At 46.7% G+C, this 144,179-nt stretch overlaps 3 protein-coding genes across 4 annotated transcripts; 1 reads left to right on the plus strand and 2 right to left on the minus strand.

The window, feature by feature from the left end:
• Positions 1 to 53,347: 53,347 nt before the first annotated feature.
• LOC125946508 (uncharacterized) lies at positions 53,348 to 56,163 on the minus strand. Its single transcript, XM_049670015.1, has 2 exons — positions 56,035 to 56,163; positions 53,348 to 54,549 (listed from the first exon to the last, which is right to left on the minus strand). Exons 1-2 carry the CDS (start codon positions 56,149 to 56,151, stop codon positions 53,863 to 53,865), a joined length of 804 nt encoding a protein of 267 aa, XP_049525972.1. The 5' UTR covers positions 56,152 to 56,163; the 3' UTR covers positions 53,348 to 53,862.
• A 3,734-nt stretch (positions 56,164 to 59,897) lies between these two features.
• Positions 59,898 to 61,447, plus strand: LOC125946509 (uncharacterized). Of its 2 annotated transcripts, XM_049670016.1 has the most exons (3): positions 59,898 to 60,470; positions 60,946 to 60,978; positions 61,104 to 61,447. In XM_049670016.1, the coding sequence occupies exons 1-3, from the start codon at positions 60,104 to 60,106 to the stop codon at positions 61,421 to 61,423; spliced, it is 720 nt and encodes a 239-aa protein (XP_049525973.1). In that variant the 5' UTR covers positions 59,898 to 60,103; the 3' UTR covers positions 61,424 to 61,447. The 2 variants fall into 2 exon arrangements, with proteins under 2 accessions (XP_049525973.1, XP_049525974.1); XM_049670017.1 differs by having other exon boundaries at positions 60,946 to 61,447.
• A 17,299-nt stretch (positions 61,448 to 78,746) lies between these two features.
• Positions 78,747 to 103,599, minus strand: LOC119458914 (galectin-9-like). Its single transcript, XM_037720772.2, has 7 exons — positions 103,462 to 103,599; positions 99,244 to 99,332; positions 96,399 to 96,723; positions 90,379 to 90,444; positions 88,113 to 88,195; positions 81,977 to 82,169; positions 78,747 to 79,288 (listed from the first exon to the last, which is right to left on the minus strand). Exons 1-7 carry the CDS (start codon positions 103,597 to 103,599, stop codon positions 79,139 to 79,141), a joined length of 1,044 nt encoding a protein of 347 aa, XP_037576700.1. The 3' UTR covers positions 78,747 to 79,138.
• Between the last annotated feature and the right edge of the window lie 40,580 nt (positions 103,600 to 144,179).

Consider the following 144,179-nt stretch of genomic DNA (forward strand, 5'->3'; position numbering starts at 1 on the left):
ATAAAGCGGAAAAAGAAGAAGACAAGGAAAGAGTGTTCTTAATTAACCGTACCGACGTCGTGGTGGACGTTGAGACTGCCTGCTGCATATTATACGCAGTTTTAGTTCTTGCAATCTTCTGAGGTGCATTTTTTGAATTTCTTTTGTTCTCTTGTTCTTTTTTTTGTAACCTGGCCACCTGCGTAAAAAGTCCAACTTGCTACAATATTGTACCTATCGTACATGAATGCAAAGAGAATGACGAAGATAATGCACTGCTGCAGTTGACTGCGAGTGAATACGCCTATAAGCTGAATCCATTGGCCTGCAAAATAAAACAAATAAAGAAAAGGGGGTCCGCAGTATTACTAGTACTTGAGGAGAGAGAGAGAGAGCAAGGAGAGGAAAGGCAGGGAGATCAACCATAAGAGCGTCCGGTTTGCTACCCTGCACTAGGGGTGAGGGAAAGGGGGAATAGAAAGAATAAAATAGGGAGAGAATGAGTACTGAGTACACGTGGGACGATGTACAGGGACACTATAGGCGGTCTCTTAAACCGGTGCGCTTCAAATACTGCACTAATGCATGCATCGCTTTTTGTGCCAGTGACGGGTGTAGCCGTAGTCCGAGTATCTTTGACTCACAGAAGGGTCTCGAGTTCAGTCGGTTTAAAGTGGTCCTGAGAGAGAGGCGTTGCACGTCGTAGCGAGGACAGGTACACAATAGGTGCTCGATGGTTTCCTCGCACATACAGGAGTCGCACATCGGGCTCTCGGCCATTCCCATACGGAAGGAGTAAGCGTTCGTGAACGCCACTCCCAGCCACAAGCGGCACAGCAAGGTTGTTTCGCCGCGGGAAAGGCTAGATGGCAATTGTAGACGCAGCAAGGGGTCCAACTTCTACAATCGGCAATTGAAGGCACTTGAACTCCATAAAGCTTGTGACTTTTTGTACTTGAGGACTTGTTCATTAATGGTAGCGTGTTCACCTGCTTCTTTTTCACGGGTTTCATAGCACCTACAGGAATGTTCTAGCTGTTCTTCTTAGCTGTGTGCCTAGCGCGTGGCTGCTTACACATGTCATGTGGTCACAGAGACGCGCTCGTGCCACTGCTCGCGCGTTCGTCGTCGTCTTCTTGCACAGCTTGCGAAAACATAGCTGCTGGCTCTATCTTGAAAGCGGTCGTCTTACGCGAACGACGGACGAACGGACGTAAACTCGGACAGTTTTCTCGTTGGGTAACCATATAAATGCTTACGCTTTTAAAATTAACGATGAGAGTGCTCACAACAACTGCTACTCTAACTTAAATTGCTATTTCAGATAAAACAACTTCATTTGTCGCATACTTCATAGCTTGACATGTATTTTAATACAGAGGGTAAATTTCCAGCTACTGGCCACTTAAAAGCGAGCCTGTAATGGGTTGCAAGTTGTGCTCCAGAAAACGCGATCGCCAGGAAAAAGTCACCGTATACGTTGGCCTGTCTAGGGCTCGCTTAAATTGGATCGCTCCTTGAGGCAACTTTGTTTAAAATGCATTCACTTTTGATTATATCGACAACCATCCCTGGTTCAAGCTATAGTTTTTTTTTTTCTCCATCATTCCACTCTGGCCGAGATATGCTTTCAGCGAGGTGCCGAAGCGATAAAAGCCCGAACACTATTCTTAATCATTTCACGCCGGCATAAGCCCTTCATTGCAAGGAGGATAGTCTGAAAAGATTGGCTTACGCATTTTACGTGACTTTTAAAGGAACTTGATTTACCTCTCCATCTCATCTTATTTTTAATTTATGTGAGTTTCATGTTTTCGTTGTTACACTTTTGTTCCAGCGGCCTTCCGTGTGCCACGGTACATGGCGTATCCATTTTGTCGGTTTTCAAACGTTCTTCGTCGCCAGTTTTAGAATCTTTTTTTACTGAAGCACTTAAAAGAAAAAAAAACGTGTTTGTTCGATGCAAATTGGATGCTAAAAGGATTTCGCGCCACTTTCACCGTCGAAAAGATTTTCGCCACGCTTGAAAAGGTTTCGCGAACCTCGTCACATCAAAAGGGGATCGCAGTAGCAGCAGCACTGCGATCCGGGATGCCCGGCGGCTTCGCGTATTTGTTGAACATATTGAATGAGAAATACAAACAGCCTACGGGTGCTCATTGATATCAAGTTCAACAAGCGCAAAAGAGGTTCCAGCGCCTCGAATGGCCGTCTCCTGTAGTCAGGATCTCTCCTATTCAAGGGAAGGTTGACAGAAAAAGTTTATTGAAAAGATATAGCCCGACGAAATAAAGGTAGCGTCACAAAATTCGTTTTGCCTGCAGTATAGTTCACAATTGAGCTAGTTGTCCCGTAGTCTACTATAGTTTAGTAAACAAATTCGACAACACGTGGTTTCTTCAGAGTATTGCTAGCGATCTTAAGTTCCTTGTCGCGTGCGACGAACGACGGAATGGTCTATGATAGGCATTAGGTTAAGAGATAAGCTAAGAGTCGGGCCAGCTGCGTATGACGAGTAAAAATGGTAATGGTATGTCACCTGATACCTAGAATGGATATCGGCTGTCCTACTAGAGCAAACGAGGTCATAGTTCAGCTCATCTCATGGCCCACAGAGAAGGATAGACTACAGCGCTGACTTGACTGGTGAGATGGTTTAAGTAATGTCCTGCCGATTCTTTAAATTTGTGTCGCAGTACAAAGAGGGCATTGAAATTTAACGCTCGCTACAGGGAGAGAAAGAGAAACATGCTTTAATGTGATGCTGGAAATGTTATACTGGCTATTCGCCTGACATGCTACTACAGGTGATGATTATGATATATACAGTGATAAAAATTCAACAGTACATACAGTCACACGCACACACGTATTACACTATTTACCAAGGTTTCGTTAAGGTTAGTGGCCCGCAAGATCGTTTAGAAGCGCTTTCGTTGCGCGTAACGCGCAGGTGGTGCTTTGCCATGGGCCGAGAATGTGCCGCATTTCCAAGCTCGACTTCTGTTTAAGGTGTAATGCCACCTTTAAAGACTGTACGTCTGACGCGTAGCGGCAGCAGTCACACAGAACATGTTGCAGGTCTTCAGGGGCGTCACATTGAAAGCACATTGGCGAGTCAGTAAGTTTAATCTTGCTTTTGAAGTAGTTGTTGTAGGTGACGTTTAGTCTGATGTGGTGTAGGCATGTTTGGTCTTGTCTATTGAGGCCTCGCGGCATGCAGAAGTCACACGATGGATCAATTTCGTATAGGGGTCCGTACTGGTGACTTGCATCTGTCCAGAGGGATCGCTGGAAACGCCAAGCATGTGCAGATACCAGTGTCGCCGGGTCTTTTCTCGAGAAAGGTATCTGGGCCATTTTTCTCGAATAGTCTTGTCCAGCTTTGGCAGCGTGGTCAGCCTGGACGTTGCCTTGTATTCTGCAGTGGGCTGGTAACCACTGCAGCACAACGCTGTGATGCAGTTTGCCGGCTTTGTGTAGCAACAGCTACAGCCTGAGATAATTTCTTCCAGGTAATCCTTGGTGTTGGTTCAAGGCTCTGATTTCGGGAAGAATGAAGAAAACTGTTCAAACATCTCCTTCTCCCATCTCCTTGTTTGACTGACCGGACCACTCGGGATTGATCGGTTCACTCGTGTTACGTCACGGCTCAATGAGGGTAGGTGTAGCGTACCTATTCTGTCTTGGCTAATCAGATGCCAGTCTGTTAGTTACTTAATGTAAGGTCTTTGCCGCATCTGTGCCTGCACGATGCAGCTAGTCAGTTGGATGTGTAAGGCGCCCCTGAGTGAGCCACTGGAGGAACTACCACGCGTTGCGCGCGATGCATGTTCCGAACTTTGCTGGGGTCCCAGAGCGCCGGGCTGGCTAGAGTTGGATTACGGACTCACCGGATTAAATACAACACTTTGACAGTTTTATGTTGCCTCGATGTGATTATTTTGGGCGATGGCTCAGCCTCCAATGTTACGTCTTCACAAAGAGTAAAGGATGTCTAGAGCGTTGCAATGTTGCAGCTTCCACCGCTGAAATCGCGCACAAAAGAAGCTTCTGCGCTTCCTAAACTCTACTGAAATATGCAACCCGCCCTTAACTGTGCCGTCAAAGTGAAAACGCGACCTGAACGAAGGATATACTCGGTGAACTTGTCTTAGCGCTGACAGACGCGGACACAAAAATAATGCAGAAACTCCACTGGAGCTGCCTAAGTATGCGTAAGTATACCCATAAATTTAGGTTGGCCCACTCCCAAATTTCAAGTTGGCTTATTCCCCACCCCAAAATTTTTGGTTGGGCCACCCCCTATTTTAGATGGCCCACCTCAAACTTAATTTGGCCCACGCCTAAATTTAAGTTCGCCCAACCCCAAATGTAGGTTCGCCCAACCCCCACCCCCAAATTTCAAGTTGGCCACCTCCAAATTTCAAGTTGGGCTACCCTTAAACTTAAATTAGCCCACCCCCTAATTTTGGTTAACCCACTCCCAAACTTAGGCTGACCCAACACCAAATTTCAACTTGGCCCTCCCCTACTATACGCTTCCCTATGCATTTTCTATGTAGCCCTGTGTATCCCCATGGGTATATTCTCTCATATTTTTTGTTTTAATTGTTCCATATTGTTTTTGAAGCTCCCAACAATCTACATTTACACTATTATAACAATTAGATGTCTTCAGTTCGATAATTGCGTATTTTTGTGCAGGTACAACGCATTTCACTTCTCGCGTGCATTTTCGCATGACGGAGCTGGGGTACTTGTCAAAGAATGTTTACGCTATAATAAGGGTCAAAGAACACGTGACAGCCTTTGTATATCTTGTGCCAATTTTTGTGTACGTGTCTACTAGTGCGAAAACAAGTTCACTGTAATTAAACTAATCGCCCGATTCACCACCCTGAATAGACTCAGACAACATGGTCTCTAGTTGACAACAAAATATCCTGGCGAGGTATATACGCACATAGAAATGCGCGGGGTGCATGCAAGTTATTCAAAGAGCATCAGAGCATCATGCCACTCATTAACAATTTCTATATTTTGTAAAGTAATAGGTGCTTGGCTTATACACGGGGCAAAATCTTTGCGCATATGGTATGCCTCGATTCGTTCGCTTATTATTTGTTTGGTTCATGTTTTGAAACAGAACATTTGTTTTCCGAATACGAGAACCTACTGTGTTGTGAATGCTCATATATGCGTGTGGTGCATGTACTTATGGTACTTTCCAACTTGTGCTTTCCTATCTGTTTCTTTTCGCTACCCCCAGCGTTAGTGTCAGTTTGCCGTACGAACCTGGGGCCGAATTCACAACGCTTTTAGTTCGTAAGTGCTTATTTTGCCATTGGTCGGCCGCCGTTGCTAATAATATGTCCAGAATCAGGATTGGCTGAAATTGGCTCTTACGAACAATTTTATCGTAAAAGGTTTATGTTAATCCGTAGAACGCGCGTCGACTGGAATCACTCTCTCACATTTATCTTTGTAATTCCGGATTCCAATAACCTCAACTGGGTTTACATCACGTTTTCGTTATTATTTACTGCAGATACATTGAAGCGAATCTTTCTGGTTTCTTTTTTTTATTCGAAAAATTGACCTGTGGCATACTACATGTGAGGCATGCAAGTTATATGTACAGGGTCGACCACATCTAAGATGAATACCTCATTAGTATTTAAGCAGGTAAAACTACAGCGTTTATTCTACTTCACGAGTGAAATGTTCGTTATACGATGTGTAATCATGGTGTCGATAAACACAGTAAGGATTTTTCGAATTATGTACTGAACATCAGCTTCTATGATGTCTTGAATACTAATGAGGTGTTCACCTTATGTGTGGTCGACCCTGTACATGTATAGTTTGTTCCTTGGCTCTTCCCCCCACATAGCACGTGTCAGGCAAAGCGAGGCGATGCCTGATGGCATACGCGGATGTAGCAGAACAGACGTCCATGTTGGGTGGCTTCCACAAACAAATAATTAAGGCGAAAGCCTTAGATGGCTCATGGGTCGAAAACTCCGATGTTCGGTGTTATGACACCAAAATTCATGGTGCCACCATACCAGATTGTGCCACCATTTGTTGGTGCCACCATGCGAGTTAATGAAGTCACTCGAACCCACGACCTTTGGTGGTAGTCGAACCCTCGACCATTGGTAGGAGGCGAACCCACGAGCTTTGGTGTTAATTAAGGCAAAGTTAATTAAGGCACATATGATTAAGATAGAGTTAATGAAGGCAGTAAAGCTCTTGTTTGGCCTAGTTGGTGCGTTCTAGAACACGTAATGGGGCAGCATGAAAAAAACACGTACGAAAGAAATGTATGTACACAAGACGCACACAAACTTCCAACTATATTTTTCAGAACAGGAAAGCTTGCGCCCGTCTTGTGTAAATACCTTTCTCGGCCGTGTTCTTTCGCGCTGCGCCATTATGTGTTCTTAATTAAGGCACTCGAACCCACAACCTATGGTGGGAGAAAACAAGTAATAGTAAGTAACAACACATTCGAATGAAAATATCAATTTGATGAATGTCTCGTGAGCGCGCAGGGTTTCGCCTTCATCCACTTTAGCGTATGCTAAAGTGACTGTCAGCTTTTTTGTTGTCTGTTGTTTCAAACGATTCTAACCTTAATTGTAAACGTTATTTCTTATTATGCACTTTCAGTTTTACTTTGTTTTCGGGCTGTACACGTTTCCAGAATTTAGCTTTTTCAATTCTGTTGTTTCTTATTCCAAACTTTTGTACCTCGTTGTACGTATGAACTCATTTGTATTGTGTATCTCGCCCAGTCCCCGTAAGGCTTTGAGGGTATAATAAATGAAATGAAAACTGAGTTGCAGGCGGAACGCTGTAGTCGACATCAGTCGCCGCTTGCTTCAGCGAAGGTCCCGGGAAGGTCTCGTGGGTGTTCCCGTGGGAGTACGCCTTCGGAGCTTGCAATGACAATGCTGGCCGGAATGTCTCCGTCAATGCTTCGTACATCCGGGTGGCAGGCGCCTGCCACTGCAGGAGACGCGGGCCGCGGTTGTTTACGCAATGAATGGCGGGGCCCCCATTTACGAGTTGAAGTGCACACCACGGGCTACGACTCGATCTACCGATCGCCATGACCCGACGACTGCAGTGGTGTTACGTCACGACGGGCGCAGGCGTTCATGTGCCGTACCTTTACCGTGGGACTGTGACCTTTGTTTGGGAGAGTTGTAGACTAACTAGAGAAGACCTCGCACAGGAGGGTTTTAATGCGCAATCATTCGTTGGCGAGTACCCCGGAGAAGCCGTGTCTATCCCGCAACGCCTTGTAACTGGCAAATGCGTGAGTAATTGTTCAAGTTAAGACATTTAACCGTTATAATAGGGTAACTGTAGATGATTGGTCGCTTTAGAATCGATTTTAAAAAACTGGTCACGTCACCGTCGTCTCGACATACTCTTTAGATGCAATAAAAAAGTATAAAATGATACAAAAATAATATAAAATGAAGCATGTTCTCAGCTTCTTGAGAAGAAATGCAGGTTGTCTGGTTCAGATTATTACATTGTACAGAACGCAGCAAAATAAGATTATAATCCCCGTGATTGTATGGAATGTAATTGTGCATGGAACGTTATGATATGGTTTAAGCAGGATATACATGATAAGTAACAAAAAATGCTACATAAGTTCTGAAAATTATCTACCAATGTATAAGCATTTAGTGGCTGCGGAAAAAGATATGGGTAGACATGCATAAGCTAGCAACATAATCAAGCAAACGCGAACTAAGAGCCGGGCCAAAGAATGCGCATTAGTTGACAATTCTCAGAATTTCTGTAACATTTTTAAGCGAACCTTAGGGGTGGGTCGGGGGAAACTCATTTCGGAATGCGCCGAGTGTGCATTGTGCAATAAACAAACTCCATTTATCCCAGTTTAGACCCTGTATTCTCAAACAATCGTGGACTCGAAGCTCTTCCTCCACTCCACAGAGTTAAACACTGTGTGAAACTCTGTGTTCGGAAGCCCGCATATTTGTCATCCAAAATGAGGTGCCTAGGACACTGAACCTTCCATTTGAGATCACCGCTGTGGCAGGGATCTTTGAAGAGGGCATGAACGCAGACGCAGACGTCAAAGGTGAAGGACTGTAGTAAAGACGTTCCTTGGTGCACGCAATACTTTACTAGGGGCCACCAAGTTACGGATAAAAGGCTCAGGCAGTGCTTTGTCCGTAAATCCATTAAGCATATTGCACGAGGCTACCCAACGGCGCTGGCAGGTAGAGTGAATCTGGTGCTAACAGACAACCTAGACAGTGACAGCGGTTTAAGTGTGGAGATGGTGACTCAGAAACTCGCGATGAGAGCCCTCTGACTAAATGCTTTCAAGAGAATAAACATGGAGTGCGGTAAGTTAGAATTTGAAGGAAGCCCCAAAATTGGAGCAGAGATCAGTGTTATCAGAAAGTCTGTATTGCGGTTATGTGAACCGAGATGAACAAGCATAAAACTGACGGGGACATTTGGCGAAAAGACATTGGGTGAATTAACGCGTGTTCTACTCACGCTACTAGGCAAATCGCGAATCGTTGGCCGTAAAGCGAGTGGTGCGGGGATATTGTGCGCAGTCACTGATAAGCTTGCAGACGGGCTAAACGCGCTCGTTAGCCCAGTCGCCTACAGTTAGTAGAGGAGATCGTCGCTGTTCATGAACCCCCCGTCACGGAGAAGGTACTTGTCGGAGAAGGTTAGAGAGAAGCACGAAATTAACGTGCAACTTGAGGCAGTACGCATTGGTGATGAGGTGGATCAAACAACTGAGCTGGAGAGAGACGAAGACGTCGGTGAAGGCGCGCGGTTCAGCTTAAGTGATGTGGATGAACCCACCTTGAAAGAAGCGCGGGAGAAAACACAAACACATAGCCACGGCATGAATGTTATGGATTATCCACTAAATCTCAAAGACTACATGAAATGTGGTTCATGTAATCAACACGTGCCACCAGAATCAAAACGTGCAGGTGCACTGTGTTTCGTTCGCGGTTCTAGTATGGCGGTTCGTCTAGGTGAAAATGAGACATTACAGTGGGTTTAGTCTGCTAAATTGGCAAGTGATGTTAAACGGAACAGGCGGAGCTGCAACCCATGAGGACACAGGACACGGAGAGGATGATACCTATCGGCTCCGTTGACCAACCTTTTGCTAGCAGGAACAAGCACGCCTTGCGTGCTATTGACCTCTGTAGTAGTTGCGTCGAGGTAATGTGCGTCCACTCATTGGACTGCAGCTAACACCAGCCCCAAAACCACTGGACAACAATTCAACGTGAAAACTGTGCGGTTAAATGGACGCAGTGCCTAGAAGTGTGGCCTTATGGCGCATGTTTCACTGTGGTAAGGACCATATTCCTTTTAAGTTCATTACTCTGAAGTCACTTCGGAATCATGGATTGATGTGTTGGACACTGTTACTACAGAAGTTTAATTTTACGATCGTACTCAAAAGGGGGCAAACTTGATGCTAATGCAGGCGTGTTGTCGCGGTAGGAGAACCCACATACATTAACGTAATGGTGATGATACAGTTTATCAAGGGTGAAATAATGCATGTATGTGTGGTACTGATCGTAACACTGTGGGCTTTTGGCGGAAAGGGACATCATATACTTTGCACTCCTTACGCAATCGATGGGTATCATCCAGCCCTCCCGCGCAGCAACCGACACTGCTTTCGGACATCGATGTGTTGCATCACGAGGCGTTTATGCAACACAGGCAAAGCGACGCGACGCCTGATACAATACACGAACGCAGCAGTACATACATCGACGTTGGGTGGCTTCCATAAACAGAACCGAATTGCACGCGGAACGCCGCCGTCGACGCGAGTCACCGCTTGCTACAGCGTGGCGTTCCAGTGCGAGTGTCTTCGTCGACGCGTCGTACACATCCGCAAGACAGGCGCGACCCACTGCAGGAGACAAGGGCAGCGGCGGTAATAATTGTTTACACAACCCCCCGTTTACGACTTCGTGTGCAAGCCATGGACTATCATTCCACCGAGCAACATGGCCAGACGACTGCGGTGCTGTTACGTCACGACGAGCGGAGGCGTTCTTGTGCCGCGCCTTGGGCGTAGGACCGGGACCTTCGCTTGGGACAGTCATAGACAAGCTAGAGAAGACCCCGTGCAGGATTTTTTCGAGACCTTAGGGCAGGGTCGGCAGAAACGAATTTCAGAGCGCGCCGAGCGCGCATCGTGCAATCAATAAGCTCAATTTATCCCAGTCTAACGCCCGTATTCAGAAATGCGTCTTAAATTGAAGCCCATGCTTGAATCGGTCTAAATGATGCCTGGCGCAAACGTGTCGAAGGAAACTTCGGCGTGTCTCAGCTGCATCGCATCGTGCGTTTAGCCTCGTTCTTTGGACATTTTCATTTGCGAACGCCCTAGTCACAGCGTGCGACGTCGGGAAGCTGCCGCTGCATTTCTCTGTGCGCACTGTAACGCGTTCGCGGGCTGCGTTAAGATGGCCGGAATGAAAAAAAAAGAAAAAGAAAGAAAACACTTTGAGCTTTTCAACCCTCTTTTGCAGCGACGGGAATGTAAAAGGTGCAGGCACGAATGGATAGACCACTGATTCAGCTATGCGCATATAAAATAAGCAAACATTCGAGCCACGCAACACTGAAATTTATTCCACCACCAGGAACCAAGAGTGTTATATATAGGAAGGCAGCAGACGACTGTATAGCCAGTTCGTTTGCTTTTCTTTCTTTCTTTCTTTCTTTCTTTCTTTCTTTCTTTCTTTCTTTCTTTCTTTCTTTCTTTCTTTCTTTCTTTCTTCTTCTATTCTTCCCCGCACCGTGTGCAGCCACCCGAGGGAAATGCCAGACTGCGAAACTGTCCCGGCGTGCTTACTTATTCAAGATTCGCGCACCTTGCCCTGCTTCCAAGACGCGCCGTGCTTTCAATTCCACTGTTCCCGATCGAGAGAGATAGAGCTACTCATGCATGTGTGCCTTCAGGGCGATGCATCAATAATGCGCACCGCGTATTCATACTTCTTAGCTCGTTCCGTTCTATATCTCAGCTGAACTCGTCTTATTGCCTCCTATAATCCAATAAAAGTGTCTCGCGTGCATTTACGTTATCGTGCATAATAGCGAGTGAGCTAAGAGGCTACGCAAGAGGGTGCCACACGTTTTCCCGCATATCTGTGCACGGGCTCTATCTTAAGCCTATTTTCGGCTTCTACAATGACTTCTTTTTTTTTTCCTAATGTTCGCGCAACTTTTTCCTAAGCTCTTCGACTGCTGACTTTTTTTGTGTCGTAGTTTTGACCCTATTACGCCACAGGTTACACGTAAAAATAGCATCAAAGTACTCCTCTTTCTCTTTATGTTTATTTATTTACTTTCGCATTCTCAATCGCCCGAAGGCTTTACAGAGAGAAGGGGCAATAGCACATATTTTAATTTTCCTTTATTATCATTTTCCGTTGCAGACAAGGTTCGAGTACAGACCTCGTCCCTGGCCTTGTCCTTGTCCTTCTATATGAAGCTTAGCGGCTGTCTTGAAGCCCATGACGTTAGAGATGGGAGTGAGGTAGGCAGCGAGGTCATTCCAGTCTTCTGAGGTTATCGGCACAAATGGTTCTGAATGAATAGCGATGCTGCATGAGAGTGCATGCACCAACTTTCATAATACAAAAGGATGCGTGCAACGGCTGAAGGAGCAACTTGTCTTCGAGAGAGAGAGAGCGAGAAAGAATAAACTTTATTCCAAAGAGCACGCGAGCGTAGGTAGCTCCTCCGCTCTGCAGTGGGTGGTCCCCTCAGTCCAGGAGTCCAGCGGCCTTAGCTGCCCTTCTCGCTCGATTGACCAGGTTGAGCTGGTCCGTCGAGTCGGAGCTGGACAGCGCTGCCTCCCATTGCCGTGTGGTGGGGTGTGTTATGGGTGTGAGCTGTGGTGTGTTTGCGGAAGCCCATGCCATGTGGTAAAGCGTTGTACATTGATCACAGCGAGGACATGTATAGGAATACAGCGCAGGGTGTATGGCGTGGTAAAGACTCAAATGTGGATATGTGTTTGTTTGGAGTTTTCGCCATATTACGGCTTCCTCTCGCGTCAGAGCATTATGCGGTGCGGGTAGTGCTCTTCGTGAAAGGCGATTGTGTTGTAGGATGTGAGTGTAGGTTAATGGTATGAGCTCTGGTTGGAACTGCTCGGCGCGGTCATCTCGCGGCTCCCGGTGTGCATGCGCTCGGTCGTAGGCGTGTGCCTGCTGATTGCCGCGTAAGGACTCATGCCCCGGAGTCCACACGATTTGTATGTATGGTGGCAGCTGGTGCGCTCCATTCAGAATGTCATGCATCCCTGGAAATTTTGGCCCTGGAATAATTTCTGCATGCCATCTGAGTGTCCGTCAGAACTATGACGCAATCCCAGTGCGGTCTCGTCGTGATGGCTAACGCTATCGCTAGTTCCTCTGCCTCCGCAGCGCTTACTCTGGAAACCGACGACGCATTTATTTCTGTCCCGTGATTGTCTACTACGCTGGTGACGAATGCGGTGCTTCTTGCGGTGCTGGCCGCGTCTACGTACAAGACAATGGGGTGGTTGCCATACTTTCTCGCGAATGCCTGCGCTCGGGCAGGCATTCGCGAGAAAGTATGGCCGATGTGGAAGTTTGGGTGCATGTTCCTGGGAATCGGTGAGACGTGCATAGTTTCTTGTATTCGTGTTGGGATTTTGGTCAGTGCGCTGGTCTTCTGTATGGAATATCCAAGACGTTCCAAGACGCAGTGTCCCGCTATGTTGCGTAGTAGTCTTTCCTTCTGGCTTACCAGGTGGGCCTCTATGACTTCCCGTGCGTTGTTGTACACCTCTGTCTCCTCGAGGCGAAAAGTAGCCGTTCTGGGTGGGAGTCCGAGCGCTTGCTTATATACACCTTGCGTATCAGTCGGTCGAGTACCTCCACTTCCGCGTTACTGAAATTTAAATATGGTGCCGAGTACGCAATGCGGCTCACAACCAGAGCCTGCACTAATCGGATAAGCCCCTGTTCGTTGAGTCCCCTCTTCCTGCTGGTAATTCGTTAAACCATGCGCAAGATCTGCGTGGTCGTGTGTTGTAGCTTCTGTATGGCGTACCCTCCGCCCCCGTCCTTCTGTAAGTGTAAGCCGAGGATCCGAAGTCTGTCTACCTTGGTAATTTCTCTAGGACCGATTCGCAGGTGGATGGTTGGTGCCGGGGCTGTTGATCATCCTCGTGAGCGCTTCTCGATTATGAGGAGCTCCGACTTCTCCGGCGCGCATTGCAGTCTGCATGTCTCCGCATAGCTTGCTACGACGTCTACTGCTTCCTGTAATGCCTCTTGTTGTTCTCCTATGGAACCTCCGACCGTCCATATCGTGATGTCGTCTGCATACAAGGCATATCTGATCCCCGGTATTTTCTCGAGTTGGGCTGGGAGTTTCATCATGGCCACATTGAAAAGTGTCGGCGACAGCACTGCTCCTTGTGGCGTTCCTCTGTAAGGTGTGTCTATTCGCTGTGACCTCACATTTCCCAGCCCTATTGTGGCTGTGCGATCACTGAGAAAAGCCCTCACGTAGCTGTACGTTCGTCGGCCGCAATTCGTGTCACTGAGATTGGCTAGTATGGCTTCGTGCCCCACGTTGTCAAAGGCTCCCTTTAGGTCTAGTGCGATAATTGCTTTTGGGCAGCACGGCGTTGCTGCAGTCAGTACTTCCTCTTTGAGGATCTGGTCGAAATGAAATGTCCCGTTGAAGAAGGAAGTTCTGCCGCAACGCGAGGCCCTCTAAACAAACTGTTTCTTTTATTGCGGAGACCGGAATAATGACTATTAGGTAGAAAGAATAAACCGGGTGCTGTGATTAGGGACAGATTCCAAAAGGCTTGCTTGTGTTACCTGGCCAGGGCCCGAAATAGGTGGTGTCCAAAAAACATGGCGACATTGACGCTTTTCCGGCTCCCGCAATCGCTTCTGGTGCTTCCAGTGCGTAAAAGAATTGACTTCGGCGTTCACTTCAGTTACTCCGAAGGGAATTGCCACTGGAGTTGCGATTTGGACAACGCCTATTGAGCAGGCATCGGGTCTGACCAAGGCTTTCCAACTTCTAAGCTTGATGGTGTAAGTGGCGTGTGAAAACAATTGTGACGCATGCGATTAACGTTTGTGAAGACATAATCTAGATGCAAAATATATTTCACGATACAGTCTGTGTTGAAAGGGATGGCAGGGTATTTTTAAGACATCAGGGATTTTAACGCGTGTTATTAATCCGCAGATTGGTAGTATTAGTGACGTGAGAGTAAGGTCGGGGAATCGCACATTCTCTTGTACTCGTTAACATCAAGTGTCAGTATCCAGTCATTGTAGCAACGAAAAAGGCGAAGCGACACTATCAACAATTGATAGACGGCCCTCGTGTTGTGAGTGTCTCAGTACTCGATTTTTCGGCTGTTTGCATCACAAGAGGAAAGTGCTGTCAATGTCAGTTTGCCGCGCAGCTGAATCACACGGATTAGAAATTGCTTGGTGTACAGCCCAGATTTCAGCGAACAATTTGATCGAAATAGCTGACTAGGAAGATGGCTGTTATATAATCGACGAGAGCTGCCGACAGCTTCTTGCGGAACATCCGAGGTTACTGAAGTAAGTAAAGATTCATAAGTTAGGAGAATGAAAGATTGAGAGGCTATCATACTTCCATACAAGGGGCCTTGCTGAAGGCCTATCATATTTGCTCCATCATCAGCGCATCTCCCACTATGAGCAACAAATTATAATACGGTAGTCGGCGTGAAAGAGAATTATGTTTATATATGTCACCTCTCGGCGTATGACATATAAGGTCTGGTAGGTTTCTTTCCACAAAGTGACTGCTCGTTATTGGCCGAGTATTATGCGCCGAGAAAACCTAGTTTCCGTTTTTCGATTTGTAATTACTGAACTTCACAATGAAATGTCTACAAGCCCCAGCTGTGTCTAGTTTGGCATCGGTGGATTATTCCGTGAAGTGAGACATCCTGAATATAACCATAGACTGTATTGTTCTTTCGGCAAACGCCTCGTCAACCTGTTTTTTAATCTGCATTGCTTCTGTTCACTTTCTGTGCCTTATACTGAACTCATACTTCGGACTGCGGAAGGTGCTGCTTCTATAACGAAATGACCCGTGTAGCGAAACGTATTTTTAGCCCCATGCATTTTATTTGGTACACGTCCGGCAATATGGATAATGCAAGCTAGCACGCATAGTTTACAACCCAGAGCAGCAAGTGTTTTTTTTTTTTTCATTTTTGTGTAGGTTCAATGAAAAACAGCCAACAAATTTAACGAGTGATGTTGTCCTGATTCTCATCCTTTATAAGCTCTGCCCCCTTGTATTTTTAGCTAAGCAGTTGATCAACTGGTCGCATAAAAAGCTCTTTATGCCGACAGCCATCTTTCGTTTTATGCCACCTATAGGATGAAAACTAAAGAAAATGAGCTTTCTATGTCACCGTTCATAAGCGCGCGTGCGAAAATATAAAAGCTAAATGTAAAGACGCAGTCATAGTATAATGCGAACGAAGTATAACGCCCGACACATGCATATAGATGGTGTATAGGGCAGAAAATCAAATCAAAACGCATGGAACTACTTTCTAAGAAATGTCAAGAGAAAAGAAGCACTATTGCCACTAAGGGCAAAAAAATATTTTCTTTGACGCTGCTTCGCTACCTGGCTTTGTATGCTTAAGCGATGGCCTTTCTGGTTAGCTGAGGTATAATCTAGCGCCAATGAAAAGGGTTACTGTCAGCCTATGCGAAGTTTTTATACGCCAACAACAACGGATAGATAAAGGATTACTTTAATTTGTGTGTACATAAAGAGTGGTCTTATGTTGTCAAAGACCCTCAGAATACATCTGTACCGCGGGTATACTAAAGGCCACTAGACCCCCCACAACCGCTAAGCTTGAAACAAACCAGTGGCAGCCATAAACGTCTTCACTTCACGAAATTTCCTTCTGAACCAGCCAGCGTATTTAACGAGCCAACTTTTTTACGCGTTTCCCTTACCACGGTTGCGCTCGAACGCAGCACCAGGCAGCATATGCTGCGTGCTCCTGCGTTCGAGTGCGGCCGTGCCCTTACTTCCTATATATTCACACGGGGTGTTCAATTGTTCCGTTCTAGTTAATTTTAGAGACCCTGTACAATGTCTTCGCACACATACACGCCCGCCTCTTGCCGACCAACACTTCGACAATAACGTGATGATATAATAATAATAATAATAATAATAATAATAATAATAATAATAATAATAATAATAATAATAATAATAATAATAATAATAATAATAATAATAATAAGAAGAAGAAGAAGAAGAAGAAGAAGAATATGGAAGAAAATGCTACTTGTCCATTTCCATTCCATTTTTAGGGGAAAAAACGCTTAACCTTGCACTCGGCCGCGCAACGCTTGAAACAGCGAAGCCGGGCGATCGTAGCCCAGCATTTTCCGGAAGTGCGCAAACTTTTGATCTTATTACTCATGATGATGATGATTTCTTTTCGCGCGTCTTGGACTTACGGCCTTCACTGCACGTTGCATAGCACATCTTGCAACACCACGTTCCAATGCCGACACCGCGTTCCAGGAGACCCGTTCCGTGAATGCTTCTCTTTCTCTCTCGCTCTCATAGCGTGCAAAACATCTTCACCTCTCAGAGCACGAGCGTACGAACGCGCCAGCTGTGGACGACGACACTCGAACGCAATCATATGGTTCGCACAAATGCATGGTCTGCATGCTTTGCTGTATAACCTATTGGTTACGACGCTTGCTTTCGGACCGGGGGTAAGCGGGTTCGAACCCCACTTCGGCAAGAAAGTTTATATTCTTTTCGTTCTGGGTAGATTCTTGATACGCACGACAAATTACGCCTGGCAAAAACAGCTTACCTCTTAAAATAACACCCTTTTCATCAGGACCTTTGTATCAGCGATAAAGGCGGTGAAAGTGTAATCTCCAGCCACCAACTACTGACCACGAAAACGGGCAAAAAAGCGAAGAAAAAATCCGGCAGATCCCACGCCCTGTGGGAATCGATGTTATGCGAAGCAGTGTGCGGGGGAGCCTACCAAGTTAAAGAAACGACCATGAGAGCACCAAGACCTAGGCGGCTTTTTCATGACCTACATGACACGCATGTCATGACATTCATGTCATGAGTCCTCATGAGTCCCTTTAGCTACACATAAGATACCTTAAGGCGAAAGCCTTAGTCATGCTCATGACTATGACTGCGACCATCATCCTTTAGCCTTTTCTTTCACTTAGTACCACATCCGAACCCATTCCATTGGTTTTTGAGTGTTAATCTTCTTTCGCTGAGTCATTCTCATTCTTCCTGAGTCATGCCCATGATTATGACGTCTACTATCATCTTTTAGTGTTTCCTTCACTTAGTACCCAAGTCCGAAACCATTTCAGTGGCTTTGGAGTGTTAATCGTGGTCTTACACGTGTTTGATTGGAATGGCTGATAGCGCCGAGTGTAATGCCTGCGGTGTCGATGAGACTATAGAACACCTACTATGCTAGTGCCCATCTTTTCAAAACGAAAGACATGGCCTCTGCAACGTTCTCAATAGGCTAGATAGAAGACCGTTCACCTTGAGCAAGATCTTGGGACCATGGCCTCGAATATCACAGCAGCAAAAGGCCACAAAAGCGCTGCTGCCACTTTTGAAGACTACAGGACTGAGTGACCGTCTATGGAACCGGACTGATTGATCATCAGTGATAGAACAGAGGTCTGTTGCAACGTCGGCGATATCAGCAGCGGACTTTCTATTCTTCTCTTAATCTCTCTCTCCCCTTTTCCCTTCCCCCAGTGTGGGGTAGTCAACCGGGCTCAGTCCTGGTTAACTTCCCTGCCTTTCATTAAATCATTTTCTCTCTCTTGGAGTGCTAATCTCTTTTCGCTGAGTCATTGTCAGTTTTGTGCAGTCATGGTCATGACTATGATTTCTACCATCATCGTTTATTGTTTCCTTGACTTAGTAGCTACGTCAGAACCCATTTCAGTAGATTTTCAGTGTTAACCTTTTTTTCGCTCAGTCATTGTCATTTTGCTGCGTCATGCTCATGACTAAGATTTCTACGATCATCTTTTAGTGTTTCCTTCACTTAGTGTCCATGTCCGAAGCCATCCCAGTGGTTTTTTGAGTGTTACTATTCTTCGCTGGGTCACTGTCATGACATTTATGTCATCACTCATGACCTATTGCTTATGTTCGTCATACACTCCTGTCGCACTAGGCCGATTTTGGTACCTACCAAATTAACGAAACAACCATGAGAGCACCAAGACGTAGGCGGCTGTTTCATGACCTACATGACACGCATGTCATGACATGTCATTTATGTTGCTCATATACTCTTGTCACAGTATGCCAATTTTGGTACATACCAAGTTAACGAAACGACCATGATAGGTCAAAGACGTAGGCGGATGGACAGATAGATACTGTCAAAGTAGCAAATGTTCACCTAGAAATGCTTCACATTTAAAAATCGTGAGCCATTCCACTCCGTGAAGGTGGATGACCAGCGAAGAGGTGACACAGAATTTTGACCAACGGTACGAACATAATTATTGTCCTGATCGGTGGTCATCGTGACGATAGGTACGCACACACATTTGCGTATCACCTCTGTTATTAATTCTGTCCGTCACAGAAGAATATGAATGGCTCATATCGCCTTAAGCAATGGCTCATACCCCCGTAAAATAAAAGAACATTTAACGCGGCCTCCCCATTGCGACGGCAGAAAAGAAACGAAATTCTGCGCTGGAATGATGAGCGGCAACGGAGCCGGCTATGGAAGAAGACGACGACGCTCGAGCCATTGCTGATGATGATAGTTTTCGTTGACGGACACGAAAAATGCCCGGAACCCTAGCCATAAACAGCTTCGCTGTATATTTATTTATTAGAATTTGGAACTTTCGTCCGAAGGCCGAAGTCATTGACAGCAAAATCAAGGTGTATAGCTCTGCGCTTGAAATCCATGGACGACGTTTTTAAACTATGCGCGTCTGCGACATGTTGGCGCGACGCGGCACGTAAGGCCACTGCTGCTGGCAAGAAAAACAGCACCAGCCTGGCAGCTGCTCGGGATCTCACAACACTGGCGTGATAAGCACCACCAGTGGTGTTCAGCAGGTGTCCCACCTGGACGGTTCGCGAGATGAGGCCGACGAGACACTGTCGGCCTTCGCTAGCGCCCAGTGAAAAAAAGTTTGCCGTGGTTGAACCCAGTTAAACCAAGTTTGTCGAGCAATAACACGGTTTTGCTTGCTTTGGGAAAGGATACGGAGGCTACTCGGTGCCGTCAACAACTACCGCATCTACAATTGCACCACAAGACAACACACAGACGCTGCTCGGCGCGGCAGCAGCAGTAAACGAATTGACCTTCATGCTTCATCTCGCTTCAAAGTGAACTAAGCGTCGAAAGCACCGCGCATACGAAGCTATCAGCACTCGGCGTACTTTGTACACATCGCAGATCGCTTTGAAGATGAGGCCCGCGCGACCGCGCACTTTGTCCACATCGCAGATCGCTTTCAAGATATGGGCGCCCACGCGGCATACGAAGCATACAAGGCTAAGTCCCAGTTTGACCTTGGCTGAGCTTTAAGGTCAGATTCACGGAACCAGGCGTTTTATGGGTTTGTACCTGCATGGAGTAGCAGAGCTATCGCTCTAATATTAATTACCGTTAGCTTGACGTTTATTTTTTTTTAACCAGCGGCCGTGCCAGTGTGCTTATAGTGTGTAGAGCAGAATGCGCATGTCAGCCGTGGATCGAAGGCAGAACGCTGTCCTTGCTCTGTCAAGGAGGCGATTGAGCGTAGCGTTGAAGGTGCGTCCAGTTTAGCGGTGGACTGCACGCCATTGGCGGCGACCTTATAATTGCAGTCGCAATGATAAAGTAAACAAACGGCAACATCATTAACGATGACGCGACCATAGCGTAAACAGCAACAAGAAACTGCGGTCCCTCGGACAACAAAGAGGGTAAATCTGTCCGCTTGATCAAAGCAAGCAACACGTAAAGGCTCCACAGCATTAACCTCAGCAGGATCTAGTCTTGCATTGCTCGGTTATTCGTTGCCCCTGACCGTCCTGCTAGGTCGACGAGACATTATTGCAGGGTTCCCGTAGCGAATGTTTACTCGGGCAGCAAGAATGGCCGCGGCCGTATTTGTTACCGACGAATGTGGATAATAAGAAAAGAGAGAGTAGTGCACACAGCTTGCCACTGGATTCGGGAAATGCTACGCACCACAAAAAAGAAGAAAAAAATAGCACGTGTACCTTCGAGGCGAACCTACCAATACATGAATGATAGAGTGTAGCTGTCACTATCCATCACCATTCGTAAAGCGAAGTTGAATGAATCGGACAAGTTGTTCAGTGAAGATGGCATTCTCTCGGTAAAAGTAATGGTGCCGGAGAAGTCTCGACGAAGTATTTTCGCGCCACTAAGCTCGTAGTCTCGAAAGACGAATTGCACATGGCCGCCATTTACTCAGGTTAGAGGCGGGCATTGCTTGGATCCCCGTTCTTGCGTCAATAGCGCTCACTATAGCACCGAATACGCACAGAAGCCGATTAAAAGAAAAAAAAAGAAAGAAACATGCAAAAAAGAGAAAGAAAACGAAAACAAGACTATAGAAGAGTAAAAGAAAGATCGCTTTGAGACCAGGCTGGGCACTTTCTTTTTCAGCTGTAATTTTGTTCGCCTTATCTGAGGACCCACGTTGATGAGAAATTGATCCGGTGGAAACGGAACTAGATGGTGCCGTCGGTGTTTTTCCCGCGTCTGTAAATCCTGAGAGCTGAGGACTTGTCGTCGCAGCAATGGGAGCTGTAGTAATGCCGCTGAGATCTCTAACTGGCCCTATACAATGGCAACGCAGCTGCATAGGGGCAGAAACGAGGAGTGTGGGGGGGGGGGGGGGGGGGGGGGGGGAGGGTACGTCGACGACGATAAAGAAGTCCGTGCATTCCACTAACACGTCTAGTGAAAGAACAAGGAATACATACATACATACATACATACATACATACATACATACATACATACATACATACATACATACATACATACATACATACATACATACATACATACATACATACATACATACATACATACATACATACATACATACATGTGTGTGTGTGTGTGTGTGTGTGTGTGTGTGAAGTAGTCCTTCGGATCCGGTGTTGAATAAATTAAAAGAAGTGAAGGCGCACGTAGAAAAGCCAAACATGGAAATTCAATCTTTTTTGCGTTTCTACGTGCGCCTGCACTTCATTTAATATATATATATATATATATATATATATATATATATATATATATATATATATACAGGGTGTTTCAGCGAACACTTTCAAAAATTCTTAAAGCTTGCCTGTGGCAGATAGCCCAATTCTAGTTAATGAGCTGGTCTACTTGAAGAGGCGGACATTACTTGCACAAAAAATTGAAATGCATAAACGACTAATTAGCACAAATGCACTAATTAAGTTTTTAACTAATTACCTGAGGGCCCATGTTGCAATTTACAAATTGTAGCCGCGGAGTTCGCAAGGCGGATACACTTGGAATTATTTCTCAGGATGACACCAGTTTCGAGATGTTAATTCCTGAACTTTGCGGAGAAATGCATTGGCGTTCCAGTTAAATTCTTAACAAAATGTCGCTTTATGCATTGAAGCACACAATTAACTGGAACGCCAATGCATTTCTCCGCAAAGTTCGGGAATTAATATCTCGAAACTGGTGTCATCCTGAGAATTAATTCCGAGGGTATCCGCCTTGCGAACTCCACGGCTACAATTTGTAAATTGCAATATGGGCCATCAGGTAATTAGTTAAAAACTTAATTAGTGATTTCTTGTTAATTAGTCGATTAAGCATTTCAAGTTTTTGTGCAAGTAATGTCCGCCTCTTCGAGTAGACCAGCTCATTAACTAGAATTGGGCTATCTGCCACAGGCAACCTTAAATAAATTCTGAAAGTGTTCGCTGAAACACCCTGTATGTATATAAGGTATAGGCGCTTAAGCTGAACAGGTGGAAATGTCTTCCTGCCCCGACGATAATGGGAAACAATTTCGTGGAAAGTACATAATGGATCTTTGTGGATGTCGACCTCGTTCCGAGCCTGGCTACCCGCGACAGCACGGTACGTGAAATCGCGCGCTAAGGAATGTCGCTAGAGTGAGTGTTTTCATAAAGGGGTCTTGGTCACCAGTAAACACCAACACCCGTCCCTCGTCTTCTTACTGTTCCCTTTCTTTTTAAGCATTTCGACTCTGTTCACTCTACTTGAACCTTTATTTTCACTTAAATAAAGTTGGTTCTCTCTCTCTTTCCACACCCTGCCACAATTATTAAACAGATTTTGCAGCGAGTCGATTAATCCAACGTTGCTTTCGCGACACGGCATGGGGTACGTTTCTTCAACTTTTGGTTTGGTTTCCGGAAAGGAAGGTCTACGGAGTTAGCTTTGTTAAGGCTTAAGGAATTTGTTTTAGAAAACTTCGACAACAAGCTCTATACATTAGGCCTGTTCATGGATTTCACTAAGGCTTTTGATTCCCTTGACCATAATACACTATTGCATAAGCTAGAAATGTATGGTGTTCGGGGCACTCCTCTGGCTTTAGCTAAATCATATTTAACAGATAGATCACAATGCGTATGTCTGGGAAACCATCGCTCATCTTCATTGCCGGTTAGTAGAGGTGTCCCTCAGGGAAGCGTATTAGGTCCCCTTTTTTTCAACGCCTTTATAAATGACATTGTAAACATCGACAAAGCTGTGCAATTTATCATATATGCCGATGACGCCACAGTCTTGCTGTCTGGCGAAAATGCGGATGAGTTGGTAGAAAGATGTAACCGATTATTAAGTAACATTAAAGCATGGTCACTATCAAATAAACTTAAAATTAAGCCCGGGAAAACGAAGGTAATAATTTTCAGATCTAGAAACAAGACATGCAACGTTAACCAAGATATTATGTGTGCAGAACATAAAATCGACATTGTTGATGAACACAAAATCCTTGGTGTAACATTTTCATCTCATCTAAGTTGGGATTCTCACATAAATAATTTATCTAAGCAACTTTCTTTAACTACGGGAGTTTTATCGCGGTGCCGCGAAATTCTCCCAACACAAATAAAAATTAAAATATATCACGCGCTATTTCAATCACACATAAACTACTGCAGTTTGGTTTGGCTTACTACGACTCAGCGTAATATAAATGGAATACTACTTTTACAGAAGAAAGCTGTCCGTCGCATTGCCAACATTGGTTATTTATCTCCGACTTCCACATACTTTTGCACTCACAGGTTAATTAAAATCCAAGATTTGTATGAGTTTCGCATCCTGCGTTCATTTTACATCTGCTCTTCTGCGTTGCAACACTTCATTCAGACTACTGCATTTCTGCAGCGTCAGAGTCATGATATCAATACTCGAAACGTGGGAAAGTGGCTTATACCCCGTTTTCGTACCGACTATAAACACCAGTCTTTGAAACATAACCTTCCATATATTCTAAATAAACATAATGACTTAAAGAAACCCACAGTAAATATATTACGTGAAATATTTCTGAATTACTAATTTATTTATTCATTCAATTATCTATCAAAACACGGTCATTTGTTTCGTTCTTGTTACTTGCTATTGATATATAACTGATGTTATTTTGTCCTATTGCAGTTAGTTCTTGTATTAGTGGTGTTATCATTTCTTTCTCTTAGTAAATTAGTGTTGTATACGTATTACTGTAAAATTGTGCTTTGTTAGTTGCTTGAAATAATGTTTCTTTTGCATTCTAACACAAATGCATTGTTTTTCTTTTTTTGGCTCTACCAGTAAGAGTACAGGTTCTCAATGTGTAATCATGTCTACTATCTGCGTAAATAACTTGTTTATTTTTGTGTATTATGCTTTTAAACATCTGTTATCTGTTTACCTGTCACTTGTTGCCATGTATGTATGGTCTCCTGGGCCCCGTCAAGCTGTACTCTTGCAGCTTTTAGCCCAGGAGTCCAGTCAGAATAATTTCTGGTAAATAAAGAGAATTGAATTTAATTGAATTGAACTTTTAGATAAAAGTGTTCTTTTTTTGTTATTCATTGTTTTTTATACACCATTGCTATTCCAATGACTTTCTGTTTCACCCATTTGTATAATAGATTATATTTTATATATAAAATATATTAGAAAACTGAATATCCTGCTAAATTATTGTTCCTCGAAGGGCAGATCATAGTTCGTAAGGATGTTTCATGCCTTCTACTCGCATATCTATGCTATATTGAACTGATTAGATATGTGGTAGCAGATTCTTGAACAGCGAAAGAGATGAACAGGCGCAGCAATTGCGAGCCTAGACTGCCAGGCTAACAGCATCTGTAATGAACACATTGGCCAACCATCCAACCAAGCTATTATTTTTCTGCGTCACGTTACGATAAGTATTTTCAAGCTAGGAATTTAGGCAAATATGTTTTTTTTTCGTTATTTGTTACCATTTTATCGTTTCTTTAACTTGTGTGGGCTGCTGCCCCTATACATGGTGTCCCAGCTATCATGCACTATGATTTAAAAATATGCAAATGCCACGTAGCTGGACAGAACCAAAGTAATGTCGTCGCTTGCAGATACTAAAATATTATTTGTATTGCGCTTAATTACATAATTAGTCATAGATAATTAATTTAGTTATCAAATATTATAATTAGATGAAAAAGGTCAATGAGAGAATTGTAGAGCAACCTGAAAATCTCCCGATACAGCTTTCTGTTGCTCAATACGTGATACATAAAAGTGTTCTTCCGAGCGTCAAAGAAGCCCGCGTATACAGGGAAAGAGCCTCGAGCGGCCAGTCACGCGGCAATTTTTCGATGTATTCGCGGGGGTTATAATTTTACAGGGGTTGTTCAAATAGTAACATTTTGGAGCAGAATTCACTGCGAATATTTCACAAAGTAGGATGTGAATAATGAATCGAATACTAAACAGTTTACGGCTTGACAATCTAGCAATATAGTGCGCTCGGCTCCCAACTTCGCATTGCCACAGGGACAGAAAATTTGATATACAGTGAAGGGCTGGGTTTTAGAGCGATAGCGCTACTACTCCAGGTACAAACCCAGAACACGCCTGGTTCTGTAAATCTGACCTTCAAGCTTAGCCAAGGTCAAGTGAACAATTAATAAAATAATTGAAAAAAAAAAGGTCCTAGGGCCCTATTATTTTAAATGAAAGCTTATATTGCCCCCTGAAAGAATGTCTTCTCAGCAATGCATTCGTGTTTAAAAGTGTCACGAATTTCAGCGCTCCAGAAACGGACAGAGACAGAAAGCAAATACGTAGAAGAACATTTAATCTCAAACAAAAAAAAATGATATTGAAGAAAAACCAACAGCAAACTACCCTGACACACTATAAACACTATACATACACAAACACTCCAAAAAGTAGCTATACATATAAAAACAAACAAGCCCTCAACTACATATTGTTCCTCCGCTCGACTAACCAACGCAAAGTTACGACCAAACGAACGTTCTGACCGTCGCCAGTCGTGCTGTCGGACTCCGGCCCAGCGTGGCAAAGGACGTTGGCCTGCGTGGTTCCGGCGCAGCGTGGGCGTCGACCTCCGTCGAGAGCGATGAGGTTGTGGTCTTCCACAGAGACCCGCGTGGCACAGGACGCGGTCTGGGCCAGTCGGCCGTTGTGCCGCTGACGTGACGTTGACGATTGCCTTCGTGACAAAGGGCAGCAACTGGTTACGGCAGCGTAGGGCTGGACCGGGGCCGCGGAACACAGCCACGGCGACGCAGTCGGGGCTCACGAGCTGGAGTTGTCGCTGGCCAACTCGCGAACGTCCCCTCTTCGGTCCATGGTCCCTGAAGCTGCTGCCTCCCGTCTCCAGAGCACAGCTGGAGATGCAACTGCTTCTCGACCACGTCAGCAATGCCCGCTCATTATCGCTTGCTTGCTTGCTTGCTTGATCCTCATCCGTGGCGCTTACCCACTACGGGGGATTGGCCAAGAAGCTGGCGGTTAAAGGTTAAACGGAAGGGGGAGATGGAGAAAAAAAAACTAGACGGAAAACTAAATCAGGGTGAAGTACAGTGTTTATGATAATTTGGAAAGAGATTTACAGGGCAGAGACAGAATTAAAATCTTTGTAATTGTATAAAAACAGCACAAAAATTTTGGTGGTATTAGAATAATTTCGAAACACCAATTAGCGATTTAATGAGTTATCCAATGATTTATTTCGAGAATTAACTGGGTAGTCTTTTTGTGTCACAGATATAGTCACAAAGGACCACGCAGATGTTCCTGTGGCTAAAGCCCATTGAAGAAGCCCCGAAAGGGAGGATATTTTCAGTAGTTAGTGAAATACCCAATTTACGGAATGAAAATTCGAATTTCTTCCTCTCATTCCTAAAGCGATGACAAAATAATAGAAAGTGGCAATGTTTTCGGGTTCCTGGCAGGTAGGACACAGAGGGGACGGTGCCAGACCGGACCTGTGTAGGTAAAAATTTAATAGTGGGATTCGGCAGCGTAATTTTGTTATGGAGATCTCTAATTTACGTGTGGGGCACCATTTATTGTCCCACGAAAAAAACAAATGATTAAATTCCGACATTTGGATTTTCAGTTTTGTAGAATCTTGTAATAGGGAAAGTTTTCTAAACCTAGCCGCAGTGACATAAGCCGCACTAGGCATGACAGACATAACTGGTCCATCAAGAGATATCCGCGCAAGTGTGTCAGCCATTTCATTTAAGAATATACCACGATGGCCTGGAACCCATACCAATCGTACCAGACCTAAGTTAGGAGAGGTTACCAATTTAAATGTATTGGTTACAGTAGTGTCTGCAGATGAAGTGAGCGATGTACATACTGACAGTGAATCAGTCACTATAACCACTGTTGAGTAATTTGAAGGAAGTTTCCGCAGAGCTAAGATAATCGCTGCTAGTTCAGCCAAAAATATGTGTGTGAAATCCGGAAGGCGTACTGCATAAGACCAGGATAGTGATTCGGAGAAAATACCCACACCCGCTTTCTCTTCATTCACTGACGCGTCAGTCGCGATCACGTGATCTATTCCTTGGCTGTTTCTTCGGCCAGCGTCTTAGTCTTTTTTTTTTTTTTTTGCATCATTTCATTCGTCTTGCCGGTGACTCATGACAAAAAGTGAAGCCGATTTTAAGGCGATCGGTGTAAACTTGGTCTTTGGAAGCTGGCTTTCCCATATTGTGTGTTGCAGTGAAGCCTACTCATAAAGACAAAAATCACCGCATTTCCACGAAGTGAATGATGATGAGTGGGCGAAGCTCCGGAGGATCATTCGGGTAATCATGAATCCCCCGTACATTGCCTTGTGAGCAGTGCAGCAGCACGGCGACGCCGGCAAGCGGACCCAGAGGCGGCTAGAGCGCGGGAAGCGGCGGCAAAACGCCGGATGCGTTCTCTACCGGAGGTTGGTGGCGCCGATGCTCGGTTCAAGCGCGAGCTTCGCGAGCCCTTAGGTCCGGGTCCGCATGCCGGCGTTGCCATGCTGCTGCAACTTCGCGAGCCTTCAGCTCCAGGTCCGCTTGCCGGCGTTGCCGTTTTGCTGTAGCTTCCCGCGCCCTAGACTCCGGGTCCGCTTGTTGTCTGCGTCGCCGTACTGCAGCAGCTTTGCGAGCCGTCGACTCCGCTTGCAGTTGAGCCGCCACTCTCGCCTTTTCATCTATAGCGGGCGCGCCGTTATCAGAAGCGACCGTTATCATCCATGGCTGAAGTGAGAAAGAGAGCGCGTGTCGGGAACGAACGCCCTTGTGCACCGCAGCGTCCCTCTCCATGCAAACCAGAGCTGCGGACCATGAGGGAGGCAGAAAGCTCGGCCCTAAGGTGCTTCGTCCCTAAAATGAGATGCGAACCGGGCCCGATAACGCCATCGAGTTCTACTGCTAAAGGCGAAGCATAAGCGTCCTCCAGTTTTTCTATTCTTCCTTCGCATAAGCACAAGGTGAAGCTGAGTTCCGAGCTTGCAACTGATGTCGCTTTAATCGAAACTGGGCCCGTGTTCACAAAGAAGTTCGTACAGTAGAAGTGTTCATAAGAGCAGATGCTCGCCAATCATGACATCGGATATATTATTAGTGAAGGCGACCAGCAAAGGGCAAACAGCTCTTACGAGGACGCTAGACGGCCACTTCAGAAAGGTAACTGGAACGCCCATGCATTTCGTCGTACACTTTGAAAATATCTCGAAACTGGTTCAGTGTTTAGAATTCGTTCCAAGTGGATACGCCTTGCGAACTCACCGTCTATAATTTGTAGATTGAAATATGTGCTGTAATGTTATTCATTAAAAGTTAATTAGCAGAATTATGTTAATTATTCAATTAGGTGTCTTGATTTCCCATGCAAGTAATGACCACCTGATCGAGTAGTTTAGATCAAGAATTAGAATTGTGCTATCTGCCACAGGCAATTTTTAGAAATTTGGTGCAGCTAAAATGAAACACCCTGTATATTGCGTAAGTGCTATCTGTGATTACCCATCAACGCGGCGATGGTCATCTTATATGACGCCAATCGTTATCATAATATGGCTGGCCACCACAGGCTTGCCGATGCTGAAACGCTCTTACGCAAGATAAGTTTTGCAAATAGGTCCCAAGTGCATTAAGGTTAACAAAAGGAAAAAAAGGAATTCCATAAAGCAAGAATAAGAGAGTATAATCTCATGCAGCAGCTTCTTCGCCGTCTCGAGATCCTCCATTTCGATGCGATGAAATACGCTGACTGAAGCATCTTGGCCTTATCACTGTTTCGCGCACGAGTCAGCAAAGCTCGACAGGCACTCCTTCTCAGTATATAGTTGAATGCAGCAAAGCGGGACGTTGCACACGCTCACGTGTGACACACTTGCCAGAAACCGAATGTCCGGACGAATTTCAGACCGTCGAGGAGACGCTCGTGAGAGTGGTACATCGCCCTATTCTCAATTCATTATTCATTTGACTAGCGCTATGCCCAGAACATGTTACTAGCAGAATATATTTATTCTGCTTAAGGGTAGGGTATTGTTAACGTCGCCCTCCCCCGACTCTTTCTATTAATGAAGTGTTGTGAGTACAACGATACTGCACGTTTCTGCAGCTGAACGCCTATAGACTTCTTTTATTTTCCATGGGCGTCTCAAAATTGCGCAGGCACTGACGCCATCTATGGGCAGTCGACATGCTGGCTTGGGCAAGCGCTCCATGTTCTATGCCAGGCATATGCTCTGCGGCAGCTTCTGGTGGTTGTCTTGTCGTTCGCGCCGTCTATTTAGTATGACGTGGCGTCTTCTACGTGGAAAACGGTTCTGCGATACGTACTGATGTGATTTAACTCAGCATGGCCGGCTTTTCTGCGGCGTTGAGACGAACGCAGCAGCCAGCGCGATGAGCCTACAGTCAGCCTCGAAGATGAGTTGCCATTTCTGAAAATTTGTTTCGCTGATGTGACACTGCTCCAGCATTCGCACTGTAGTAATGAGCTGTGATTTTGCAGCAATCTGCAGTTACGAAACACATGACGATCACAACAGCGCGGGTACCGTTCTGGTATGGAATAAGTTGTGCTGTTTACATTGACAAGCGTTCAAATTGTTATATGTATATACATTGCCCTGGAATGGGTTCGGACGTGGGCACTAAGCGAAGGAAAAACAAAGGATGATGGTAGAAATCATAATCATGGGCATGACTCAGCAAAAATGACAATGACTCAGCGAAAGAAGATTAATACTCAAAAACCACTGAAATTGGTTCGGACGTGGCCACTAAGTGAATGAAAAGGCTAAATGTTGATGGTCAAAGTCATAGTCATGATCATGACTAAGGCTTTCGCCGTAAGGTCTCTTAGGTGTAGCTAAAGGCACTCCTGAGGACTCATGACATGAATGTCATGACATGTGTGTCATGTAGGTCATGAGAGAGCCGCCTAGGCCTTGTTGCTCTCATGGTCGTTTCGTTAACTTGGTAGGCTCCTCGCACACTGCTTCGCATAACATCGATTCCCACAGAGCGTGGAATATGCCGGCTTTTTCCCCGGTCTTCTCCGTCTCATGCTCTACGATGCACTCACCCGTCTTGCGGAAATTGTGCGCTCACGAAAAGTCTTCGGATTGATTGCTTTTATACAATCCTCTTTAATTTCACAACACCGCTACCAGGCAGTGGGAGACCGCTCATGTTCGGGTCTCTCAGTACCGATCGCAGAAATGGCTCAAGGCAGAACACAAACAGTACTGGGGATTGAGGGCACCCTTGACGAACACCACGAGTAACGGGAAATGCTGCACTTTCACGACCATGAAGAAACAATGTACTTTGGATATTTCAATAGGTGTTCCTAATAAGTTCAACAACATTTTAATTGATTTACAGGGCAAAAAGGCAATGCCGAAGCAAAAAGCTTACATGTATCACGCTGGTTTACCAACCGCAATGATCGCTGTGTTGAGCAACACCAAAGGCCTCATACAGCAGGCTAACGTAGACATTGCATAGTGATGTCAAGTCTTCTAGAATTGCAACGCGTGAGAACAATGCCGGTGGCTGACCGGCATCGGGATGTTTCGGGGTTGCGTTGGGTTGGCCGTACACGAGCCTGCACTGCTACATTTGAGTTCCCACGCCAAGCGATCAGGTAGTGAGAAGGTATTCCAATTCATGCTGGTAATTCACAGACGCCGGTTCTCTTCGCAGAGTGAAAACCGATACATCAAAAATAGTTCACTACACGTACACACACCGATCGAAGCTGATGATGCAGGTCGCATATGCTTGCGCAGCCAAGACAAACTTCCGCATACTGTAGTTACCGCTGCACCGACAGGCTACAAAGTGGCTCTTCAACGACCTTGTATGAGCTGACATCACGTTAATTCCACGGAGAACGAGCTAAAATATGTAAATACGCATTTGGTGCCGCAGCTAAACGTCGCCTCCCCTCCCTCCCTCCCTCGCGTCCCCCCACGGCCTTTCGCGTGACGGAAGAAGTCGCGTTTGCTCTCTATATATATGGTGATTGTAAAGGAGGAAAGAGATGCTTAATTCTGCATCCCTTCAGGGAGCACGGCGCATAACCCGCGTTTGCTCTCCGACGTACGAAAGCGCGCGTCCCTCGCGCCCTTTCGCTCGCACATACAGCGTCCGGAGCGCGGCGACGATTTCATCGCCGTTGACGTCATACGGAACCTCACGGTGACGGCGACGCCGACGGCAGAAATCCGCTTTGGTGGGTCCATATAATTGCTATCGCAATAAAACATTCCGAATCATTGCGCAGCACGCGACGATAACACATTCAAGCAGTGCGGCGCCGCCTCGCACAAGCCAGAAAGGAGGAAAGGCTCGCCGCGCGCCCTATCCTCCTCGCCAGATGGAAAGGTCTATAGGACGGTATTCTAGTACTTCTATACAGGTACATGTACATGCAATTTTTCTGCACAGTGCGTCTTGCAAGCTTAAAGCGGGCTATGGTGAATAAGAAACAGCATCGATTCACTTTCTGTATCCATGCAATAGTGGAAGCTCCATAATATCCAAGAACCATTTAACCCTATTATTTGCGGCGCTATTTACAATCGAAGTGGAAAAAACAAATTGCTACATGTGAATCGTAGTTACCTCCGCAAGTGACGGACTGCTTATACGTTGGGGACACCCTTAAATGTGCACTAAATAGAGGCAGTCGGTAAGCACAGAATGTTAGGGCTTTCTTTGACGATGTCATCTCCGATCCTTTTGCATAAAACGGTTGATTATTTGGGCAAATGTTTTGCTGTCATACTTTCGCTGCCTGATGTTGTACGTTCCGCGCCTAAACCTCGGCACTAAACATTGTTCGCATGGTATATATACCACCAGTGATATCGTATTTTTGTGAGTGTTCTAGCTGGGGGATTTATTTGTACCAAAATGTTGCAGGAAGCCCTGAGGCTGAGTCTGCTCACTTTAAACGCGATATTACTTTGCTTCATCGACAAGCATCGACAAGTGCCAAACGCACGTTACGAGTATCCGTGACTTCGCGAGCACCGAGGGTGCAAACTGAAAACATTAAACGGTCCCTAAACCACTCTGAGCTCTAGGAGGCGAGAGAACGGTTTCTCTCTCGCCTTCGCACTTTCTTCTCCTTGCCGCGTCCTTTTCCAGAAAGACGTGGACACTCCGTTAGTACCGTAACGTCACCCGGACACTCTTTTGTTGTTGTTATGATTGCTGTTGTTGTTGTTGCCTCAACGTTCTTACTTGTTAGATAACACCTTGCACCAACTTCCGCTTATCTGGACTCCGCACTTTTTCTGCTAGACGCTGTTACCACCACTCGTGCTGTGAAAAACGCGCTACACGCGAGAAAACGAGAAAGAGCGGGCGTGGTATGCTAGCAGATCGATTGGAATTTATGTCCTTCGTACATGGACCAATCGAAAGATTTTACACTGGTGACGTCACGTCCATGACCCGGTTGGCTTCAGGACGCGCGAAGACCGAAAGCCCGTAAAGGAGCAGGCAATTGTTCTTTGAATTATAAGAGGTGTCTTAAAGGCGCCCTTCAAGGATAGTGCCGACATTTGTGCTTCGCTTCTGTACCCTTTATAACTAATCAATCCTTCGTTCAAGGTCAGACGTCCTTGTATAAGCCCTTCCAGAATGTAACCGCGTGCTAGCAGGTTATATTTCTGCTTACTGTCCCGTCAATATATTATAGCGTGACTGCAGAAAGAGCTTGTATATAACTGCGTTTGCGGTGTACGTCGTTTGTTCTACGTCATCGTCGCCGTCTATAGGCAACCTCCTTCTATAGTCTCAGCTTCACGTTCGCCACATGGGAAGCGAGCACAAAACTTTTACCCAAACCCGCTACGGGGAATTGGTCGTGTGCCCCTGTGGTAATGTGGAGTTTAGAAAGCCGGACGCACTAATCACTCAGCTGTAGCACAACTTTCGCACTTGACAAATTGTGAGGACTTCCGTGCGCCACGCAGCTTCAGAGAATCGGCGCCTGTGCGAAATGAAAGTAAAAATCGCCGATTCTCGCAAGCGACGACGACGAGCCGACCTTCTGCCGGCACCGATTTCTGTCAACACTGCACCGTACTTATGCAACCAGATGCGCATCACGCTGCAAACTGCTGATGTAAGAGTCCGCGCGGCGCGATTTGCCAAGAGAATACCTGTCGACGCAAAAGGCGATTACCTCGGCGGAACGGCGCCGGACTCTCTAGGATTTGGGACAAAGGCCCCTTTCTCTGAGCTGACGACGAGATTGAAAAGACCGTCTGACCCGTCTGTTACGACAGTAATCAAAGTGACCGGACAAACCGAATTTCCCCAAGTCTTCTGACGCCCAAAGTCTGATGAAATTGGTTTGGGACATTGGGTGTAGCGGCGTGTAGCGACACTTGTGTTAGGTTAGCTTTGTTTATTTTTCTTTGCGGCACTTGTGTTGGTGTAACACCAACCGACAACCATATGAGGCTAAGACACAATTGCGGAAAGACAGCTTGTAAGCTCCTACCAGCGACAAGTTGTCGTCTCTTCAAAATTTATTCATACGCGTTCCTTTATAAAAGTAATGTTTATCGCAAATATAACATTATCTCTTAAAAATTAAAGGCTTGCATTAACTGCGACGGAAACTGCATCAACTGCATGTGGTGTTGCTGGCTCAAGTGCTCTTGCTCACTGATCGTCACTTTAGGCGCAAGTTAGATAACTTGTGCTAGCAATGCGTACCTCCTAACATGCGCTCTAATAACGACTGCGTCCTACCAGCTTTCAGTGGACACCTTTGCATCTTTTTCCCGCTTTTCTTTTCTTTTTTTTTTTTTTTGGCGTAGTCAGACATATGACACACAGTAAGCTTCAGACAAGACGACACAAACCAGTGCAAACGCAAATTCTGTGTTACTATCCCGGGTAAAATTGTGCATTATTAGCCATGACTGAAACACCTATGACAGACAAGAGGCTTTGACAGTGAGTGCAAGCACTATCTACAACTTGCTATGCCAAATGAAACCGGTGAAACAGTTCCCTCCAATGCAAGTAAATTAACGGTCGTCCTTTCCAACGACAGCTTCTTGAATGTCGCCATAATTAGCGCATCGCTACTGCGAATGCGAAAGTACCAAGAGAGATGGCAACACGTTTGCCTGTGGTTTCACGTGTACATTTGCCTCCACAAACACTACCCGCAGGCAGGGTGGAGCTGTTCGGGCGGGAACATTACACTTTTGCCATTCAGTGCCACCATAGCTTAGTTGCTCCCAACGTATACGGTCTTCTGATTAGGCTTTCTTTCGCGCGTCGGCAGCTTCTGTGTTGAGAAACAGCAGCGTTACAACCGCAGTTTCATCTCATTAACGCCTGACAGCGCTCGCGGTGTTTGTTTTGCTTGATGGCCGAGGAACCTATTAAAACAACGTTCTCGCGTCCGCGTGGCAAGGCGCGTAGCGAACTCGCGCCCCACGTAGGTGGTGGTGGTGGTCGCTCGCTAACAAATGCTTATTTGTCTTTCTCACCACAGTGACACCGTGTTGCCGCAGCACAGTCGCTACTGTGCTTGTATTTCCTCCGCGTCGTCTGCTAGAAGGTAATCAATGTAAGAGGTCAGTGGCTTTGTGCCTCGAATTTGCCAGTCTGCTTCGCGCCTATTTTTGTTCTTCAACGCTTCGTCGTCTGCAACCTGCGCTTTTTATCGTTTTCAAACGTTCGCCCGGCACTGAGAGCTTGGCTACAGCGAAAACAAGAAAGGCTTTTCTACCGATAACGACGTTCAGGCGTTCCGCAGCTGTCCTAGACAGTAATTACTTTGGAATAATGGCGTATCATCGATCAAGTATGTTGTTAGTTTTTTTTTTTTTATCCCTTCTGTTGCGGCTGGATAGAATTCATTTTCTTTATATAACACTTTCGAGCTGCACTAAAACAACAGGCTATTGTCTTACCAGTATAATGGGACGGTGCTTTGGTTATCTTGTGTAATCTCTTTTTCGAAGCGAAGGTTAGGCAAAACATGTAACGGAGCGTGGTGTAATGCCGATATATAATAAAATATCATCTTAGATAAAACATTCATGGTAACAAAATGATTTTAAGAAATAGCTGACGCTGAGTAAAGACGTCGAAACGACCAACATCAAGGCCATTATTCTATTCCAAGGTAGCTTCTTTTTTTTCCCCCTTCGTAAACTATTTTCAGAAGACCCCACGTCGCGACTGTCGGTGATGTATTGCCTTGACCGAACGTCCTGACGGTCGGTCCTGCAAGCACAAAAACAGAAACGTCTCTGCAGTTATAGATGGAACAAGAAAATAAAACGACCGTCTTCCCGATCTTCAAAGCTCTGCGAACTTTCAAAATCTTTAGCTTGTTTTTAGCCTGTGGCGAAGTTTCAAGGTGTCTTTGGTGTGAAAGCACCCCCGCTTCACGAGTCTTCTACTACAAAAACAGTTCCAAAACGTTTAGCGTCAGACGAGTTACAAAAGGTCTGAAGTTGCTTTTCAACACATTTGCTGCGTTTGCTCTAGTTGTTGGTATTCCTGGCACCTTGGGCTTCCTGCAGGCGAGGGCTACGCTACAGCTAGTGAGGAGTCTCTGCTAAAAGGACAGCATGATACCTTAACTGATGCCCGTGATAATCAAGTGCACGTGCCACTTTTTGCGCTGTTTTCGGTAACGTCCCTATTGTCTCCTGGTCAGGAAAGCTTGATAAGCCACTAAAGGTAGCAGCGACATAATAAAGCGTCGTTAAGAGGGCACTTAGACATCGGCCTGGGGAGGCAAACTGGCCCTCGCATTCAAATGAGCTGTGCAGGTTTTCCTGCTGCAGTTTTGCAGGAAACATCACAAGAAGCGTTGTAGTCGAGTAAGTTCTTTAAATAAGGAATATCTAGAAGGACATGAATGCTTATGTTCTTTTTTTTTTCTATAGGAGAAAACGTTCAGTGTGTTAGATAAATGACTTTTTTTCTTGCACCAAATATTTTCACAACTTTTCTCCATTGGCAAGGCTGCGACGTATTCTGGAAATAACATGAAAAATGTCCTTCAGAAAAGCCGTCCTCAGACCGGGTTTGTTTAAGATAGCATGCACTCAAGACAGTGTGTACGTTTTTTTAATACGATAGCTTAAGGGCCCCGTGCCGCAGAAAATCAGGTTTTGGTGTCGGCGATGGTGTCCGGATTTCCGTATATATTTAAGTATATGTATATTTAAAGCCTTGCGATATGGCATGCGGTATACGCATGTTATAGTGCCATACCAATCTATCAATAAAGTTGCTCATACCTTCTCTTACATTCTTGACAAAATTATTCCTCGGAATTTCGCGAATCACAGCCCACTAACAAATGCCATGAAAGAAAACACCGACAGCGCATGCCTTTTATGTTAAATCTTATCAGAGGTCACAAAGGACAAAACGCAAAAATTAGCCCCAACATGGGTAAATTTTAAAATCCGCATGATATTAGATATCTACATATATAGAAAACGAAATGGACTGCCGTTTGACCTTATTATGCTAATTGGCATTCACTGCCTATGGCGCTCTCGTATGGCGGGATATCATTGCGAGCCGTATGCTGGGCCCGCCCGAATATATTTTCGAGAATGCATGTCCAGATTTGTAGAAATTCAGAAAGCACAAGAATTTGTACCTGCGTGAAGAATTTGAACCCTTGACCGCGCTCAAAGAATTTTAAAATAATCAGCCCAGGAAGGCTGACACTTGGCGTTGAAAATTTACTATATTATATTGCTTTCCCAACTATACTAGTTGTTGTTTGACATGGTATTACACAACACGCCCTAAAAAAAATCGGGGTAGCTTGCACTAGTGGCCCAAGGCTAAATACACAGCGGAGATGATCGGTTCCTATAGATCGTCCTGGCTATACGAAGTGATGCTAAGTTATACGAAGTGTATAAGCATTTCCTCGTGGTCCGAGGCATCGGGGAACGCCTCGCGAAGCACTTGCAGTCCGAGCACACGTAGGGGAAGTGGGGCGAAAGCTATGCACAGTGTACTGGCGGCTCGCAGCAGACGACACTCCGGTATAACGTCACGACGCATGCGCAGTAGCGCGCACTGGTGGGAGCTCGGCTGAGCCGCCGCCAGAGGCGCCTGCTGCAGCCACGGACTAGGGTGCCTCGATGCCCAGCGCCGCCGTCCAGGGTGGAGACAACCCCGCTGGCGCCGCCATATTGAGTCACACGAGCTGAGACTCGGCTACGCTTGCGTTCATAAATAGTGTTACTCGCGGCGCACTTCCAAGTGCTTTGCCTTGATGAGGATTTTTTTTATCGGTATCGCATCTGCACATCTTTATAACCAATAGCCGTTAACTCGTCGAAGGTCCAAGACGTAAATGTATGGCGCCGGGAACATGCCCCAAGTTGCCTAATTCAATTTACATTTAACATGCCGTGTGTATGCTTGAAATACGCACTATTTTTTTTTGTGCTTCGATGCTTGGTATATAAGGTTTGCGATCCCCTGTGTGTGGAAGTTTTTCTTTTTCGCTGTTGTATTTTGGTTTACACGTCACGCCTCCTTTACCGTAGCCAGCCACTAGCGCACGGCGGTTAGTTTCCCTTGCGTTGCGCGTGCTCTTCGCGTTCGTTGCAATTATTTGACGATATCTACGCGAAATTTTGCTTTTTTTGCCCACAAAACTGTGTGCTGACAGTATGAAGCTGGTGTAAAAATAACTGCGATGTGAAAATAAGGTTTAGTTAGTGCTGTAGAGAAACATGTAACGTAACTTGTCTGTGTCAATCTTGCGTAGTACACACAAGAAACCAAACGATGCACAAAATATATTTACTTATAATGTCTAGTACAATCAATCATGAAAGAGATATGTACATGAAAAATTATATGTACTGTGTGGCGCCTGAAGGTTATGTTGAAAGACGATATAAAAAAAAATTCGCAAGGTAGGCTCGACACACAATTCGGGATAGTGAGAGTTTTTTTTATTTATTCATTACATGGGGGGGGGGGGGAGGGGGGGGTTCAAGTGAGTACATCAACCTTATTACACACAATATAAATCGAAAACAAGAATGCAAACAAGAAAATGCAACCGCGGGTAATATTAATCAAGATATCCAGCCAGAATACATCAGCTGCCATCGAATACGTCGCATCAGCGAAACACATCGATGACGAGTACAGAACATTTTATAAATAACCTTTAGAACACTGATAACTACATTGAAAAAATAAACAACACTGCATACATATCGCGTACAAAAACCGTAAATGAAACTAAGACAGACAAATACAGATTAGCAATGTTTTTCACTTCGAAAATATAGTCCATGATGATGTAAGGCTGTTGACTTTAACAGACGGCGCCCATCCTGTCGATTTCCCTCGTACTGGTCCTCTTCAAAGTGTTTCTAAGTACAAGTAAAATAACAAAAGTGATTATTGATATGAAAAGTTGCCTTGTAAATACAGCTAGAGAACCCATTACAGTGCCTAAAAATAAATTTTCGCAGAAGTAATGCTGTATTACCTCGCTTCACACGTTTCCAAGAAATGCACAGGCTACAACAGACACCATGCCAGAAAGCGCCGAAACATTTTGGTCCCATGATGCCCCTTAACTCTACTACACCTGAGCATACCGTGCACAGGCATTTAAAGACCGTCACAGTACCCACTACGACCGGGAATGAGCACGAATGATCATCGGCTTACGAGCACCACGCTACAAATATATTCGTCTAAAAAATCAGCTATATAACGTAACAACCTGAGATCCGCAAGATATCTGCTGAGAATAGAGAAAATCACAATGCTTCGCTTGCCACGTACACAACAGCCGCTCTCCCCAGAAGAAGCACTGCGTTCTTTAGTCCCAAATAACCAGTAGCGAAAAAAGAAACTGAGGAAAAAAAGAAAGAAACAAGAGACACACGATGTGTGCTTCCCGTGAAAAAGTAAAATAGGTGGTTTACATGACGATTTGTAGCTAATGTAAGGCTATTTCGCGGCGAAGCATTTTCGTCAGTTATTAAAATAAGGGTACTACTCGCATAGACTGCGCTGATCAAAACGGCAAAAGCCTATGCGACGCGCGCTCGCAAACCATAGGCTACTCAGCATCGGTGCAGTGCTTAGTTCGTGAGCGAACGTAGGTACGTGAGCGAGGATCAGAGAATACTTTCTTGTTTATGAAAAACACGATGCGATACTCTAAACTTTCTTGACACTTACCTCGCAAATGTAGGAGCTATCCGTTGCCTTCCAGTGATACCGCTTTATTTGGGTTTCCCATCTCTTCCTTCGCTCTGGGTCCCGGGGGAAGCGTAAACAACGAAGCCCTTTACGCGTCGATCCGGTGCACTTGGGAACACAACAGCCCGTCATGTCGACTCGATGCACTTGACAAGCTTGTCATTCATGCGGCTGAACACTGTCCAGCAAGTAGAAGCGTCAGCGAAGCATCCGCGCGCACTGTGTCTCGAACTAAGCACCGGCACCAAGCACTCGCAACCGCTCGCTGTGACTCAAGATGGCGTCGCAGCGAGAAAGCGGCGGCGCGGGTGCGGTCAAAGGATGGTACCACCCTGAACGGCGGCGCTGGCATCGAGGCACCCTACCACGGCCAGTGCGAGCGTTCGGCGCTAATGCGGGGAAACGGAGAAGCGTGGATGGCGTCGGCAGCACCTCTGCGCGTTGCCTCGTTGGTGCTGCTACAATTTGTTTATCTCTTTCTCTCTCGCTCTCATTTTCTCTTTCTCTCTCCCGAGCATAGATAGTGCGCGACGCCCCGCGAGGTGGTTGCTATGCAACGCAGTGGCAGGCGGCACACATTACGACCGGCTTAAACAGCTCCGCTTTCAAAAAACAAGAAAAAAATTGGCCGCCATCCCGCCCTGCGAAGTGAACGTCCAGCAAAGCTGTATCAAACACCATACATGGTCGAGCATTGTATTCACGTGGTTCTTCTGGGCCGCGATTTTGTAGCGATGCCTTATGACTTATTTTGGAATAGTCTTATCATCCACCGCTCACGGCTGGCTGATCCCGTTGATAACGCGAGCGGATCCCCGTCGCTCTGACCACTGACAAAGCGCGATAAGCGCGAAAAGGCATTATTACTTTAAAGTCATCGCTACAAAATACCGGCCCTGGTGTCTTGAATTTCTGTTGTTTACCCATGGCAGTCTTAGAATGAACTGAATGAGTTGCTCAGCGGGTCTCCCTTTTATATATGAAGGTGTAGTGATGTCACTAAGTATATATATATGCTGTATGACTGATTGCTTTCCAGTGTTAGCCTGGAGTTTTGTGTTTACGCCACGAAATGTTCCGACCAACAAGAGGTATACAGCTTCGCTATAAAAGGTAAAATTAATGGTACGGGTGTAAGTAGCGCCAGTATCGTCGAACATTAACCACATTGCACTATATCCATAGAAAGAGTACACCGCTGTAGATATAGACACGTTGAGGCAAAGCTGCCTTGCAGCACACTTTTGAGAAAGGAATCTAGTTGGGTGGGAAACTAAGCGGGGCTCGCGCGAGGGCTCTGGCGTTTGCCACAGGAGGCGATAATTAGTCGCAATGTAGCACAAAAACGGCACGAATAATTAATTAGTGCCAATATAGGTGAAAATTAACCACATTGCACCATATACCTATCTCCGGGATCGGGCCACCAGGTACTGACGATAAAGAAGACATGGTCGAAGTAATTGCGCACGAAATGCTATACGAATAAGATAATAAATGAGCGAATAAAGAACATAAATAATAGATAAACTAGAAATATATAATAAACATTTAATCATCGAATCCTTTGAACCTTGTACCTCGAACTTGTCTTGTTTAGCATCGATACATTGTTGAGTCTTTTTTAAGGTGTTTCAATGCACGGACTGTCTTTTTACGTTTTTCAGATAAAAGAAAGGTGCATAATGTCTGAAGACTAATACTTGTAATTTTTCGTGTAACTTACGGCAAACTTGACTTGTAATGTTGTTGTTTCGTATGTATTGGGAAAAGCCTTTAAATCTGCGGGCTTCTCTTTTGAGCTTTTTAACGTGATAGCGTTAGGGCCCCGTGTCGCAGAAAATCTGGCGTCGGCAACCGGCGTGTGATCGCGGGTTGCGGAGAAAATCATCCAACGACATCCACCGCGCAGGCCCTCCACATTGTTCAAGGTTTTGGTGAACAAAAATTGAATTTCTCACAGTGAAATCCGTCAGGAAAATGGTAAAGTGCGACTTAACCATTCGGCGTCGGATTCGCTGTCGTATTGTTTACCAATCGGCGTCGGCTTGTAATTTGAATGTACGAGAAAACCTAATTCTGCAACGAGGAAACTTAAACACAAACCCCTTTTCCGGCATTTCTACCAGACCTGCGCGCGTGTCGGGGCAATAGCAAACAATTAATGAAATAATAAAAAAAGTGCTAGGGCCTTCACATTTTAATATAAGACCGCTTACATTTTCCCTGGAAAAACGTCTTTCCAGCAATGCATTTCAGTTTAAAAGTAAAGCCGACTTTAAGGGGATCGGTGTAAGCTTGATTTTCGTAAGCTGGCTTTCCCACGTTCAGTGTTGTAGTGAATGAAGCCTACTTGCCGTATGCGAACGATGCGATGCGAACGGGTCCCGATAACGCTATCGCGTTCTACTCAGGCGAAGCTTAAGGGTGCTCCAATTTTTTTCTTCCTCCGTGTTTAACGCACTCCTTCTACTCAGCATTGCCTTGCTTGTCCGCTAAATTTAGCCGGCTATACGTCAGTGGGCAAAACCGGATCTATGTAAACAGCGAAAGGGTGCACAGAAAATTAGCCAGTGTCGCGTTCTCATGAGAGAAAAACCCTTTGGTAAAGTGATGGTGAAGGACCACATGCTATGAATGTGCGGCATGATGGCTTAAAGAAAAAGACGTTCCAATGCATAAGTGTTTTAATGCAATTAGTATTCTTAGGGTACTTCACGCAATTTCCGGGGGCTAACTGTTTATCTATCTATCTATCTATCTATCTATCTATCTATCTATCTATCTATCTATCTATCTATCTATCTATCTATCTATCTATCTATCTATCTATCTATCTATCTATCTATCTATGTGTCTAACCATTTTCCCGGCTACCTGCGTCACTGGGTAGTTAGTGGTTGAACGGGTAGCGCATCGGGCTGCTGTGCTGATGTATACAGGGTTCGAAGCCAACCCTTGTACCAACTTGGGTCACTGAGTATGTGGCATTGTGAACAGCTGCAGCGCAAAAAGATTAGCAGAAGTGGACGGTGACCGGAGCAGGGAAGTTGCGGTACGTGGTGCTCCTGTTCCCGTGCACACTGTCATCTGAAGTGACACATGATTCATGTTTTAAAGAGCCTGGCACTCTCGTATTTGGCGTGCTAGGGCACAACAGGGTCGCGTGCCGCAATTTATTTGATCGGGTGACCAGTCACTCGTGCTAATCTTTTTCCGCTGCAGGTGTACAGTGCCGTTCACTGCTGTGTAGAGTGCGCGAACGGCCGTCTTTGCTATGCGGGGCGGCACCTGGCGGCGGTAGCTGGGTCCCAGATAGCGTGCCCAGGAGCATGCGCGGCCTAATAAACATGCAAACTTGCGCGTGTTGCATTTAACCTCAGGTGATGTTCGTAAGCGCCTTTGTTATCTCGAACCGTCCGTGAGCGCGCGCCATTTGTTGCGGAAGGGCCAGCGCGTGTTATCAGCCCATACGTTTCATTCTATGGCAATTGCGGTGCCGCAAGCGCCCTCAGGCCGAGTGCAAATTTGGGTAAACAAAGGAGCTTTTCAATCTCGCGACTCGCCAAAAGCAGTTCTGCATGTGTATTAGGCCGCGCGTGCTCTTGGGCAAACTATCTCGGACCCAGCAACTTCCGCCAAGTGTCGCCCTTCAGAGCAAAGCCAGCCGCTCCCTCGCTCTACACAACAGTGGACGGCACTGTACATATACGTACCACTCTTTAACCAACCTCTAATACGCGGACATGAGTCACTGTCTGAAGGACAGAGTAGGCATCGCTATTCGAAGAAAGTCTATGACGCCGACTTGGAGTACTGAGTACGTGCCAGTCGGTCTGTGCTGATCTCCAATGAACATCTTGGATACCAACTTGCGTCAGGAGGAGGAAATTTCATGGCAGGAAGGCGGAAAGGGCGGAATGAATAAGTGCCTCCACGCTGGGGAACGGGTTTGCGGGAGCAACATACATAAGGTACGAAGAGGAAGGAGGGTGGTGTGATGATAAAGTTCATCATGAGAGCGGCCCAGTATGCAGTTCCTATGAAACACGTACGCGCACGCTTCACAGTACATACGTCTTTTTGGGCAGGGGTCGAGGGTATACTGCAGCGTCGCTAGGACGTCGTCTATGGTATGCATGATAATCGCACCTGTCCGCCCGACTGGCGTACTTAAATTAGAAAGCAGCGACTTCAGGGCGTCGATAGTCTGTCGCAGCATGATCTTGATGTCAGCGACCGATACGGATGTCTCGGCGCACTGTCTTCATTTGTTCTGACATTTCGAGTTCCATGTCCCGGGGCGGCATGCGTGGCCCCGCATTCGAGTTCGGGCTTGCATTGCTCGCTTGACGCAATTTATCTGGAAGGTCAAACGAGGCTGATTTAACCACCTCCTGCTGGACCTGCGCAGGTGAAGCCAGGAACCTCTCGTTCGTTCCTACAGCTTGTTTACGTCGACGACGCGACCGCCTCCTCCGATGATGCACTGACGCTGTCGCCTCGTTGTGTGACATGCTGGTCTTGCTCATTCGTTTCAAAATGTTCACTTTCTTGTTCAAGTTCTTTGCGACAATCCCTGGAATTTGCCTCTTGCGGTAAACCTCAGTTCGAGCAGCTCGTTTCCTTTATTTTGCATAAAGATACGTCATGGCTGCCTGCACAGTGGAGTCATGCCGTCTGGCATGCGCAAACAGCGCTGACGTGACCTAATTGTCTGATGCTGAACGGAATCGAAACCACAACACAAGGATTCCTCAAGGACAGCAACCCGACGCATTAGCAGGCTGCGCCTTGAATGCACTGGGTATGTGTAATTCTTCAATGAGCATCTCGCCAACTTGGGTCATTGAGTGTGCGGCATGTTAGGGAACAATTCTCAGCGTTCGAAGTCACCGGTGCTCTCGTCTCGAAGAAGCGCCAGAGAGAGGAGCACGGTTGCTGCATGACGCGTTATTGAGCGCTCGCACCCACCGGCGCGCCGTGAATTTCGGAGGCCACGCGGATTCGCGGCAGTGGCGCTAGATCCTATATGGCACCGAGTGTTCTTAGGGAAACGCGAGAGAGGAGTTACGCTGGAGTGCACACCTCATACATAACTCGTTCCGACGGTGGCAATATGTTGTGTCGCTATTCTGATTCAATGCTAACGCATTACCTTCGACAGTCATCTCAAGATGCAGTGGCGCACCGATGGGGGGTTGTTTCGGGGGTTGTAACCCCCCCCGAGGCCGAGTTAACCCCTCCTTTTGTTTAAGCACTTTTCTTTCTTTGCGCCTTCGAGTACTGCAATTAAGATGTAAGACGCACAATCGTCTGTACACTCGCAAACGTGCGCAAAAAGCGCATTTTTCGACAATTTCCCGTGAAGAAATTGAAATTACTGCTGTTTAGACGGTATTGGCAAACTAAGGCCAACTGTCACCCCCCCTGGCAGAGATCCTGGGTGCGCTACTGTCAAGCTGGGTTCAGCCGTACTTTTATTTGTTGTTCTGATCGTTGTTCAGTGGTCATATTCATCATCATCATCAGCCTATATTTAAGTCCACTCCATGACGATGACCTCTCCCTGCGATCTCCAATTGCCCCTGTCTCGCGCTAGCTGCTGTCAACTTGCGCCTGGAAATTTCCGAACTTCATTACCTCACCTGGTTTTCAGCCGTCCTCGATTGCGCTTCCATTTTCTTGGTACCCATTCTGTGACTCTAATGGTCCACCAGTTATCCATCCTACGCATTACATGGCCTGCCCAGCTCCATTTCTTCCGCTTTATGTCAACTAGAATATCGGCTATCCCCGTTTGTTCTCTGATCCACACCGCTCTCTTCCTGTCTCTTAACGTTACGCCTAATATTTTTCCTTCCATCGCTCTTTGTGCGGTTCTTAGCTTGATCTGGAGCTTCTTCGTTAACCACCAAGTTTCTGCCCCATAGTTAGCACCGGTAGAATGCAATGATTGTACACTTTTCTTTTCTACGACAGTGGTAAGCTCCCACTCAGGATTTGGTAATACCTGCCGTATGCACTTCAACCCAATTTTATTCTGTACATTTCCTTCTCATGGTCAGGGTCCCCTGTGAGTAATTGACCTAAATAAACATACTCCTTTACAGACTTTAGAGGCTGACTGGCGATCCTGAATTCTTGTTCCCTTGCCAAGCTATTGAACATTATCATTGTCTTCACATTATTAATCTTCAAACCCTCTCTTACACTTTCTCGGTTAAGGTCCTCAATAATTTGTTGTAATTCGTCCACATCGTTGCTTAATAGGACAATGTCATCTGCAAACCGAAGGTTGCTCAAATATTTGCCGTTGATCCTCACTCCTAATCCTTCCCAGTCTAAGAAATTGAATACTTCTTCTAATAAGCATGCAGTGAATAGCATTGACGAGATTGTGTCTCCTTGCCTTACCCCCTTCTTGATAGGTAACTTTCTACTTTTCTTGTGGAGAACCAAGGTAGCTGTGGAATCCTTGTAGATATTTGCCAAGATATTCACGTATGCCTCCTGTACTCCTTGATTATTCAATGCCTCTATGACTGCTGGTATCTCACCTGAATCAAATGCCGTTTTCATAATCTATGAAAGCCATATAGAGAGGTTCATTGTAGTCCACAGATGTCTCGATTGCCTGATTGATGACATGGATATGATCCATCGTAGAATATCCCTTGCTGAAGCCAGCCTGTTCTCTTGGTTGGCTGAAGTCAAGTGTTGCCCTGATTCTATTGGAAATTATCTTGGTGAATATTTTATACAATACTGAAAGCGAGCTAATGGGTCTATAATTCTTCGATTCTTTAATGTCTCCCTTCTTATGGATTAGCATAATGTTGGCGTTCTTCCAGCTCTCTGGTGCACTTGAAGTCGTGAAGCATTGCGTATAAAGGACCGGAAGCTTTTCAAGCACGTCTCCTCCATCTTTGATTAAATCGACTGTTATTCCATCTTCTCCAGCAGCTTTTCCTCTGGTCATGTCTTGCAAGGCCCTTCTAACTTTATTGCTAGTTATAGAAGACTCTGTATCCTGTTCATTACTACTTCGAATGAAAGTAGCTTGGCTGCTCCAGGTACTGTACCAGTCAGTATAGAATTCTCCCGCTGCTTTCACTATGTCATTGTAATTGCCGATGATATTACCCTGCTTATCTTTCAGTGCATACATCTTGCCTTGTCATATACATTCTTGGAACACTAGAGGAAATATGTTGGTAGAATTCGCGGAAAGGAATAGGCTCCGAATAATGAATACCTTCTCCAGGAACCGAAGCAACTGGAAGTGGTCCTGGAAAAGCAAGGACCACTTGGAATGAAACAAGGAATGAAATAGATTTCATACTCTTTGCCGATCCCAGCATAGTGCAGGATGTAGAAGTGTTACGCAGGGTAAAATGCAGTGACCATAGATTATCGAGGTCTAGGATTTCTCTCAATTTGAAGAGAGAAAGAATAAAATTAGTCATTAAGAAACAGGCCAACCTAGACGCAGTAAGGGTAAACGCAGACCAATTCAGGTTGGTGCTCGCAAAGAAATATGCAGCTTTAGAACAGAAAGATGAAGATAACACACAGGTAATGAATGAAACCGCAACTCGGCTGATTTCAGAAGCAGCAATTGAAATGGGAGGTAATGCACCAAGACAACCTATAGGTAAGCTCTCCCAAGTAACAAAGAACCTAATGAAGAAACGACAAAACATGAAAGTGTCGAACCCGAGATATCAGAGAGAATTCGCTGAACTGTTAAAACGGATCAACAAGAAGAAAGTAAGGGATATTCGAAATTATAACGTGCACGAGATTGAGGAAGCAGTAAAATGTGGACGCAGCATTGAATCAGTGAGAAGGGGTAATATTAATTGGACTGAAATATCCGCATTGCTTATACAGTCGAACCCGGATATATGGAATCTGAAGGGGATCACAAAAAAGTTCAATATATAGTTAATTCCATATATCAAATAAAAATTTATACAAAACTTATCAAGGGGACTTTATTGCTGTTCGTTATACACAATAATTCGTTATATGTGGGTTAGATATATCTGGGTTTGACTGTATAACGTAAATCACTTTCGATTTCTTCGCACTAACCTACGGGTGCGAAACATGGGCGATAGCAAAAATAAATTTAGGTTTTCCAAAATGTTTAACAATCGCCTGTTGCACATAACATCATTATATTCCTCGAGCGCAGCCGCAAGCGTTACAAGTTCAGAAAGCGACTTTTTCGTTGCTGCACTTCCTGAAGTCGACAGTCCTAAATAACCAGCTTTAGCGTCGACGTACACCTCCGGATTAACGCACCACCCGTGTTCACGCTCTCTCTCTGCTTCCTTCCTTTCTTTTTTATCTCGAAGCCTCCTTTCACCTGCGTAGGGTAGCGAACCGGACGCGTGTCTGTATGACCTCCCTGCCCCTCTTCCCTTTTCTGTCTCTCTCTGGCACCTCTAAACACTGTGGAATTTCACTCGGGTATTTTTCTTGAAGACAAAAGGAAACCAGACGACAGAGCCCTTTTACCGTCTGTTACGTCGTAATTGGCTTTCGAAACTTGATTAGAGATCGAAGCGTGGTGAGCAGCGACATCCGCTTGGTGTGCACGCTTCGTGAATTGGCCGAACGACGCACCATGGGCGAACGCGCTCGCGCCGGCAGGGTGCTGCGTAGGCGGTACTGGTATACCTCTACGAGAACCATCGGCTATAAAAAAGGGGGGATAATAAAACGGGGATGGAGTAATGCAACGAAGGGAAAGAAAGAGAGGGCGGGGGGGAGGAGAAGTGTAGGCTTAAACTTCTCTCGTTTCCACAGCACGGCTGCAGAACTTAGAAGGGCGCCCCTTTTGCCGTCTCCCAGATATTTTGCGCACAGCTCTCTCTCGAACTATATTCCTTGCCCAACCGGAAGAGGCTCTCTCTTCTGAAGAGACCCGAATTCCCTGAGGGGAGGGGCTTGGCGCGAGGAACAGCCGACTAGAATTTATTTACTGCATGGTTTAGCCTCCCCGTTCCTATTTTTGGAATGGTAAGTAGTTTTGTTCAGCGCATTTTTCCTCCATTCCTTTTTTATTTATTTTTAACCTAAAGAGTTTCCGGCCACTGCATTCACCGTCCTATAACCCCCTTCTGTCACACGTGATGACAGTGAAAGCGTTTGGAAGTAGAATTCCATGTAAGAAGCAGAAAAACGACAGGAAAAGCGTGGACCTCTTTCGTCTTGTCGTTTTTTCATTCTCACAGTCCTTGAATTTTTGAGGCTTCGTCGTCCTACGAGCGCAAAACTTTGAATGCGCAACTGACAGGACGTGAAGTTGACCTTTCCACAAGCGAGAGAGTTCGATGGCGCTCAATATATGTACGGGAATAGGTGCTCCGCCGCTGTGAAAAAAAAATTCACCAGTGATTACGATAGTCCCTAATGTGAAATTTGGGCGCAGCTGTATACGTGTTGTCATTTCGCGATATTTGGGCTGGCGATGACAATCTGTCTCGTGCTGCACGTTGCAAACGGAGCGAAGTGTGGTGCGGCCTCGCTAATCGGGAGATCCCGAGAGGCAGCACATGGGCGCGATTCACAGCAGCCGTCGCAGACGAACCTCCACTCATGCAGCGCTTTCTTTCCTTATATGGCATTGGTGACTTCATCGTTGAACAGACGACGCACGCTACTCTGGTGCCATCTTGTAGCCACCGTCGCGGCAGTGCGCGTCTTCCGCGGCAATACGCTTTACTCCTCACGCTTTCGCCATACCCTCCTCCTCCGCTTTTCTCCTCGCGCTCTCTTCGCTCTTGCCGCTTTTTTTAACCGCCCGCTGCGCTCCGCATTAGCTCTTTCATCCGCTGCGCTCGTTTGCTCGGTTGCGCCGGAACAAAAGGCGCATATTAGACGCTTGATGGCCATATCAGTGTCTGACGGTTGTATTATCGATTACCTATAGGCATCGCGCTTCTTCTAGATCGGCTGTTCATAGAGGACGACGCCGATGCACTGTACGGTGCGATCACGTGACGGTAAATAGTATATTCAGCAGGAGAGGGAATTGAGCGAGCTGGTGTACGTCCATTCTTTATATAGTGACACTGTTGCCGCCATAGTAAATAGGGGGTGTTTCGCTTTGCCGAATCTACTTTAAATAGCTTTAAATGTACAAAAAATATAAAAATTATTTGAGTAGTTTTAGCGAACTGATCTTTTAGAACGCAAATAAAGCCATTCTATAGAGTGAAAATAGTCTGAAAAGACGCAAGGACGGTGGATGGGTGGCGCCGTTCTTTTCGAAGTATATCGCGCCATCTCCGTGACGTCATCGATTTTGGCGGCGTCTAGTCTGGTCTGGTCTGTATATTTAACTTTGTACCGGTGAAGATAGATTCTATTCTAAAAGAGCCAAAAATGAACTTAACCAGTTTTAAAAATAACATTTAGTGCACCACGACGGCCCATATACGAAAAAAAATAATTTGATATTCATGCGTCATCAAGGCGGTACCGGCGCTGTGGTTTAGGCGCGAAATTCGATAAATCGGAATCTAGCCTTTATTTCTATCTTCTGAAAATCAACTTTTTACCGCGAAATTAACGAAAACAGAGTTTGCAAAGAACAACTGTATCGAAGAAGAGGTTGGTGTCTATATGTGGCGCCATATGCTGCTCTTATCCGAACTGCTCTTATCCGAACTCAGGTATTCTTGCAGGAAACTATGGCGCGTGAATAGCCTTGATCGCTGGATATTCGGTCGTGCTACTACCAAGTTGCAAAAGGCTGCCGGAATTAAAAAAGTTGTTGCAGTTTCCGCTGAAAGGCGAAGCATCAATTGCGATAGCAAATTTGTAGAGAGCTATACGGAGTAATGATAGTAGCTTTATCAGCTGTATAAACTTGGACATGCAGCAGCACCGGCAACACGCAGAACTGTTGTCGACGCCGTCGGCGTTTTGCCCACGTTCGCACAAAATGCGTGCGGCGTTGGTGACTGTTGCCGGAGCCTCTGATATAAATAGGCACTTGGTGCCGCTGCTAAACGTCGCCTCCCTCCCCCCCCCCCCCCTCCCACGGCCTTTCGCGCGTCGGAAGAAGGCGCGTTTGCTCTACATATATGGTGATTGTAAAGGAGGAAAGAGACGCCTACTTCTGCAGCCCTTAAGGGAGCACTGCGCAGAACGCGCGTTTGTTCTCCGCCGTGGGTTCACTCCCGGTGAAAGCGCGCGTCCCTCGCGCCCTTTCATTCGCACATACAGCGTTCGGCGGCGCGCGGCGACGAATTCCACTCCATTGACGTCATACGGAACCTCACGGTGACGGCGACGGCAACGGCGACGCCAGAAATCTGCTTTGGAGTGTCCATATAATTGCTATCGCAATAAAAAAAGTTTCCGCAGTTTCACCTGAAAGGCGAAGCATCAATTGCGATAGCAAATTTGTAGAGAGCTATACGGAGTAATGATATTAGCTTTATCAGCTGTATAAACTTGGACATGCAGCAGCACCGGCAACACGGAGAACTGTTGTCGACGCCATCGGCGTTTTGTCCGCGTTCGCACAAAATGCGTGTGGTGTTAGTGACTGTTGCCGGAGCCTCTGATATAAATAGGCACTTGGTGCCGCCGCTAAACGTTGCCTCCCTTCCCTCCCCCCCCCCCCCCCCACGGCCTTTCGCGCGTCGGAAGAAGGCGCGTTTGCTCTACATATATGGTGATTGTAAAGGAGGAAAGAGACGCCTACTTTTTTTTTCGAAAGCTTGCCCTTAGGCCTACTTCTGCAGCCCTTAAGGGAGCACGGCGCAGAACGCGCGTTTGTTCTCCACCGTGGGTTCACTCCCCGTGAAGGCGCGCGTACCTCGCCCCCTTTCACTCCCACATACAGCGTTCGGCGGCGCGCGGCGACGATTTCATCTCCATTGACGTCATACGGAACCTCACAGCGACGGCGACGGCAACGGCGACGGCAACGGCGACGACGACGGCGACGGCAGAAATCTGCTTTGGAGTGTCCATATAATTGCTATCGCAATAAAAAGAGATCGGTTAACAATGAAACAAAGCAACCGATATGTCACTACCGTCCACAATGATAAACTTACAAGTGATTCGATCAGCAGGAAATGTAGTCACCGAGCAGGGAAGCACGATCTTGAGCACCGAAGTTCGCATGGGGCGCAAACACCAGAGAGTGTGCCACCTCAGCAAGTGGAAGTGACGGTGCGAGACGGATTCTCAATCCGTGCCACACAATTTCAGCATTTAGTGTGCAACTCTGAAAACCGATCATTGGCTCTCAACTAGCAAGAAGATTGTGTTCTTCCCCTGTCTATATGGTGCTCGAGTCCTATTGAAAGACGCACCGACTCTCTAAGTTGGTCGATCTTACCTGGCGGTTTCGCACTTCGAGGAACTGTCCCTCGCTGACTCCAGAAGATGATGCGCTCCGGCTTGTGCCTTGTGGCGCGGAAGCAGGCCTTGAGCCATGTCCATCATCTCCTTGAGGTCCCGGATGATCTCGACTCGCGCCTTGGCCTCGGTACGGTGGCTTGATGGGCATAGGTGTGCCGACCGGCGCATCTGTAGCGTAGTTCACCGCTTCTCCGCGTCGTGGCGCAGGATTGGCGCTGCGGTCAGTACAACGGTTCCGCAGCGCGCGCTGACTGCTACTGGTGGCAGACGGAGCGCAAGAAAAATAAAGCCCGTATGGGAATAGTTGTATGTCGTTTGTTCGTGTCATCGTGAAAGGAGAAGAGCTCCGGGTCTCGGTTACTGTTTGAAAGTTACTAAGGGATGTGGAATGTTCCAGGTCGGAAAAAATGACCGGCGAGATTAGCGGCGACATTGATTCACTAAAGAAGACCACCAATAAGACTTACTGCTTCGCTCCGAACTGCAAGTCGGGCTCTAAATCTGTGAGAAAGAGTGCTGGAATTTACGAATCTGGAAAGGTCTCCTGACAGCGGAAATGTTCGCCCCGGGCTGCTCAGTAGCTTGCTCAGTATCGGTGACGGTAATGAGCAAGCGGTACACCGAAAAGCGTACGTCCATGAGCTCCTCGACGTTGGAAATTTGCAAGCCGCACATGAGGTGCTCAGCGCCTGCGACATCGAGCACCGCTGCGCTGCTACAGGGAAAAGTGACTCTAGGCTGATATTCTATACAGCAGTCTGTGTAGCAAGGAAGTTCCTGCAAAGAACGAAGTGGCCCGATTGCTCAGGGACATTACTGAATTCAAGAAAATCATCTCTTCCTCCCGAGTCGTCACTTACGCTGCACATGAGTAGGTCAGAGCTGTTGGTCACTTCTGAAGCACTAAGCAAACTGGTAGCATCGCTGAAGACGCTTTAACGCTGTGCTTCAGTTTAACTGAGTTACGAAGGAACAGTATCGTCGACTTTGCCTCCTTTGTGCAGATGAATCCTCCGAATTGGATCGGCCGTGAGCGGCACAAAAAACACCTCATAAACGATGTTGTGAAGTTCAATTACACGCCTTTACTTTCTTGTCAAGAGCAAGAACATGGCGCGTGAAAGAAACAGGGAGAAGAGGAATCACCTGAAGCTGAGGCGTGTGCTGTGAATAATGTTATGATGTGGTAGACCAACGTTGCGACCTTGCTGGCGCTAGGCTAGCAATAGTTGGTGCGTCTGCTTACTCAGGTTACGAGAGCTTTTCTTATATTTTAAATATGTTGTCACAAGCAATGGCAAAGACAAAGACGTTGTAGTGGGGCTGGGTCAGAGGCTCTCCTGTCGGACTGAAAACCTGCAGAAACCTGTGCGCTCTATGCAGTCTTGACTAGACAAGTGCTAGCCCATGTACTTTTAAGTAAATACTTCCTGTAACAATATTCATGAATCTAGTCCAAGACGTATTGCTTTATTTTATTGCAACCAAACAGTGAACCATATGCGCTTACCAACACAATTCTTCTCGTAAGAAATTAAATACCGTAACTGAGGCAGCAATAAAACACATTAGCTGGATTTCTCGAAATTGAAACATTAGAACTCACTAAATATTGCGTAAACACGTTTCCATATATCGTATAAAACCATTGCAGTATTGTTTTATGCATGGAAAAAAATGCGTGTATACGTCTTTAATGCAATGGTCCGGAGCGCCGTGTTTGTACCAATAAATGTGACCAATCGCCAAGCTAGAAAATTGACTTGAGCAAATCGCGTTTTCCGACTAGACGACAATAACGAATTTCCGATTCTGTATATGCCGACACTGCTCAAAACGGCATTATATAACGCGTACTTCAAAGCTAAAATCAGAGGCAGCGATACGATCAAACACGCTGCTTGTTTACACAGCGCAGCGACGTTGCACGCGGCTGAACCGTTACACTGTCCGCAGCGCCACTTCTGCGTCGTGGTGCGAAGAAGTGGTGAACTAAGCTCGGTCGGCACACCTGCCCATCTAGCCACCGTAGCCTCTACGTGCTCCACCTGGATGCAGACGGTGGCGTGGAACTTGGACGGAATCGAAGTCGACACTGTCGACGCAGGCGGCGACCGAGGGCCGGATCCTGTCGCCGGGTGGGACACGTCGGCGCCTATGATGATCACGGGCTTCTGTTCGCTCATCTTGGCGGTGGTCCTCTGCCACAGGTTGTGCACGAGCGCCGCGCCGCACTTCTTGACCGCGTTGTTCTCCAGCAGGCACTGGGTGCGCAGCCAGAGCTCGGTCTCGGCGTAGTTGGTCGTCTTGGCGATGACGACCATCTGCAGCTTGTTGTGCTGCTGCTCGCTCAGGATGGAGCGAACGGAACGCCGGTTGTGGTCGGACGCGGACACCTGGAGAGGCTGGTCGATGCGCATGCCCAGTTCGAGGCCGATGCGCGTGAGCATCTTGACGAAGTTGTCGAGGCTGTCGCGCTGCGCGAACCGGCTCAGGCTGACCAACGTCCAGCGGTCCATGGTGGCCGGCTTGTAGAAGTGCTGGCCGCGAAGCTCCCACGTGCCCTCGCGCGGCTTGCGGAGAGAGTCGCTCTCGAACACCAGCGAAGGGAGCTCGAGCACTCGGCCCTTGCTCGGTGCTGATGTTGAGCTCGCGCAGGTAATCCTCGGTGCTGTTCACCAGGTCGCGCACGGACTGGCGAATCTCCTGCGTACCGGAAAACAAAATTACGATGAGGCGGGAAAGCGAAAACTTATGCGGGCGAACTTGCACTTGGCGATGGCGACAGTGACGATTACGGCCAAATGCTTGGTTCTCGTGCAGCGAACGATCTTGTACCCTTGTATACAGCGTTCTCATTTCCTTAAGAGGCATACAAGCAGCCTTCAACTAATTTGGGTTTAGTTCGCGCAAACTGGGAATTCCAGATGTCTGAAGCGGCCTGCGAATGCGATACTATATACGGGGTGTTTCTACGTAGACTGCGTAATATATAAAAGTAGCGGTTTTGAAGCAAGGAACGGTTCGTTCGGAAAGATGCCGTCGCTGGTGGCGGCCGTGAGGTGGCGGGTGATGCGTGGTGGTGGGCCGCTGATTGATAAAATTCGTTGACTTATGCTTGTAGTTTCAGCGGGCTCATTTTAACTTGAAATTGAAACGAGCTTTCCGTGCGGGCCGTATCGGCCTTTGGGTCTAGAAAAATGCTATTACCCGCGGGATTGCAGCATGACGAAATTCGGCTGTCAGAATGCCCGAAACAGAAACTGGGAGGCTGCAGCGAGCACAAAGCCGCGTCCCTTAAGGTGACGTGAGGAAAAGAACATTTGTCGCATTTTTCTATATCCAAAGGTTGATGTGGATTGTGCGGGAGCTTGCTTCAATTTCCCAATCACAATGAGCCCGCCGAAACTAAAAGCATAAATGTCAGTGATATTTTGTTGATTGGCGACTGGTCGCCGCGTGTCACCCGTCGCATCACGGCAGCCGCCAATGGCGGCGTGTCGCCGAGGGGACAGTCGTTTTGTTTCAGGACGTATTTTTATCCATTACGTAAGGTCTTCGTAGAAACACCCTGTATACCGAGTTTTTGACAATTAATGCTCGGATATATTAGGATCGATTACTCTGCCTCTTATTAAGGCGAGAGCCTTATATGTCTCATCGTTCAGTCGACCTTCAACGGCCTTGAGCGAAAACCGCGTCGTCAGAACGAAATCGTACACGATGACGACTCGGTGCAGTAATTCACTTACTACACCGACCCGGCATCGGGTCTTACCTATATGCAAACGCTCACGCAACAATTCTGATGGTGCGCAGGCCACCGTCGTCGTCGTGTTAATCATCGAGTTAATTCAGGCACTCGAACCCACAACCTTCGGTGGGAGTCGAACCCTCGAGCTTATGTGGTAGTCGAACCCATGATCTTTGGTGTTAATTAGGGGGAGGTTAATTAAGGCACCATTAATTAAGGTAGAGTCAATTAAGGCACTCGAACCCGCGACCTTTGGTGGGAGAAAACAAGTAATAAGAAGTAACAACGCATTCGAATGAGAATGTCAAGTAATTTAATGAATGTCTCTTGAGCGCGTATACGCTTTCGCCTTCACGTTCTTTGGCGTGTACTAAAGTGCCTCAATTTTTATGTTAGCGGAACGTGCACACTTGCTGTAGGGCGAACACAAAGAATACCTGGAAGCGCTTGGAAGGCGGTGTGGCCGTGCGCTTGATCAACTCGTAGGTCTGGTTGTCGTCGAGCTTCTTGCGGCAGTGCTGGCCCTCGACCATCTCGCACGCCTCGAGCGGCATGTAGACCGTGGCCGCGTACTGGATCTCGACGATGAACTTCTGGATCCTCTGGTCTTCGTTCAGTTCAACGTAGAAGGGCCGCTCGCGGAAGTTGAGCTGGTGTCGCGTATCCATGTTCTGGCGGCCGTCGAAAGCCGGATGCAGTTGGAGAGGTGGTGTCGGTACTTGTGGACGAGCAGCTCGATCACCAGGCCGTTGATCTTGGTGCTCAGGCACCGGTACTTTTTCTGCTCGGGCACCTTGGCCCCCGCCGAGGTCTCGAAGTAGATCTCCACGTCGTGTTGATTGGCGACCAACTGGATCCGCCGGCCAAGTTTCCCGTGCGCGTGCCGCCGAGGAAAGTGCGAAGGAAGGGACAGTTCCATCTCCTGCGACACAATTATGCGAGTTTCACCAATGCACTAAGCTAATAGAGCTTTAGCTTGACCGCAAACGTGTTATATACCAAACTGCTGGCGTAAGGCGGCCGGTATAGAGATAATAGTTAACATAGTCCTTTTATGATTTTCCTTCGGCGATCGAGAACACACGCAAAGCAACGTTTTAATTGCATTTTAGGTGGACAAAATGCCACATGTCTACCATCGTCGGTACTGCATCCACGGTAACCCGCACGCGGTAAAACTAATACGAAAACTATGCAAGGATGGTTTTCTTACAAGACAAATCGTGCACGTTGTACATGACACAGCGTCAGCCACATAACCAGCAGCCGTCCTTTTGGCTTCACTTCCACGCTAGCTCACAGGCAATAGAGTTATATGGCTTCTACAACAAGCCCACTTTGCAGTGCAAGGAAGCCTTCGTATGCAATAAATTCGATAAAAAAAAAAGGGGGGGGGGGGTCTTTGACCTCGTGAGTAATGGCAAGGAGAAAAATACAACCGCTCCTTTCATGAAACGTCCTCCCCCTTGCGCATTTTCGCAGGACTCATTTTTGTCGTTCCAAAGCGGGTTTTGTCTCAACCACAGGCAGGAGGACAACCCAAAATTCTGGCATTCTCATTAAAACATAATAATGCAGAACGACTGCTAGTGTTTCCTGCTTATGAATTTCACAAGGGAAGCCGAGATTATGTGTCTCCATGACTGGGGGAATCTACTCGAAGTCAAGGCTGAGAATGTTCTTTACGGTACGTGTCTGGATAAAGAAAAGCGCCTGCACTGTGTGTACTGGTAGACAAATTGAGCACCTCCCGTCCTTCCTCATCGGCGTCTTCCCGTTACTTCTGGCATTCTGGCGTTACTTCTTTTTTCTTTTCTTTCTTTCTGGGGTTTTACGTGCCAAAACCAGTTCTGATTATGAGGCACGCCTTAGTGGAGGGCTCCGCATTAATTTTGACCACCTTGGGCTCTTTAACGTGCACTACAACGCAAGCACACGGGCGTTTCATCATCATTGAGCTGCGCCAGGCTTCCCTAAAAAATTGATGGAACGGCTCCCTTTCAAGATCTACTCACTTTCTTTACATTGTGGGAAAAAAACGCCTCGGTCCCGCGGTCCACGGCCACAGCTCCAGTCCCAGCCGGCCACGCCCAAGAACGCCCAACCGCAGCTCGCGCGTTCCTCGCACCACTGCTCGCGCGTCCGTCCTCTTCTTCGTTCCACAGTAGCCTCATATCCACTATGAGCGTTCCCGCAACATCTAGTAGATCATCGGCTTTGTGCTCGCTGAAATACCTATCAAAAATAAGGTGTTTCTCGAAATGTCGCGCACATATTTTGTCCTTTAAATTAAGCGCTCGCTTACTTTCAGGATTTTTTGCCGCCACTGGTGCAGTAGCTGAACATCAGATGGCGTCGCGAAGAGCGAAAGCTTCTCGCGTCCTTGGCCATACCCAGATTTACAGCCGGGAACAAAACATTGTCCTGTTGCTCAGTCTCTTCACGCACAAGTATCAAGATACCTTGTCCCGTCAGGCATGAATAAACATACTGCAGACGGGGTACACAAAGCATATGTAACACGAAAATTTCGAACCTTCACTCCCTCGTAGACTTTCATGCGTGAAAAACAAATACTGTTGTTGTGTCTTTTTGTGCAGCATTATTTATTGTCCGTTTCCTCTAAAGACATGTAAAAATATTCCGCATACGTGCAGAAAAAGTGGTACCATGTGTTTATTAGGGCTTTTATTATTTGTCCTCATATTTTTTTTTGTGTTTGACTGATGTCAAATTGAGACGGCTGAGATACCATAGCTGAGGGCCCGCCTTTCTAGCAGACGACACGCTCTACGCGTGCCGCACTTACCCGCACTGCGCATTCCGCACCGCCGTCTGCCTCAGCAACTCAACAGCTTGCTTGCATGTGCGCATGCGCTGAGTGATTTCCACGCGCCTCGGCAGACGGCGCTACGCGAAGAGAGTAGATAGAGTTACTGTACCTTTGGTGGCATATACAGTAACTCTAAGAGTAGAGAGTAATAAGGAAACGACATACAACGGAGGCGTACAAAAACAGAGTACCCAAAAGGGGTTCAGAAAGTTTGGTAATTGATGGCAGGTAGGACATTAGGCGATATAATAACTAGACCTTGGGGGTGCAACGGACCGCTCCGTTTCAAAGGGGACACTCATAGGATCCATTCATCCAGCTAGAACTAGCAGAGTTGTACCTCTGAACGCGCCGCTTGCGCCCCTATTCGACAAATCTGGTCACATGCGCAAAAACATCCTTTTGAGGGAAATTCAACTTCACGGCTGTGCCTGCACCGTAGATTTTGCCTGCACCGACGCCAGCTGCGCCACCACCTTCGCGGAATGAAGGAGCAAGCGCACTCGGCAGCTAAGACGCGCCGTATCCTGCATTCACGAGGAGTGGCTTTTCTGCTTAACAAGGATGCGTCGGCGGGCAAGATGGAGAACCTATGCGCAACTCTGCTCCCGTAGTACAGCGTACCCGTAGTAGAGTGTACTAGAAGGGGGAGTGGGTCCAGTACCGTGGGTCCAGCGGACGCCTTAGCAAGAGGCGAGGGTGAAGGAAAAAACACGGAAAATGTGGCGGCGCTGTCGTCGCCTTCTCCTGAATCTCCGGCCAATAAACGTTCGCTCCGGCTGTTTCGGCAGCGCTCATTGGCTGAGGCGAGCCCGCGGGCTGAGTAGCTGTCGTCTGCTCGACGCACCGTCGTTGTTGGGTCGTTTGCGTTCTTTCCGCCGCTGTTTTTCAATTTTATGTACAATAGATCGGTGTGGGGAATAATCTCAGTGTTACCGCCACCGAGTATCCGCCTGTCAATGCTCAATGCAGCTGCGGTAGGGTCTCCGACGCGACAAGCGTCCGGCTGGCGAGCGGGGCCGCTCATTCGGAAGAAAGTGACGGTGGCGCCACCTGAATTTTCAATAAAAAATGCCTCAGCGCAGAGCCCTCGTTAGACCCACTCCCCCAATCTAGTACACTCTACCCGTAGGGACCATATACAGTATCTCTAAGAGTAGTTACTGTATATGCTACTTTTGGTAGCATATGCAGTAACTCTATAGAGTAGTAGAAGGGAAGCAGAAAGCGTGTGCGAAAGCGTGAAGAGGAGCGGAGGGAGAGAATAAAGGAATGAGCTAGGCCCCCAGCGTTCGCGTTGCACGGTTTGTCCCGAGCGAATGCGTTGCGCGGCGGCGGAGTCGGCGCTCCTATTTATCTTACTCCGTGGTTCCGGCCCAACTCTGATGCCGCTTATTCACGTACATGCGTCGTGATGTGTGTAGTGCGCGGCACGGTGCGGTGGATGGAGACAGACAAGAAGCAGACGACAAGGAATGCGCGCGCGGAGGTGATTTCCGTACTGAATGGAAGACGACAACGCCGAAGAGCGTCCGGCACGTGAACACGCGGTGCAAGAACAGAAAATAAAAGGAAAAGGCATCCAATCAGAAGAAAACACGGAGCTTTGAGCGGCCAATCAGCAAGAGACGAATCGACCAGAGTGGCAGAAAAGCGAGGCGCACTGGCAGAGGATGGGACAGTTCCAGGAAGCGATGCCAGCAGAAGGTCGGCCACCGTACCGGGAGATGAAGACGGGCCGTGGGGTACCGGACCCGAGCCACGAAGACTTCGCCCGACCGGGGCCTCCTGCTAACCCGTTCCCAGGTGTCGCCACTCTACCCTATCAAGAACTGCTACCCGAGGCCGGCGAGCTTCTACGTCCGTGGGCTGAACGTGAGCAGTTGGGCTCACGTTCATTCATCCAGTCCGAGTTCTACGCCCAGCTGACCGGCTGGAACGCCGCCATCTGCCCGTACCGCCAAGCCACCTGCCTTCCCTCTCCAAGCCAGAGCTGCCGCTCTCTGATTGCCTGTTCAACGGTCCAGTATACCGACTTTGGTAAGACCAACGCCGCTTCTTGCATAGCCTCTTCTCCGCGTCGAAACTTTTGCGCACTCACACGCGTGATATGCCTTAACTTACGTGCTATTGATACCATTCCAGCTCCAGATGTGTTTCTTATTGAGTTTTTCCTTTTGAGTGTTCATTTTCTGGGCTGCTTTTCGTCTTAGTTAAGTTTGTGTGCGTTTTACAACAAACGGCTATGTCCTCGATTGGGTTCTCGGAGGATCCGCCTCAGAGAACCGTCAGAACCAATTAAACAAAGGAACCTGACATCACAACATGTAAGCAGAAATGCTTTTCTTAGATAAAGCCTTGGCCGATTTTAATTAAATGTGTTCCACTCGAGATAGAAAGTTAAACTGTAGGGAGCTCGTAACTCTCCCAAGAGACTGCAAACATTGTCTTGATTCTGCCCAGCTACGTGGCATTTGCATATTTTTAATTCTGAAGGCCTTGCCCTGATCCGCAGCTCGTCGTTGGGCGACCCAGTATAGGGGTCAAGGTGGTGACGTCAGCAACGGTGCGGGGTGGCGTCGTCGTGGTCGGCGAGACAGGAGCGGCCGGGCTGCTCTCCGCCGTGCCGCCCACCGTTCGCGGGCTGACGAAGCCGACCCAGTAGGGGTCAAGGTGGTGACGTCAGCACCGGTGCGGGGTGGCGTCGTCGTGGTCGGCGAGACAGGAGCGGCCGGGCTGCCCACCGCCGTGCCGCCCACCGTTCGCGGGCTGACGAAGCCGTTGCAGTAGCTGGTCGTCACCGGGCTCGGTGGCGGGATCGCAGCGGGGCGCGTCTGGGACACCACCCGCTGCTGAAGAGCCTGCGCGAAGGAACTGCGCACGGTACCCGCGGAAGACAGCGTTGCGGGAGCCACGCCTCCGCCGGGCTCCGATGCGAATCGCGGAAAAGACCGACGACATCGGAGAAAGAGCTTGTCAATTGGGCTAGTTAGCCGTGTATTATAATAATAATAAAATATTCGCATCAAAACACATGCGTGGTGCTCTAGACCAGCGGAAAAAGCTGCCGACACAGACAGCTTGACGAAGCCACATGCCCCCACAAAATAGCGACTGCGCAGTTACGTGATGCCATGTACAGGGTAGACCACATCTAAGGTGAACACCTCATTAGTATTCAAGACATCATAGAAGCTGATGTTCAGTACATAATTAGAAAAATCATTATTTGGTGTTTATCAACACCATGATTACACACCGTATAACGAACATTTCACTTGTGAAGTAGAACAAACGCTGTAGTTTTACCGGCTTGACTACTAATGAGGTGTTCACCTTAGATGTGGTCGACCCAGTACATAAATCGCAATGAGATTACAGAAAGGTCTTAACAATGCGAAAGGACGCATTGAATAGCGACAGTTTTAGGAATCACGGTTTACGTTACGGCAACGAAAAAAACAAATATCTATAGACAGTTGCAGTGGTAAGAAAGATATTAGGGAGGTTTGAACTGAATGCGTAATTCTTTGAAAGTTAGGCTCTCTAAAGTAAGCTTGTTTCTGTGTAATGTACTTAGTAGTCTGGCAAAAGCTTAATATCGCAAAAAACACAAAGCGCCTTTTCTTGGGCGCCTGTGAAACAGCTCAAATTCGCAACCAAGTCCCGCAATATAAGTTTATTTCGCTGTCAGGATAATGCAGTAATAGCCATATGCAGTCAACTACTCTAAAAAAAAAACTTGTTTCTGTGTGATGTATTTAGTAGTCTGGTGAAAACTTAATATCTCAAAAAAATTGGAGGACGCTTAACCTTCACTTGTAAGAGTGGAACGCGATAGCATTCAAAGATTCCTGACTGCTTCTCACGCGTTCCCACAACTATACAGCTTAAGCAATACCGGGAAATACTGGCGGCGAACGCTATGCACGAAGGCGAGTTTTCTGGTAGAAACGCGGCCTCTTGCGTGGGGTGATCCCGGAGGTATTGCACAGCAGAGCCCAAAACATTGCATAATTTTCTTGTTTCCGTTTTATTGCGATAGCAATTATATGGACACTCCAAAGCAGATTTTTGCCGCCGGCGTTGCCGTCGCCGTGAGGTTCCGTATGACGTCAACGGCGATGAAATCGTCGTCGCGCTCCGGACGCTGTATGTGCGAGTGAAAGGGCACGAGGGACGCTCGCTTTCACGGGGAGCGAACGCACGTCGGAGAGCAAACGCGCGTTCTGCGCCGTGCTCCCTGCAGGGCCGCAGAATTAAGCGTCTCTTTCCTCCTTTCCATATATACAGAGCAAACGCAACGTTTCCCGTCGCGCGAAAGGCTGTGGGGGAACGGGAGGGAGGGAGGGGAGGCGACGTATAGCTGCGGCACCAAATGCGTATTTATATAAAAAATGTGGTTGATCCCTCTTATATAGGAATCGGTATAGAACACGAAAGTGAAACGTGTCTTCACAGAAGTAGTGTAATGTTTATTGCACATTGATATATAATGTCTATTGGTGTTTTGTGGCTAAAGCGCCCTTAGGCGTTGATGCACCCACGCTGACGCCTGGTGGCACGTCTCCTCCATCACGACTACCAACGTCGATGACCATGAGCAACCGTCGTGCATATGGAAGCTGCACTACGCTGCACACGCTAGCACAACGCGAAAGACGAAGCACGTAACTGACACACTAATACAACGCGCAAGACAAAGCACGTAACTGAATCGTCACCGAGTCAAATCAGCGCGTACAGCGCGTCGTAATTGCAGCCTCCGCGATCAACTTCAGAAACATTTTCAGAGCTAATTGCGGAGGCCACGCTCCGCTGTGCTGAGTACGGTGAACGCCGCGACCTAGGTGGCGTTGGTAGTGCTTCTTGATGCCAGCGTCCCTTCGAATGCTGGCATCGAGGCGTCGTAGTGTTGAGACCACCGAAGGGTTCACTGTCGGTGCGCGTTAGTGTCATAATGCAGTACTTCTCTTTTCTGCTCGTAGGCGGCGGCACCGCCCCGAGCAAGAGCGCGGGTACACGGAGGAGTGTTAGATATATAAGGCGCGTCTGTGTAGCTCTCTGCAAATGCGTTTGTGGCGCAATGGGTTAAACGATCGGCGATCTATCGTCGCGGACCGGGAGGTCGTGGGATCGATTTCCAAATTTTGCATGTTTGTGGAACTTTTTCTTCTGGTTTCTTTCTTTGTATTATGTTCGTGTACATTGTAAGAACGTCATTCCGTATTTCCGTATGACGTATTTCCGTGACGGAAATACGTCAGTGAAGTCTTGGTGGACCCCGGCATAAAACACTTTCGTGTTAAAACGCCGCGCGCGTTCGGTGCGAACGCGGGCAAAACGCTGACGGTGTCGACAACAGTTCTGCGCGTTGCTGGTGCTGCTGCATATCCAAGTTTATACCGCTGATAAAACTGCTATCCTTACTCCGTATAGCTCTCTACTAATTTGCTATCGCAATTGGTGCTTCGCCTTTCGGGTGAAACTGCGACAAATTTTTCGTTTCGTACTTTTAATATTTCAGTCTGAAGAGATTTAACATAAAAAGCATGCGCTGTGTGTGTTTGTTTCGTGACATTTCTTTGTGGATTGTCATTCTGAAAATTCCGCGGAATAGCTTTTCCAAGAATGCAAGACAAAGTATGAGCAACATTGTCAACATGGTGTGGCAAGATAACCCGCATATTGTCACGAACCTTCAGAAGTAGTACTGTAGGTTTAATAAACCGTAAAGCAGCTGGCTCCTGGAAATCGCGTTAAAACACAAAGCGCCCTTTCTTGGGCGTCTGCGAAACAGCTCAAGTTCGCAACCAAGTCCCACAGTATAAGTTTATTTCGCTGTCAGGATAATGCAGTAATAGCCACATGCAGTCAACTACTCTAAATGAAAGAAAAAGAAGCTTGTGCAGATACAACGCATCTGGGCTATGTGAAACCAAGGTTTCATGAATATCAGTTTATTTCGCTGTCAGAGTGGTACAGCGATAGCCTAGAACTTGTCGATGGGCTAAATAGCAATTTGTCTTGGTGAGAGCCTAATAGCGCAAGGCCACTCACACCAACCTAACATAGTCAGTGGGCAACTGTGAAGGGTCGAGGCAAGTGATCACACAAGATGGAGGCGAACGTGGTCGAACAAGTTGTTGCCCTAATAAAGGAGTGTCGAAACATTGGCTCCAAGAGCATTCCTTGTTCGACCACTGTTCGTCACAAGAAAGCAGCTGGGCTGACACGTGACTGCCACTGTGCGCCGGGTTGGGGTGCCACTGTGCGCCGGGCTGGTCCCTCGAGGAACTTTGCGTGTATAGGCGAACTTCTTTCACGTTCGGAAAAAACACTTTTATGTACCACGTACTGAGCAACAGAAAGCTGTATCGGTAGTTTTTCATGTTGTTCTACAATTTTCTCATTGACACTTTGATAATTAGGGCAGTACTTCTCGAGTTAGATAATTAAATACAATTAGCTAATTAAATCTCAGCAACGAAAAAATTACTGGCGGCTACTCCACTGCACTGGAAACAATACGCACTAGGTTTGCTTCGCGTAACGCCGTTCCTCTTTTTTTTTTTAAATGGTGCTCCGTGATAGCTGGGACACCCTGTATAGCAGAGGGCTCCGGATTTACCACCTGGAGTTAAGACGAAAGCCTTAGATGCCTCACGGGTAGAAAATTTGACCGTCCGGAAAATTCAATGGCACCAAAATTGATGGCACCATTGATGATCGAACCCACGACGTTTGTTGTTAATTAAGGCACAGTTAATTATGATTAAAAATTAAGTGGTGGTGGCGTGGAGCAGAGGTATAACATCCGGCCTCAAATCTGAAGGTCGTAAGTTCGAATCCTCCTCCAGTCCACTACATTTTCAGGCATGGGGTGGTGCATGACACCGGCAAAAAGATATTGCCGAGAGCTAATAGGACTATACTAGTCCAGGTGCAACCAAACAAGGAAGGCCCACAAAGCTTCATCAAAGTCACTCCCACACCTGAACAGGAATTGGCCTCCCTGGTGCAGTATTCGGCCACTACCTCCCTCATGATTCCGACAATTACCCATTGCCCTCAGTCCCCAGCGGCTGCGGAGCACCTGACCAAGGCGGCGGTCAGACCTGCGACGCGGCAGAGGGTGCTAAGAATCTCTGGGTCCGGACAGGCCGCCACTGGAAATTGAACCTGGCAACGCGATAGAGGGCGAGTGTTGAACGTTGCACTCGATAGAGTGCAACGTTCAACACTCGCACTCTATCGAGTGAGGCTAGTTTAGCAGGGCTAGTTGAATTATCAGGTATTGCCTGGGATATGATTGGCCTTATAGTGAGATTAGAAGAACTGGTGAGGCTTACACAGTGCTGACTAACGGCCGCGTCCTCTGCTACAGAGGTCTTCCAGACAAGAGAGAATTGGGGAGGATTTTTAATCGATAAGGACATAGGGGGCAACATTGATGAATTCTACAGCATTAGTGAGCTGAATAATTAATGAACATAATAAAGCTGAATAGGTATAGAATGAAGGTAGTACAAGCCTACGCCCCAAACTCCAGTAACGATGATGAACAAATAGAACAGTTTTATGAAGATGTTGAATTAGTAATCAGAAATGTGCAAACTCGGTATACTGTAGTGATGGGTGACTTCAATACAAAAATGGGGAAAAAGCAGGTTGGTGAAGAAGCAATTGGCAACTACGGCATCGATTCTAGGAACGCAAGAGGAGAGATGTTGGTAGTTCGCGGAAAGGAATAGGCTCCGAATAATGAATACATTCTTCAGGAAGCGCAGCAACAGGAAGTGGACCTGGAAAAGCCCTAATGGAGAAACAAGGAATGAAATAGATTTCATACTCTCTGCCTTTCCAAGCATAGTGCAGGATGTAGAAGTGTTAGGTAAGATAAAGTGCCGTGACCATAGGTTAGTGAGGTTTAGGATTTCTCTCAATTTGAAGTGACAAAGAATAAAATTAGTCAAAAAGAAACAGGCCAACCTAGACGCAGTAAGGTTAAAAGCAGACCAATTCAGGCTGGAGCTCGCAAACAAATATGCAGCTTTAGAAAAGGAAGATGAAGACAACATAGAGGTAATGAATGAAACCGTAACTAGACTGATCTCAGAAGCAGCAATTGAAGTGGGAGGTAAGGCACCAAAGCAACCACTAGATAAGCTCTCCCAAGACACAAATGACCTAATAAAGAAACGACAAAACATGAAAGTGTTTAACTCAAGAGATCAGATAGAATTCGCTGAACTGTCAAAGCTGATTAACAAGAAGAAAGTAAGAGATATTCGCACTTATAACGTGGGAAAGTTTGAGGAAGCCGTAAAATATGGACGCAGCATGAAATCAGTAAGAAGAAAACTTGGCATAGGACAAGGCAAGATGTATGCACTGAAAGATAAGCAGGGTAATATCATCAGCAATTTGATGACATAGTAAAAGCAGCGGAAGAATTCTATACTGATCTGTACAGTGCCCAAAACAGCCGAGCTACTTTCATTCGAAGTAGTGATGAACAGTATACAGAGGCTCCTATAACTAGCAATGAAGTTAAAAGGGCCTTGCAAGACATGACCAGAGGAGAAGCTGCTGGAGAAGATGGAATAACAGTCGTTTAATCAAAGATGGAGGAGATGTCATGCTTGAAAAGCTTGCGGCCCTTTATACGCAATGCCTCACGACTTCAGGTGTACCAGTGAGCTGGAAAAACGACAACATTATACTAATCCATAAGAAGGGAGACTAATTAAAGAATCGAAGAATTATATACCCATTAGCTTGCTTTCAGTATTGTATTAAATATTCAACAAGATAATTTCCAATAGAATGAGGGCAACGCTTGACTTCAGCCAACCAGAGAACGAGCTGGCTTCAGGAAGGGATATACCACGATGAATCATATCTATGTCATCAATCAGATAATCCAGAAATCTGCGGAGTAGAATGAACCTCTCTATACGACTTTCATACATTATGAAAATGCATTTGATTCAGTAGAGATACCAGCAGTCATAGAGGCATTGCGTAATCAAGGAGTGCAGACGGCAAACGTGAATATCTTCGCAAATATCTACAAAGATTCCATAGCTACCTTGGTTCTCCATAAGAAAAGTAGAAAGTTACCTATCAAGAAAGGGGTCAGGCAAGGAGAAACAATCTCTCCAATGTATTCACTGCATGCTTAGAAGAAGTATTCAAGCTCTTAGACTGGGAAGGCTTAGGAGGGAGGATCAACGGCGAATATCTCAGCAACCTTCGGTTTGCAGATGACATTGCCCTATTCAGCAACAATGGGGAGAAATTACAACAAATGATTCAGGGCCTTAATCGTGAAAGTGTAAGAGCGGGGTTGAAGATGAATATGGAGAAGACAAAGATAATGTTCATTAGCCTTGCAAAGGAACAAGAATTCAGGACCCTCAGTCAGCCTTTAGAGTCTGTAAAGGAGTACGTTTATCTAGGTCAATTACTCACAGGGGACCCTGATCATGAGAAAGAAATTTGCAGAAGAATAAAATTGGGTTGCAGTGCATACGGAAGGCACTATCAAATCCTGACTGGGAGTTTACCACTGTCGTTGAAAATAAATGTGTACAATCATTGCATTCTACCAGTGCTAACATATGAGGCAGAAACTTGGAGGTTAACAAAGAAGCTCGAGAAGAAGTTAAGGACCGCACAAAGAGCGATGGAACGAAAAATCTTAGGAGTAACGTTAAGAGACAGGAAGAGAGCGGTGTGGATCAGAGAGCAAACGGGGGTAGACGATATTCTAGTTGACATTAAGAGGAAAAAATAGAGCTTGGCCGGCCATGTAATGCGTAGGATGGATAACCGGTGGACCATTAGAGTTGGAGAATGGATACCAAGAGAAGGGAAGCGCAGTTGAGGACGGCAGAAAACTAGGTGGGGCGATGAAGTTAGGAAATTTGCAGGCGCAAGTTGGAATCAGCTAGCGCAAGACAGGGGTAATGGAGTTCGCAGGGAGATACCTTCATCCTGCAGTGGACATAAATATAGGCTGATGATGACGATGATGATGATCCGAACGGTTATTTGTGGCCGTAATGTTTATAACAAGAACAGTCATAATGAGAAGCATGAAACGCGGGGACATTCGCGTACACAAAGCTTGCGTACAAAAACTGTAAATTTTCACACAACAGTAATGTTCACAAAATATAAGTACTCCTGTGTCCGAGTATGCGAGTGTTTTGCTGGAATGTGGTACTAAGTAGAGCTCAGATTTGAACTTTGAAAGAGTACTTACGAGGTCTGTTAGAAAAGTATACGACCTTATATTTTTTGCGAACACCAGCCGATAGCGTCAGTCACGCAGCATTTGAGTGAGGTAGGGCACAGTGCTCGCGTTTTTTTTTTTTTTTTTTTTTTTATTGCAAGGAAAATGACGGAGTGACTGGAGCAGCGCTACTGCATCAAATTTTGCCAGAAACTGGGCGACAGCCAAGCGGAAACCATTCGGAAGATTCAGACGGCTTTCGGTGACGATGCTATGAGCAGCAGACAGATTAAGGGTGGTGCAACCGGTTTAAAGACGGCTGCACATCGATGGAGAGCGAGCCACGCCCCGGTCGGCCATCAACATGCCGAAATGACCAGGTCATTGCCGAAGTGAACGCTGTGGTGATGCGGGACCGTCGTGTGACTATCCGAGAAATTGCGGATTAGGTGGGCCTTAGCACTTTTTCTGCACATTCCATTATGACCGAAGATGTGGCCATGAAGAGAGTTGTGACGAAATTCATGCCGAAGCTCTATCTGCTGCCATACTCACGGACTCACAAACCACCTGTCGCCTGTATCTCACCGGCACGGCGCCGCGCTTAGTACTAAAAATTCTAGGGAGTCAAATTACCGGATTCCACTACCTCACCTGGTGCCCCGCACACGAGGGCATGGAGGGCAACACAAGGGTGGACCGGCTAGCTTGCGTACTGAGCATCCGAGCTGCGGACCGACCCAGTGATGAGCCTCCCTCTACACCGCGCGACATCCTCGAACACCAAAGACAGGAGTGGAGGCAATAGGGACGCCCTCACCCAAAGTTAAACAGTCAACAGGCGAGGAATTGGCACCGACTTCAAACACATATATACCCAAACCTACATACACTTAGCCGTATTCACCAAACACGATACACTGACGAATGCCCTTGGTGCGAGTACACGCCAACGTTACCGCACATCACGTGGATATGCCCAAACAGACCGACACATATAAACTCCACACTATTAAACACAGAAGATTTTAACAGGCAGTGGGAGGTGCTGCTTGCGGACGAGGACCAGGACAGCCAACTGGCTCTCCTGGACCAAGCCCAGCGAGCCGCTCGTGCCAGTGGAGCCCTGGACTAGGGGCCATTTCATTTTATCCATTAAAGTTTCTCTCTCTCTCTCTCTTGTGATACTTGCAAATATACCGTGTAATTAGTTTCTGCCTAGTTTATTTCGACGTAACATTTGAGGGGGGGGGGGGGGGGGCATAATGATGCGAACCTTATTCTAAGCTTTGCGAGTAAGCCAATTTCTGAGTGGTATGTCAACAACAAATGCAAGGCCCGCAGCTGCTTCGAAGGTAGGGAATAGGACTTAAGATATGCCACGTAACAGTACGGGAGCCTGACAAATCGTGTCTTTTTAGCACTCAAGACAAATGCTCTCGTCATGTTACATGGGGCATTCAATTACTATGTGTTACACTGTCTCTACATTGCTACAGTTATCACAGTAGGGAGCAGAGGTACGCCCTGTACATGATACAGACGACTCTTCGTGAACGCTACATTCAGCCGAAGCCGATGGTACATCGTACCTGATTGACGACAAAGTCGCCGTAGAATTCTTTATCTCATACCGGGGACAACCGATCGCAGAACTTATCTCGGTGAAGCGGCAAACTCCACGTGCGATCTATGTTTTCATAGGCATACTTTTTTGTAGTGTTCGAATCACGCCTTTTCTCAATATATATATATATATATATATATATGTGTGTGTGTGTATATATTCTTTTAAAATTTATGTACCGAAGTCTTTTTCGGCCAGCTTCATTAGATTTCTCGTTTCTCTAGTTAGCCCGGATTAGCAAGGTATTCACTGGAAGGTGATGCAACGCCCAGCAATGTTGGCCTTGCGGTGAATATAGACAAAATGCCATAGGCTGCAAGCTGGTAGTAACTGCGCATGTGCCTGATCCACAAACTTTGTAGAACCGCTTTCGAATCCGTGAATAATACGCCCCAGCGCCTTGGTGGCTGTCGAAGCACACACCTAGAGGCCTCCTTAATGCCATTTAGCTCGGCTAACGTAGCCATGTCGCTCGCTCAAGATGGAACGATAATCGCTGCAAGTCCGCGCGAAGAGTGGCGACTAGTTGCAGAGCCATCCGTGAAAATGTGGGTTTCGGCTGCGTAATCTTTTTGAATATATTTCAGATCAGTGTTATTGGCCGCTGCTTGAGGCATTTTTTGCACTGGTTCCAAGGTTACATAACACAATTGGAGGGGTGACAATGTCTAGGGGGGAATGTTTCGTGGAATAATTTGTGACAGCTGAGCGGGAATGGAGATAGATATGGTTCCGATGGTCTGCGCTAAGCTGAACTTAGCACTGCTTCTTGAAGTGTGCATAAAATAGTGGGCCTTCTCGTGAAGGACATGTCGCCGTGGAATCCGAAGTGTCTTTGCGAAGACAGTACGTCGAGAGACAGGTATCCAGGTTTTGATACTGTTCCTAAGCGGGATGACCCTTTCGGAAGGCCAAGGCACGCTCAATGACAGTTGCTTCGTGCTGCCTCAAGACGGAGGCGGGATGTGCTGGATAGCTTTGCGAAAGTTTATTAACTCATACCATTATGTCCAAGGGATGGACACTTGCTTGCGTCGCCAATCGCTGCGTGGACTCCTGAATTGGGAATGACAAATCTATGGCAGTAACGGCCGCGAGAGGCGGACTAGACGGGCGACTTCTATAGGCGGTGTCAGAAACATGACGGCTATGACGTGTATCCGGCCCTGCAATTACATCCGGCGACGCGAATCAGCAAAACGCATATCCTTCGAGATTAGTGTATGTTAATCCAAGCAAGCTGTCGCTGGGCGCTAGATTTTGACAGCTACTTTGCAGAGAAGTTTTTGTGGCTGTCTGTGGATACTTCTTACAATGCCGCGCCAGATGTTTCTGAGCGGTTTTCGTAGGTGCACCGTCCCACAAGAATCCCTCCACCACCTCCGGTTCCGCAAGGTGAGGAGGTAACGCTAAATATGTCGTCGTGCCCGTCGACAAGATCCGAGGTCTTCGATATCCTTTGTACGCAAAGCTTTCCATTCTTCACGCCTTCGAATAGGCACACAATAAAGAAGTGAAAAGGCAGGGCGTTATTAGACGAGACCTCCTAGCGGGTGTGACAAGAGCCCGCCAAGCGTACGTATACCAGTACAGTGCGCCAGTATAGATGCTTTCCCTGCATGCCTTCCGGATCGGCTCGACCGGATCGCCTCCTAAAAATAGCCCGTTCCGGCGCGCCATCCTCCATATAGGAGCGAACGAGGCGTAATTGCGTCTCGGAGTGTTCCTGCTTTTCGAGAGCCTCGGACGCGCTGCGGCATCTGTGGCGCCTTGCCTCGCCTAATCAATGGGTGCCTGCACTTCCGGTCAGCAAAGAGCGCTCATTTTATTATTGTCGCTTTCAATGTCTCGGCGATGGTTGAAAAGGAATCTTATAGCTGCCTCGTCGCGACTTCCAGTCCATTAAGCTATACGTTTTTGTGTTCTCGCCCTTCGTAAGATGCTAGCAGAACGGTAAACAGGAAGGCGAGTATAAACGACGAGAGGGCTGACTCGCGTTTCTTTCTTTTTTTTTAAGGCGTGTAAACAAATCGAGGTGTTTACTAGCGGAGGTTTCGTATCGGCACAACGCTTCGCTAGCCGTGTGTTGTCAGCAGTCGTCGTTATCTTTACTGCGAACGTATAGCGGTTATACGAGCTAGGGAATGCGCTGAACGTGTCCGTCTTTAGAAAGATGTTCTAACGATTCTAATAAAGCACGAAGAACTAGCACGATAGTATGAGGAATTAAACCAGTGCTTGTACAGCTTCAATCTGAATGCTCTGACCTCTGTTTACACGTCCGTCTTCTGTTGTGATCAGCTGTTATAAGCTAGGAATTGGGTTGCACGTGTCCGTCCTCAGCCGACAAGATTTCCGGGTTTGCGCAGAACGATGCGCAATAGGAAGAAAAGGGCATCGGCACAGTACGCGTGAGGCGAGAGATTAGTGCAATAAAAAGAAAAAGAGAAAAGAATGAAAAAAAAGGTTAACGCTGCGCCCTCGCTATCGATACAGTAAGCCACCACGAAAATAAATATAAAGGCATTGCCGTTGGGCGTGCATTTCACACGTTTCACAAGGAGTAAGTTTCGATCCGCTTATGATGTGGGCTATCGCTTGTAGCTGTTGTTGTCCTTAATGATTTTGGCGCATATCCGCTGCGGTGTATTGGCCAAGAATCAGGTGGTTAAGCGAAACGGCCATGAATAGGAAAAATAAAAAAATATGAAAATTGTCAAGTGACAGATGGAATACGGTAGGCGAACCTAATCTTCGACTTAGGTGTCTCTTAGTGGCACTCGCACCTCGGCGCTGGTGTTCTTTAGGGTAACTTTGTGTGTGTATGTTTTGAAATAGCGACACAGACACAGAGAATTATCGTCTGTAGGTTTTCTTCTTGTGGGCAGGCTGTGCTTGGCCCGGTGGCTTCCTCGTCGGCCACCTCCATGGCGAACGCAACGTACGGACCGAACTCGGATGAGCAAGCGAGCGAACGTCTTTCCCCTGGCACGATGTGCGGGCGAGGAGCGAGGGAGGGTGAGGCGCTTTAACGAGGAAGCGCAGCCCACGACACCTAGCGGGGCGTAGACCGCTCGCGAGCGGCGCACGAAGCACACCGAATGCGCCCTCTCTGGTGCTGACGTCCGAGCATGTAACGAACACGCGCGCGCCGCTGTTGCGAGCAAGCGAGCGAGCGAGCAGGTGCGCGCCGGGAGAAGAGAAGCGAGAGAGCAGAGAGTGACGTCACATCCGCTCTGCTAGGCAGATGTTCAGTCTATGCCAGGCAGCTGTTTTCTATTAATTAGCCGGTTAAATACCATGCCACCTTGTTGTGTGTGACGTCATTAGTGGCGTCATTACTTCCGCTTTCTACTTCCGGGTTTCCAGGAATTTCGCCTAAGTCGTGCTCAAGTGGCGGGTCTCCAAAGTCAACGATTCTGTGCTTTGGTTTGCGGTAATCCGTGATTTATAATTATTTCTAATTACTCCAGACACTTCAGTAACTGAACTTGCAACTTATGCTCTGATATCATATCTATAATGAAAACCATCAATTTTGTACTGTACTATTTTTTAAATATTTTTTTTTCTGATTTATTATGAATTTCGTCCCCTGCAATCAGTGATGTCTAATTCATTCCAATTATTTAAACACTTCAGTAACACTACTTGTAACTAAACTTATGATCTGATATAACTCCAATAGTCTCCTGATTAATCCAACCAAAACTAGTCTGATACCTTTCATACACCCAACAAAAAATTGCTAACTATTCCCTGCCTCTGTTTCAACTCTGTAGCCATTCATTTCAGTGATCATACATCATTTTTAGGAGTTATAGTTAACACCCATTTGAAGTTTCACCAATATATCAATTCCGTTTGTAAAAACATTTCATATGGAATTAGGGCATTGGTAAAATCAAGAAAGTGCTTTAGCACAAACACTCTTAAAGCACTGTATTATGCTTTCATTCACAGTCATCTAAGTTGTATTACATCATGGGGTAATTCATATTCAGTTCACATTTGTCCTCTGAAGCTACTGCAAAAGCAACAGTGCGACTTATTAATTCCGCTACTCGACTGACGCCAACTCATCCTATTTTCGTTCACCTGTCTCTGAACTATACATTTACAGTGTGTGTGTTTTGAGTTTTAAGGTTTTTCATCGCATGCTCATAATCGACATTTTTCTTCCCCTCATGTTACTAATCCTAACATAACTAGATTTGTGGTCCATAATAACCTTCTGCTGCCTAAAACACATACAAATTATGGAAAAAATAGCATTGTTTTCTCATCTATTTCATAATGAAATTCACTCACATCTGAACTGAAATAAATAATGGCTTCTAATGTATTTAGGCGAAAGCTAAAAATCTTTTTATTCAATGTGTAACTGTTGGGTTCCGCTAATTTTGTTAACTCTGAGTGTTTCATGATGACTTTATAGGTAATCCAATAAACATTTGACGCTGTCTTTGTTAAGAGTAACATTTTGAAATTGTTTTCATGTTTGCTTTGTCAGTTTTCTAGTGTATTTATCTACTGTATTTTGTATTACAACCAAGGTTACAAACCTGTGGTTTGTAACCTTGGGACCTCCTTCTGCATACTTATCTGCATTTTATTCTCTTATTTTGCCACTAATAAAGATTGATTGATTGATTGATTTATATCATATCTATAATGAAACCCATGAATTTTGTACAGTACTATACTTTTTCTATTTTTTCTGATTTAGTTTGAATTTCGTCCCCGGTCGTCTCAGGAGGTGGACCGAAAGTGCTGCGCAAGAAACAAGTGTAATTCGCTCGTGCCACTAAAAAGCCTAGCCTGCGGTATGAATCAGAAAAAAAAATCAGGACTAAAAACAGAATTTAAAAATTAAGAATCAATTTAGCATGGTGATTGATTAGAGCTAGTAAGAAAGTTTAGATGTCCCGAGCAAATATTTCTGTCGCTGAAATAAAAAAATTCTGCTACAAAAGACAGTAATACAGGTACGGACAAATCGACACCAACAGAGCGTACTGGAGTTTTTAATGGTCTTTCTCTCAGGACCAAAAAGAAATGGTTTACTGACTCTGAGTCACCACAGTATGAGCAGAATGGTGAGGGAACCAGTCCAGACCTGTGTTGATAGAAATTTAGCGTCGGTGTGGGACAGTGTTGGCCGATGGATACTTCAGTTTTTCGTGTATGGCAAAATTATCTGCGCCAGAGATACAAAAGATGTCCGTAATCCGCGGAGTTAGTCAGTGAGGAGTCTGACAATGCTTGCATGACGACACGTCTACGAAGCTGAGCAGCCGTGACAAAAGCAGATAAAAGGTAATATGGAAGCATCGGGCCGACTCTAAATTTCTTGGCTAAAGAATCTGTAATATCGTTTAAAAATGTCTTTCATGACCAGGTACCCAAATTAAACGCGTGCTTCTCATGTATCTAGATACCAATGAATGAAGCGTCCTCATAATCTGAGAGCCACCAGAAGCAGTGATTAATGAGAGCAGCGTCAGTGATGATCACAGCTGATGCAACTGGTTGATTTAACTTGAGTAGGGCCAGCACCACTGTCGTGAATTCAGCCCCGAAAATGGGTATAAAATCCAGCAGCCGCAGAAGCAAAGTCCACTCTAGCATCGTGCAAAAAATACAACCACCAGCCTTTTCTTCATATTGTGAAGCATCTGTCACAATGATGATGTTTGTAGGAAGACTCTGCAGATGGTCTTGTAGTAAACCATCAAAAATACGATGCGAAACTATTTTTCCGTTATTAGGTTTGAGATCATGGGACCGTCTTCTACAGTGCATATGTGTTCTGAAGATCACAGGGTATTCTAAAGAACATTGGCAGCCACAACTCCAGTTGAGAACTACGTGATGTAAAACATTGTTGTTTTGATGTAGAAGGGCTCACACGAACCGTGGTAATTTTCCAAAGGGAGACGTACACCACAGGTTGGCAAGATGAAATGCTTATATGACTTGATTCTTATAGATTATAATTATGTACAATGTTACGCTGTTAGAGTATGTATAATTGTACACATGTACATAACTTGACATAATTACTCAATGCCATCGATCGGTTCACTTATTGTGGTTTCCAACGTGTGGAAACACTGGTGGTTTCATGGGTAGTGTAACCGGTTATGGCGAAGCAAGCCCAGTTAAAGGCCAGCCGCAACGAAATTTTGGACCGCGTAAGAAGCCTAATTTCCGATAGTGCAAGTGGACATGTATAGCAGCGCCTGTGTAAAATTTTACCTTTAAAATTCGACTGGATGCGTCGCAAGTAGCTCGAAAGAAAACGTTGATACCGAACTGAAAAAAAAATGACATTGCTACCTGCTGGAAATGACGCAGCCCGGGTCTTAGGCATTACCCACGAGACGAGGCATGCACCCTCGGAACGAGGGGGGGGGGGGGGGGGGGGGGGGGGGGAGTGCGGAGGGGTTCTACTCCGACGGCGCCGCCCGGGCCCTATCTTTAAAGCGATCTGCGACGAGGACAGAGTGCGCCGAGTGCTCATAGCTTCGTGTGCGCTGTGCTTTCGCCACTTAGTTCGCGTTAAAGCGACAGGCAGCACGAAGGTCAACTCGCTCGCTGCAGCGTTTTGACAGCGAGTGTGCGCGGTGATCGAGGGAGATGCGTTCATGGTTTCTTATGCGCGCGTGACACCACGCTTGTTAATTTAGTTAGTAAGCGAGTCTTTACAAGTTTATACGGACGATAAAACTTCTATTGTTACTTCGCATAGCTGTCTACCAATTTGCTATACCTGAGCCCGGGTCGCCAAAAACCTGCAGGGCAATTCAATAAGTTATTACGAAGCCAAATCATCTTGCTGCCAAGGCGGCGAGTTAGATGCATTCGTTCGCTCCCGTGACTTCGTGCAAAACTTCAGCCGAGACACGGCTCGAATACTGCGGTACAACAACTCGAATTTACTCCTGCTTATCGGCAGAGGAGCTGAATTGATTGGGCTCGAACCACCGTCCTGCCTGCACGTGCTCACATTAACTCCACAAAGCGCTAACATCATTCCACATCAAAAAAAAAAAATTCGCATTCGTTCTTTCTGGCCATGGAGAGTGAATTCGTATACCCATAATATAAATGTTACTTGAGTAAGAAAATGAGTTGAGCAATGAATAATTAGTAATTATTTAAGAAATTAGTAGAGTAATGAAATAATTAGTAATTGGTTTCCTTAACTATACACAAATGAAAACATGCTACAGCGTATCAAAAACGATACCAGGGTCTTTTGTTTACGTTTCCTACGGTTAAACAGGAAATTGGAGGTATCGAGCTCATGGTAACAAAAATACGTTGGGCTCTGGGGGTTGACTGCTTGTTTCTACCGTTAGCTCAGTCATCCGGGTATTTAATCCATCTTTTTGTTTGGGATTACTCAAATAAACCAGTACAAAGGTTCCCATTATCTCACACCAGTGCTATCTGAACTTTACACTGTCAAAATTTGGCATTTTTTTTTCTTTTGAAGAGGAAGTCTGCATAACCGGCCCACAGGTCAGTTGCGCGCGCGTCACAATGCTTGCATAACCATCCGCACTGGGTCAGTGCATGACGAGCTTTTGTTACTAAGGGCAGTGGCGCGGGTATACGAGGTCTGGCCGTAGCAGAACAATTTCAATGAGTGTTGCATTCTAAAAACGCCAGTTTAATCCCCGAGCTGTACCTTCGAGAATGAATCCAGAATAAGGGTTTACCTCTCCCTTATTTGGTTCAATTTGTTCCGCAGCCCTACACTACTGCTCTTGTTATTTAATAACCCAGTATCGCTTCGTAGTGTTGACTGTGTGGATCGGTGTAACCATCTTAAATGCCTTCTTAGTTCATTTTCATGTTTCCTAGCGGCGTTTTATCCTCTCTTATTTTAAGGTGATTTGTGCCACACGACTATCACGTTTACGCGATCGTAACGTTAGTCACAGAGGGGCCCGTCTAACTCTCGTCGACGCGTTGTGTTTTAACGCAAGGACCCCGTGTTGCTGAAAATCCAGCGTCGGCGTCGGTGTCGGCGTGGGCGTGCCGGTGTCGGTGACGGAGAAAATCATCCCGAACCGTGGATGATTTTGGCTCTTCGATTAAACAGCTCCTCCGCGTGGCGCAAAGCGTTAGGGAACAAAAGTGAGTTTCTCGACGTAAAATTCGTCAGCAAAATGGTGAAGTACGACTTAACCGCAACCTACAGACATAATAGCGTCGGATTGTAATTTGAATGTACGAAAATACGTAATTCTGTAACGAGGAAACTCAAACACAAACTCCCTTTTCCAGCATTTCTTCCATACCAACAGCGGCGCGCAGAGGCGAAGGTGGAGAAAACAGCTGCAGTTGCCGGGAAGCCTGACAAGCATTCAGGGATCTTTGAATGCTATCGCATTCATTATTAAGGCGAAGCTTAAACGTCCTTCAATTTTTAATGGGTTCTTCGAGTAGACAACCATCGCTTATTTCCGAGCAGTCAGAACGACAAAAAATTTTATTCACTAATAAGTCCGACTACCAATGGAAAGGCTTTTTTTTTTCTCCAATCCTTTTCAGCGCAAGGACATCAGAGCCAATCACTTTTTGATTTTCATTGCTTTTTTTTCTTCGCGCAGCGTCTTCGCTGCCTCGGTCACCGTCAAGCGGCACTTAGCTGCATGCTCCGATCCGGCAGCAGGTGATCGCTGGCGACAAAGAGCCAATCATTAGCCTTATTAAAGGAGACAGGCCATCATGACAGGTGACCGAAAACGGGCCCAGGAGGCGATACAACTGCGATCGCCGGTTTATGGCGCCTGTCATTGACTGGATCGCGAGACTAGCCAATCAACTCAATATGTCATCCGTCGCCTTCAGACCCGTGACGTTCTTGATCAGGCCGAAGGTGTTGAGAAAGCCGGCTTCGTTGAGGGGGTACCTGTGCTTGACCTCGAAGGGGTCGGCGTTCGAGTCGGCAGATAAGGTGTTCACCCAGACCTGGCCAAAAACAAAAATAAACGCTGAGAACACGTTCCTAAGGACGCAGTCGATGCATCCACACAAAGAATTTGTTAAGCAGCCGATAGATTTCCGCGCTCCACCGAAAGTACAGTTTCCTGTGAACTTCTGTTTTCTTTAAGCAATTGTTTAAAATATCAGCTGCAGCACAGAAGTATTCGCACATGCCCTTAATGTGAACTTCATAGAGAGACAGGAATAATTTAGCATGCTTCCAGTATTAAGAGTTCTCATTATTCGCTTTAGCGTACGCGTAATAAATGCAGACAAAGTCGATCAGTAGTCAAGTCATACCTGCGTAACAAAAATCCTAGGTACCACTTGCGAGATTTTTGCTTAAAGATGTGTTCCAGTTCCGCTTAAGATTAGCCGGTTTCTTATGTTAAAAATTTGACGCAGGAAGCAGAGCTAATTTTGAACCGGAATTGCGGCCTCTACAGTATTCAATGAAGCCAGTTGTGTGAACATTGGGGTGGTATTCTATGACCATCACTTTCGGGGATACTTCCAGGAGGTTTCGCGTGAATAGCACAGGATGCGTCGGCATCCAGTAGCGACAGTAGGCCTCTTCGATTTGTCGTCTCGGACTGTCCAGGACGCGTATTTCCAATTGCTAGTAGATACAGCGCTCGACCGCTGGCGCCACGCTGCGCCGCTCGCGCGTACCATGTTTGTAGCCGCCGCCGTTGGAACGGAGGAGGCGTTGACGGAGAAAACGCTAGGCTGGTGGTGACTAGCCTGCTGTTTGGATCGGTGGTATTATAAACGCATCACTGTTTTGATGATCCAAATATAATCTCACTATCAGGGAGGGAGCAGTCTACCTGGCTGGAGCAGTATTTTTTTATTTGGGATGTTGCTACGCTGCGCTCCGCAACACCCCAACGACCGCCGCTTCGCGTCGGCGCCCGGCACCACGGCTGCCGCCGTGGCACCGGGGTTCAAGCGACCGCGCTGGCAAACAGAGAGGGGAAAAAAAAGGAAAAGCGTGATATTAAGAAAAAGAAACTCTAGCGAGGGCGGGATTTCAACCAGCGTACGCGTGATCTCGAAGCGAGCGCCGTAACCACTCAGCCATACAGCCGCGCCTCCGAGGGTTGCATTCATGCGAACCATATGATTGCGTTCGAGCGCCCTCGGCGAAAGAAACCACCTAGAAACGCGGTACGCGCGAGCGGCGCAGCGTGGCGCCAGTGGTCGAACGCTGTATCTACTAGGAATTGGAGTGTTGCGTCCAGGACTGTCCGATACGATGCATACGCAACACTCATTGGCTGATAGCACCGCCTCAGGGAGTTAGAGACTGTCGCAGACGGATAATGAAAAAGATCCAGTGTTCTTTGGGATATCTTAAGACAGCGGACTTGGCACTGTGCCAATTTGCTTTCTCTCACAGATAACGGTACGTCGGGTGCCAGTAAAGCGAAATCCCGTGAAAGGGAAATGTAACCAGAACAGTAATCAGACGAGCCTGTATTGCTTGTATAAATCTGAGCGTAACATAAACTAAAAGTTAATCCCCACACGTGAAACATAAGAGGATAGGACTACTTGTCAATTTAGATTATGCATCTGTCTGGAATAATTTAGCGGAACAAGCACTGTACTAAATGGAATCTCTTAACGAGTGCTAAACTTTATCGGGGAGTTGGCGCGATTTGTACAACTCTTATCTTCAGCGCAGCATAGATCACAGACAAAGACAACACAATGCGCATGTCTTCTCGCATGTTGCACTGAAGTTAACGTGTCCCTAAACAACTTGCAGGCATTCTAGGTGTCCGCAAGGGCTAAACGTTTGAGAATCACCTGCGTCATCTGCATCACCTGTGTCATGTAGTGACCACTGCAGCATTTTGAAACGATGTATTTCTGCTGCGGGAATGTACAGAAAACTTCCAGTGTCACGATTTCGACACCCGAGTTTGCCAAAAAAAGAACAACAAACACATTTAGTGCCGTTGTCTACTTCATGTACTTGACCTTTCTTCGTTCAATTACAAGAAACACTATTCGTAAGTCGAGCTCGTGTGCGTAGCTTCATTGTGCTTTCCGGAATGGAGTTCACTTATAAAGCAACGTTTTAACTGCGTAGTCAAGACTGGTACCTGCCGGAGAGTCCTACACAATGTCAGGCTATTGAAACTTGGTATTCATCTGCCGCTAAATTTAGCGGGTTGCATGCTACCATGGCAGTGATGGTTAGCACATAGATTTAGTCTAATCATAGTGCTTGCAGCTTTAATCTTTATTGAATCGTTATCTATCACGCTTTATCTTTCTGAACTTTCATTCCCTCATAGCTTCCTTAACACATCGACGAAGATTTGTCTAAGCGCACGTGTAACCATTGCGAATTGTTGCGTTTATTAACTCAATACTTTGTTTAAAATGATACACTTGCAAAAAAAAAGCAATGCCGTTTCAAGCTAGAAGGACGAAGTTTAGTCAAATCCGTCTACTAACCATCATTTCCAATATGGTTAGTACAGGTTAGTACAGGGGTGTTTTTCATGACGCATACACTCGTATTTCATACGAAATAATTTGAAATAGTTTGCACGGGGGCTGCTCTACATCTGCAGTACATGTCAGAAAGTAGTTCTTTTTTCTATACGCAGTCCGAAATGTCGTTGCAGTTGTCCTTTAAAAGCGGTCGCTGACTACCTTGAAGCTGTCGGCGAGCGCGTCCACTCTGCACGAGAAGAGCCGGTTGGCCTTGACCTTCAGCTGGTAGCCTGCGCCCTTGTTTGCGTCGGTGCCGTCGTAGACGAACACCAGGCCCTTCTGAAGCAGGACGTGCACCAGGAGCAGCGCTTCGGCGGTCTCGTCGGCGGCCTTCGACAGTGCAATCTTGAACCTGTGCAGCAGCACGCAGTGGTGAGAGTTCTGCGCGCACGGCGTAAGCTTTTGTAGAAAGGTCTTAGAGCAAAGTTAAGGGCCTGGCACTCGACGATAAGAGTTTGGAGCAAATGCGATTTCGCGGACAGCGAGCAGAGGCTGGTGCGTGCGTGCGTGCGTGTGCGTGTGTGTGTGTGTGTGTTTGGCATGTTTCGCAGCGATGCTATCATTGCCTTCACCTCCCCCCCCCCCCCCCCCCCCAATTAACGGGCGCAAGCTTGCTGCTATCTTGCCGATCGGACAGCTGCTTGGGCCCCTGCCAGTATGTACCGCTCGATATGTGCTCGAATAGACAACTTGCGCCACCGGATACGTGCCACTGGACCTGTATCCGAACGGAGAGCTCGAGCTTACCGAGCACGTAGGCTATACCGGGCAATTCGGGCACCGGGCTGCCGGATATATGCCCGCACAGACAAGCACAACAAGGGGCAAGAAATGAAGAAGTCAGCAGGAAAAGCAGCCGAATGTGCAGGAAGAAGCGGAGTGAGCGAAATGAGATCGGTGCATGCGCTAAGTTTGGAGGCCCGAAAGATGGCGTCGAGCGGAACATCTTCGTTACGCGGAGAAACATGGCGCAGTAAGTGAACATTTGCTGGCTCGTAAACACTAAGCGGAATAACGACGCTTGGCGGCCATGAGCAGCGAGAAGCGTGACTTTCGTATTTAGAAGAGAGAAGCGAGATGGATCGAAACGATGAACGTTTCTTGTTAAGGTTTCGCATTTCTCAACGAATGGCACCACTTCTCACTACCCAGCAACACTATCAACAAGAACAGACTCGAGCTCAAGGTGCGTAGCACGAGTTCATTCGGTCCATCTCCTAAAGTCGTGACACGACGCCCGTGTAAATCATGTGAAATAGCCTAGTTGAAATCGCATCGCTGATTATGAACGTGGACATTACTGACGATGTGTGAACTGCCTTATGAGTCGTGGAAGTTGGGTGCAGTACAAAACAAGAGTGTACACGTGCGACAATTTGCATTCGTGTCGCGTTGATACCGGCCCAGCCCCTACACTGAAACACTTGCATCGCTGTGCCACATTTGCGTGATCATGTTACAGTTATATAAATATCGCGCTGCCTTTGCGTCTTTAGCGTTACGGTTACATAAAATTGTATTCCATGTGCGTCCCATTGCGCAACAAATTTGAGTCATCAGCGTTTTGTTCGCATAACGTTTGCTTTAACATTCCCAAGATAAAAGAATGCTTCAGCGGGCCAGGGTTATTGCCGAGGATCTTGGAAGATTTTTCTCCGGCGATGGACCCCTGGCAGCCTAGCCCCGGGCACCAACAGCCATAACCGTTGGACAAATAAAGTTTATTCCTATCCTATCACCGATCACCGATTCGCACATACGCGTATGATCCGTCATTCTTTTTTTCACACAGAGACACATTTCGCGTCTACTGAAATGCGATTTCACTCGTTACTGCTCCATCCCGGTGTATCTAAACTCCGCCATAAATTGTAAGCCAGTCAACGCTGTTCACGCATCCGCCAGCTCAACCGTTTACACTCGGTTTAAATATAATACAAATCCAACGCACATCTTGGAATCTGTGTGAAGCGAAGCTATCGTGCAGCGGTGTATTAATGCTCTAAAGCATCGTTTTCTGCAACGCATTTTACAGCGTAGAGATTACGTACCGGCCCGGCAAATCAGAAAGACGCGGAAATCCTTACCACGCGATCCACGTGATCGACGCAACCACAGATTACACTGCCTCCGGGATCGGCCCACCTTTCCATAACGCCATCTCGGGGGTCAGCTCATTTTAGCATTGCACTATATCTAGGACCGGCTCTCCTTACTCGGCCGATCGAGCAAAGTGGCACTATATCCATTCCTATTCAGCGTAGCAAAGCGACATTTGGTTACAAAGTTGTCCCGAGGATGACGGTGGCAACTTTTCATCACTGTCGCATCCCGTCATACTTTGTCGTCGGAGTCCAACAGTGAACATGGCTTGTTTGCTGCCTGAGCCTCTCCACATGCGTAGGTACGCAGCAGAAAACACGGGTAACAAACACAATAGAGGCATGCCCGCTTCGCATCCTCAAAACTCTGACGCATGTCGAGTTTCAAGCCCCTGCCTCTCATCGCAACTTTAATGGTACTTTTGAAATGAACGATCAAGAAAAATTAACGAGTTCTCTAAAGATGCGTGCAAGGACTCTGGCCGAACACGAGCACATGCATAGCAGAAGTGGCTGAAATGGCTGAAAAAGAGCTCTCGCTCTAGCTCCAGCTGCGCCAACAAGGCCTGCGCAAGAACTTTTCGAGCAGCTCTGAGTATTTCTGTTCGCTTATGGGCAATCATCATAGTGATGCTTTCAAATGGGCGTGCGAGTGCATTTGCGAGCGTCAATAAATCACCAGATTCAAAACAAAGTTGAACATAACAATTACAATGTTCTCAAATTGTACCTTGGCGAGGGTTTCCACCAGTTATTACAGTGTAGCACTGCATCCCGCTCGAACACTGTTCGAATAGTTGTTAGGGCTCCTCTTTGTCTATTTAAAATAACCATATTGATGAATTAGGCGGGCGAGCAAGATAACGTGAAACTGTTTGAGAATTGCGTCCGCCGCGAAGCTGGCTCCAGTTCCAGAAGCGGCACCGAAGCCAGTACGAGCGCTTCTAGAGTAGATCTTCATTCACTATGTATGCCTACTAGTGGCACTCGGATATGAGCGAGCTTCGAAAGCTCTCGAAAAAAGGCCCACGACGATCTAGGCTGCACCAATGAGGCCAGCGCGAGCAAATTTAGGGCATTAGGATGGATAGTTGGGCGTGTTGGTTGAGCATGATCTGAAGTGAAGGCGCGAAAACGACGACGGACGAAGAGAGAGCACACGCACACACAGGGCGCCACTTCCAACAATGTTTAATCAGAAAAAAAGCGCCACTAATTTATACAGGGAGCGCAATCACAGTTTCTCAGTGCGCATTCGCGTTCAGGTAAAGTAGTTCTTTGCGTGATAGAGATATTGAGGCAACACTTACGCACTTATCACCTGCCTCAATGATCCTTTTGGCCTCAATTATTAAACGAACCCATTTGTCACGGCTTCTGGCAACCACAGCGCAGGCGTAGAAGTCTGGCTTACATTTGCAGTCTCTACAATGAATTGCCAGGTGGCCCTCTCTCCCAATGTTGACTTTGTTATTGTGCTGCCTCAGCCTGTCATTCAGGCACTGCTCGGTTTGGCCCACGTACTTTCTACCGCAATCTAAAGGAATTTCGTAAACTACTCCTGCCTGACAATCTACGTATTTGTTGTCGTGTTTTGTGACACAGGCCGGTGCCTTGCGGAAAAAAGGGTTGGTCATTCTACAGAGCTTGGAAAGCTTGCACGGGGCAGAAAACACGTTTGTACTTGCAAAAGAGCGGCGTTTGCATAGGTTCGTGTTTAGCTCCGATTTTGAGCGACTTATTCTTAGCTCGCGCTGGCAGAACTATGTCTAGCTGTCTAGAGCTAGAGTCAAAGTTTTTAGATTCGTTGACGACTTCCTAATTTTCGTAGATAAGAATTTCACTGACGCCGACTTGGTCGTTAGTCAAACATTGACAACCTTCAGGCAGACTATCTCCCATAGAAGTGACCCACGAACTTTCGGTAGATTCCTCCATGAGGTTTTTAGATCTTCGATTGTTTTTAGCAAGTAACCAGGTCTGTTGGCAGTATGAACCTCGGGCTAGTAAACCTCTGCTGCCTTTTAGTTCTTCTCACTCAAAGCTAGTTAAATGAATCATTGCTAACCTGTGCCTGCTGAATGTTTTTAAGAAGCCCTGTCCACATCGAGCTGCGGCGAGTTTTCTTAAGCAGATCGACCGACTGGAAGAGGCAGGCTACCCGCAGCCTGGTCTAGTTTCCGTAGCGAAAACAATCCTGAAGAAGTCCCGAACACGCCAACTGGACCAGAAGTCACCTCGCGAAAAAGAAAAGGTAGCCGTCATACCTTACATACACCGCATGTCGCACAATTTGAAAAAGATTGCCAAGTGAGCTAACGTAAATGTCGTGTTTTCTGCCCCGTGCAAGCTTTCCAAGCTCTGTAGAATGACCAACCCTTTTTCCGCAAGGCAGGGGTAGTTTCCGCAAGATTGTCAGGCAGGAGTAGTTTACGAAATTCCTTTAGATTGCGGTAGAAAGTACGTGGGCCAAACCGAGCAGTGCCTGAATGACAGGCTGAGGCAGCACAATAATAAAGTCAACATTGGGAGAGAGGGCCACCTGGCAATTCATTGTAGAGACTGCAAATGTAAGCCAGACTTCTATGCCTGCGCTGTGGTTGCCAGAAGCCGTGACAAATGGGTTCGTTTAATAATTGAGGCCAAAAGGATCATTGAGGCAGGTGATAAGTGCGTAAGCGTTGCCTCAATATCTCTATCACGCAAAGAACTACTTTACCTGAACGCGAATGCGCACTGAGAAACTGTGATTGCGCTCCCTGTATAAATTAGTGGCGTTTTTTCTGATTAAACATTGTTGGAAGTGGCGCCCTGTGTGTGCGTGTGCTCTCTCTTCGTCCGTCGTCGTTTTCGCGCCTTCACTTCAGATCAAATTTAGGGCAATTCCAAACCGTTTCTGTCTGTCAAGTGGAAACCGCGGTAAAACTGTCGACAGAAAAGGAAAAAAAAAGAATATGCAGATTGTCCGCACATGTTTGAAATCTATGCTCGCGAAGCTAGTAAATGCTACAAAGCTAAATTCTATCCGTACAACTGTATTTATTGACATCGTATAGAACACGTATTCTCATGGAATGTTCATGCACCGCACAGGTCGCTTTGATCTCATGCAATGTTTATGTTTATGCACTACACTGTTCGCAAGGTATGACGAAATGCAAACGGCAGTTAATGCGAAGGCACACTGTGACACGTCAACGCAGTGGTATCACGAGCACGATTGATATTTTAAAAAATTTTGTCGAATGAAGACGTAAACAAGGTGTTTGCTGTGAGAAGCACGACCCTAAAGGCAGTTTTATAGGGTTCACTACTATTCGTGTGGCCCCGTGTCTGTGGCCCGATGGAAGCTGATGCGTGTTCACGCGCTCTCGTGCGCACGTTTTTGCACACGCATATTATAGCCTGCTGACGTAACGCAATGGACGCGCCAGGAGTAGTGTGCGTATGATTGTGGCCTAATAGTTAGGACATTGGGTTCTTGTGCTGGGGGACCAAGGTTTGATTCAAACATCAATCACGTAATTTATTAATTTTTAGAACGATAGCTTTAAGGGCTCCGTTACGCGGGTCGCCGGCGTTGACCGTGACTGAAAATTGTCTACCAATCACAGCGTGGCGCCCGGTGCATTTCTGCCAATCAAAGAGCGGCGCACGCTGCGTGTGCCGTCCGGTTCCTTGCAGCACCACCCGATGGCGCCCACCTCCGCACATCCATGGCAGCGGCGGCGCTGGCCGTGCGGGGAAAAGAAAAAAAGAAGCAGAAAGCTCGCATTCGTGCATAGAGTTCGTCGCAAGCGTTTCACGGTAAAGATTACGGTTGCATAAGCTGCAGTTGCTGGGAAGCCTGAGAAGCAGTCAGGGACCCTTTAAGGCTATCGCGTTCTACTCTTAAAGGCGAAGGTTAAGCGCCTCCAAAACGTTCTGTGTGAGTTGTTCCGCTGCAGCAGCCACAGTCATCAAATGCAGTGAGGGTTTGCAACGAAAGCTACAGCTTCAATTTCAGTCTATGATTCGTTAACATACGGTAAATGGGTCACGATAGTGTACAGTCGAGAGTCCCAATGTCAAAGACTGCACGGAACCCTCGGGAAATAATGAACATGTAGATACATGCGAGAAGACCAGCAAGCTATGAAACACAAAGCAAAATATATTAAAATAAGCTTTAAAAACGAGGCGCTTATACTCACTCAGTGCAAGGCGGCGGCGGCGTTCCTTGCACGTAAAAGCAGTTCCCAGGCTCGAGCTGGATGGGCGAGCTGACCGGAGATTTCTGCGGCGGGGAAGCGTGAGATGATGCACGACGTTTTTTGCAAACGTGCCACGCTGGCCAATGAAAAATGCCATTTGCTCCCCGAAGCGTAATATCCGAATGTGACATCCGTGCTACTGCACGGGAAAAAATATAGTTCGTACTTACAAGCCCTCGAACTGGACGTGGAAAGTGTACTCTTGCTACAAATGTTAGCGTAAATCGGTGTATTCAGATCACCCAGTGAATGTTGCGCTAAGCAGATGGTTACGAGAAACAACGCGACAGAATGGCAGAACAAGACACCAACACGAAGTGCGTTCCAAGTATTTTAACAAAGCACTTATTCGGATAACATCACGCACAGGGAGACGGAATGTTTCGAGTTGTTTATTAATTCAACCTGCACTGCTTCTCTTACTGCTTTAAAGGGCGTGACTTGAATTTAGTCAAAGTGGGTCCTACTATACGCCTATTTCCAAATTTTACCGAGAAGAAAATTGTTCATATTATCAAACCGTTTATCCATGGTGAGCGTCAGCTTTAAAAATTACCCAGACATATAGCGTACATCACTGTGAAATTGTCATTCGTGCATCCAGTGATTGTGTTGTCGGGACTTAATTTTATTTGCAGGCGTCAAACTTCTATGAACACTTACTATAAGGAAATTATGTTTTCATGACATCTTGTAAAAGAACGCCGTAGGCAATTAGACTCGATTTGATCTTGAAATGGGATAAAGACAGCCTCGAATTCTGTTTGTAATGTGGCTGAAAGGTAAATTACGAATATCCGAGTAGTACCCGTGATTTCCGATGGCGAACTGAAGAAAACAATACGAATGTTTGTCTTCAAGTACGATCTAACTATCGAGGCCCAGGGACAAGTGTGACGACCTGAAATTTCGGAGCGCGTGACGCAGACGTGCGAAATGTACATTGTGTTCATTTTTAAGTTTTACGGAATCTTTAAAAATCGCCTGTGGCAGGTAGCATAATTCTTATCATTGAGCTGGGTTAGTCGAAGAGGCGCACATTAGTAGCACTAGAAATAGAAACACATATTCAACTAATTAACAAAAATTCACTAATCAACTTCTTAGTTAATTACTTTACGACACATATGACAATTTACGAATTGTATCCGGTGAGTTTGCAAGACGCATCCACTTGAAATGAATTTCCAGGATGACACCAGTTTCGAGATATATCCCAAAGCGTGGGACGAAATACATGGGCGTTCCAGTTATTTTTGTGCTTCAATGCATAAAACAGCGTTTTTGTAAAAAAGTAAGTGGAAGAACAGTGCATTTTTTACGGCGAGTTAGATGGCGCATATCTCATAACTGGTGCCATTCTGGAAATTCATTCCAAGTGGATACGCCTGACAAGCTCACCGGCTACAATTCGTAAATTGCAATATGTGTCGTAAAGTAATTAACTAAGAAGTTAAATAGTGACGTTTTGTTAATTAGTTGAATATGTGTTTCGATTTCGCATGGTACTAATGTCCGCTTCATCGAATCACCCAGCTCAATTATAATAATTACGCTACCTGCCACTGGCGATTTCTAAAAATTCCGTAAAACTCAAATATAAACACCCGGTATATTGGCTGTATCGTCTCACTAAGCATGTACACTTAATGCTGACCAGTATTTTCTATTTTTCGGGTAATGTTCGTGCCCTTCTCATGATATCCACCAAACTGACGAGCTCGGTTTCGCTTTGTCCGTTGCTTTATCATGAAACGAGTGAGAAAAAAAGAAGACAAGAAAGAAAGAAGCAGCGAACGATCAGGACAAGCAATGGTAATTTCTTCTCTTTGCGTCTAATGTTAGGTTAGGTTCTTTTGGGCCGCTTTGCATTGGAAATGAACGCCAAGCCAACTTTTCGGGCTCGCATTCTTGCAATGTTTGTACCTCTATGACTTGAAACCGAATAAATAGGTGCGTGCTGTTTTGGAGGCAGTACAAGCACAGCGCAAGAACACTGGGAGACAGAGTAAGGGGAACCAAGTGTCTCCGTACTGTGTGCAATGTGTCCCTTCACTGTGTTTCTCGAAGTGTCCCCTTGCTGGGACCTGCGTTATCGCGCTGTGACAGTTGCTCTACCAACCTACCCTAGTCGCCATTCTCCTGAAGCGTGAGATAATGATTGCAGAAAAAAAATGGAATCGAAGACATGGGAAGACGAGCTCACCGCATTGAAAAACAGGAGTCCAGCCTTCTGAAAGTTCGGCGGCTTGTTGCCCCAATGCTTGGGATGCTGAAACATAGGAAAGAAGGCGAGCAATGTACGGCAGGACCGCAACGTGGAGTTCACAATAGGGGTCAGTGCGTAATCAGGCAATGAGTAATCAATGAGTACAGGAAGCATACGTGAATATCTTAGTGTGTGCGCGCGCGCGCTAAGATATTCACACACACACACACACACACACACACACACACACACACACACACACACACACACACACACACACACACACACACACACGCACACGCACACGCACGCACGCACGCACGCACGCACACACGCACGCACGCACACACACACACACACACACACACACAGATATATATATATATATATATATATATATATATATATATACACCAGCTTAATTCTCAACAAGAAAGGCGGAAAAATACCAATCAAGAAAGGGGCCAGGCAAAGTGACAATCTCTCGAATGTTATTCACTGCATGCAAAGAAGCATTCACGCTATTAGACTTGGAAGGATTAGGAGTGGGGATACGGCGTATATCACAGTAACCGGCGCTTTGATTGTATTCTGCAACACTTGGAAGGAACTGCAAAGTATGACTGAGTACCTTATAGCCGAGAAAGCGTTAAGAATAGTGTTGAACATTAATATGCAGAAGACGCTGGTAATGTTCAATATCCTGGCAAGAGAACAAGGATTTATGATCGGCAGTCAGCTTGTAGAATTTGTGCAAGAGTACCTTTATCTGCGCCAATTATTCACTGGGGACCCTGATCATGAGAGCAGGCGGGCAGTATCGACGATAGATGTATTTTAGGTACTATCTTAAGATACTTTTTGGGTATCCTTTATCTGTATCATGATACATCCGGCAAGACATGTATCAGTATCTGTATGTTTCTATGCATCACACGAAGTATTGTGTTTTTTAATATACAAGATACACTTATACCGAAATCCACGAAAACACCCAGAGTCACTGAGGCAAGCAATTGACGGCAGTTAATGTTTATTTAAAGATACGACACTTAGACGCTAGCTAATTTTTAATGATTAAGCATTTCTAAGGTACAGGGTCGTCCACTCCTGGGGTGAACACGGCTCAGCGTGGCCGCGCTCCGCGCAGCGCCAGTGCGTCCGGCGCGGCCGCGCATCGAAGCGAAGCGGCGCAGGCGCACAGGGACCTAGGGGAGGTGCTTCGCGTCGTCTGCTAAGCGCTCTTGCGCGCCGCTCTAAGTTAGCTGTGAAATGCACTAAACGCCGGCGTCCAAGATCCCGAGGTGGCGTCGTGGGAAAGCGCGCATCACTAAATGGGCATTTTCCGGCTGGTTTTGTCTACAGCTTGTGAACAGTCTGCTTAGTCAATGTGCATAAACAGTAACAAGCTTCTCAGCACATCAACGACTTTTTTTTTTTTTTTTGTACGAGGGTAAAAGAACAAAGAGTTGTCTGCGTGCTCTTTATTAGGCTGGGGCCATTTCGTTTTACTGCCCGAGCTGTTGGGGCAGTGCATCAGGAGAAACCGATCAGGCGCGCTTTTCGTGATTCGTGTGATGAGCCTAGCACGCAATTTCGTGCATCCGTTGTTGCTATAACAAATTTTGTTAATTAACTCGAGAAGATGACCAACACCAGCCATAAATTTGACTGAAAGTTAGAGAGTGGATGTTCAGTCGCGCATATATATTTTGATAATGTTTGTCATCAATTCTACCATTAGGGAGGGCAAAAAAGAGTACTTCGACAGTAACTAAGGAGTGACATCCGCTGCTCTCTTATTGCCGTGTTAATGTCGCTCGTAGGTGTGCGCAGATTGCTTTACGCGATGTAGGAAACTGCTCTGTCCGGTATAGCAACTGATTTGGCAGTAGTCTTACGCCCCATTTTCAGCTTCCTAGATCCAATGAAAATACAACTCATTTTTGTTGTCATACCTTATGTGGGATCGCCGTAGCGGTGCCGGTCCATTGTCGCATACCTGACACGGAAGTCGCATTCTCATTTAGCGGAATCGTTGGTCAGTCCTTCGGTCGTCGGTCTGTCAAGCCGACAGAAATGCTTTCGATGGAAACACGTCTGGTGTCTTTCGCTTTAACGAACCATCCCAGAATCGTTCACTTCTGAGCGACCAGCCACTTAGCTGAGCAGCCGTTGGCAGCAGCGTATCGGCATCGTAAGCTAATAAAGCAAAAAATCGCGTAAGCAAAAAATGAGCTCGGCGGTATAGATTGGGCCGATGCCCATGGCCAGTTAGAAAGTAGACGGCCCGACCTCAGCCATCTGGGTTGGGCCGAGATTGGCTTTCGCAAATGGCCATCCCGTTTGCCGAACACCGGCAAACGGTCGGCAGACGACACCGGGCCGGCGTCGTAACCACCGGTTAAACCATCGTGGCCGCGTTCCGCCGACGCACGGGCCGGCGGCTTCCCCATGACGGCAACAACATGGCTTGTCCGCGGCCAGCGTTCCTTTGCCGGTATACATATTTAGGTTTTAAACACTCAGCCTCCCCCCCCCCCCTTTCTCCCTTCAAAAACAAACAAACAAACAGGGTAAATCAATTCATCATACTCACCAAATTTCTCCGGTTACCACCTCTATGGCGTAACGCAGAGGCCACGTGTCACTTCGGGACGTATACCCCACAATTAACAAATTATTACATTTTAGTGAGAATATGCAAATGACCTTTTCCTAGGAAAAAAGTGAAATGAACTGGACGCGAATAGCGACTTAATTACCCCGCAAGACGTAATGTAAGCTAGAAAACAGACGCGGTGATCATAGATTTTCCACTCCAACCACCTATTCAAAATCGACAGCGACAACATTCGTATGCTGCGTGCATTGACACCAAGGATACAAAAAAAGAGAGAAAAAAAAGTCCGCGCCACTTATTTTACATCCGCCGGGTTTATCTATGTAATCAAAGGACTGACCGACGATTCCTCTCTATATGAGAATGCGACTTCCCGCGTCAGGTATGAGACAATGGAGCGGCACCTGCTTCGGAGATCTTACATAAGGTACGACAACAAAAATGAGTTGTTCATCTTGAAACTGCAGCGCGCACACCAGAAACGAGGACAATAAGGCGAAGGTGACAGACAGGCGCTGTCACCCTGGCCTTATTGTCCTCGTTTCTGGTGTGCGCGCTGCAGTTTCAAGATGAATAGCTACCAACTCGCCCAACTTTCAGTTCTTTTACAAAAATGAGTTGTGTTTTCATTGGATCTAGGAAGCTGAAAACGAGGCGTAAAATTACTGCTAAATCAGTTGCTATACCGGACAGAGCAGTTTCCTACATCGCGTAAAGCGATCCGCGCACACCTGCGAGTGACATTAACACGGCAATAAGAGAGTGGCGGATGTCACTCGTTAGTTACTGTCGAAGTACTCTTTGTTTTTGCCCTCCTTAATGGTAGAATCGTCAACAAACATGAACAAAATATATATGCACGACTGAACAACCGCTCTCTAACCTCCAGTCAAGTTTATGGCTGGTGGTGGTCATTTTCTCGAGTCAATTAACAAAATTCGTTATAGCATCAACGGATGCGCTAAACTGCGTGCGAGGCTCATCACGTGATCACTGGAATCACGAAAAGCGTGCCTGATAGGTTTCTCCGGATGCACTGCGCCAACAGCGCTGGCAGTAAAATAAAATGGCCCCAGCATGTATACTAAAGAACGCGCATACAACTCTTTGTTCTTTTGCCCTAGTACAAAAAAATGCTAAGTCATTTATGTGCTGAGAAGCTTGTTATTGTTTATGCACATTGGCTAAGCAGGCTGTCGACAAGCTGCAGACAAAACCAGCCGGAAAATGCCCCATTTAGGGAAGCGCGCTTTGCCGCAACGCCACCTCGGGCGCTTGGTCGCCTGCGTTTAGTGTATTTCACAGCAGAAGTTAGAGCGGCGCGTTACAGCGCTGTAGCAGACGACGCGTCCCCTAGGTCCCTGTGCGCCTGCGCGCCTTCGCTTCGATGCGCGGCCACGCCGACGCACTGGCGCTGCGCGGAGCGCGGCCACGCTGAGCCGTGTTCACCCCAAGAGTGGACGACACTGTACTTCACGGACTTTCCGGGGGCTGCCTATCTATGTAAATATCTATATAGCGTGCTGTACCTGTAGAGAACGTGTACTTGAAAAGTTTCAAATGTAATTACCATCGGAATTTTCAGACGTACTGTACCACTGGACCGTTTAATTGAACAGTTTATGTTATTCTGCGTCACTTTCTTCATCCATGTAGAGGCGATATTGAGGGTAACCAAAAAGCATACATGTATTCTTGCTGTACACATGCCGTTATTTAACGCAACTGATAGATCGTGTGTATAGTGCAAACAAATGGCTTGTGTTCCGTTCTGCCTTCTACATTGTAAGCACGGTTCAGGAACCGTTCCTGAGCTAAGACAGCCCATTCTAAGTAGCGTGGAATAGGCTTAGCCGACTTCAGACGGATTTCGCGTATCTGGAATCTGGGTATCTTGTAACGACTTCTAGGAAGAAACGGTCGTATCAACATGGCAATGCTAATAAATGATGCCGCGTCGTGTCGAGAATACGCAGCAATATCCAGCGACTAAGGATATAATAAAAAAAACATGTCGCTGTCGGCCTCTTCCAGGCCGCCGCCAGTGCCATCTCACTTAACTGCCGCTGCCGTGCCGTTCGTCAAAACGGCGTAGAGGGCCCGAGGGCGAGAAAGTGCCTCACTGCGCGTACGCTGCCGCGCACGACGAGGGAGGTTGTACGCGTTGAGACACCTTAATACACTCTACTAGAGTTCGAGAGCGAGAGAGTTTGGATAACTGCGTCTGAGTGCGCATGCGCACTGTCTTCTTGAGCGCACGGGGAGGCGAAAGCGGCGTGCCGGCCTCACTGATGTCTACTCAAAGGCCGACCTTGACGCCTTAGCGCGATGCGGCTATCTCAGAGTGAGGAAGGAAAAGTTATACTCCTGCGTTGCGCGGACGCGTGCTACGCATGGCGCATTTCCGATATGCCGGCAAAATGTGGACGCTCTTACAGTCTTGCGTTTGGCGCAATCAGCGTGACCAGCGGTGTTCGGCGCGGGAATTGAATATGCCCATATCTCACCAATATTACACCGAAGCCGCTAGACCACAGTGCATAGCGCGCTAGCTTTGCTGGCCGGCAGTATGCTGGCCTAGAGTTTGGGTGCACTGAAGAGATGACATGCTGAGTTTGCGCCTTCGCCAAAACGAAAAATTCACCGACGATTACGATACACCCTTATTCGAAATTTGAGCGCTGCTCTATACGTGTTTTCATTTCGCAATATATTGGCTTGCGCGGACAATCTGTCTCGTGCGGCACGTTGCAAACGGAGCGAAGTGTGGCGCGACTTCCTCTCTAATCTGGACATCGCGACACCCACGCGTGGGTGACGCGTGGGCGCGATTCACAGCAGCCGCCACCGACAGACTTACTAGACGACGCCCGCAACTCTGACGCCTCATCGTAGCCGTCGTCGCCGCACTACGCTTTTTTTCTCACGCTTTCGCCATACACTCCCCCGCTTTCCACCTCATGGTACCACTGCACCCTCCTCTCCGCTTTCCTCCTCGCGCCTCTCATCCCCCGTGGCGTTCGCTTTTTCGCTGCGTTCGTTCGCTCGGTTACGCCAACGCCGACGTTCGCCGCAGGAACAGGCGCCTAAGAGCTGCGCTCTAAAAAGCGCCTGCTAGCCGCGTATATTGTGGCATCGCCGGCGTAATGTATCAGACTTCGCCGGACGATGCCTCGTACGCCGAAAACGCCACAATACAAATTGCCTGTGAATGATTCGTAACGGCAACGTGCCGCCTGCGTCATCATTTGAACAAGCATTTACGTGCACCTTGTCTTCTCTAGCGTCGACATTTGGTTGACACTTTCCTGTTTTTTTCTTATGGTATTCTACGTACAGTGTGATTTTTTAATAGTTGAGACAAGAGTGAGATCGCCGCCTTTCGACTACTCACGCTGATGGAGCACACTCGCAAGCTCTTGAACTTTACGTTCTTCTCGAGACACAGGTTGTGTCCGATGCCGTAAAACACCTTGTGCTTGTATGGTGGCAGCAGCTTGCCGTTGACGGTCATCTGGAAGTCTTGTTCGGCCACCGCGATGTCGACGGTGAACGGCTGGCCCGGCTCAAACGGCAAGTCCGGGTCCACCTGGTCTTCGAGCCAGACGCCCTCCTGCTTGGTTCGCCGCACCAGCTGCTTAGTATCTGTGAACTGTGCCACGATACCCAGCAGCACGTCGTCGTGCACATCGTGCGACCGAAGGATGTTCATCATCATCCTGCGCCATGCAAACCATCAGTGAGTGAGTGAGTGAGTGAGTGAGTGAGTGAGTGAGTGAGTGAGTGAGTGAGTGAGTGAGTGAGTGAGTGAGTGAGTGAGTGAGTGAGTGAGTGAGTGAGTGAGTGAGTGAGTGAGTGAGTGAGTGAGTGAGTGAGTGAGTGAGTGAGTGAGTGAGTGAGTGAGTGAGTGAGTGAGTGAGTGAGTGAGTGAGTGAGTGTGTGAGTGAGTGAGTGAGTGAGTGTGTGTGTGTGTGTGTGCAAGGGCGGAAATCTGGCAGAAACCGTCGAAGGATGAAAGTCAAGCGATCGCTTCCTGGTTAGCCTGCTGAGATTTGCTGCTGGGGAAACTTTATTAAATGCTAGATTGGTTAATACTATGGTACGTGTGAGCACTGTGGCGTTGCACTACCTCCATCATAGGCTCGCGTTACAAACAACTATAAAGCCTTTGCGAGAACGCATATTGTGAAATGGTGTCAGCATCGGCCCACCAAGTCCCCACCTTTCATTAAACTGTCCCCGTGATCGGCTTAACTTTGCTTATAAGCACACTGCCTCGGGGACTGGCGCATTTACCTCTGGTGGACAGCCGATGACAAAAAGGGGTGGAAGGGCTAACGAAAGTTTTGCTTCGCAATTTGGGTCCAGGCCCAGCAAGTGCTTGAGGTCGCGAGCTGGTACTGAACTTAATTTTAACCCTTTCTGGCCCAATTATTCTGGCAGGATCGTAATGTGTCGCAAGAAATAACCGACATTGAGAAAAACAAAGAACAAACTATATTTTCAAAATGTTAGCGTCAGCAATGTGAATTACTTAATTTGTCGACGTTCTGCCGCAGATAAATATGGCTCTCCCCGAAACTTTAGAAATGTGCATGCATCGCGTAACGCTCAAGTTAGTCCTCTGCGCTCTATTTTTGGAGCCTGCTTCCCAATGCATATGACCTGCCTTGGGTGGCACAAATGTCGTCTTGAAATAATAGGGGGGCATATTTCACACCAATATGATTGAGCTTACCACTGTCGTTGAAAAGAAAAGTGTACAATCATTGCTTCTACCGGTGCTAACATATGAGGCAGAAACTTGGAGGTTAACAAAGAAGCTCGAGAACAAGTTAGGGACCGCACAAAGAGCGATGGAACGAAAAATGTTAGGCCTAACGTTAAGAGACAGGAAGATAGCGGTGTGGATCAGAGAACAACGGGTATAGCCGATATTCTAGTTGACATTAAGCGGAAAAAAATGGAGCTCGGCAGGCCACGTAATGCGTAGGATGGATAACCAGTGGACCATTAGAGTCACAGAATAGGTGCCAAGAGAAGGCGAGTGCAGTCGAGGACGGCAGAAAACTAGGTGGGATGATAAAGTTAGGAAATTTGCAGGCGCAAGTTGGAATACGCTAGCGCAAGACAGGGATAATTGGAGATTGCAGGGAGAGGCCTTCGTCCTGCAGTGAATATAAATATAAGCTGATGACCATGATTGAGAAGTCTGAAGAACCACATGCTTCTCACAACACATGGCGTTATTGGCAGTCCACGAGAAAAACCGTTACGAATCATTCACAGGCAATTTGTATTGTGGCGTTTTCGGCGTACGAGGCATCGTCCGGCGAAGTCGGATACATCACGCCGGCGACGTCACAATATACGCGGCTAGCAGGCGCGTTATGCATTTGATTCGTTGCCAAAAACTTCAGCGACTTTTTTTTTCATTATTTTTCACCGGCTTTCATCGTTCAGATGGACGTATTAATGGATTCTCACTTCATTTAAAATGAGGACCAGTAGGCGTTGACGAAGCAGCGTCATTTTTCGCTAATATCTAAACACAATGAAGGAACCGTAAATGTTAGATGAAGTATATTTTCCACGCTGAACTACATCAGGGACTAGTTCTTGATGCTAGGGGTCTCTGGGACTCAACGGCCCACCATTAAATACGGGACATCCTTAAGGCCACTCAGCCTCTGTAGCACTCGAACTCTTTTGAATAGGGTCTTTGGACAACTACTACCCACTGATCTCTGGAGGTATATCGAGCCACTAGCAGGGAACCAGATCAGTACAGGAACCGCGCCAGCGGCAGGTAACAGTGTGCACCGGAAGGCGTCACGGTAAAGCATGGATGATTCCTGCCACAAGCATATCGAATAAGAGCCCGCCAGCTGCATTTCCCAGCATTTTCTAGTGTAATATATTATGCTATTTAGTGCGACGTACAAGCCGCAACTAAGAGGTTTACGTAAAATAAAAGCTCGTTCAATCCTATAAACAGCCAAGACTGGTGGCGCCAATCGTCTTTGATTTTCGCGATTTTCTTACGAGTGCCCCTTAATCAGTTTAACCCAGTGCATCTACTTGTTGACTTACTTCACAGAAGTGGGGTGTAGTTTATTTAGAAGCGTTTGCAAGCGTTCGCCACCGTTGTAAGATTGCTTTGAGTGCACTAAACTTGTAAAAAAGAAAGAAAAGAACGATGTTATGTGATGTGGCGTACTCCTGAAGGAATTACGTACTTGTCCGCATCTGGTGCCACGCTGCCTTCGATAGTGAAGTGGTAGCCCGCGGAGATCTGGTGACCAATAGTGACGTGCAAGTGCTCCGGCTAACCAGGGAGGGGCACAGAAGAGAGTGGAACAAAACGAAGCACAGGTAAATATCACTCGAGCATCATGATTTTAACGAGCGTTTTTAGAGGAAAGACAATTTGTAACATCTGTCGCCGCAAGTCCCCTGCCGGCACTTTTAAGTTAATTTCGATCGAACCCATTTTAAGGCAGCAAATTTCAACTATACGAAGCTTCTAGATCACACTGGCCAGCTCCTGGCTTATTTCTGGACCTTTATGCAGCACATATGAAAACTCTAGCCAACCATACTAATGGCCATGGCTTTCGTGGTGGCTGCCATATTGGCTTTAAGTTTGCTTGACAACCACTCTAAAATGAGATTCAATTGAAACGTGACTTCCCGTTTCCGCGATGAAAACAGCTATAGTTCGTATAGGCTACAGCCCATAGGAACTAGTTGTCAAATAGCGGGCACTGGAAGCTTCGTTTTAGAGCAACTAACTGGCTAGTGATCGGCATCTTCACACAGCACGACATTCACAGACAGTATTGACGTTGGCGCATTATGCCCCTCAAAGTGCAAAACACATTTCCTCCAGCTTGGGTCAACTCCGATGCCACCTAGTCAAATACATGTAAAATGAAGACGTGCTTTTATGAAACAGCTTCTTGGCCAGTTTGAATTAAATGTTATGCATTTGAAAGAAAAAAAGTTAAATTCTAGTGACTGTAGCAAGTGAAGTGTTGATTCTGTAAGAAAAAATGCGAAAAATTGGTATGCATAAAAAAAAAAAACACAGAAGCTCGAAGTTTACAAATCGGTAACTCTGCACCGAAAACAGACATCGCAGTCTGTAAATTGCATCTGTAAGAGCATCAAAAGCGGACAAATTTGTTACATTAAATTACAACTTAGGTCAATTTGTTAAAAATGTTTACGATCATTTTGGAAAAGTCCCACGCACATATTATTGGTATAAATATTAGAGAGAAGTGTATAACATGTCAACTTTGTGCTGTTTTGATGTATTATTAGGTGCAGTTTACAAAATTGTGATATCAGTTTTCATTGGTAATTTAGGTACACAGTTGTAAACGTGATATTCTTGCTACTTGAAACTTAGGGATTTTCAATTATATTTATTACAAGATTGCCGGCCTAAATCAAAATTTTGTTTCCAACAGGCCCTAGATTTTTTTTTCTTTTAAGCGTAACAAACCTCGTCATATTCGCGGCACTAATTGTCGAGCAAAACAATTTATCCGTTCTCAAGTATTTAGATGAGCACCCCCGAGGTAAAGCTTTCTCTTCACTTTGCTCAGTGAACCTTGCTGCATTGGAAGTTGCGTGAGTAAGCATTCTGACATGCTATACCTGGTTAATCTGTCAGGTAATGAAAAATTATAGCAAGATACACTTTTTATAACATAATGGAAAGCCTGTATATCGTGTGTTAGTTTCAAATAGGATCTTTGGTAGAATTCAATGCTTTTGGCACTCCTTGATGACAGCAAGCTACTACTGGCGCACCTCTCTCAAACGAACTTTGACCTGAGCCAATGATATATTGTTACGGGGTATCTTGCGTTCCCGTTAGGTTCAATCAAGCGAAGTTTTACAGTGTTGAATGAAAATATTTGAAGAGACTATGGGGCAGTCCGCGCAAGCACTCGTGTTTGCTACTGGTCGCTGCCCGGATTCCGGTTGGGAGAAATATTAAACGTGATCTTATCTTCTTGCTTAATATCGTTTGTATTGAACCTTTTGCTGATACGCAATGTATACGTCTCTATCACGTAGCGTTAATCCTAGCGGAAACCCTGAATGAGGTCACCCCCGTGCATTTCTTGGTTTTTGTACGCCACTGCGACGGCAGGAGGTATATACGCAAGAAATATTTCGCCTAACGCACTTTATTTCTTTGTGGTCCCTCGCAAGAAATGTCCAAATGTATCGCTTCTGGGATAGACGTGAGTGACATATTGGGACGGCTGGATGCTCTTGTGGCCTGTTGCCGTCACGCGTGTGATGTGCTTTGGCCAAGCTGTCGGTCGTAGCTTCTGGGACGATAGTTTTATCGCGCCTAAGTCGCTGTATTATGGACCGGGCTGATTGGCTGTCTCGCATTAACGTTCTAAAACTACACAAAGGCCCTGGGGGATGGCGTCATGCAGTGCTGCGGTTCAATCTATGGACAACTTCATAACTATTTTTAGCTTTTTGAACAACTTGCGAACAGCTAGACAGTTTCTATATAAACTACAGTGGCCTTTCATATGTCCTTATATCATAAATTTAGTGCATGGGCGTTCTTGCATTGCACCTCAAACGTAACATTACCGCCACAGGCCGGGATCTAACTTTAAAGCATTCTTTTACACCATAGTCACTGAGCAACGCAGGCGGACGTTGTACGAGTTGAAACAACAGATCCCGTTATCAGTAATGTTCCTCGGATCAAAAACCCTCTTAACTTTCACAAATGCCGGTCATCTCCGCCCGACAACTTAAGCAGTTATCTTCATCTATGATCGAATTTTAATTGTAAGTTTTTCTTGTCTTTTCGGGGAAGTACACTTTCAGGGTCAAGGTCATTCAGGGAAATACACTTTTTTCCCCATAGCCAAAAGGTAGTAGTGGTTCCATTCAGTAATTATTACTAAAAAGCAGGACAACTAATTGAGGATATGGTTTTTCCACTGTTTGTTATTAGTAGTAGATCCAAAACATTCGATCTCTAGTGCGTTCCGGTAGAGGCTGAGAGTGACTGATATCGAAACCCTAAGATAAGAAACCACCGCGCTGCTTTACTGGAATCGCAGCAGGCTCTTCCGTCGAAAGGCTTACCTCACTGCCCTTAGATCTTTGATGTCAAACTTGAGTGTCGAATGGAGGAACACACATTACGTAGATACAGGAGCACTTTGAAATTGATTTTTTCTTCCTGAAACCTCTATCAGAGCTAAATCCTTTGTGCAAGCCACTTATCTCTCAAAGCGGTGGCAGGTGGGTACGTGCATGGGTAGATGAACACTTGAATGTTTATCTTTCTCCAGCAATCCGTACTTGAAACAAATCCGCTGGGGGAAGTCTCTTATTTCCGCAGCAGTAACAGCAGCAGCGACATGTTCCACGAAGCGTTCTCCCGCGTTGTCCTCATATAAGCATTAATACTGGTGCATGTAAATATGTGGCTTCTCGAGTGAGCCTTGCCGCACTCGCTTGAACGTCAATGCGCCATCTTCAGTACTTTGACATCTGTCCCTCTACCTGCTTATTCGCGAGCCTCGATTGCTCACTTATTTCTGCGCACTCGATGAATGCTACTGCGTCCTCTTTAAGCTATGTTACACGCTTGTCGCAAACTTTTGTCATTTATACCACGAATGACAAGGCTCGGTTCGGCGACTCTACGCTTGCGCTCTTTGGTGACACGGCTAAGTTGCAGCTGACAATCTACATTGGAACAATGCTCATTCTCATCAAGCGCTTCCTCTAATTATTTACGAGTACGGTAGCGCAAGACAAGACAAGTACACAGGACGGGCGTCACTTGTCTTTCCTAGTGTACATCTTTGACCTGGTCTCGTATTGCACTACCACTAGTCGTAATGAATCATTACCAACTAGCCCGGTTGTTAGTTCTGTAGTCTTTGATTTATCTCACTTTCATTCCGGCTTTCGCAGAGCCAAGGTCATAATTAGGATACAAATCTGAATACTTGCGTAGAGTGCACAGAAGAAGACAGATTTGTAGTTTGTCACTTTTGTTCCAGTTTTCTTGCACTGCGCATTATCATTTCTGTTGACGGTGATGTCTGTGGAATATCAAGTTGTCACAGAGTCGCAAGAATAAAAACGTTTGGCTGTAGCATTTTGGGGGTGTGGGTCTTTTGTTTCGGTGTCTAGTTGTCACCTGTTTATTCTTATTTCCTTCCGTAGCCTTCATTAGCAATATTTTGTTTACCAGTATACTGCTCAACTATCAGCTGCTGACACGGCCGGTTATCGGCAGGTACGACTCCTGCCGTCGTCTATGCTTTTCCGCGTAGTATACGTGCCTCCTACGATAAATATGCCACTTTCATGAGCGCGACAGACATTCGCTGCAAATGCTCCGAGAACGGCTGACGTTGTAAAATAAGTGAGTGGCAGCTGCTCACCCATTGTGTCTTGAAGATGTTCACGGAGCCTGTGAAGAAGTCCCCGTGGAGCGAGAAGTACAAGACCTTGTCCAGGGGGAAGCCGTCACGTGGCGGGAACGTCACCGTCTGCCCGTTCACGGTCACCTGCGGTGGCATGGACCCATGGTGATGCGGTGAACATGCACGTCCCGGTGTGACTCAGAGTGAAGCTTAGCGCAAGGAGGACAACACAAGAAAGGAGAAAGGACAAGGCGCTTCTCTCGACTGACGTTAAAGAATCCAGACACACGGAGCAAGCCCAGATGAGCCATCACGGCGTCAGCTAGGTAAAGTTAGCAAATGATGCAAAATGTCAAAAGAAAATTCAGTGTTGTGCATAGCAACACTGACAAATTATGATCCAATTGATCTTATAAAAAAGTTGTCGCAGTTTCACCTGAAAGGCGAAGCATCAATTGCGATAGCAAACTTGTAGAGACCTATACGGAGTAATGATATTAGCTTTATCAGCTGTATAAACTTGGACATGCAGCAGCATCGGCAACACGCAGAACTGGTGTCGACGCCATCGGCGTTTTGCCCGCGTTCGCTCAAAATGCGTGCAGCGTTGGTGACTGTTGCCGGAGCCTCTGATATAAATAGGCACTGCGTGCCGCAGCTAAACGTCGCCTCCCTTCCCTCCCCCTCCCCCACGGCCTCTCGCTCGTCGGAAGAAGGCGCGTTTGCTCTACATACATGGTGATTGTGAAGGAGAACAGAGACGCCTACTTCTGCAGCCCTTAAGTAGAGTGTACTAGAAGCTTTTGAGTGGCGCGACCGGAGCGCTGTTCCCTTGCTTGCCCCTTGCCCAACTTGTGGCGAAAGTAGCGGCGGCGCTGCGATCGCCCAATCTACCCAGGTTTGCTCGGCGGCATGGTAGCCTCTGTAGTCGGCATCTCTGTTTTGGTCGCGTAATGGCAAAAAAACAGCGTTTAAACCATTGTTACGCGCCAGGTTGCACAACTGGATATCCGCGTGTGCAACAAAGTCGAAAGTTATCCCTTTTTAAGGCCCCGAAAGACGAAGAACGACGACTTCTTTGGGAGCGGAACCTCCATCGGCTTGACAAACCGCTTGACGCCGATTGTGCCGTGTGCGACTTACACTTCGAATCGCATTTCATTGTGAGAGACTACGTGCATGTGATCGATGGTGTTGAAGTCCGTATTCCTAGGGGAACGCCGATGCTTGCCCCTGATGCAGTCCCGACGATCTTGCCCAACCTGCCTGCATATCTGACGCTGAAAACTCCGGCTCCACGGACCCAAACAAAGCGGCGGCATCAGGGTGTGCCAGCTGAGAACGACAACAGGAAGCGGCGCCGCATTAGCACTCCTGCGCAGGTGCTTGTGGACACTAACTGTGCAACTTCTGCAGGTAGCGACGAAGCTGACAAGGCAAGCTCAAGTCCCTTGTCTGAAGCGGTTGTCACTCTCGACGACCTTCGTGGGCTTGACCTACCGTCAAAATCATGGGCGTTGCACGAGTTTCCCGGGTTTGACGGCGTGTCATACGTAGCGTGCTCACTGAATTCTAGCACGCGTGAACTTTCCATTGAACGAGCCGTATTCTTCAGCAGTGCAAACAACGGAAGCGTGGAATGTGAAGCGTTCGTGCAAGACAAACTAATCAGCAAGTCTAGTTTAGTAATGGTTCAAGAGGCCTCAGATGCCCTGCAGCTTGTTGCAAGCGTCCCACTCTGTTGTGGAGCAGCAGAAACTGGGTCTGAACAAGTCGCGAGATGAAAAACGAAGAAGCGCACAGCAGCACCTGAAATTGAGTAGGCTATAAATTGCTGCATTGGCATAAAAAGGATGTCAGTTTTTGAGCATATTTTATTACTATTAATTTTTTTAAGGGTCACCAAGAAGAGAGATGATTTTTCTGAGAAAAGGTTTGTAAGCAAGAGAACGTGCAAACTCTGACGCAAAATCTGAAAATAAAATTTCATCTTGAATCTGTGATGGTTAATTTAGCAGCTTTAGGGTTCTCGGAGCACAATTACTCGAACTAAGCTGATTCATTGTTCCACTTTAGAGTCGGTTTAAACAATTTTGCAACCATAATAACATTTTTATTTATTTAAATGCATTTTACAAAGACAACCTAAGCTCTGCTATTCTGTTTTGTTTTATGTTATATTGTGTATCCTGGCTCTATAATTTTATTCTTTTTATCATTTTTAATTGCAAATGTATTGTTTGTATAAGTATGCGATTGTTAATAGGACTTTGCAGTGGTGTTGCCTTTAAACTCTCGAAATCTTGCACTGCTATGTTTCACTGAAGGCGTTTTTCTGCAGCATTACGTATGTGCATTTTTGTGGGTCCTACAACAATAAACGCATTCCCATATTTTAAAATGATAGGGTGCTCTGGAAAAACTCTGCTGTTCTTCAGACAGTGACATTGTCAATAAAGCTTGCTTTTTTTGTGAGTGAACGCAACCACAAGCAACGCGCTCTTTATTTGATTCCAACATTGGTGTTTTACGTGGAACTGGCGGAGTTCTTCGTCTTATATGCAACACATTGCTTTTTTCTTTTTTTCGAGGGGAGGGGGGGGGGATGAGGGAGGCTTCCGATGTGTGCCGGCTAGCTGGTATCTCGTGTAACTGTACACTGTAAAAAAAAAAGGGGGGGGGGGGGGAAGCGCTCATTATGCGGTACGATGTGCTACGCTACTTCAAGCTGCAACACAGTCGGCGGCAACTTCAGTAACAATAATGTCAAATAATATTTATTTGCATTAACATTTTTGGAAAAGGGGGTATAACAAAGAATGAAAAAGATCATCCTAGGCTCGACGGAGAGGTACGAACACGTACGCGGAACGCCTGCCAGCCATCCGCGCTGGTAGATTGGTCGACGCCAGCGCCACCGCATCATTCCACGCTGAAACGACCGCGCTCAGGCAGGCGCTCGCGCCACTCAAAAGCTTCTAGTACACTCTACCTTAAGCGAGCACGGCGCAGAACGCGCGTTTGTTCTCCGCCGTGCGTTCACTCCGCGTGAAAGACGCGCCCCTCGCGCCCTTTCACTCGCACATGCAGCGTTCGGCGCGCGGCGACGATTTCTTCTCCAAATGACGTCATACGGAACCTCACGGCGACGGCGACGGCGACGGCGACACCGACGGCGACGGCGACGCCGACGGCAGAAATCTGCTTTTGAGTGTCCATATAATTGCTATCGCAATAAAAGGAGCTGATGATCATCGGGCCATACGTAGCATCCGATAACATCACTTTGATTTGAATGATTTAACGTTGCTTCTGTTGCTCTGCACATCACTGAATTTCGTTTTCTGGGATCTTTCGCAAGATTTTCACGGTGGAGCTGTTCTTAGTGGAGCGTGCGCCATCGATGACGGCGCCGTCACGCAGGAGCAGAGCCGGAGAGGTCACTTGACCCGCTCGCCGGGAGGAGAGGAGCCGACTAATCGGAGCGCGCGCCAGGGAGGAGCGGGAGAGGCGCCGAGGTATAAATAGCAGGTGCTTACGCCGCGCGATCTTCGCACGATGGACGCCGCTCGGCGCGAGCGGCGTCCATCTGCAATACGCAGAACTAGAACGACCACAGCTCCCTTGTTTCGCGGAATTTCGCTTCGTGGAACTGCCTGCATTTTTTTTTTCAGATGTGACGGCTCCTGTGCGCATGCTCCGTATTTCTGGGTTCTTAAAATGTAGGGTAAGAGATATCAATTGCGAGTAGCACCTTGTCCGGTCTTCTCGTCGTTTTGTTTGCGATAAACTTTAATACGAATATCCACTAACTATCCCGCCAATGCATTCTGCGTAACTCAAGTAACTAGGACCGTTACATGAGCTCTTACCAAAAATAATTTCGTGCAGCACAAGTCGTCCAGGTGTGGCCTTTGACATGCGCCGGAAAATGGAACTAGCGTCTATTTTCTCTCCCAAAATGATAACGGAAGTTGAGAGTGACTAGAAATGACGTTACAGTAAAACAAACGTTTACTTACGCTCTGTCCTTGCAAAATGTTTGCAGCTGCTGCGAAATATAACTAGATAAAGCGTTATTTTGATGAAAGCTATTCATATCGACTGACCATTGCGACAACGTTGCGTGCGTAGAAAACCCATGTGTTTTCGTTTCACGGGAACTTTCATTTGTTTGAGCAATTTCACAGGGCTCCCGCAGGTTTGTACAAGCCGAGTTTCCGCTCTGAACCAGTGCACCAGAGGATATTGTATGAGAATCTGACCACGCTAGGTGAATGTTCGCGCTCAAAACGCAGTCAATTACGTAGCAGCCCACATGAGAAGTATGTTAAAGAATGTAATGTTAGTAAAGAATTTAATTTCAAATTCACCAGAAAATTTGCTGGCGGCCGGGCTAAACAGTCTGTATGTTTTTTTTTTTTTTTTGCTTTTTTTCTGTATGTACGTGTGGTGTGCGTGTTTGCTGTCTCCAGCATTTCGGAACCCCTCTTTTGGCCACACCATCCAAATTTTACTTTACTTTTTCCTGGACGCTATAGTGTTAGCAGTAAAGTGTAATGGCAGCGCGGCACGGCTTCAAAACGATAACGGCATTTGGTTTTCGTAAATTTACTTTTTTTTATATTTTCTATAGCTCGCCTAATGACACGCCGCACGAAATGACTAGTTGGAGAGGGGATTAAAACCTCGGCGCAACAAATTGTGCGTCATATGTGATGTTCTGCTCACGAAAAAACACAATTCACCTTCGTTTTACTCATTAAAATGCTTATTCATTATACATGCTTTCGTCACTCTCTCATTTTTCTGATTACACATTTTTTTCCTCAACAATTAACGATGCGTTAACGAAACAGATAAGGCGCTCACACGAGCTCGTTCGGCACTGTACATGTCCGACGGTTGCAGCTTTCCAAAAGTCCTCGCCTCTCTCCCTCGCGCCATCCTTTCCCAAAACCACCAATCTCCCGGGAAACAAGACGACGCGAATGAACTAATGGTTTTTCTTTCTGCGGAGTTATCAATAGCCTCGGACCATCGAGTCGTACATTTCCGCAAATTGATCGCGACCCTACAACCCCAATCTCTTGCTGGCGTTCGCATTTTTAATGCTGCTTTTCGTTTCATTTCACCGTTCATCGACCAGCGTGCCGAATGCATTTGCGTAAAAACAACGAAAAAAAAATACAGACCAACGTGAAAGACCACGTCGATTTATACATGTAGCAGGGCCGCCCTGCCTTTAAGACATTACGTTTCTTTCGTCTGTCTCAGCGGAAGCAGACGAAGAAAAACATCAAGAACGTCTGTTGCGAAGAGTACGAGTGCAAGCTTGCGAGGCAGGCAAAGGCCAGCCGACGACGAAGAGGACGGCGACGCCATATTGCCTAACAAATGGTGCCTGACAGAGTGCAATCCCTTCCGAGTCATTAACCGAGTGCTCTCGAGTGCATTGATTGCGAGGTATTCCGAGCAGTGGGGAACTGGCGCGGAGGCACGGTGGAGAGGACGGTGGAGGGCAGGCGAACGTAATTTTCTCGAGTCTAGAACGATCCGTCGTCTGCCCATTGCGAACAGCGCGCATACCTAAAGCCTGAAGAATGTCCCCCTATATATGCAGCCCATGCACTTGTTCCTTTGTCTCTGGATTGTCGTCTGCAGAGTGCCTATAGCCTGTCGTTGTGACGTCTTCTACTCGCTGACGTCAGCGTGACCGTTACGTTAGCTGGCGTCGCCGGTGTTCGGGGGGTAAACCTGAAATTTAACCCTCTAATGACGAGACAAAAACCCGGAAAAAAAGGTTTATTTTCGATTTAAGCCTGCAAAACACGTCAACAATAAGCCTAATCAACAAGAAGAACAAATATTCTGCAGAAATGTTTTAAGCAAAAGGGGGAAAACCCCGGGCAGGAAACTTGAAGTGGGCTTCACCCCAAGCAACCTAAGGCTTCGTTTCTAATTTGTATAAACAGCTTTCATAATATGTGAACCATAGGTATGCATTTCATTTCGTTTACTTCACATGTGTGACACCACCGCACTTGGATATTCTGCATCGGCCTGTCTCCTCTGACCTTGCTTTCAAAAGACAGTGAGTCGCGTCTTCCTCGTCTGTGTTCCTGCTCTAAACCAACAAATGACGCTTGTTTCCTGTCATTCAGAGTTGGCCGAAGACGCTTAGCCAGAAACTTCGCACTCAATACTGAAACTCGGCAAGAAAAATGTTAATTTTTTTCTAGTTTGTTGCCTGTAGGCAACACTCGTCAATGCAGTGCTGCTGTTCCGAAACAGCGAATGAAGTGTACACTTAGCAGTGCTACACCCCATGGAGCAACCGCTGTCCTGTCAAAGCGGTTCACGCAAGTCGATTGAAGGGTTCACTGTCGACCCTTCACTGTTAAAGGGTTGTTTCGGGTGCATCGTTAGCAGCTGTGGCAGACAAAATGAAATAAAGAGGCGTTGTCAGCCCGGTGTTCCCCGACGAAATAGGAAACTAGCTGAGAGTTTCGCATTTGTTACGGGTATACGCGCTTACTTGCAACCATATACGGCAGTAGAAGGCCTATTTGTACCCTTATATGGCGTTATAAAGCCTTAATTTCTGTCATATATGGTAGTATAAGGCCTTATCTGGACCCTTATATGGCAGTATAAGGCCTTATCTGGACCCTTATTGGCAGTATAAGTCCTTACTTGGATCCTTATATGGCAGTATAAGGCCTTATTTGGCACTTATATGTCCAAATATGGCCATATATAAAACATATAAGGGCCATGTCGGACATTTTCGTAAGCGTATAGACACCGAGACAGAAGGTCTCTTCCGAGGGACTCTTGAACGGACATGAAGAGGAATCTAAAAGTTTCCCAATCGAGCAGATATAGAAAAAAAAAAGCACCCAAATGAAGCTGCACATGGGGCTTCGTGATGTTTACTTCCATGCCCATGTATAGCTCTCTAAGGAATATTGCTCTCATCAAGCCGCACGCTTTTTCTACCTTTAATTTCATTCTTTTTCTCGCTTTCTTTTATTAGAAATAAGACAAGTACACCGAATAGGCTACGTCTGGCAACACCGCAAGCTATGCTTTGCTTGTTCTTGGGTGTCTTTCTTGGCACCTTAAGTAATTGCTGAGCTAAACGTTATACAGATCGACCACGCATGTTGGAATCTGTGTCAAGTTATGCTTTCGTTAGGCGGGTAAATAATTGCTATATACAACTAAAAGCGATGCATACAATTGCGCATCTTCATTCTATGCAAACATTCATTCAGATGCAATTTTTACGTTTGTGCTCCGCACATGTAGCAACATCGGAGTAATACAATATTTATGTTTTCGTGCTACGTCGTTCACAAGATATGCCTAAAGGCAAGCCCCAGTACATGCTGATGCACACAGTGATGCGTCCTGGCAGCATGTCATAAGGACAAAAGTGATGCTTTCTGCTCGTCGAGGAAAGAATAGTGAGCAATGTTGAGCTAGTTACGCATCTTGAAGTGAAACTCCTCATATTCCTCGTGTGTTTCTGCGTCTTCAAGCTTTGTAGACTTGATTACTTAGACATATCAGGTAGATCAATAGAACCAAGGTCAGAGTGTCGGTGCTCAATGATAAGCATAATAACGAAACTGTTTAATGTTCCAGCGACGGATTCCAAATCTATATTCATATGTTTCATTGATTAGAGCCACGGCGGGATGACACCAGCCACCTGATTGATTGATTGATTGATTGATTGATTGATTGATTGATATGAAAGATCTACGCGCCGAGTAAAACTTGAATGATTACTTCGGGGTGCCAATCAAATAAATACGGGCCAAAATAGACCTGGAAGATCTAGCGCAGCACTTGGGCTTCTTGGAGTGACGTTGAACGCGAGGCAGCGCAGCAGAAACAGCACCCTGGCAAATATCAGGCGTCTCACAGCGCTGGCAGCGTCATTGCAGGTTGACACCGACGGAAAAGCGGCGGCGTTTGTAAGGTGCCGATGAAAGAACAGTACGAAATTTATTAATTTTGAACCCCTGTCCGGGATTTCTAAGGATCTCGTAATATCTCGTATTGTAGTGGTCTTTTGAAGTTCGGTCTCTCTATAGCGTCTGCTTGATAGGTATCTTTCTACTTTTCTTGTGGAGAACCAAGGTAGCTGTGGAATCCTTGTAGATATTTGCCAAGATATTCACGTATGCCTCCTCCACTCCTTGATTACGCAATGCCTCTATGACTGCTGATATCTCTACTGAATCGAATGCCTTTTCATAATCTATGAAAGCCATATAGAGAGGTTGATTGTACTCCGCAGATTTCTCGATTACCTGATTGATGGCATGGATATGGTCCATCGTAGAATACCCCTTCCTGAAGCCAGCCTGTTCTCTTGGTTGACTGAAGTCAAGTGTTGTCCTGATTCTATTGGAAATTATCTTGGTCAATATTTTATACAATACTGAAAGCAAGCTAATGGGTCTGTAATTCTTCAATTCTTTAACGTCTCCCTTCTTATGGATAAGTATAATGTTGGCGTTCTTCCAGCTCTCTGGTACACTTGAAGTTGTGAGGCATTGCGTATAAAGGGCCGCAAGCTTTTCAAGCATGATATCTCCTCCATCTTTGATTAAATCTACTGTTATTCCATCTTCTCCAGGCGCTTTTCCCCTGGTCATATCTTTCAAGGCCCTTCTAACTTCATCGCTAGTTATAGAAAGAGCTTCTGTATCCGGTTCATCACTATTTCGAATGGAAGAAGCTTGGCTGTTTTGGCTACTGTACAGGTCAGTATAGAATTCTACGGCTGCTTTTACTATGTCATCGAAATTGCTGATGATATTACCATGCTTATCTTTCAGTGCATACATCTTGCCTTGTCCTATGCCTAGTTTTCTTCTTACTGATTTCATGCTGCGTCCATATTTTACGGCTTCCTCAATTTTTCCCACGTTACAATTTCGAATATCCCTTACTTTCTTCTTGTTGATCAGTTTTGACAGTTCAGCGAATTCTATCTGATCTCTTGAGTTGGACACTTTCATGTTTTGCCGTTTCTTTATTAGGTCCTTTGTTTCTTGGGAGAGCTTCCCTACAGGTTGCTTTAGTGCCTTACCTCCCACTTCAATTGCTGCTTCTGAGATCAGCCTAGTTACGGTTTCATTCATTAGCTCTATGTTATCTTCATCTTCCTGTTCTAAAGCTGCATATTTGTTTGCGAGCACCAGCCTGAATTGGTCTGCTTTTACCCTTACTGCCTCTAGGTTGGCCTGTTTCCTCTTGACTAATTTCACTCTCTCTCTCTTCAAATTGAGAGAAATCCTAGACCTCACTAACCTATGGTCACTGCACTTAACCTTACCTAACACTTCTACATCCTGCACTATGCTTGGATCGGCAGAGAGTATGAAATCTATTTCATTCCTTGTTTCTCCATTAGGGCTTTTCCAGGTCCACTTCCTGTTGCTGCGCTTCCTGAAGAAGGTATTCATTATTCGGAGCCTATTCCTTTCCGCGAATTCTACTAACATCACTAACCTATCCTAACCTATCCTAACATCACTAACTACTACCTATCAAGAAAGGGGTCAGGCAAGGAGACACAATCTCTCCAATGCTATTCACTGCATGCTTAGAAGAAGTATTCAAGCTCTTAGAATGGGAAGGATTAGGAGTGAGGATCGATGGCGAATATCTCAGCAACCTTCGGTTTGCAGATGACATTGTCATATTGAGCAACAATGGAGAGGAATTACAACAAATGATTGAGGACCTTCATCGAGAAAGTGCAAGAATTGAGTTGAAGATGAATATGCAGAAGACAAAGATAATGTTCAATAGCCTGGCAAGGGAACAAGAATTCAGGATCGCCAGTCAGCCTCTAGAATCTGTAAAGGAATATGTTTATCTAGGTCAATTACTCACAGGGGACCCTGATCATGATCAAGAAATTTACAGAAGAATAAAATTAGGTTGGAGTGCATACGGCAGGCATTGCCAAATCCTGACTGGGAGCTTACCACTGTCGTTGAAAAGAAAAGTGTACAATCATTGCATTCTACCGGTGCTAACATACGGGGCAGAAACTTGGAGGTTAACAAAGAAGCTCGAGAACAAGTTAAGGACCGCACAAAGAGCAATGGAACGAAAAATCTTAGGAGTAACGTTAAGAGACAGGAAGGGAGCGGTGTGGATCAGAGAACAAACGGGCGTAGACGATATTCTAGTTGACATTAAGCGGAAGAAATGGAGCTGGGCAGGCCATGCAATGCGTAGGATGGATAACCGGTGGACCATTAGGGTTACAGAATGGATACCAAGAGAAGGGAAGCGCAGTCGAGGACGGCAGAAAGTCAGGTGGGATGATGAGGTTAGGAAATTCGCAGGCGCAAGTTGGAATACGCTAGCGCAAGACAGGGGTAATTGGAGATCGCAGGGAGAGGCCTTCGTCCTGCAGTGGACATAAATATAGGCTGATGATGATGATGATAGCGTCTGCTGCCTCTGGAAGATTGAGTGTTGTGACGAGTTCGACCATCGCTGTAACGCTGTCGACAAGTCCGCCAACCACGGATTCGTGGTTGAATTTTGAGTTTCTTAAAGATTTAATTGACCTTTAGTACATGGGCACTCCCACAGCGCATGCTAGGTATGCGGGACTCCCCCCGCCCTCCCCCTATGTCGCATGTGGGTAGTCCTTTCTTTACCATGCATGTAGTCCATGTAATGTGTCGGAGTATGTTTGTGCCTGTCTACATATGACGCCCTCCTTTCTACTTAGCGTCCTTGGCGGTGCCTGTAGTGTACTGCGTTCTGAGTGTCATTCACCTGATTTTAACACTGGAACTGTTTAAGCCGGCCGTAATCTGTGCCGCCTGCCACTGCGTCGCCTAGCAACCACCTCGCGAAGCGTCGCGCGCTATGCTCAGGAGAGAGAAAAGGAAAATGAGAGCGAGAGAAAGGGCGCGCGGCGCGCGCTATGCTCGGGAGAAAGAGAAAATGACAGCGAGAGAGAGAGAAAGAAATTGTAGCAGCACCAGCGAGGCAACGCGTAGAGATGCTGCCGACGCCATCCGCTATTCTCAGTTTCCCTGCATTAGCACCGAACGCTCGCGATGTCCATGGCTGCAGCACGCGCCTCCGGCGGCGGCTCGGCCGAGCTCCCACCAGCTGCGCGCTACTGCGCATGCGCCGTGACGTCACCCCGGCGTGTCGTCCGCTGCGCGCCGCCCGTACACTCTGCATAGCTTTCGTCCCACTTCCCCTACGTGTGCTCGGACTGCAAGTGCTTCGCGAGGCGTTCCCCGATGCCACGGACCACGAGGAAATGCTTATACACTCCGTATAACTTAGCATCACTTGGCATTACTTCGTATAACTTAGCATCACTTCGTATAGCCAGGACCAGCTAGGAACCGATCAGCTCCGCTGTGTCTTTAGTCCTGCGCCACTAGTGCAAGCTGTCCCAATTTTTTTTCTCTATTTTTTTTTTCAGTTCCCTTGGCGTTAGTTGGTCGTCCCACTTAAGCAGAGGGCCAAGAATTGTGACGCGGGAACGAACATGCGCTCTTTCATTCGTATTATGCCTACGTGACTTAGAACTCATTGCTAGAATGTCTTTGTCTTTGGGTGCTTCTCTTTGTGTGCCATCAATAAGTCATGGACCTTCCTTCGTATGTCTTCTGTTATGTAGACCTGCATGCCGCTTGGCTGTCTGTTCTAATCGTTACGTCGACGCTTTCGTGCGTTGGATCTGTGACCGCTTTTGCTATCGCCTCTGCTGCACGCAGTTTGCGAACCTATCCCTTCGTGTAGTCCAATCGTGGCTGAGTTGTCTGTCCAGCTATACTTGGCACTTCGAAATCCGTCTCATCCCACTCTCGGTGATGCGTCTGTGTATACTATGCCTGTGGTTCTGTCCCGATGAAAAGATTAGACATAGTGTTATAGTTTGACGTTCTCCTCCGTCCTGCTTTTCACAGCAAACTGTTAAGGGCTAGGTGCCAGGAGATCGTGTTCGCGTCTAGAAAAGCCACGTGACCTAGCGAGAGAGGAGAGGAAAACAAGAGCTCAACCCTGTGAGAATGCTATTAGAGGGTGCAGATGAACGGGAGAACGGGGAGGGGGTTGACGTAAGTCGCGCCGTCCAATATTTGCGTTGGAGGGGGAGAGCGTGAGGCGCGCCAACCAATGGCGGTGTACGAAAACAAGTCGCAGTTTCACCCGAAAGGCGAAGCACCAATTGCGATAGCAAATTAGTAGAGAGCTATACGGAGTTAGGATAGTAGTTTTATCAGCTGTATAAACTTGGACATGCAGCAGCACCAGCAACGTGCAGAACTGTTGTCAATGCCGTTGGCGTTTTGCCCACGCTCGCACCGAACGCACGAGGCGTTTTTATGTAAATACGTATTTGGTGCCGCAGCTAAACGTCGCCTCCCCTCCCTCCCTCCCGTCCCCCCACAGCCTTTCGCGCGACGGAAAAAGTTGCGTTTGCTGTCTATATATGGAAAGGAGGAAAGAGACGCTTAATTCTGCAGCCCTTCAGGGAGCACGGCGGCAGAACGCGCGTTTGCTCTCCGACGTGCGTTCGCTGCCCGTGAAAGCGCGCGTCCCTCGCACCCTTTCACTCGCACGTACACCGTACGGAGCGCGGCGACGATTTCATCGCCGTTGACGTCATACGGAACCTCACGGCGATTTCGACGACGACGGCGACGCCGACGGCAGAAATCTGCTTTGGAGTGTCCATATAATTGCTATCGCAATAAAAGTAGGTCAACGGAGGAGTGGGGTGTGAGGATTTCACGTTAGCCTTGGTTGTATATACGCAGCTTTGGTCAGGGACTGCTGTCTGTGAACATGGTAGAAAAGCGTGCGGAACGCGGCTGGGCAAGGCCGTCACCCGTAGACTGCCGACGCGTCGCATCCCCCGCAACGCGTGCTAGGGACGCCGTCGCCCGTAGACGCCAAGCCAGTTCTTGCATAGCCGGGCATTATATACCCATCGTATCAGTGTTAGAAAATACCCAATTGTGCTACTCGGAGCGGGCACGTCGAAGCTTCTATCCCGAGTACGTAGCGATTTACCATTTTGTAGCCAAACTCAACATAGCAAATCCCAATATAGCTAAACCCCAACATAGCAAATCCCACCAGAGCGCCAGCTTCGCTGGACTTGCCTCTTCACAGGGTGGAAGGGCTCTGACTTCTTTTCCAGTATAAGGGCCACGATCTGGTGTGCGCACAGCTGTGCAGCAGGGACACAGTGTGCGCGATCACAATGCTTTTGCCACCAGTGGAAGCCAGAACGTTGGTCCTGGCTCCACTGCAGAGCTGACTGAGCGGAGCGGCACGGTGTCGTCCACGTGGCTTTGTCGTTTTAGCAGCCAAACGCACTGCGCGTCGCTCGCATCTCTGAATACGGGCTGCGCATGCGCCGTCGATACCGCGACTACACGATGGCGGCGGAGCTGATGACGTGAACACGCTTCGAGTATCCGTACAATTGCTATCGCAATAAAACGAGTAATGAAAAAATGATGGCTCTCCCGTAATCAAGAGTAGATGTAATCATGAAATGGCTACCGGCAAAGCTGATTAATGTCGCGACGCAGGCCTGAAAGCTTACTCAGTCGAAATGAACCTGTTTTGAACTGAAACTCCTTGCAAGTCGCGTCTCGGCAGACATAAAGGCAGAAGCGTCTCGTGACACAGCGTGGTGCCATCTCTCGAAGATGATCGAAGATCACCCCCGCCGCGTAACTCGCGGACCGCTGGCATTGAAAAGAGCACAGGCAACCCTGTCTCAGGGCCAAAACATCATAATCAAGTTCAAAATGATGATGACGTTCAAAATGCACTGTATTTGTATTTTGAACATCACTATTGGAAAGGACAAATAAAAGTTGAGCGTACAAGAAGTTGCAGCACATTATGGAGAACATGGAAGCAATATTTTTTGTAACTTGTTTGGGCAATAACTACCGTATGTAATGCGGTCCTGTACGTTGCGAGATTGGGGGCCAGAGCCCGCATTTTCTTAACTCTTGACTGGTTGCCCGGATGATATCGTTTTCTTCTCGCAACGATGCCCAGATAACGGCGCTGGCTTTTGGCTCAGGGTCACTTGAAGGTCGCCGACAACGGGAGCTAAAAGCATTTCATGCTTAAAAAGTGGGCGAGTCGGTAAGCGATAAGTCGAACTCACGCAGATCACGGACAAAGGCAAGTAAGATCCCGTTCCGCGCCGTTCGTGAAGACGAATAGAAAGAAGACCACGACACCCGGGACATCGGGAAATGACCATTGCCTGCACCGCTAGGCCTAATGGGGCGCTACGCTGCTGTTAACCTACGGCTTATAACCCGTGCTTCTTTAACAAATGCTGTGGAATCTGCAACTGAGAGCAGCTGCATGGTGTCCTTTCGCGTTCCTTAGACTGTAGTCCCAGGATCCGAGAGGTCCTCAATCAATACAGTTCAAAGGATCCTCGAGAACGACTCCAAGGTCATACTTTTTAAAATAGTTGTTTGAAGAAAGATTCAGTTGAAAGTTCGTGGAAGCATTTGGGATGACTTAACTGCGTGAAGCTGCCTTCTTTACAGTGATTAGAGTAATTTGAGTTTATATTGCATGCATGCCGCACGAAGTCTCCTATCGACATAGGGGGTACGTAAAACATAATCCAATCAGCTTCGAGGAATACATCTTGTACTAGTTGCGGCCTTATGTTGGCAACGGGCTTTCAGTGCAAGTGTTGGCACGTAATACAGTAATCGATCTAAATGCGTGTTTCTATGAATTCTGAGTGCGTCGAGGAATCCGCGACTGATAAATGACTGAAAGGCATTGCCCTAGACAATGAGAATATACAGTGTTGGTCACTTACATTGCCGCTGATCGATAAACTAAGGCATTATCTGATCATCAGATTTTGAAAGATTGCGTTTTGTCAGCCCCCTAAAATTATACGTTGTTGTAACCATTATATTTTGGGAATTAATCGTCTTCTTTATAAGTGCACTTCGATATGTAGACGCCTATACATACAGTATCAATGGAGAAGCGTTACTAATGGTCTACGGCAGCGATGCCCACAGTGACTCATCTTTACACAAACTTTTCATTACTACGTCTCCTCTACGTCACTGTACAACTCAGTAAATAAGTGTCACCGTACAGCGTCCAAACAGATCGATACCCCTATTTCCTGAATATTGCTGGCAAATGGATATAGTCTTGACATTGCGTCTCTTGAATTCCACAATACGAATATGCACGCTGCTGTGATTCAAGAAGTTTCAAGCTATAAATTGAACGACGAATTATAACTGCATTGTCAGTCAAATGCTATGACCGCGCCCTTGACAAATTTGTTGCCGAAGGATATTCATGTAGGTTGCACTGTCGTTACAGCTTTAAAGCGAAGCTTTACTTGCCCCCTTTCACGGGGTTTGGCGTGACAACCGGGGGGTACGTGCTAGCTCCTATCTTGCCGAGTAGACAACTTGGGCCACTGGTTATGGGTCACTGAAGATGTGCCCATTCTTGGCCAATCCCCCGTAATGGATTTGCCACTGTGAGTAAAAGGGTTATTGAGCCTAACTGCTATTTAGATATGTGTCGTACTCTTATTCCTTTCAACCCTTTCAGAAAACTATTGATTGAGCACTACCTTGTGGCTGGCGCATCATAGCCGCGGTCGCTTTTGCGCCAATAAATCTTACGTAACTAATTAACTAACTTCTCTGTACACCTGTCATCTACATTCTTTCCTCGACCGCCGCGTCATACATCGTCATCGTGATCACACAGCTAACAGGTGGCGAGGGTGTGTGTGCGTGTCATCCGCGGTATACTGCTGCCACGTCGCGAACTCAAAGAAGCTTCGTGCGTCATTTAGATTCAAATATTGGAATTAAAATTAAATCTTAGGGTTCTACGGGCCTAAACCACGATATGTATTACGAGACACGCCTTGGTGGGGAACTGCGTATTAATTTTCACAACCCGGCGTTTTTTAATGCGCACGCGGTACATGCGCTTTTTTTTTTTTTTTTGCATTTCGCTATCAACGAAGTGTGGCCGCCACGGCTGGCAATTGGCGACCTCGTGCTTAAGCAGCGCATCGCCATAGCTGGTAAGGCCACCGGGCGATGTCAAAATTCGTATTGGTTCTGCGTGTTTCTTTTTAAATGCGAAGCATTTCTTGGCAAGCATTTGCCACTTTGGGAGTATATAATATCTATCCATCTCTCTCTCTATCTATTTATATATCTCGATCTATCTATCTATCTATCTATCTATCTATCTATATATATATATATATATATATATATATATATATATATCTAGCCGCCTAAGTCTTGGTGCTCCCATGGTCGTTTCATTACTTGGTATGTCCCGAAATTGGCCTAGTATGACAAGAGTATAGGACGAACATAAATGATAGGTCATGACATGAATGTCATGACTTGCGTGTCGTGTAGGTCATGAAACAACCACCTACGTCTAGGTGCTCTCGTGGTCGTTTCGTTAACTTGGTAGGCTCCCCGCAAACTGCTTCCCATAACATCGATTCCCACAGGGCGTGGGATTTGCGGGATTTTTATTTGCTTGGCAACCCGAAGTAGTCATTCAAATTTTACATGGTGCGTAGTTGTTTCATATTAATCAATTGATGGCGTGGTCTCATCCCACCGTGGCTTTAATTGATGAAAACATAAGGTTATAGATTTGGCATTCGACGTTGGACTGCATATATTCATGCTTCTGATTGATCCCCGACACTCTGACCTTGGTTCTATTGATCTATCTGATACGTCGAAATAACCAAGTCTGCAAAGCTTGAAGACGCAGGAAGACGCGAGAAATATGAGGAGTTTCCATTACAGTTGCGTAACTAGTACAATTTTGCTCACCGTTCTCCCGACAAGAACCGAGCCTCTTTTTTTTTCACTTCTGCTGAAACATGCGTCATATTGCATTCATTTATTCATCTTCTGGTGAACTCTCACTCGAGAACTTCTTTTAAAGACAAAGATGTGCATCATGGACATGTTGCCCTTGTCCCGTTAATAAGAGGGGAATGAAATTAAATGACACTGGCTTCGATGCTATAGCACAATAGCGGCGCCATACGGCACGTAGGAGCAGAGTCGCCAAGCACAAACGCAAAAATGAAGAAAGTAACTTCGACGCTGTACTCAGCAGAAACAGGAAGGGAACAATGAACGCCGCCACAAAAGGGCACCAGAAAAAGTAAGAAAAAAAGATGACAACCACAAAATGAGCAGCCATTCGTCCCGTCGTATTTTGTCCGACTGTAGCTTCATTTAACCCACACATTCTTTTGTCCTACCCCTCCCCGTATTTCTTCTCTTTTTTTACATTTTTCGTTTGCGTCTTCACTTTGTGCTCGATGGATTCACATAGGCTGAACTTCGCGCGCTCAATTTATCACGCGATGACTTCCTGTTTACGTCACGTTTCGTTTCTCGCAATTTCGCCGCTTCTATGGCTCGGTTTCCGCTGCTTTTTTTTTCGTTCGCCTATTATCTTCTGCAGCAGCCATTTCTTGTTGCGACTATTTCTTTGTTCGTTTTAATCTCTTGTGGCTTTTCTGCGGTTTCATTGCCCGACCAGGCACCGCCAGCATTGTTCGACTCCGAACGCCGTCTGCTAGTCGGAAGCAGACGTCGCCGTGTCGTTGTACGAAGCGATACAATAAAAGCGATTTGGTGAGGCGCCACGCCATATTGTTGTGGTTTGCGTTTTGCTGTCGGCTTACAATAAATCGACACCCTTCCTCGTTATTACGTGCGAAGCGGAGCACTGCTGTAGATAAAGCAGTCTTTCTTGACTAGTATGGCTATTACAAAAACTCTCGCTAGATCACCAGGCCAAAAAAAATAAAATGTTGGAAGATCTGAGGCACATGTTGGATTACATGTGAGGCGAGCCTTCAGTCACGCTGTGTTGATTAAATTGTATCTAATAGCGATGATCACAATTGTGTTTACTTTCATCCTGCAGAACACGAAACATCATGCACTGTTTATTCTATATTCACCTCAATAGTCACACCTTTAATCCCGTGCAACCTTTATAGTTGACCATTTACAAGCTATGCCGAAATACAAATACCAAAATCAGGTGGATGCACTGTGTGGGACGTCAACGCATCGACGCCATGAGGACTAATGCTATGTATGGTGTGATATGGCAGGTGTATGCACTGAAAAAACAAAACACGTACGGCACCTATCTAGATACATTTAAGAATTCTGTATATCTTGTGACACATTGGCCCATGCGCATTCTGGAGGATTGGCCGAGAATTGGCACGCAGCCACTGGCACACATAGCCGAATGGCTAAATAAGGGAAAAATCAAGTAAATCAAAAGAATTCATTCAATATAATGCGCTCTTTTATTGGGCTGCGGGAATATTCGAAACTTTAGAATAACGAATCGACTATTTCGCCGACTCAATTCAGTACTCAAATAATTTACCCACTGGTTGCAAATGGGAAAGTTTTTTTTTTTCGAATAATTTTTTGAATACTTCCTTCACATTGCTAGGTGTGTACGATCGAACACGAAATCGAAGCAAAAAAAAACGAAACAAAATTCACCCTGCCAGCGTAAGAAAAGGAAGTTACGTAGATGATAAGTGGTTCTTGAGGGAAAGGGAAAGGTTGGCGCTATCTTCTGCAGCCCTTGAGGGAGCACGGCTCAGCGCCAGTTGGAAGTTACGTAGAGCACGCCGCGTCACTCACAGAGCCGCACTTTTCCGACTAAACCACCATCTTTGGCGCTCAAATCTCGCTGAGGCATGGCATTCGGCAGCGAGTTCAATTTGGTACGAGTTATTGATTTGGAATTGCTTGTAACTAAGCCGCCCACTTTAAAACGTTGTTGGCATATGACATGCGCGATGTACTCAATTTCGAGCAAGTCAAAACACGGTATCTATTTTCTTTCTCTCATGACGCCGGGATCGCATGCGTATAACGCGTCTAGAACGCCGTTATAATTGACCCCTGTTACAGGCGCTGTTACCGTGTAACTATAAAAGACCCACAAGCCAGAAGTCGAAACTATGCAAAAAAAAAAATGTTTCGGGAATGTCCCGTTGCGCGACGTCACCTTGGCGCTCCCGTCCCCAGTACGCCTTCACGCGGATGCAGAGGGCGCCTCCGGCGGCCATTTGGATGTCCTCCTTGGCCACGTCCTCGGCGGCCTTTTTCTGGTACGTCCGCAGGGCAACGTGCGGTGTCGGCTGCAGCCCGATGAAAATTAGCAGCGACACCATCTCCAGGGTTTTGGCCTCGCGGAACTTGACCTCCAGGCTGCGAGCCACAGCGAGAGGGAGAGAGGGAAAGAATGAAGGGGGTAAGGCACACAGACTAAAGTAATGTAACGAAGATATTTTCGTTTTTTTTTTTATTATTATTAAGGAGAAATCCTTAAAATGTTTTATCAGTCAGTAAACCTTGCGCGCAAACGCGTCGGTGACACTAAAGGTACAAAAAGGCTACGCATCCTTGACCTTTGGTGGGAGTCGAACCCCCGACCTTTGGAATTAAGGAGGATGACTAAGTGAATTGAGAGGATGAATAAGCGAATTAAGGGGGATGACTAAGCGACGTAGATTAAGCGAATTAAGGGGGATGTGTACGTCATGCATCCGTCTCTAATGCATCAGCACTGCGGCTTTCGTCTCCAAGTCGTGTCTTAGGGATAACATAACGGACTCTGTGAATTTTTTTCTTCCTTTTATTAATTCGAAAACATTATGCGGTTCATGAGGCAGAAAATTCGGCGTAGTCGGCGTTGGCGTGATCAGGATGGTCCAAAATGTCCAAGTGAGTCAATTGAGACAGTTGATAACGTCAATTGAGGCAAAATTAATTGATACAATGTTATTTAAGGCTCAATGAATTCAGACAGAGGAAATTAAGGCAGAGTTCAGCACGGCACTCGAACCCACCACCACTGGAGGGATTCGAACCTCGACCGTTGGTGTTAATGAAGTGGAAGTTAACTAAGGTACAGATAATTAAGAAAGTTAATTAAGGCACTAGAACCCACGACCTTTGATGTTAATTCAGGCATGGTTAACTAAGGCCGAGTTAAGGTACATCTTTAATTAAGATACATTTCATTACTACACTCGAATCCACGATCATTGGTGGGAGTCGAACCAAGGACTTTTGGTGGTCGCAATGCAACCTCGAAAAAATATTTTTTAACAATTATTCCTAAAATTAGGGCTATGCATGACATGCATGAATATGTAATTAGCAATGCATCAAATAATAAATGGTAACTCACAATGTGATGTTTGGGTTATACGTGAGGAAAAAGGCAAGCTGGAATTGAACTCTTTATATCTTTCAGGAATCAGTGATGAATCGGAGCAAGCTTTGCATTATTAGCAAGGCTGTAGCGAGTTGTACCTCCTATGCAATCCTAAAGGTTGGCGACCGTAATTACTGCAAAATTTAGGTATCTACAAGCAATGACGGTAAGTGCACTCGTAAGTGCGAGGTTACTGACGGAGGGACACCGTCATAAAGTTCAAATTACGAATAATTCTGCGTGTTATGGAAGCAGTATTATAACTAAGTAGATCGTTCACATTTAGTAAACTGATGTAATTAAACTCGTCCTCGGCCTCATATATATATATATATATATATATATATATATATATATATTATTTTGGCGCTAAATTTCGTCCCGAAGAAGCGGACCTGGCATCATCTATATGTATACGTTATCGTGGCCTCACGATTGAGAGCAAACTTTTGATGCCCCTAGTAGCATGAAGCTGCGTACAATGATGTTGCTTATATATATAAAAAAAAGATTATTTATTTATTTATTTATTTGATAATACCTCACAGGCCCCGTAAGAGGCATAGGGTGAGGGGGGGCATACAGTACAATTCAATACATTGTATATGAAGATTTCCACAGAGTACAAATTACAGGGCAGTAGAATATTAACAGATAACTATATATAATATTAATAGTGTTATGCACGTCTCTTCTGCGCTCCCCAGAGCAGCCGCAGCAATCTTAGAAACGGGAAGAGTCATTGTGTCATGATATCATGACGTCATGACTCATGCAACTACTGGGTATCAAAAAAGTACAAAAAACAAAAAACAAAAAAAAACAAAGAATGGTTCGTCGGAACAAGTACTATAGCAAATTATTTAAGCTTCTCTGACGCTTGCCGCTATATTGTTTTTACGTTTAATGGTTTCGTCCTTCACTTAAACGCAATAAATGACAAATCGGAAACATGTTCGTACTCGTTTTAAACGAGAAAAAAAACTCCTTTTAAAAGAAAGTTTGGTTTGCTACGCTGCTCGGGGAAGAGGGAAAGAAATAAATAGATAGGAAGTGCGTAAGATGTCTGAAAAAAAAAGGTAATCGGCGCAAAAATTCAGAGGTGACACATTTCCCTGCCACAGTTCATCTCGCAGGCCTTTATGTAGACCGCAGGAAGCGAACTAGCGCTCTAGTTGTCTTGAGGAAATACTTCGGTTGTGACCGCTGTCCTAAGACACTGGACCGTGGTCCAGCTTTCTAGTGTCTCTAGCATGGTGCACCGCACCTGCCTCCACGAAAATATGAAATAGGTTCAGAGGCTTGTTGACTCATCTAGTTGACCAGATAGGTAAAACAATCTAAATTGGTACAAACACAGAACCAGGCTGCGTGCAATGTGACAGTGAGATTACACATAAAAGGAATTGAAGGAATTTGGCATATACAGGCGAATTCAAAAATATATTGTATTGTTTTCTTTTGGTCGCTCAGAAAGCTACACCTGTCTCGCATAAGTATTAAAAGACATGCTGCCCTGGCTAGTAATTTGATGACAGGAAGGAAATTCTGTAATGCATGCCTTCCAGCAATGTAATGGATATCGCAGCAGATATTTTTTGAGCCCTCCATGTGTAATGCTTAGGAGACGTTGACACCTTTATTAGGCGCCCGCTACTCCTTTTCACGTAGAAATTCATATAATGGAGGCCACAGGCATGAAACGTCACAGGAATTCTTACTTACACTTAAAGCCAATCCAAATAAATTATTCATACACTGAAGTTTTAAACCATCTCACGTTAAGAAAAATACACAAAAACTCAGAAACACAAACTCCAGTCACGTACCTGCACTAATCTCAACATAAAACCCCGTCACGTAACTACACAAAAGTCACGGCACATAAGAAAACATGAAATAGGTTCAGACGAAGGCACATGAATCCAAGCACAGAATAGAACAAAGGCAACTCAATATTTTCGGAGAATATCGCTCGCTTCCAGAAATCTCTGCAGTGTGTTTAACGCTCTCCTTTGGAATGAATGTGTTTGCTATGCGCCCAGGATCTCCTTGAGGCTGAAGGGTCTGCGGTCTAATTCGGTTAAATCACTTATTAAACGTCGTCTTTGTGTCTTTGTCGTGGATCTTCAAGTAGAGGATGTATATTTTCATACACTTAGCTATAAGTGCCTACTCAACTATACTACTAACTATACTATACTACTAACTATAAGTGCCTACTCAACAACAGAGTGTTTTGTGTACGCACTAGCAAGCAAAATACAGCGAACCAGCGTTTCAAAGAACTATAGGGCCAAAGCAAAATCAATATGAAGATTTTGAATTCTGATCGAACCATGTCGCTGCGCAACCACGTGCTGAAATCTGCTGTAGTATATGTTTAGTATAGTATATATTCGCCTCGAGTTATAGGAAGTCCAGATGTAATGTTGTTCACATGCATTTGTCCAGCTGCCTCGTCCGCTGCACCATTCCCAGGGATATTGCAGTAGCCAGGTATCCACTGCAATATTGTGGGATTCTGTTCACTAACTTTTGCGAGTTCCTTTATATTTTCGTAAACTAAAGCCTATGAATCCCGTAGGATGACTACATTTCTCTCTTCCTTTACTGGATTTATGTATTACAACACAAACAACACCGCAAGATGCTCTGCTCCATTTCAGGATTTCGTGCGAGACTGCTTAAATTTCGGCATTCTGTTGTATTTGATACAGAACGAAAAAGGTGGCCATAAAGAAATTTTCTTGACAGAAACCGTCTGCGTGCGGTTGAGTATAACAAGAGTACCTTTTAACACTTTCAGGTTTCAATATCACAAGAGGCACAAGTTTTTAACAGCATAACCGACGTTAAGTGCATATATTACACAGCAGAAATTGATCCGCAATGGTTCTGCACAATACTCAACAGAAGCTGGAGGCACGCGAATGTTTTTTTTTTTTTCGAACCCATTTGAACCCGAATGAACCAGTACAGAGCTTTCTGAACCGGTTCGAACCGTTATAAATTTCGCTCCGGAGTTGAACCTGAACCTAACCGAAAAGCGTGAACGCGAACCCCAACCGAATCCGAAAAAGACGCAGGTTCGACACTCTTTACAGTGCCAGTAGCAAGTCATGCTACATGCATATCAGACGCCTGTGGCTTCGTTATTACACGCGCCCAGTGCCACAAAGGTAATTATAATGTGTTCTAACTAGCCGCGCTATCCATTCTGCTTACATACTGTTTTCAAGAGAAAAAAAAGAGACGTAATGTGGCGTTAACAGGTACTCTCTTTTAACAAAAATGGTTAGGCCTACCGTTAACCTAGTTTATCTTTGTCCCACCCTCACCTCTGTGCCTCTGGGGCCAACAGTCCGAAGATGTAGACCTCCGTGCCGGCGGTCATATTTCCCGGTATGAGGAAGTAGTCGGGCGTCACCTGCAACATTAGAGTGGTCTTCTGATGCAATGGTCCCCCCAGTTTGAAGACGTAGGTGTTTCGATAGCCCCAGGAAAGATGAGCCGGCAGTTATCTACGTTTTGCGCAGCGCTTCTCTCAATAAAAACATTGAATCAAATTATGAGGCTTATCGTTCGTAGGCAAGCACGCGGGTCATGGGCGACGTGCTGTAGTGTGGGGCTGCATATTAGTTTTGACTACAGCGGTTTCCTTCAGGTGCGCTTAAAGCTAAGTACACGATCGTTTTTTTTTTTTTTTTTTTTTTTGTTACGTTCCATTTCCATCGCAATGCGATAGACATCGGAGACGTCTGCACCCCCCCACCCCCACCTCTCCCCCAGGTATGCATACATTCAGCCAAAGATACGTTCACTAACGCACTATAGAAACCGCAGAAATGCGGCCATCCCTTGATGTCTACACATATACTCAGTGCGGTTCTTCCCATCTCCGCGCACACAAAGGAAAAATATGAATAATTTATGACTTTCGAACAATGAGCACGTAAGGATGCGCACTTGCCTGTCAGGCAAGCGATACAAAGGCTGTGTTGGTAACAACTTTTGCAGGCGTATGCGTACATTCACGCTCTTTAGGCCTAAGCATACAGTGTAAATGGGGAGTACGATGATGTTCGCATGTGGAGCCAAATACAGGAGTCGAGCAACTGCTCTCACAGTATGTTCAATCGACTGTGTCCAATCGCAAGGGTCTAATCCCAGCAAACACAAGGCAAGCTCGAGGAGCGCGTATACTAACCGGAACGCTGTACTGGATGCCGTCGGCTTCCCGTACTTTGCTCAGCATCTGCATCGCATCCAATGTTGGGCTTTGGGCGCCAGTCAGCAGACCTGTTAAACGAAGTTTAAAAAAAAATCCGTATTAGCAACTCATCTCATCCCCGTCTTCCGTACGCATGAAGTAGCTGCTTTAGTAGTGCCAGTCTCCAGTTACCAGGCGGATCCTTGAATACTAACTACATAATAAAGGGGCACTAACGAATAAACATCTTAACGTAAGCTAAATTGTAAGATTATCTAGCGTGCAGCTGGTTTGTGATAGTTCGTGGAATATTATAACAAATAACGGGGGGCAGACTAGACTTGAACGACGCTAGGGACGAAGGCAGCGCAAACTTCGAAATGGTTGATCCCCGTCGAAAAGAAAGCATATATATATATATAATATATATATATATATATATGTGTGTGTGTGTGTGTGTGTGTGTGTGTGTGTGTGTGTGTGTGTGTGTGTGTGTGTGTGTGTGTGTGTGTGTGTGTGTGTGTGTGTGTGTGTGTGTGTGTGTGCGTGTGCGTGTGTGTGTGTGTGTGTGTGTGTGTGTACGATACCACGCGTAGTGTGAAGACGTTGTATCGTTCCCTACTTGCGAAAAGTTGTTTCTTCATCCATTTTCATTTCCATTATTCTAACATTTCTTTAATTCACTTAGCAAGTACAAGCAATTTCCCCTATGTTGTCTTTGGTGTATTTGTTTGTTGGCTTCTTCTGATGTGTCTTCTCTAAGCTACTTATGCGGCTTGCACAACTTACGACACCACCGATTAGTAGCAGTCCATAGTGGGCTGCGGTATCGTCAAGGCTGAATTCTTGAATCCGCAGCTCACGCTTTTACGAGCTGGGCGTGCATTCTTCTCGGCTATTCCACCCGAAAGTACAGAGTACACGAAGATAGCTCATCGCTTTTGCGCTAGCTGGCGGTGAGCAAGCAAGCGTGTGGTGGCCGACAAAGTTAAGGGGGAATGTAAGTGGGGGAACGCGGTGTCCCAGTCTGCACAGTGCCGCCCAGAGCAATTTGCTCACTGCCGGAGCGAAAAACGACCTGAATTGACGCTGCCTCGTTGCCTAGGCAACCCGTAAGGGTTGGGGCAGAAGGTACCGAAAAAATTATATCCCGCCACAGTCGCGCGACATTTCAGGATGCGCCTACTAATCTTCTGTATAATATGCTTAACCCTGAAAGAAGAAAAGAAATACTTGGAGGGAGGGCCATGCGACAATTTTGAAGCCTAGTCATAAAATTACTATAAAGGAGAGTCCCATTAGATATAGGCTTGTCGTCATGTGATAGACAAGCGGCAATTTACAGCCGCCTAGCTCGCGTAGAGGGTGGAGCAGAGCAAAGCGGTCAGCGGGTGCCGAGGGCCGATTGTCACTATGGTGGCACTAAGAGCTGTACCAGGAACCAAAGATACACATTGAAAAGTCCGGCAACTTAGATGGCATATTTACTAAGAGTTAACGCGCACATAGGCCCAAAAGGGAGGGAAAGGCCGAGTCAGAGGCCATTGCTTTGCCGAGGCTATCTGCGTAATGTTATGCATTAGGCATCATCCCGCCTTGTCATCCCGGCTATTCTTTATTTCTTCCTTCCTCTACAGCGGGGGCGCAGCCATGGGGAGAAAAGGAGGGGGGAGGCCACACCGCGCTCGTGCCCCCACCCCAAATTCTTGTGTTCCAGGCCCAGCCCCTCTCAGGGACTGTTTACGCTCGAGCCGCCCATCGACGAAAGCCGCACCGCTCGCATGCGGTCGTGCGAAAAATTGCACATATCGAACACTTGTGCACAAATTTCGGTTTACTCTGCGTACGGCTCACACTGCGTACACAGTGTAAACCGAAATTTGTGCACTAATTGTCCTATATGTGCCATTTTTTGCACGACCGCACGCGAGCGGTGCGGCTTTCGTCGATGGGCGGCTCGAGTGTAAACAGTCCCGATTAGTCACCCTCGATCAAGTGCGTGCACACCTCCCCCCCCCCCCCCCCTCGCTTTGCTTGAAAACACTCCTGGCTACGCCACCTCTCCTTGGCTATACAGTCGAACTCGGATTTACCGAACTCGAAGGGGATCGCGAAATTCGATCTGTCAATACTCCAATATACAAAGTACAGCTTTTATACAAATGTTTTCAAGGGTAGTCTAAGCCTGTTCGTTATAGGCGATGATTCGTTATATCCGGATTCGACTGTAGTTATGAAAATAATTACAAACGGTAGTACGTTCGCACTCACTCTCCCCACTGGGTTTTGCCTCCGCCGCCTCGGGGGCTGGTTGATCCGGGGCCGGATGATCGGCCGTGGGAGTGTGAGCACCGGAGGCGGCAGGCTTCTCGCCCGCGTCGGGTGGGGCGCCCTCCTGCGGAGTGTGCGCACCGCTCTCGGTGTGCGGCGGTGGAGGGGCCGCCTCGGTTGCCGTCGGTCCTTCGTCGGCCATGTTGGAGCCGCCTCACTGAACCACCGAGGACGACGGTGGGACCTGCGAACAAAACTAGCATTCATTCATTCATTCATTCATTCATTCATTCAAGACTTTATACAAAATTGTCTTGGGAGGCGTAGCAAAAGGCATGGAACGTGCCCGACTAGGCTACGTCACCCAGACAACAGACCACTTTCGTATTGTTATACATCACACAATCACAATGCCATGCATACAGCAATGCGAATGCAACAACTATTTTTTGCTGTTCAGAAAAATAAGGAGAGCAAACAAACAATGTTACACATGTACCATGTTTATGAGGGTAAACCCACATCATCCATCAAAATGAATTCTATAATACAAACACAGCCCAAACCTCGCCCTCAGAAAGTAACATTGCCGTAACTTGCTTCCTAAATTGTATTGTGGAGAGTCTCTTCTGTAAAAAGTTTAATATATTGGGGTTCATTCAGGAGTCTTCACGACGCACGACATGATTGCCGTGTAGTACTGCCCCCCAGCTTTTTTTCCTGTCTGTAAATGTATACTGTATGCTGCAGTAACCTGCGAATGTAAGTTGTGACACGTAGCGTTTGTGATATACGTAACGGGTTCGATTGCGAAGCACCCCATACCGACGGGCTTAGAATGGCAAAGCCTATTCGATGCATAAAGTACATTGCGCAAAACTTTAAAGCCGAACTGATAGGTGAGTCCCTTCTCTTGCTTCCACGTCCTGACCAACCAAATCCCAATAAACAGCTTTAAAAAACTAGAAACGGTTTTGCACGAAGCATTTTTGTCACCCCTTTTCCGGACATCTTTTCCGAGGCCTCTATTGTATGTTGTTCGGTACAGCCATGCTGAGTGTACTATATTTAACAGTCGTCTTAGTACATTTTCTTACGAGTTAGTGGGTTAAGCATTCATATAAAATTAAGTTGACAAAATTGGCATGAATTAAACGCATCCTTTAAGTGGCAGCACAGCACGACTGTGTCAATAAAATACAGGCACTTCAATAATGTTCTCTAGATGGGTGGCGAAATACTTCAGGTAAACGTCTTTAAAAAAGATTTAAAAAATAGGTGAACTGTGCACCAGCATGCTGAAACCTTCCATTTTCGGCATATGCTAGCATTTAATGTATACCGCTAGCGAAACGCCGGAATACCAGAGGCGCAAGTCAGAGCTGTGAGCGCTCGTTGCGACATCGTGTGATCTAGAATTATAGACATCTACACATGCATCTAAAATTCTATAGACAGTCAATAGGAGAAAACTGTTCTGCGAATGTTTAAATAAATCCATTCATCGCTCTGCAAACATGAATGCTGCAAAAATTAACAGTTAATTGAAGGATGGTGCCGCATGCCACAATTATGTTTAAACGTAGGCCTCGCTGCTTATCATCGTTTGCCATGCATTCTCTTGATATTTTCATTGACCTGGGTCAACAAGCAGTGAAGCAGTACTGCGAAGCAGGCAATGTACACTTTTATGAAGTCCCAACTAGTCAAACGGGACTCGGATCACAACAAGGAGATCTTCAGAGGAATAAAAAAAAACGCTTTGCAGAAGCCACGCACTGCAGGAATCAAAACAGTCCTGCAATGCCGTTTGCAAATCGCTGGATATCCAGCATAGTTAGGGCGTCTGTAAAGCCTAGTCGAATGGTAAAGCCCGTCTGTCTAAGGTGAGCGATTTGTGCGTGTGTGACACGTGCTTGTGTGTGACGTCAGCAGCAAGGTGACACCGACAGCATGACGAATGATTTATAGTATCATCATCATCATCATCAACCTATCTGTCAACTTCAGGACGAAGGCCTCTCCCTGCGATCTCCAATTACCCCTGTCTCCAATTACCCCCGAGCTCAACCCCCTACAAGAACGCTCGTCCGAGCCCTGTCTACCTCTGCCAATGGCAACCGCGAGCCTGCCACAGGTTCCACGAGTTCCACAAGACAGCTCTACTCACAGTCCGTCCCAGGTAACCCTTCTGCAACCACTGATTCCCGATCGCTTTCATGGTGGCGCACATGAAGATGTTGAAGACTGGCTTGACCAGTACGAACGTGTTGCCAAGGTCAATGGGTGGACTGCTCAACAAAAGCTCTCCCACGCGTATTTCGCCCTCGACGGTAGTGCTCGCACGTGGTTTGAAAACCGCGAAGCCAGTTTCGCTACATGGAATGATTTCCAACATCAGCTAGTTGAAACATTTGCGAGTGTCGATCGACGGGACCGTACCCAGCACCTCCACCAGTGTCGCGTGTCAACGCGAACAAGAGACAACACGTTGAACAAGACGGCGGAACAGCTTTAGAAAACACCAGAACAACAGACGTCTTCTTCGTCTTCGAGTTCCCCCTGTCCCACTACACGGAGCACGTCAAAGCACATATCGTCATCGTAGTCTAAATGTCTACATAGAGCACGCGTCAATACGCCGGTGAAAAGGTCGTCACAACCTGTTCGATCAAATGTATATCGGTTAAACGCGATGTGTTATCCCGAAGGCGGTGCACTGTCGCAGTGCGTAGCAGGGCGCTAGCTGTCCCAGAAGACGGATGGGGTATAAACTGGCGCGCTCTCACTTTCAAAGCGGATTGCTGCTATGTGACGCGACGCACGCACCAAGCATCTCAAAGTGCAAACTTGCACGAGGGAAGAAGCGCAATGGCCGGGCATGCGCGTTCTAGCCCGGTAATGGGAGTAGTAAGCTTGTTTTTTTTTTTTTTGTCGTAACTAGCGTGTTCATGGAGCCTGCCTAATTGGTAAAGTATCGCGCTACTGCGCAGGGAACCCTGGCTCAAACCAAACATCGAACACGCAAGGTTAACTGAAGAGGCCCCAAGCGCGCAGAGTCAGGAGCGTGCCTACCTAACGACCGACCGACTGCAAAGTGCGTGGTCAGGGGCGATAAATGCTTCTTAAATAACACCAGCTGAGGTAGAACGCACAACGCTACGCTATAGACACGTCCTCTGGTGTATCCGAGAGGAAAGAACGTATGACGGTACGGCGAAACGCCACTTCACAACACATCCTTTTGCGGCGCTGATGTAGGCGCAACACGGATGATAATGATAATGATGATGATTAAATCACGTTTATTAACAGGGAAGGGGAAATCGGGAAGGGGCCATTAGTGTGGGGCTCCTATGACGTCTTCGGAAATGGCCCATGGGCTATCAGATCAGTGCCCGGTGGACCTCGGAGGCGCCGTCGCGAAGGACGCCTTCCCACTGCTCTGCCGTGCGCGATTCAAGAGATACAAGGCAGGGAAGGACGCGACGCGGTGCCTACCCCGACGGATGACGACGACGCAGAAAGCCCGGGGAGGTAGCGAAGTAATGCTTATCAGTAGAAGTGTATTTGAACCCACATGGAAGGCACTCCACGTAATGAACGGCAGCTTAGCAATATCCTTGAAAAAAATTCTATTTGGTAAGCATTCTGCCCGTACTAATTTTGAAAAGAGGCTATGGACCTAAAAAAATTATGGAGATTTACGTGTCAAAACCACAATCTGATTATGAGGCACGCCGTAGTGGGGGACTCCGGAAATTTGGTCCACCTGGGGTTCTTTGACGTGCACCTAAATCTAAGTACACGGGTGTTTTCGCACTTCGCCCCCATCGAAATGCGGCCGCCGTGGCCGGGATTCGATCCCGCGACCTCGTGCTCAGCAGCCCAACACCACAGCCACTGAGCAACCACGGCGGGTGGCTACGGACCTCGCAACTATCGATGGAAGAGCAAATGATAAGCGTGACCACGGTTTGCACGGTGGTATCAGATTAAGACGCCATAGGGTTAGACATCACAGAAGGTTAGATTGTGTTCTAGATAGTATTAGGACGAAGTATACTGCTGAGCTGGTATGCGCAAGGCCGATGACAGATATTGTATCAGAGTAACAACATGGGTGCCAGCACTCTATGAGTGAATAGTGTGGCAAGCAACTTGTGGTCTATATAGCCGATTTAAGTCACAACTACATTCACGCGATTTTCTAACGATGGCGGTGAGCGACAAGCTTTGCCATCGCGGAGGGTGAACCGCCACTGCCGCTTGTCGCGTCGCCGGTTTTTGGCCAGCCATAAAATTTCGCTTGTCACCCAGAAGTCCACGCAGCGACTTCCTCCGGAGACAGCGGGATTACGCAACAACATGGCAGCAACCAGACCGCCCGCTTCAGTCTGAATTCGGTCTTGCAACTTGCCCTGTGCGGTTACAGCAAAAAACTAAACAGTAAAATCAGCCATCGCTTCGTCTGATCTCAAGCTGAGGTCAAAGTATCGGCGTTGTCTCTGTCGTTATTATTGATATCAATCGTTTGTTTTGGTGCTTTTAGACCTCAGATGCCATCGAGAGTCTCGAAAGGGTTCCGAGTTTCACTCACCAGATGGAAGCCACGGCATTTCACGCTGGCGGCCTGGCAGCATGGAACGTATTTCCACTGGCGATGACAGCATACTTAAGCTTACTTTATTACAGCTTTGCTAAAACAGTGGTCTCGTGGTAGGCTTACGATTTATTTACGTGCGCACGAATGTATTTATTCCGACTAGAATGTCGCGTCCATGTGGTTACTCCACGAGACGCGACAGCGTGACAGGGTCTGCCTGCCGCGTCGCTTGTTGTTGTTGCTTGAATATTGCGTGCGTGTGGTTGCTGCTTTATGGTTAGAAGTTACCGTGCATGGCGATCACAGGAGCTGAGCAGGATCCGCCTTTGACAGTTCTGCTGAAGACGTACACTGCAGTCCAAACTTGAGACGTGAGGTCCAACAATGGGAGTATGGTTGAGTCAGGTTATAGCAGGTTGGATAGGTGGGCTGTCGTTTTAGATAGCGATGTGTTTGACCTATCTGTCGATTCACTCATAGTTCTCACCAACGATGGGTGCACCTAATTTAACGAGGTTCATTACCTCGAGTTATCTTACTTGCAATGTAGGTGGAAAGCCACTTTGAGGGTTAAGTGCTGTTTTCAGTTCAGGTAAGCCCCATGTAATCACGAAGAATACACCGACAAGCGCCAGCACTACTCGCCGCCTCATTGACTTCAGCCTGCGATTTCATTCATATGACTGTGGGATGTAACATTCCGAAAAAGAAAAATCTAACCAATTAGAAATGATGATGGCGTACCATCGAAGTGCATTGTTGCGCGAGATATCAGAGAGCGACACGAACGCTAAACAAGCTAAGCGCAAAACCTGAACTGTCGCCACCATTGACAACCCTACACAAAACGCTTGAAAAACTTGTGTACTGTAGTGATTTTCGAGCGCTCCAAAATGGCCAGTAAACGTGCCGTCAGTAACTGATCATAGCTACAGTAACGCATCGAGACAAATTCCGCACAGCGTAAAGCGCAAATTAGACTTAAAGGTTAACTTAAAACACCCCTCGGGCCGTACACAGCCTGCAAGTCGTCAAGGAACCCCCACTGAGGTACAGGAGTTATCGCTTTTTGTTGAGGCTAAAGCCGCGACTGCCACTCTAGACCTCAGAAATCATACAGCGGCACGTTCAGCATTCAAAGACTCTCCTGTATACACAGATCTCGTGAGCATTGAGCGGTCATGTATAGGCGGCTGAATTTAACGCCTGAAGCCAGTATACTTGTCGCATTCATGTAAACGCGGCTGATAGCCGCGTTTATATGAATGCGTCAGGTGGCGCATCGCATATCTCGGGCATCTCATCCATGTATACGGCGCTAATGCGCTTGGAAGGCTAATCGCATTAATGCGCCAGGAGAGGGTATAGATTGAAACGGGTAAGTCGACTGACGCGGTGCTTGTAAACGCTGGCGTACCGCATCGAATTGAAGGAAAGAGGAAAGGCAATGTGTATTCTCCCGGCAGCCGGGAGAACTCCTGAACCGAATTTCTGCCAGCACTCACCTCCTGTTGGCTCTCGGAAGGTTAGATTAGGTTGGGCTAGGTTATATTTGGTTACGACGCACCTGCAGGCTTTCGCGCCCACGTGCAGGCAGTTTTTCCCGGCAGTTCTTCCCGGCAGTTTGTCACGTGACTTCCGAGCGCTAATACGTGTGAGTGCCGGCAAAAATTCGTTTCAGCAATTCTCCCGGTTGCCGGGAGGATAGACTCCCCCAAGAAGAAAAGTGAGGTGGCTGCCGGTGTTGTGCTCTCCTCCAGCCAACCGCGACGCACACGCTGGTAACAGATTCCGGCTTGTTTCAAACGATAAGGTATCCGCCGCATGTAAACGCCGTCGCATGTATACCTATTACCGTGTTGCGCGAGGAAATGCGATGCGTAGCTGTCGCATTCGTGTAAACGCGACTATAGCCCGGATGTAGCGTCGGCACCCCATAAATCATTAGTCAGCGTAATTGACGGACGCCTAAATCATACAGATGGCACAAATACCTTTCGAGTCGAGGTCAACGGCTCCTTCAAGTCGAGGAGGAATGGATGGTTGCCGACTCGGCAGCCCCGGGGTCTGGGCTCGGCGAGACCAAGCTCCGGTGGGGGAGACTCGAACTCACGCGCCCCCTGGTCCTGGCGGGCGGCCCGCGGAGCTGGCGGAGGGTCCGCTGCTCAAGGCTAGGCCCGAGTTCGTCGTTGAAGCAGTCGGGTCACAGCCTGGACGAGCCCAGACATCCGCGCCCCGTTCCAGGGAGCGCGATCCAGTGGGAGCGCGCGCGCTAGGTTCTCAACCGCGGCTTTGTCTTTTTCCTTCGTTTTGTACGGTCACGCGTCGCAATTCCACGAATCAAATTTCTCGCGCGTTTTTCGCGTGTGACGACTGTGGTCGGGAGGAGACACTGGAACACATTTTTATTTTTACATTCCTCGTAGTAGCACGCAAATATCACGTGTCTATGCCAACTCGCCTTGAGTACCGACCAATTCCGCAATGGACCATTGAGGAATGTCGGCCGAGTGAGTCATTACAGCAGTGAGGGACGAAGGAGATCATTGGCGTCTTAAGGGCAACATATTTGTCCCCTCTGCTCGTTTTGTAATGAGGAAGAGACGATACATCTCTTTCTTCTATCTTGTGGCCGCTTTACTGCGACAAGAAAACGATTGTTGGAAATACCTTTTCGGAGGCTTGGCCTGGACTTAACAGAACCTAATATTATTTCGTTCGGGGCGCCCACTTTGGGATTCAGCCACAAGGATTCTTGCTTCGGTGCCCAAACGTTTCTCACAGAATCCAAACGAATAGCCTGCTAAATTCTATCTTTTTTTGTACTTCTAAATTAATTATTACTAATTCGGTATGACTTTCCTGATTTACTTTAACATATAATTCTACGCTATTCAATGCTCATTCCATAGATATTCTGAAATTTATCCTCCATATTAATTTGGAAATATCTACCCATTTTATTGCGATAGCAATTATATGGACACTTCAACCGGATTTCTGCCGTCGGCGTCGCCGTCGCCGTCGCCGTGAGTTTCCGTATAGATAAAATCTTCGCCGCGCGCCGTATGCCCCAGCGGAAGCGTGGGGGGACGCGCGCTATCACGGAGAGCGAACGCACTCAATCTCCCACGCGCAAGCAAGGAAGCGGAAAGCCAGCGCCGGAGGAAGCAGGGGGGGGGGGGGGGGGGGGGCAGTTCTCTGCCAACAACCGCGCTCGTCGCTCGTCCGCACAGTCTCTTATCTCTCCCACGCGCAAGCCAGGAAGCGGGAAGCCAGCGCCGGAGGGAGCTGGGGGGGGGGGGGGGGGGGGGGGGCGCACTTCTACGCTGCCAACAACCGCGCTCGTCGTTCGTTCGACCGCACCGTCTCTGTTCTCCACACGGCTCTGACCTGTATGCGCCGTGCATTCGCCGCTCAGTTTCCGTTGATAGACCGCACGTACCTTCGCCCGCTGCGTGGGCGAAGGTACGTGCGCTGCCAGCGTTTTGACAGTCGTTGGCTGCAGTCATTCAGTGTGATCTATTCATGTTTGTTTGTGCGCGCTCACACCACGCTTGTTCATTCAGTTAGTAATAGTCGGGCCACATTTTCCAACGCACGCTACACATGCAATGCAGCCCAGATCGGCAGTGCAGCACTACAGGTGTGTCCCTTCGCACGCGCTGCCCACGGTAAGCGCTTCTCATCAACACCACCGTTTCACACGCGCCTTCTCGTGGTCATCGAGTCTCTCTTTCATGTCGGTCTACTTACGCCGCAGCACACCTGCTTACTTAATCAGCTCATGTTTACTACAATTCATATTGCTACCAAGGCCCCTCACCTTACTTCGTATGACATTGCTGTGTTGCTATCGCATTCATTGCTTCGCCCTTAGGGCGAAACTGTGACATTTTTTCTTGGCCAATCGCCCACCATGGGTAGGAGCCACATGTGTAATAGGCGGCGGCGGCGGCGGTGGCAGCGGCAGCGGCAGCGGCAGCGGCAGCGGCAGCGGCAGCGGCGGCAGCAGCGGCAGCACTCGGGCCGCTGCCGCGAAACGGGAGCGGCGACGTGGCGATGCGGCAGCAGCGGCAGCAGCGGCGGCAGCGGCAAGCAGCAACAACAACAACAACAACAACAACATATTTGTGAGGACACCTGTCGCAGTTACTGTTATCTAATTTGTGTCGAAAGCACCATGCGGTGATTTCCTTTCTAGGTTACATCTTCTATATTTTGACCTCCCTTTCTCTTAAACAATGTGCAAGGCACCAAACAAGATTTTATGTTCTAGTTGACCGCCATGTATTCTCTCTCTTTATTTAGCGTCGCTCTCTCTGGCGCCTAATTATCTCTCGTAAGCTTCCTGACGCACTTCCCATCTGCAGCGCATGCAAGCCATTGTCAAATTATCTTGTCAGTTCTGACTGGCTGAAAGGGTCGCTAGGCGTCTCCGGTTGGCTCAATACTCCAACATGGCGCAATTCGACAGTGTTCAGAATGTAGCAGCCTTGTTCCTGAGCCTTACCTTGCTGATATTTTGTTTTCTTGTTTTCAAATAATGGTGCTTACCCACTACGGGAAATCGACCAAGAAGAGGGTGGCTCTAACTGTGCTTTAATCAGAGGACAAGCTCGTAATAAAATAAGGACTAAGAATATTAAAGTGCGGACCGAGCGTAGATTCAAGTGAGACATTAAAAAGCTCACCACGTAGAAGAACCTTAACATGAAGAATATAGAGATAATTTTAAAATAATTAATAAGTGAATGAAAACAGCAAAACACAGTTTTAGCAATTTGACATTGTAGTTGTTTCATGACCAGGATACGGATAAGGTTGTAAATTGCTATGTGGGCGCCCCTGAGGATGAAGCCCAGCGAAAACGCCCCAAGGTAGAGAATGCCCCATGCATGAAACATGATGTGTTTCAAATGAGAATGTGGAGTATCATGTATGAAACATGAAATTGCCCTAAGAGGCTCTTGGGTTTACCTCCTCAGGGGGTGAAAAATGCCGCTCTAGGGCGCCCTCCGCATTCGACCGTCTTATCATTTCAGATCAGTGAGCTTTTTCAAAGGCCCGTATGGGAATATCTTTTAACATGAGAAAAGAGGGAGGGTGGGGGATATTTTCAGGGTTCGATAAGATCACTTGCAAGCTAAAGATAGGACTTACAACAGCTTAGTATGTTGAAGATGCCTAAAAATATGTACTGAATAGGACTTTCTTCCTTTTCTGAAAACAGATGACTTAGGTATCAACGACTTGTGATCCTTGTTGAGATCGAAGAGCCCGGAAGCGTGCTAGTAATGAATGGCTTGAGATCCCGAAAAGCTGCATTAACAGCTAATTGGTTTTAACATAATTAACCATTTTTGAAACTTCTTTTGCTGAAATATAACGCTAGATTTCCTTGTAATACAGTACGAAAGCATTCATTCACATAAGCATTAGAGGCATTTAGATGAAGTGGGAAATTTATTACTTACAGACCCTTAAAGAATAGCTTTATCGATCTCAAATATAATGATTTGAGACAGCATGACCGGTTCCCCCTCCGTTCTTTTTAGTGTTGCCCCTTTTATTTATTATGGCGCTAGAACCTAGCAGCATTATGTTTCTCAAGGAGCACACGGAAAGAGAGCCTCCGGCAACCGGAAGTTGAGGTGTCTCCGAAACCATGAGGATAATAAAAACCCATCTAAAAGGAGGTAATGATTCAAGTTAGGAGTTGTATAAGATAGATATGATACAGGAGCATAAGTTTAGTTCAGGAAAGGGCCAATTAACCGTGAGGTCTTTCTCATCATTATGATTATTAACTATCATCATGAGCAATGGCTCGAGCGTCGTCGTCTTCATCCCCAGCTGGCTCGTTGGTGCCCCTCGGCGCAACCGCGCGAACGCGCTCGTGCCACTGCTCCCGCGTTCGTCGTCGTCGTCGTCGTCTTCTCCCACAGCTGGCTGAGTTGCCGCTCATCGATCCAGCGTGGAGGAGGAGGAAATAACTTCATTAAAAAAATTTCAGGGCGTTGTAGGTGGCCGCTTGTCTGCGGCGACCTCTTCCGCCCAGGCAACGATTCCTTTTTGTAGTTAGAATATCACTGCTCTTTTGTCGCCATAATGGGGAGACCACGTTTACGGAAGTATGAGCCATTGCGTAAGGGGGTATGAGCCATTCATTGTTCGTGTCCTATCGCGTGCTCTGTCGGCGCGTTAGGACACGTCGTCAGTTGCTCCTCTGGGTGTGGTAGGAGAGGGATGCGCGTTAACCTAAGGTCTGGGAGCTAGCGCCCATTAAATACACTTAAAGAGAACATTAAGGTCGCCCAAAGTTTTTTGTTTTATTTTTTATACTCCCTCACCCCATTCCCATCTAGGCTATTGAGCCATCCTTACAGACAAATTGTTCATTCATTCCAAGCAGCCAAGCAGACACGCAGTCTGTATTTTGGCTGCTTGTCGCCCCGCCGCTTCTTGACGTTCGCCTGACGCTTCTCGCCGTTCCTTGACGTTTAAGCGTCAAGCGTCAATAAATCACGTGACAATTCATTCATTCATTCATTCATTCATTCATTCATTCATTGTCGTTTAGTGCATGCTAATTCGTCGTCTGCCACAGGTTGATCATATAGCAGTGGTCCTTAAGTTCATTAAACCGTCCTGAACGTTGCACTGATAAGGGTGCCGATCGTGGTGAAAGCTTTTGTTCGCCAACTATATATGCGCCAAAGAAAACGCTATACTGTCATCGCCTGACCTATTGAATCCCCTTTGTGGTTCTTTGTCTCCGTCTTTCTCACTCCATGAGGTTATTATTCATTCCTGTATGACCAGCCGCCCCCTCATGGGTATACGAGCTACGTTTCGATGCCACAACAAACGGGACAAGTATTCCGACTCCGCATGACGTTCCGCGGAACTTGGTACAGCAGCGGAAAAGTTCGCCGATAAAGGAAACAACACGCCGATAGTAAGAACTTGCGAATGAAACGGCGACGACTTAGATTTCCCCCAATCACCGAGATGCATCGGTGCCCGCATGTAAGCACTCCCTTTGCGACCGGCCCATCTGAAGGCGGCGCGTAAAGCAAGAGGAACGCGCGTACAAGGACACGCCACCCACGAAGAAGAGATGCTCAACGGAGACGACGGCAACAACAGCGAAGTCCGCATAACGCCGACGACGTCCCTAATTCTTGAGTGCCCTTCCGAATAAGTGCGCGTCCCTCAAAGCGCTTTATGCCGTTGTCGACGCTAAGGGACAAGCCAAATTTACGTTGGCCACTTTTCGGTTCCCGCATTTCGCTCTCGTATCCCATCCTCCCGTCAAGAGGCGAGCGGAGTTGTGCTCCGAAAATTTTTCCCTCGTTTCCTTATTCCCTAGGAAGGCGATTGCGGAAAAACATTGAAGCGAGGTCGCGCAACTTCCAGCGGGTTGTTATAGCGGGTCGTTATATTTGCATCGTTCAAGGTCGTATTGCATCAAATTTTACGTTTTGGGTCGTTTTGTTTTTTAAGTTTTGGCGTGTTTAACGCGCTCTGTGGCTTAGATATAACGTGAATGCCCTGTAGAGCTTATTCCTCGTATTATTTTGTTTCCTACTCGTCACCGAAGAAGACTCGGAGGGCTGCGAGATGTCTTATATTCGCCCGTACATAGAGAGAAACAGAACGTTGGAAGGAAAGTACTGTCAAGAACGCTATGGTCAACTCGCATTGACTCTTTAAAAAAAAAATTTTCCCGTCTCAGATTTTGCAGAATAGATACCGCGTTCTCTTCCTTAGTTTTCCAATTCCAGATGGGTTTCTTTCTTTTTTTCTCCCTATTCTAGCCGACTTGTTTCTATCCATTATTTCTCTTCCTGTTCGGTTGTCAACAGAAGTAGGCGATGCTACGCGAAGTGCCCCATTTTCGTATTCCATAGTAGGAAGTAATAGGAACTGCAAAGAATAAGTGAATGCTTTCCGGCCCCTGTGGTCGATTTGCATTCATTCAACTTCTGCTTTGTGGCCCTGCGTTCCGTAGATAAGATATTACGTTGCTCTGCTTGGGCACTTTATTTAGCTTGGAACTTTGTGGATTGCTCTTCCTTTTTTTTTTCTTTTTTGACCGCCGGGGCCTTCAATCTCAAGCTACTCTAGATGGAAGGGGGCATGTTCTTTTCTCTTCTTTTTTTTTCATTTCTTTTTGACTTCTTTCTCAAGCAAAGTCCAAGATGGGCCTGAGACTGCACACTACTTCTCATCTCACATTCTCGGAGTTACACGTCGCATTGCCGTCCTTGGCCCAATTTGTTTCTTTTCTGTTTATCTTTCGCTGCATATAAACTTCGCCAGTGAAACCACCGCTTATATATATTGGACTGAGTATCCCGTACGTCACTGCTTGCTCTAACCTGACCTTGAGCGTCATTCCAAGAAATGTCCCGAGTTTAGGACAACACATACTTCTCGTATTCTTTTTTTTTTTTCGCGACATCCAGACATGCGACGCGCATTTTTCATCGCGTTTGCCCGTAAACAGGGTCGTGTATGCACTCGTGCGATGACGTCAGGCTGTACGTCATCGGGACAGGCGCTGAATAATTGGAAATACGGGGCGCCCCAGCCTTCATGTCTTCACGAACTCAAATGCGAGTGCTTGTAATGAGCGTTAGATCTCTGGTTCTCGAAGGGCTTCCGCATGCCGAGGAACTCCGCAAACTACGTCTATGTAAGTAAGTATCTATGCAAGAGAACTGAAATCGACTGATTTATGGGGTTTAACGAGCAGATCACATTGGATATGAAAGCTGCCATTAGTGGAAGTCTAGTCAGATTAATTTGGCCAAGTGGGTCAAACATGCGCGAGAAACTTGGCAATAGGGCGTTTTTTATCCGTTCCACCCCCATTAGAACCTGGAATTGAGCCCGATACCTTGTACTCAGCAGCAGATCGGCATACCCACTGAGCCATGTGACACGGCTGGTAACTTGGCAGTTTGGATTAGGTGGTTATGGCTGACAGCTTCAGTGAAGCGATGGACTGCTAAAGAAAGATTTTAAGACAAACGAGAAAAAGAAAACGACAGAAGGTGGTTCCAACAACAGCGCTCAATCCTGCCCGAAAAGCAGTAAGAAACACATTTTGAAGTCGCGCATGGCTTCGTCCACTGTTGTCCATACACCACCATACAAGCATCTAAAACAGGCAGCCGCCGTTATCCGGAAAGCACAAACAAGCACCTTATACTTAAGCCTAACTATACCGTTACGTTAACGGAAAGCCAAGTCGCTGACCCGTAGACAGTG

This window comes from Dermacentor silvarum, chromosome 7, assembly GCF_013339745.2.
Source record: "Dermacentor silvarum isolate Dsil-2018 chromosome 7, BIME_Dsil_1.4, whole genome shotgun sequence".
NCBI classification, from domain to species: domain Eukaryota; kingdom Metazoa; phylum Arthropoda; class Arachnida; order Ixodida; family Ixodidae; genus Dermacentor; species Dermacentor silvarum.

What these genes read in the sequence shown, in the direction of transcription:
- LOC125946508 (XM_049670015.1), bottom strand. Translation starts at nt 56,151, where the DNA reads ATGCCGCTCGAGGCGTGCGAGATGGTCGAGGGCCAGCACTGCCGCAAG. An exon ending in CGCCTTCCAAGCGCTTCCAG is followed by an intron (nt 54,550 to 56,034) that starts GTATTCTTTGTG and finishes TCCGGTACGCAG; the next exon opens with GAGATTCGCCAGTCCGTGCG.
- LOC125946509 (XM_049670016.1), top strand. Translation starts at nt 60,104, where the DNA reads ATGGGACAGTTCCAGGAAGCGATGCCAGCAGAAGGTCGGCCACCGTAC. An exon ending in GGTCCAGTATACCGACTTTG is followed by an intron (nt 60,471 to 60,945) that starts GTAAGACCAACG and finishes CCTGATCCGCAG; the next exon opens with CTCGTCGTTGGGCGACCCAG. An exon ending in GACCCAGTATAGGGGTCAAG is followed by an intron (nt 60,979 to 61,103) that starts GTGGTGACGTCA and finishes GTAGGGGTCAAG; the next exon opens with GTGGTGACGTCAGCACCGGT.
- LOC119458914 (XM_037720772.2), bottom strand. Translation starts at nt 103,599, where the DNA reads ATGCCACCGCAGGTGACCGTGAACGGGCAGACGGTGACGTTCCCGCCA. An exon ending in CCGCCGCCGCCTTGCACTGA is followed by an intron (nt 82,170 to 88,112) that starts GTGAGTATAAGC and finishes GCTGCTGCACAG; the next exon opens with GTTCAAGATTGCACTGTCGA. An exon ending in CGCTCGCCGACAGCTTCAAG is followed by an intron (nt 79,289 to 81,976) that starts GTAGTCAGCGAC and finishes GTTTTTGGCCAG; the next exon opens with GTCTGGGTGAACACCTTATC.